Below are 144,179 nucleotides of genomic sequence, written 5' to 3' on the forward strand. Positions count from 1 at the left end.
TTCCCAGTTTCAGAGCCAATTTCAACTTCACGGTAGAGGATATTGGATTCGAAACAATACAACTTACTTGGATTTCAACTTCACGATGAAGGATATTCAAGTCAAGGATCAACTTCACGACGAAGGGGCCATCCACTATTTCAACTCCACGACGGAGGATATCGTACCCACATATCCACGATTTCAACTCCACGACGGAGGATATCGTGCCATTTGAGGCTCAACTTCACGACGAAGGGGCTTCCTAGTTTCAAAGCCAATTTTAACTTCGCGGCGGAAGATATTGGACTCGAAAAAAATAAAACTTACTTGGATTTCAACTTCATGATGAAGGATATCCAATTCAAGGCTCAACTTCACGACGGAGGGGCCATCCACGGTTTCAACTTCACGACGAAGGGAATCGTGCACACAAGCAGCATCCATCTCCAGATTTGGATTTCAACTTCACGACGAATGATATCCAACTCAAAGAATGAGTGTCTGTCAATAAACTTTCCAGTTTCAGAGTCAATTTCAACTTCACGATGAATAATATTGGCCTCGGAACAACAACATTCATCTTGAAGATTGGATTTCAACTTCACGACGAATGATATCCAATTCAAGGCTCAACTTCACAACGAATGAGTTACCCATGATTTCAACTTCACGAAGAAGGATATCGTGCCCAATGGATCGACTTAGTGTCACAACAAACACTATCAAGTCTGAACTCAAAGAGAACCGGACAAAAACTGGTTGTCTTTTTATCTTTGCCCTATTCTTGTTAACACAAAAATGTGCAAAGAGGGATAGCTGTAGACACCTGTTTTTATCCGGGTCTACAAAAACATTTTATTATATTATATTTATTTATTATTGTTATTATTTTATTTTTGTAAATAACCTTGATTTAATAAGATTCAGAAAATAAATCAACGTATTTGAGTCATATTGAAACACTAAAACCAACGTATTTGAGTTATATTGAAACACTAAAACTGAAGCATTTGAGTCCAAGTAGGACTCTAAATCTGAGCTAAAAATAGGTTTCTTTAGACTATAAATAGACTCAAGCATCAAGAGGAAAGAACACAGAGAAAAACGTGTGTGATCAGAGGAAATAGCGTGGTTACTGTTGAAGCCTTTGAAGCATAATGCAGTGAGTGATGCCGATTTTTCTATCATTGTTGTTTGGGATTGGGAGACGTTATGTAATTAAAAATTATTAGCAAGTTTGATGGATCTCCATGGGTTCTGTTTTCATTCCAAAACTTTGTCTGATGGATTGCTTTTTTTACATTTTATTTATTTGGGTAAATTTGCTATTATCGAAGGGAATGCTTTATTTATTAGTATTTTTTTGCATTCTTATTATCTTTCTTTTTTACACGATTTATTTATTTTTATTTTCTTTATTTATTTTGTTATTATTATTATATTAATACTTATTTTCATATTTGTTTTTATTTTTATAATCTAACATTTTTTACTTTCTAGGGGTGCTTTCAATGATCAAAGGTAAACAATTCGTATCAAATACTTTTAAATTTTAATTTTAATTTTTAATTTTTGTAATTAAAGACAACCGATAAATTAATTGGTACCGAAAGAGCGGTTCAAGGGTGCTAATCATTCATTGATCGTAACTGACTCCCAAACCTAACACATTTTGGGTACAACGCAGATCAGGTAAGATGGTGTCCGACCCATCTAATTTTTTTTTTAAAATGGTCGATGACGACTCCAATTCGTTTAATACAAGTTGAAGTTCAAATTCAGGGCCCAACTGAAAGACAGTTTCGACAATAATGTAAACGGATAATCAATCTATAAAATCCAATTCAAATAGTTCTCTAATTAAATTTTATTATATCTAGTCAACAATTTAGTGTTCAGTTCATACGACCACTAATTTTGTTTAGTAGAAAAGGACTACTTTGAAACATATGAATAGTCTAGTGATCATTTCATAATTTTCAATAGTTAAAGGACTCAATAAAATAATATCATATAATTAGAAATTATTTTATAATTTTTAATAATTGAAGACTAAATAAAATAATCGAAGATCATTTGTATAAGTTACCATTCTTTTTATTACTATCATAAACGGCTTTCATTAAAAAATAAAAGAAAAACGAGAACAAGAACAAATATATATAATAGATCAACATCTGGTCAAGAACTTATTTGATACACATTATATTTATTTTATTTTTAAATCTTAAAAATTCGAATCATAACTTTTAAGTAATGAAGTCATAAATTGTTAAATCAAAAGTGTAAATTTTTAATATAAAAAATATAAAATTTAATTTACACAGTTTATATATTAGATAATCTATTTGATCCTCTATTTTCTAATCATTCAACCGTATTTCTTTTTGAAAAATGAAAACTAAATTTCATTAATAAAAATAAAGAAATCCGAATTACAACATACCGTAACATAAAGGAAAAAAAATGAGAAATATAGTTACCAAAATCTTATACAAAAATTAAAATTTTAAATTCAAATATACGAAGAAAAAAGAAACACCCATTTGAGAATAACGGCCAACATAAAGAGAACTCATTAATCTTCATAAAAACTTATTGTCTCTATTTAAAATTAAAAAAAAAAGGAAACCTTAAGGATAAACTAAAACAAAGGATTTAGTATAAAAAAATAAGATAACTAATAATCATCGACAATTAACAACAAATATTAAATCAATGCCACCATTAACTAAATAAAAAGAAAAAATGTGACAAAAAAATATTAAAAGAAAAACTAGGTTTAAAAAATCATTCAACAATACTATAAACATATAAAATTAATGATCATATATATATATATATATATATATAGAATATGGATTTCCCAAATTGGGAAGACTAAGAAGGCTGAAAGTTGGATTCTAGGCCCAACCTTGATTAAATAGGCCGGTACTACTCCTGAGGAGCCCCTAACCTACACTCTATTTTAACACCCAAAACCAAAACAGCAATTCAAAAGCATTTACAAAGTCCATTTTACTACTTTAATTTTAGATATTGAATTTTAATTTATATATCAATTTAATATTTTTTCGATTAATCTTAGCTTATCATCAATCGTCATCTTTAATTAAATTAATATCAAAACACTTGCATTCACTCTCATCTCTTCTCCTCAGATTAAATTAAATTCTCCATAATAATGATGATGTTTAAGGATTAAATGGATAGAATTTGTAAATATAAAAAGTTATTTTAAATTAAAATCAAATTAATAAATTCTGAGTATTAAATGTTTTATTATTTAAATTCATAGAATGTTACCATAAGAAATGATAGTAATCATTGATTTCAAGATTAAAGTCTCTAAGAGCTCCTTGGGTATCGATTCACATATAGATGTAAGATATTAAGGGTGAACTTCTAAAATTTTAAAAAATGATAAATTTATAAAATTTAAGGAGGCGAAAATAAATTTTTAAAATTTAGAATATATGACACCTTCCTCGATCCATCCACGTGGTATCATATTTATGGTCACCCATATGTGGAACCAACATTATTTGTCAATCACTCATCAATTACTCCCACATTGAATCGAACATGCAATGACCAACGAAATATGTCGTTGATGCGTGAACCACTTCTCTAACCCTCCACCAGAAACCTCTCCTCTTCTTCTAACCCTCTCTCCGTACCCTTTCAGCAACGCTTCTTTGATCGTTACAATTCTTACCGGTGGCTTTACTGTCACGAAAAATGGCAACTTGTTAGCTCAAACCCTAATATGAGTTCACTTAACTCAATATGAATTACATCAATCAGGACAAATTTACTTCTAAGTTATTGATTCATCACGACACAATTGGTACATTTTTTTACTCTAATTTTTTCTATTTTAATTGTTCTCTGTCAATGTTAACATTTTGTTTTGCTGTATTATCTTCAACAATATTGACAGTGACAGACACAAATTTTTATATTATGTGGTGAACTTTTAAAATTTGAAGAGGCGGACTTAAAAAAATTATAGGAGACAAAAATAAATTATCAATAGAAAATATAAAGAACTTTTTCTAAATTATGCGATAATTTGAAATTTTCAAATGGGTAATTATCCGCCGCAATCCCCTTATCCATCCCTAACCATAATGGCTCCCAATGTAATCACATAAGTTTCCTTCAACTTCATGACATGTCCTTATGACTAAAACATCAGAGTTATTCATGGACATGGTGATTCTCTCGTGAAACGTTAGCCCTTCACCGAAAGGGTGCGGCACAAACAACAAATTTTACAGCTCCTTGACACACAACACGAAGGATGATGAAGCATAACCGGGTGGTGGTGAAGCCAGCTCTACCATCGTTATAGGCCTATCGGTCCGTTCATTCCATGCTAGAACGAGAACGATAGCGATCGACGACACCGCTGAAACCACTTTGAAACACATTGTTTTGGTTCTGAATGGCCTAGCCACCTTGGGTATCCAATGAGCGTTGTCGAAACAAATCAGCTTGGGGCTAATAGATTTGATGAGGCTCTTGAGTTGGTTAATGGTGAGGTCCATGTCGTAGGCGAAGAAATTGGGATGGCTAGGAAGGCTGAAAGTTGGTTTTTAGGCCCAACCTCGATCAAATAGGCCGGTGTTTGCTACTTATCATAATCATACTGATGATAATTTATTGGAACTTAATCTATGATATCTATATATTTATAAGGGTAAAACGATACCAAATACCATTAATCTTCAGGCCTGATATCTTTTTTGTAACTCAATTTTAAATTGTTTCAATTTTAGCATTAAATTTTAGTTCTTGGTTCAATATAAGTATAGGTCGTTAAACCGTTAATAGACATATGACGTGGTAGTTTGGTGCAAACGTGGAACTTTAGCCTGTGTATTGATTTTGTTATCGAACTTTAAAACACTTCAATTTTAAGAATTGGATTTTAGTTTATGTATCAATTTGGTTCCTTTCGATCAGTTATCGCATGTCACTGGTCGTCATTCGCGACCAGATCAATATCAAAATGTTTGTATTTCACTCTTCTTTCTTGTCCTTGGTTTAAATTGAATTCTCCTTAATGATTATGATGTTTGAGGATTACATTGATAGATTTTGTAAATACATAGAGTTAAACTCGTTAAATTATTTTATATTAGGACCAAATTGATAGAATATATACATTTAAAAAACTAAATATGTTATTATACTATACCATATCATCATTTCTATTATCTTTTTAACAGCTAATTACCAAAGAATAAAAATAAAAACATTACAAAAATTAAAATTTTAATAGTTAGATGATCAAAACAAAAAATCAATAATAATTAGATGACTGAATGGATAATTTATTCTTAATATAATATACATAGTATATTTCATATATAGAATATTCAAACATTTCATATTTTAAACTATGGAGACGACATTATTAAAAGAGAGTCTTATATTGTAGCCATAAATTGTAAAATGTTAATAAAAATATCAAAAATAAAAATAATATGAGCCTAGTGACCTACAACTTTGATCCAAAATGTCAAATTAATGAACATCCCCCTACAGGTCTTCAATTAAACTCATGACTGATCTCTGTGGTTAATAGGAGTGTTGCTTTTTTAGATCCTAGATTCGAACAATTGTATTTATAGGGTGTGTAATACCAATTATTAAAAAAACTTTAAGCAGATACTACCTAGTAATCAATACAGAATATTAAAAAAACTACAAATGTTAATGGCATTCAATAAATAAATAGTAGCATTAGACCCACATACTTGTATAGGAGGAGAAGCACCCTCAACCATTGCTTTATGTCTTCTTTGAACCTAAACTTTAGGTGATCTAAAAGAAGAGAATAAAAAGACCCAAACTTTCCTCCAAAAGCCATTGATGTGCAATCACAATTCCTTAATTTCAACTAAAATGAGAATTCCAAGGATTCTTCACCACAGAATACCCCTTCAATGAAAGCATAGTTTTATTCATTTAAATAATTGAACCTACAATCATACCTCAAAAGGAATCTCTTCTTCTTCTCTGGAAAATTCCCAATCAATCATAGAGTATGAGAAGTCATGTGATCTAAAATGATTGAAAACTAGACAATCAATTCCCAATAATTATTTTATTGATTAAGAATAGTATTCCCTTATTTCAAATATAAGCTAGTGAGATCACAGAGGATCATTTGATTTGAACATGACGGATTTTGATTTGATTCATTCTTATAAGATTATGATTTATATCGTTTTTTAAATTTTCGAGTTTGAGTCGGATTATATTTTATGAAGGATCATATTTGGATTTAGTATTAGTCTCGACTCGGGTCTGATCAAGTTTTTACACCAGTATTTAGGTCTGGTGAAACCTTTCTAAATCCAAGTTGAATTAAATTTCAAATTGATGGGATATACTTCTTGGGTCGGGTCGGATAAGATTAATAAAAAATCCAATACATGACCATCCCTAAATGGGATCAACTATCATTTAATCTAACAAGATGCTATATTATATCACATAAGTAAGATCGGAGTTTGACTTCTGATAATATGAATAGAGAAAAATAGGTTGGGAGAATCTCACATATCTTTACATTACTTGATCTAGATTAATTGATTAATAAATCAAATACCGATTATTACATTTTAAAAAACTATTGGAACAAAATGGGGGGACATTATTAATTTATATAATTGGACATACATATTACCACCAAAAAGATCCTCGAGGAATATCTACTTTCCCCACATTCTTAACTAGTTGTTAATTCCACTTGTCCGAATAGATCCAATGCTAAACCTACCTTCCCTACCCCTCATTATCATAATAAATAAACGAAGGGAGTTATGTATCAAGTAATTGAAGAGCCAAACCTACCTTCCCTACCCATTATTATCATCCTCGTAGACATTTTATGACAAGATGAGTTTGCACCAATTATGTAGCAAATTGAAAGTTGTATCGATGGCATACCTTTTGTAACATCAATGTGGTCCATGTTTTCTTTTTCCATCTATTTTCCTATTTCCCTTTCTTTTCCTTTTGGATTCATGTAAAACTAATACTTACCCTTTTTCGTAAAGGAACAAATTAGATTACATTATCAACATTGTTGGAAAGATCAACTTTAAAATTGAAGACGACATTGTTGGACAGAATGACTCGAAATCTCAGAAAAATGAATATGCATAAATCGTAAAATAAACATGAAAAATAATCTAATTACATCAAAATTGAATTATTAGACTAACGTTTCGTTTTAATTTTAGTTTGATACTCCATCGTTAAAAATTTACATAGATAATATTAAATTGTTTTTTCCTTTTTCGATATTTCACGTATCTTATAATATAAATTTTACATCTTCTATATTAATATCCTCGTTTCCCTTCAATATAATAATCATTCACGTCCATAGTGGAATACAACATGTAAATAACAACAAAGATTAAATAGAAAAACGGGGGACCACAATTAAAGTAGGATAGGCTGGCTAAGTAGACAAGACAATTAAATGGTACCACGTGATGACCACAACACAACTCTTTCACTGTCCTCTCAAACAACACTGATTCGGTTCAGTACAAAGCACCAAACATTCAAAAACAAACATTTAAAGACATCCGTTCACTTCACTGCACGTAAATAACTCATACTACTTTTATAAATTTGGGTAATTTTAAAATATAAATTTAACTATTAACTTTTAGGAGGACCAGAAATATAGATTTTCCATTTAATTAAAAGCTAATAGGAATCAATGGAGACATTAAAGCACAATGGGGCCATTAAGCTAGGGGATAAAGGTGCTCCCATCAGCCTCGCTTTTGTAAAAGCACGTTTTTAAAATTACGAGATAATTATACATTAATATTTTTAAAATTTTCTTAATTTATTAATAGTGTATACATATCTGTAGATATAGTTATTAAACCTAAAATCTTTAGAGAAAATAATTTTCCCTCTAACTAATAAAACCAAAGTTCTATAAAAATAATTTTAACATAACATACTTTTAATAAACCAAATATTAAATATGTTCTAGTAATAATGCATGTGTAATTCTAAAATTTAGGCACGAGTTCAATTCTCATGTTTTTCTTTTATTTCTTTTCAAATGCACTTTTAGATAAAAGGTTCATCAAATATATCAAAAGTCTACATTATTATAAAATTTATATTTTAGTTCATATGTTTTAATTTTGTGACATTGTATCTCTTTAATGTTTTTTATTTAAAATATTGGTCCATCCACTTAATTTCTGTTCAGTTTTGACGTGGCATTTGTTTCTAGATTATCATATTCTTCATCAATAATTAGGGTTTTATTTCCTATTTCCATGAACCATCATTTTTCATTGTCTTTTGTTGTCATCTTAGACATTAACGAACTTGTCTTATCATCCTCTATCACTCTATTAAATTATATTTTCAGAATTCATAAAATTAAACTTATGTAGCATGTTTTGAGAAGATAAATAACATACCTTGAAATCAGACCCATCAAACGATCATCGAAGAAGATTGAACAATCAGAAAGTCACGGTTTTAGATGAATTTTTACTGATTTTAAGTAGGTTTCATGAAAATAATATAAAGTGAAAATAATATGAATGTTTCAATATCAAACTTATCGTAAATGTTGACCAAAGGAAGATAACAGCCTTGTCATCATGTTGTTACTAATTTAATGATACAACAATAAATGAAAACGAATTCGAAATGCCTCCATTGAATTTTTTATAGTGTAATGAACGAAACCCTATTTATCTTCAAATGTAATAATGATACGATACAATGTCGCAAAAGCAATATAATGCAAACTATAACACAATAATGATACTATATAACATGTAGACACTAATTTTCGTCCATATTTTTTATTATTATTTTATACATATATACCTATACATATTATATGGTTTGCAAACGGTTTTTGAAAATATATATATAATATATAGTTTTTAAAAAGAAAACATTTTGAAAATATGGGTAATATATAGTTTTTTAAAATATTTTTGAAAACTATATAACATATAGTTTTTAAAACATTTTAGAAAATAAATATAACATATAGTTTTAAAATCATTTTAAAAACTTATATAATATATAGTTTTAAAAACATTTTTGAATAAATTATATAATATATAGTTTTAAAAACATTTTTGAATAAATTATATAATATAGTTTTAAAAACGTTTTTTAAAACTTATATATTTTTAAAACATTTTGAAAACTATATAATATAGTTTTGAAAACTTTTTTAAATATAATATAGTTTAAAAAATATTTTGAAATATATGTATTATATAATTTATATTATATCAGTATTATTATTTATTTTCTTTTTATTATTTTCTTTTTATGTTTTTTTTTCAGGGTCCAAACAGTCCAATAAGTCTCGAGGGCCTGATCCAACCTAAAGTTCAAAGTTAGGGTTTCAGCATATGTTAAGGCACCGCACGAATCAACGGCAAAAAAGGGAAAGGGCACAGGTCAATCTGGACCGTTGGATCTGACCCAATCCAACGGCCAGAAAGCAAGTCAACATCCAGAAGCAATTTCAACGGCCAGAAGCATCAGTCGTCACCGGAAATGAAACCGGTCAAACATGCAACAAACACGTTCCATAACAGAACGCAAATCTCGCAAGAATCGAGTCACAACAGCTCAGTCTCCCACAGGCCGAAAATCGCGCCACCACACGGGACTGACCCATCCCGTGAAGTTCGGTAACGCTCACCGGCCGAGAGAGTATAATACCCCAGACAGAACGGGACAGGGGGATCCACGCAAATCTCAGAAGCATAAACATAGTAAACCAAATAACCAAAACAAGATCAACGAGAAACCCAAACGAAACACAAAGCCATACATAATCGCAACCATCAACCAAGAGCAAAAGCATAACAATAAACACAAAAAACCCATCGAAAACAAGTGAAGCCGAAGTCAACAGTATCCAAAGGCGAAGGCTCGGAGTGCATCTCGCCGAAGAAACCACCGGGAAAGTGAAAGGCCATCAAAGGTAACATTTTCTGGGTAAGAGGTTGTAAGGTTTTTGTGTGTGGTTGGTGTTTGTATCCGAAAAGAGAGAAAGGAGGAGGAGAGAACGGCCAGATTAGGGAAATGAGGGAGAGTGATAGCCAAAATCGCATATAAGGGGTATATAAACCCCCCAAAACGACGCCGTTTAGGTGAGTCTAGGGCATCTCTCGGGTCAACGCATGGGTAAACCGTGTAGAGGGGGCCTTACTTTGTATACGTTTCATTTTGGCCACTTAAAGGAAATCATATTTTACGTTTCAGTCCTATTTCACTTAAGGAGATCTTTTGTGTTCCAATTCGACCTTCTATTGCCATTTTATTCCTATTTAGTCACTTCTACATATTTTATAACTATTATTATTATTATTATTTCTATTTCATTATTATTTTCTGTTTTTATCATTTTTTTTCGGGATTTATATACATACTTATATATATATACATGTATAGTCGTTTTTTTCTTTTTGATTTATTGTTTAATTGATTTTGTATATAGTTTCTATTTATTTATTACAACTATCTTATTTTTTTTATGTTTTTCTATATATATATATATATATATATATATGTATATATTATTATTTTCGCCTTATTATAAATTTTTTTTTCCTTTTCTTTCGACTTTTTTTTTGATTCATTTAATATTTATTTATTGTTATTTTCCCCCCTAACGTTTTTGATTTTTTAGAAGAATTTTAACAAATCAGAGGTAAACAATTCGAATTGAATATTTTAAATTTTAATTTAATTTTTTATTTTCGCGATTAAGACAACCGACGAATTAATTGGTACCGAAAGGGCGGTTCAAGGGTGCTAATCCTTCCTTGACCGTAACTGACTCCCGAGCCCGACACATTTCTGGTACAACGCAGATCAGGTAAGATGGTGTCCGACCCACCTAAATTCGTTTTAAAGTGGTCGGTGGCGACTCCAATCCCTATTTTTCAAGTCGAAGCCCAATTCCGGGGCCCAACCGAAAGACGGTTGCGACAGCTTGGCGACTCCGCTGGGGACAGGTAAGTGAGTCAGGCCGAAATTAATTTCCGGTTGTCTTTTTAGCGAAAATTACAAGTCTAAATTTTAATTTGTTTATTTGATTCTAATTATTTACCTTTGGTTATTTTTTAAATAAATAGTTGTACTAACGTTTTTTTAATGATTTCAGATTTTTTCAAAATTGTCATCTCTAAGCTCTAAACCCGAGCTCCAAACCCGTTTTAAGTGGGGGTGAAAGCGACGCATTGGTGTGAATTTGTTCACCGCATATGCCTAGCAAGTAGCCTTCGGGATTCATATACCTTATGCCTTCGTGTGAATTTATTCTCCGTATGGGCATAAGGGAATGTGTCCTCTCGAGTTTAACTTAGTCCACACAAGCTTGTAATGAGCTTAGGACTAAGGGTCTGGCAAGCCCAAGGGGGCACCGGCAAGGAGAACTCGAGTACCTTTTTAGAACCTAAACCGGGAGAGTACAGGGAATTAGAGCCCACCCCGAAACCTCATTCCAAACCCTAGGATGTTTTATTTCCTACTTTATTTTCGGCTCAAAAGCATGCGAACTAGACAAATATGCGGTTAGGATTTGTTTGAAATTAGCATGCGGGATAGAGATCATGTCCGGGTAGGAATTAAAGCATGTGGGGTAGATATCATGTGGGGTAGGATTTTTTCATTTTTGTTTTGATTTACCTCACTAACTCTTTTTATTTTTGTTTTCTTTTATTTTATTTTCATCATTCGCATCATTTAAAATGAGGTGTTGATCCACAAAAAATGTGTTTGTTAAACATGAATAATTTGTATTAATGGATAAAGGGGTTATAATACAAAGAGATAAAAAGCTCAGAAGTCCAGCCGTGGTCAAAGAATACTCAGAGGCAAAGGTTGCAGGGGCAAGACGAGGAAAATGTTGCTGGCCCAGAAACTCCTTTTGAAAACTACGATGACAAGTGGCGGAACCCCAGCTAAGCTGCAGACCATTAATTGATGAATTCCAAAAACAAGTCGACAAACTTCGGATGGAAGGCTCCAAAGACACTTTTGTTTGGAACAAGCTCGGTAGAAAGTGAAATTCGGAGATGCAGTCCTTCGAGATCTTTTTTTTTTTGGGGCAAGCATCTCATTATTTGCACATTTTAGCCAAAGGAGCCGGAATGGTTCGACAGGATATTCAACTAGTGAAAAAGACGAATCAATTTGTCAGAAGCTGTACAGGATTTGTACCATCAAAAAAGGTTTTTTGTCTCTTCAGATGTAACACTTTTGTCACCAATAAGGGTTATTCAGAATAACAGGCACATTTTTTGGATCAATGCCTCAGACATTTCATGCATCATGCATTTAGACATTTTGCATTTCGTTATTTTCTTTGCATTTTGTTATTTTCTTTACATTCACATTAACTAACATATACATATCTCATCAAAAGGAGTAAATACTGGATACACCGTCTCAAGCATTGGACACACCCCATCCACATAACACTCGTTTGAAGAAGAAGAGGATGGAAGCCAGAATTACACAAATCGAGGAGAATATGTTAAAACTACAAAAAGAACTAGAAGACAAAATAAACCAGAACAGTCGAAATACTCTGGAAACAATATCAAAGAACCAAGAGTCCTTGGTTGATCAGATCGTTGCCAAGTTAGTTGGCCTACAACAGACCAGTGCGCCCGGGGCAGGTTCACCGGAAGGGGTAACTATACAACCTACCCCGCAAGTGGTTATCTCACCTGAAATCCTACCAGAACTTCGAGGGGACTCATCTGCTGCAAAAACAAAGCCCTCGTCCTCTGTATTTAACCCTATGAACAATCCGGGGTATTACCATATACCGGGTTTGGACGAGGATGGCAAAGCGAAGAAGATGGAGGAAAAAATCAAACAATTGGAGAACCAAATGAAGGTAGTCAAAGGAGACCATGACTACCATGAAATTGATGCAGCAGAACTTAGTCTAGTCCCGGACTTAGTTCTTCCTCCGAAGTTTAAGTCCCCGGAGTTCGAGAAGTTTGACGGAAACAGTTGTCCATCCGCTCACATCACCATGTTCTGCCGAAAGATGACAGGATATGGAGGAAACGACCAATTCCTGATCCACTGCTTCCAGGATAGTCTGTCGGGCTCAGCCATTCGGTGGTACAACCAGCTAAGCCGATCAAATATCAAGACCTGGAAGGACCTGGCCAAATCATTTCTGGAACAATACAAGCATAACAATGACATAAGGCCAGATCGAGTTATGCTACAAAACATGGAAAAGAAGCATAACGAGAGTTTCAGGCAGTACGCACAAAAATGGAGGGATTTGGCTGTGCAAGTTCATCCACCGTTAGATGAAAAGGAAACCCGGAAACTTTTCGTGCAGACTCTGAAGGCTCCATACTTCGGGCATCTGGTGGCGATCACATCAGGAAGCTTTTCAGACTTGATTATGGCCGGAGAAATGATTGAGTCGGCCATAAAGCAAGGCAAGATTAAGGATGGGGAAGCCAGTAAGAAGCCTCCTATGAGGGAGAGGGATGGAGAGGTTAACAACATCAAACACTACAGCAAAGGTGTTACAATCTCCAGCCCAAAATCAACTGCAGCTGTACCGTTAGGTACTTCTAAACAAGATTCCAAGAGGGAAAGGGAACATTTCGACCCAATTCCCATGACCTACAAAGAGCTTTACCAGCAACTTCTTGACACCCATGTGGTGTCACCATATCCAGTAGAACCCATGAAGCCCCCATACCCCAAGTGGTATGATGAGAATGCGTATTGTGAATATCACGGCGGAGTCCCAGGGCACACAATTGAGAACTGTTACGCATTCAAGAGGGTTGTACAAAAGATGCGTAACCAGAACTGGATCGACTTCAACAACTTGGGGGCATCCAAGTGAGGAATATCATTTCATCATTTGAGGCATTCTGTTTGACTTTGTTTTTCTTCCATTTTTTCTCAAGTTTTTGTAAGAACATTTTAATCAAATTTATGTTACTTTAAAAGATGTTAAGCAATGGATCATATTTGCAAATTTGCAATTCTTTGCATATCATTTGAATTAAGAAACTCTGTAAGCGGTTCAAAGTTACGAATCTTTGACGAAGTAACATGATTTAAAACAAGGACTTTGACCTTATCCAGAATATACCCTCAAACACCGTACCCCGCTCTTGCAATTAACCAATATACCCTTTTCCTTTCATAAGGTGCGGACAACATGGGGCATCATTAGCATATGACAATTACTATGTTTTTTTATTTAAGATGTTCAATGACGATGATGATCTTTACAAATGAAAGAGTCGAGTAGGTGAATCCAGTTTAGGTCAGTTGCTTGAAAATTGAGCTCTAAAAATGAATTTTTTTTTTTTAACAACACCTAGACTATAACAGGTTCTTCTTGACAATCTTAAGAAATTAAATCCGTAAAAACTGAGCTATTCCACTAAGGCAATTGGTTATAGAGGAAACTTGAAAGCCCTGACCTTATGAGTAGATTACGTTCAAACCATGACATTGCTCGGACACTTGGCAATTCGGTGTTTGCTCCACTGCTCTTGTCAGGCTGAAGACTCTGTGATGAGATGAACCCTTCAGTTAACTTGATAAGAGTGATTATAATATTAAGTTGTCCCTCTAAAGCAATTGGTTAAATGCCCCGGCTTTATGGATTCAGCTAGCCAGATAATGACAAGTTAAATCAAATTTATCTAAGCAAGAAATTTTCGGTAAAATGGACTAAGGGAGTTAAGGAACACCTGTTATAGTCAACTACACACGAGCACTCAAGAATCTCATTTTTAAGACCGATATTTTTTGCACTGCCTTTGTTGGAAGAACCTGCAAATCTTGAACAAATGAAAGATTCCAGAGGATTGAGATAAAAGATCTAGTAATTGATCATGCTAGTTGCGTCATTTTGTCCGCACCCAATTAAAGTACCAAAGCATGCTCTGATATTTAAAAAATGACATTTTTTACCAAAAAACCTTAGAAAGGAGGCCAACCTAAAGCCGACTCGTCCCTTTGAACATTTGTCAAAGATTTGTAACTCTGAATGCGTTAAAAGAGCTCTTGATTCCTTTGATATTTTTTGAACTCACATTTACAATTTGATTCAATTGCGAACAATACTTTACAACATTTTTATCATTTCTCTCTCTCGAAACAAGAAAAAGGAGAAAAACGTTTTCAAACAGAACAATCTCAAATATGAAATGTCTGTAAAGCCCAAGCTCGAGAAGCAAATGGGGCACGATCGATTCCATGGACCAGATTGGCAGGCAAAGCACGAGACTCCATCCAAGAAATAACACATAATTTATTCATGTTGCATGCATCTTAGACATACTTAGGTGCATCACATCCATCATTTTAGCATGTATAATTTTGCAGCTTTCAGAGTCAAGCTTCGACTTCAGGATGAAGGCTACTCGACTTGCAAGCACCTTTAAAGAACGATGGTGTAACTCAGCAGCAAGAAGCTACACCTCAACCGACTCTACATATCTACAGATCTTAGAACCAATTTCATATGGGTTCGAGAACCAATTCAGATCAAATTCAGTTCAGCTCAACTCAACAATGAGCAACATGTTTCCAGTTTATGTCTTCAAGCCAGATTTCAATTCCACGATGGAAAATATCCGGCTGTCAGAATTTATCCGTAGGTTTTCCCAGACTAGCTTAGGGGGACCACCGGAAGGATCATGACCGTTTTCGACCCGTAAAGGGAAGTTTTTTTTAACAAACTATTTGCAGCTTAGCTCAAGGCCAGAAGGGCTACCTGCCACCAAGACCTTCGAGTTCGACTACGCTCAGCTCCAAGGCACATCATTTGCAGAATAGCTTAAGTCGAGAAGGGCTATCTGCCAAAGACCCTTAAGTTCGATTACACTCAGCTTCGAGGGCACATCATTTGCAGCATAGCTTAAGTCGAGAAGGGCTATCTGCCAAAGACCCCCGAGTTCGATTACACTCAGCTTCGAGGGCACATCATTTACAGCATAACTCAAGGCTAGAAGGGTTATCTGTGACCAAAAGACCTTCGAGTTCGACTACGTTCAGCTCCAAGGCACATCATTTGCAGCATAGCTTAAGTCGAGAAGGGCTATCTGCCAAAGACCCCCGAGTTCGATTACACTCAGCTTCGAGGGCACATCATTTGCAGCATAACTTAAAGTCGAGAAGGGTTATCTGCCAACCAAAGACCTTTGAGTTCGACTACGCTCAGCTCCAAGGCACATCATTTGCAGAATAGCTTAAGTCAAGAAGAGCTATCTGCCAAAGACCCGAGTTCGATTACACTCAGCTTCAAGGGCATAACATTTACAGCATAACTCAAGGCTAGAAGGGTTATCTGTTAGCAAAAGACCTTTGAGTTCGACTACGCTCAGCTCAACAGCACATCATTTGCAGTATAGCTTAAGTCGAGAAGGGCTATCTGCCAAAGACCCCCGAGTTCGATTACACTCAGCTTTGAGGGCACATCATTTACAGCATAACTCAAGGCTAGAAGGGTTATCTGTGACCAAAAGACCTTCGAGTTCGACTACGCTCAGCTCTAAGACACATCATTCACAATATAACTCAAGGCTAGAAGGGTTATCTGTCAACCGAAGACCTCCGAGTTCGATTATATTCAACTTAGAGGCAAATCAAGTTTACAGAATAGCTCAAGGCAAGAAGGGTTATCTGTCAATAAAATTGTCGAGTTCGATTCCAATAAACTCGATGACACCTCAATCACACTATTGTCCGGCTGCAATCAAGGTTTTCAAGTCGAGAATAACACCTGGGTTAACCGTGCCTTAGTGACAATAAACCGTTTTTCCGGCAGTATAGCTTAAGAAGAGAAAAACTATTTGTCAACGAAGACCTTCGGAGTTCGATTTTATTCAGCTCGAGGGCCTATCAACCACAGGGTGGAGTCAAGAGACTACATTCAAGTCGAATTTTCCAACCCAGATCTTTAAACCGAGAAGAAGACCGAAGTTGACTACAATTTGGAAACGAGAAGCCACATCCAGATTCAAATTCCGAATTGCAGCTTCAATTCCATATCATTTCAATGTAGACTCGACTTCACGACGGAGGAACCATCTACAACTCAATTCGACAGGGAGTTATTCTTCAACTCCACCGAACGAAAATTTGTGTCTTTTTGTCTTTGTCCTATTTTTCGTTTCACGAAAAAGGATAAAGAGGGGCAGCTGTAGACACTAATTTTCGTCCATATTTTTTTATTATTATTTTATACATATATACCTATACATATTATATGGTTTGCAAACGGTTTTTGAAAATATATATATAATATATAGTTTTTAAAAAGAAAACATTTTGAAAATATGGGTAATATATAGTTTTTTTAAATATTTTTGAAAACTATATAACATATAGTTTTTAAAACATTTTAGAAAATATATATAACATATAGTTTTAAAATCATTTTAAAAACTTATATAATATATAGTTTTAAAAACATTTTTGAATAAATTATATAATATATAGTTTTAAAAACATTTTTGAATAAATTATATAATATATAGTTTTAAAAACGTTTTTTAAAACTTATATAATATTTTTAAAACATTTTGAAAACTATATAATATAGTTTTGAAAACTTTTTTAAATATAATATATAGTTTAAAAAATATTTTTGAAATATATGTATTATATAATTTATATTATATCAGTATTATTATTATTTATTTTCTTTTTATTATTTTCTTTTTATGTTTTTTTTCAGGGTCCAAACAGTCCAATAAGTCTCGAGGGCCTGATCCAACCTAAAGTTCAAAGTTAGGGTTTCAGCATATGTTAAGGCACCGCACGAATCAACGGCAAAAAAGGGAAAGGGCACAGGTCAATCTGGACCGTTGGATCTGACCCAATCCAACGGCCAGAAAGCAAGTCAACATCCAGAAGCAATTTCAACGGCCAGAAGCATCAGTCGTCACCGGAAATGAAACCGGTCAAACATGCAACAAACACGTTCCATAACAGAACGCAAATCTCGCAAGAATCGAGTCACAACAGCTCAGTCTCCCACAGGCCGAAAATCGCGCCACCACACGGGACTGACCCATCCCGTGAAGTTCGGTAACGCTCACCGGCCGAGAGAGTATAAATACCCCCAGACAGAACGGGACAGGGGGATCCACGCAAATCTCAGAAGCATAAACATAGTAAACCAAATAACCAAAACAAGATCAACGAGAAACCCAAACGAAACACAAAGCCATACATAATCGCAACCATCAACCAAGAGCAAAAGCATAACAATAAACACAAAAAACCCATCGAAAACAAGTGAAGCCGAAGTCAACAGTATCCAAAGGCGAAGGCTCGGAGTGCATCTCGCCGAAGAAACCACCGGGAAAGTGAAAGGCCATCAAAGGTAACATTTTCTGGGTAAGAGGTTGTAAGGTTTTTGTGTGTGGTTGGTGTTTGTATCCGAAAAGAGAGAAAAGGAGGAGGAGAGAACGGCCAGATTAGGGAAATGAGGGAGAGTGATAGCCAAAATCGCATATAAGGGGTATATAAACCCCCCAAAACGACGCCGTTTAGGTGAGTCTAGGGCATCTCTCGGGTCAACGCATGGGTAAACCGTGTAGAGGGGGCCTTACTTTGTATACGTTTCATTTTGGCCACTTAAAGGAAATCATATTTTACGTTTCAGTCCTATTTCACTTAAGGGAGATCTTTTTGTGTTCCAATTCGACCTTCTATTGCCATTTTATTCCTATTTAGTCACTTCTACATATTTTATAACTATTATTATTATTATTATTTCTATTTCATTATTATTTTCTGTTTTTATCATTTTTTTCGGGATTTATATACATATATATATACATGTATAGTCGTTTTTTTCTTTTTGATTTATTGTTTAATTGATTTTGTATATAGTTTCTATTTATTTATTACAACTATCTTATTTTTTTTTATGTTTTTCTATATATATATATATGTATATATTATTATTTTCGCCTTATTATAAATTATTTTTCCTTTTCTTTCGACTTTTTTTTTTGATTCATTTAATATTTATTTATTGTTATTTTTCCCCCTAACGTTTTTGATTTTTTAGAAGAATTCAACAAATCAGAGGTAAACAATTCGAATTGAATATTTTAAATTTTAATATAATTTTTTATTTTCGCGATTAAGACAACCGACGAATTAATTGGTACCGAAAGGGCGGTTCAAGGGTGCTAATCCTTCCTTGACCGTAACCGACTCCCGAGCCCGACACATTTCTGGTACAACGCAGATCAGGTAAGATGGTGTCCGACCCACCTAAATTCGTTTTAAAGTGGTCGGTGGCGACTCCAATCCCTATTTTTCAAGTCGAAGCCCAATTCCGTGGCCCAACCGAAAGACGGTTGCGACATAACATAATAATAAATTTTTTAAGTAGCCTCGTTAGTAAAAAAATATTATTCTTTCTTAAGTTCAATCATTTATGTTTGTAAAGTATGTATACGTTATTAATTAATTAAAAAATTCTAAATAGATATTACCTTGTAATCATCCCATAATATTAAAAAAATAATTTAATAATAACGCAGAATAATTATATTTATATTATTTTAATATTTTTTTTATGTTTTTTATTAATCTATGATAAGTACTAGGTAGTATATATTTAAAGATAATTCTCAACCATTTGATATTTAACGCTTATACCCTAACATTCATAGTACTCTAACTTAGGATCTCAATGAATTACAAAATTTTTTTTACCATCGTGATCGCTTGAGTCACGATATTTTAATATATTTTAAAACATTATGATATTTATATTAATTAATATTGTCCTAATGGTTAGAGACAACGGACAAGGAGGAGGGCTGAAACGTTAAAGTGGGGAGGAATATGGTCACCTGGACTCAACCCGGACCCATCACGTGGGACCCATCCACCAAGCAAACATTTCGATATTCAATAATAGCAATAGTAAAAATAGGATAGATGCTACGCGATTGGGTGGAGCGTGGAGTTAACTCATGCATGAGATTGCGTTTTGCATATGAAAAAAAAATAGATTTGAAGGTAAAGTTTACGGATAGTACCACAACTATTAAAATTTATAAAATAGTCTATCAATTATAAGATTTTATTTTGTTTAATCTCTCGACTATTAAAAGTTACAAAATGATCGCATAACTACCCATATATTCAAAACTCGTCATTTTCCGTTAAAAGAAGTGGTGACCATTTTAGCTGGGCTTTAACTTATGGATTGAGATATGAAAAAATATGATCCTAAAATCGTTTGAGTTAAATTTTGCGAAACGACTCTTCGTTTACATTATATCATTAAGTAGTGTTTGAAAGCAACAACAATGCCAATAAATATCATTAAAATATGATTTTATTATTTCTCAGTCATAAGATTAACATCCAACATAGACAACCGCTAAACTTTTAATAGAAAAAGATGAATTTAGAACATATAAATAATCAATGATTATTTTAAGTGAAAAGTTATCTTAAATTCATTTTAAATTAAGTTATCAAACCGTGTAACTAAACTTCTTTTGTGCATGGAAATGTTGCACGTTCAAATTATCGAGAAAACTGAAAACAATGCATGTGGGTGTAATATGGTGAGGCAGCCAACCTGGTGGTGTGGTATAGAATCGTGTTGCAGATACGTAGGGTATATGATTGAATTCAACGAGCCCACAGATACCTTAAATGAAAATCACTTTAAACCATGCATCAATTTCTTTTTTAGCATTTTAATATGATTTTATGATAGTATATATATTATATCTTAATACGGTTTTATTACACTATCATTATCATTCTCTTAAAAGATATGTATGATAAGATGTATAATATCACAATTTTTAAATTTTAATATTTCAATATCTTTAAAGTGTGATATTTTTCCTATCTAATCTTGTGATGTCCTTATCACAAGTCATTAACTACAACAAATTTATCAATTTGTGACGAAATTTATGTATGACATTGTGAATAATGTCACAAAATATAAGTTTAATATGATTAATGCAAATTTTTATTCATTGTTATATGTCTTGTTTTTATATGACGATTTGAAAAGACATAATATGATTGTCAATTAATTTTTAGTGTCAATTATTAACATAAAAAATTTGTTAAATTTTTTAGTGACATGTTATTTGTCACTAATTCAAAATTTTATTAGTGACAAAATTTAAAATATTTTTAGATTTTAAACTCGTAATTTCAATCGCTCCTATTAATTTTTTAAAAATTGTGTGCTCCATAAATATTTTATATATGTATATAGATTTAAGTATTTTATTTATATATAACTTAAGAATTCAAAATCTCAAACCATATGAAATAAAATTAATCCAATATTTAAATTTTCTAGCACCCAAGTACGTTTTACACTAAGAAATTAAATTAAATAAGCCATTAAACTGTAAATGTATATTAAATAAAGCTTTTTGATCAATTTTGACCTTTAAATCTTTATATTTTAAAGTTATTTTTCCATGTGACAACATCAAAGTGAATCATATGCCACTCTTTGGTGATGCCATGTGGTGTTTCTAGGTTTTTTAAAATTTAATTTTAAAAATATTTAAAATAAAAATTATGAAAAGATTTTAAATAATATTTTAAAAATATAAAAAAAATAAATTATTATTTTTTTTAATAAAAAATTCAATATTTATTTAAAAAATAAAACATTAAATGTTATTAAAATTATAATAAATATTAAAAATTTAAGAAATATGAAAAACGTTTGAAAAATATTTTATAGCTATCTAAAATATGGAATTTTTTTTAAAATTTTGAAATTTATTAAAAAATAAAAAAATATTATGAAAATAGTAAAAAAAGATTTATTTTTTAAATATAAAATATCACATAATTATTTTAAAAATTATAAAAAATTGAAAAGTTATTATAAAATGTTAAATAACTATTTAATTTTATAAGATATATATATAAGGACTGTTATGAATGTGAGCTAAAATTTAGGTATATGTTATATTGAAAAATTAAATGATTCTGCAACTTATATTTAGGTTCCATTTCATAAACCCTAGATGATTATAGGGTCACGCTTTGCAATATACCCATTACATTAGGTATATGTTATATTTTTGAGCCCTTATTTCATTTAGATTTTCTTCGGCCGTTTCCTCTCCCACATTTCCTGATAAAGCTCCATTTGCCTTGCTCACGCTACTATCGATGAAATATTATCTTCACGAGTTTTACATCATCCTAGTTAGACTACGCAACCAGAACGAAGAACAAAAATGTGGCACCAGTGTCTACTAACAATAAGCCGAGCATGGAATGGTGAGCCTGATGCCCCAAGATTCTCTCTTTCCCCTCTTGTCTGTCACCTTCTCCTGGACGTGCATTTGTGTTAGCGCTGGACAGTTTCCTATTTTTATTTCTCACGTTCTTTAGGGTTTCAACTAAATAATGAATACAAGATTGGCAAGCTGTGAAGCCATAGACAATTTTAGATACTTTTTATTTTAATCTGTAAAAAATATGGGTTATTATTGTAATTTGCAATATGTAGCTTTTTTCATGTAATTTATAAAAAATTACAGGCCATTATTGTATTTTATGGCAAGTTTTTCTTTGATTGTAATTTATAAATAGTTTTGGTATTTATTATAATTTATAAAAAGTTATGGTATTTATTGTAGTTTATAAAAAGTTATGGTATTTATTGTAATTTATAAAAAAAGCTGGCATTTATTATAATTATTTAAAAAAAATTAGGCTTTTATAATAATTTATATAAATATTTAGACTTTTATTGTAATTTAATAATTTTTTATTTTTTATATATTTTTTATAATTTTAAATAAAAATTGTGACAATATTTTTCTGTCATTTATACAGTAAATTTTAATATTATTAGCGACGATATAAATAATTAATGAAAAAATTTTATTTTATTTAGTGACACAAATAAATGTCATTGAACATAAATGATAAGGTGAAGTTATACATAAATGTTACTATGTGTCTAACAATACATGACGATAAAAAGATACAACGTCACACAAGATATTTAGTGACACACCTAGGGTGACAATTGTCGTGACGTTGAATTTTATGTCATAAAATACAAATAGTGACATAAATGTAAGTTTCGATGACGATATTTCCAACGTCAAAAAATAAACAAATTTGTTGTAGACGGTTGTCTGTCATGCCTACCCCATCTATTGAGGTGCTCGTCATGAAATAAGACAATCAAATAGTCACTTTAATATTGCTTGTCACGAGGTTATTATTCTATTCCCGAAGGACATGTTCTATATGTTGTGAATGGAGAAAACTAGCTTGGGAGGATAACCTTCGTAATCAACTTCTACAAAATCTTATCTTTATTAGTCGATCAATGAATTAAATATTGATAACACTACCAAAAAACTCAAAGAACAAATATACATACATATATATAATTCAAAGGTTATCATGATTAATATAAACATTATTATTATTATAACGTGATGATGACTACTATGTAATATTTTGATAAATTTAATGATTATTTTATAATTTTTAAAAGTTTAGTGACTAAAATGATACAAAAATCTTAGTTTAGAGACTATTGGTGTGTTTTACCCACCATTTCTTTCAATGGCGCTTAGAATCCGCCATACTTTTTACATTACAGAACAAGCATTGGGGTTTTCATCACTGAACATCTGCGGAGGATAAGCGTAAAACTCGGTGGCATACCTCGGAGCGTAATAATATAATTCATTCTTCTTCAGCTCCACCGCCACTTTGAACTCTTCTCCTCCTCCTGCGGTGGCTGCATTGGCTTCTCCACCGTCACCACCACCACCTTTCTTGTCCTTGTCATTGCCGCCTTCTGAGTCTTTCTTGTCCTTTTCTCCATTTTTCTTGTCGTCTTCGTTGCCATCTTGGGGTTTCTTCTTCTTTCTTGGTACCAGGCTCTTGTTTCAGTATCAGCGCGTGCTTCCCTGTTCTTTTGTAAACGTGGTCTATCAGTTCGGGTGGACTGAACACTCCCTTTACTGTCACCTCTGAGCTCTTTAGATCTGGCTCCGCTGATTCCACTCCTGAAAAACAAAATATATATCAATAAACAAATAAAATGGGATCAATTCAAAGGGCATGATTGGATCACAAGTCGGACGGACGGAAGATTTTATTTTATATAATAAATTTATAAAATTTAAAAGTAATAAATTTATAAAATTATTGTTACTTAAGAGAAAAGATCATGGATTCTTATTAAAATTTTAAATTCTCATATATTTTAAGTATTTTATATTAATAATCCATTTTCGTTTTTTAAATTTTATAAATTCATCCTTAATATGAAAGATATAAAAATGTCTCTATTTTTAGACTAAATAGTCAAATTGACACTTATTATTTTTATATTATTTTGGTCTTCAAAGTTCTATTTTGGAAGATCAAGACGTCCTGGAATGGAAAATGTTAATCAACAAACAAAATGCTTTAAAATAAAATATAATTTTTCTCTAAAATAAAATATTGGGAATAAATATGTTTTAAAAAATAAAGAATGAACATTAAAAATGATTATTTAGTCCAACACCATAAACTTTTATAATTTAAAATAAAATATTAAAAACTAAAAATACTAAAAAAAAGTCAAAATAACTATTTAACTTAAACGTTTAATTTTTTTAATACTAAATGTAAATTCATGCATTCATCGTAAAATACCGATAATACGGTTTAGTGAAATCAAACCTTTCATTCTTTGGATACGTTTCTTGATCTCTTGAGCACAAGCTTCACAGTGCATGTGAACCTTCAATACCACCACCACCACCTGAGGCTGAAACCCCCCACCCCCCACCCCCCCACCCCAAAAAAAAAGAAAAGAAAGAAAAGAAAAAGAAACCAAACTTTATCAGTCTGCTGAAGAAACTGAAACTATGGGTTTTAGGGGAGCAAAGCAAGGGAAAGAATCAAAGTACCTCTTCTTTCATTTCTTCAGGCTTAGGCTTTTCTTTTTCCTCTGGTTTCTTATCCCCCGCCTCCGCCGCAGACGGTGGTTTTGGGATGGGTGAGAGAAGCTCAACTTGCCTATGACTTTTCCTTTGAACTCTCTCGAGAACTTTTAAAGGGTCGGCTTTCTCACCTTTCACCACCACCTTATTACTCTTGCAATCCGTCATTACATCTTCGACACCTACAAGAAAACAAAAACTATAATCAGATCGAATAAAAACCAGAATCAAAACATGTTTTTGGGAGGGGATTTTGTTGTCTTGTTGGAACCTTGAAATCCCTTGAGACAACAACGGACTTTACGAGCACAGCCTTCACAATGCATGTAAACTTTCAAGATAATCTCTTGAGGTTGTTGAGCAGATTCTTCTTTCTTTTCATCTCCTTCCTTTGCATCTTCTTCAACCTTTTTCTCCTCAGCTGGTTTCTTCTCTTCCTGTGAAACGAAATATGTTATTATAAGATGAAAAGGGGAATGCAAAAGGAGTGAAGAATCGGTATTTAAGATGAACACCTCCCCCATTAGTTTACAGAATCTGGGTTTCGATTCAAAGTTCAAAGCACAGAGGCTTTGATGTTGATTATGATGATGCAAAGGGAACTCTGTTTTATTCTTCCTCTTTTCTCTCTGTAAAGTGTAAACCAAGAAATCTTAAACTACATGACTTCCCCCTACACCATCCGATCTAGAGAACCTGAGGCCATTTTATACTTCCTCTCTTGGTTGTAACTGAACCAAAGTTATTATAATTATGATTAATGTTTGATGTATTAATAGTATAAACTTATATGTAAAGTATACAAATGTCCCGTTTATTGTATATTGTTTTATTGAGTTTTTATATCATTAAAAGTTATAAAATGATCTATGGTTATAGGTTGTTATTTTATTGAGTCTATTGACTATTAAAAGTTACAAAATAACCATTCAACTATTTATATGTTTCGACCTCATCCTTTTATGTTAAAAATTAACAGTCGTCTGGGCTGGACGTTAACCTACTGATTGAGATATGATAAAATCATATTCTAATTATGTCTACTGGCACCGTCGTTGCTTTTAAGCACTGGCTCGACCATATGGTGTAAACAAAGAGTTCATCCATGAAATACAACTCAAACGGTTCTGGGATCAAATTTTATCATATCTTAATCAACAAGTTAACGTACAACTCAAACGATCGTTTTTTTTAACAGAAAAGAACGAGTTTGGAACATATGAATAATCGGGTGAGCATTTTGTAACATTTAATAGTCGATGACTCAATAAAGCAACATCATATAGTTTGAGGGACTATTTTATAACATTTAATAACCGGGGACTCAACAAAACAACGCATTATAGTTAGGAGACCATTTATGTACTTTATCGATAATTATATTTATTTTATTTAAGAAAAAAACAAAATAACTTTTTGAATGAATCAAATTATTTACCCAACATTTTTGCTGAATCTTGTGGATAGCACGGACGAGGGAGAAAGAACTGAAGATAGCTTCAACATCTGTAACAAGATTGACATCAGTGCAAGAATCAGACTGGACCTGTAGGAACTAAAGTAGTATTGAATAAATTGATTTACAATTTTTATAAATATATTTGTATCTATGATAGTATTTATGTAATTTTAATTTTTTTCTAGAAATCAATATAATTATTTAAAAATATTTAAAAATACAAAAATAAAAAATTCGTTCCAAAACGGTAATTTTGAGGCTTTAAACAAGCAAATTATTAAAAATTAAATTAAACTAAAGTAATAGTAACTAGTTTAATCAAGGTAAAATATCAAAATTAGCATTCTTTTATTAAAATGATCATTTAATTCTTATTAATTTTTTGGGGAGTATTTTAGCCTTTAATATTTTAATGTTTGGTCAAAATAGTCTATGTTAGATGAAAAATGTTACTTAACAAACTGTCTATGCATATTGTTGATATGACATTTTCACATGTACTAAATTATTAACGTGATATATGTCACATTACTAAAAATAATGATGTGATATATGTCACATCATCTAAAGTAATAACGCAAGAATTTAATATTGACATTATATCTTTTATTAAATAGGAGAAAATACCTTAAATACATTTTTTTTATTTTTTAGGTAAATTATACTATTCATCACTCATATATTCTTATTCTTATTTCAGTCACTAAAGTTTATTTTTTAAAATTTAATTATTAAACTATAGAATTCTCTTATTTTAATAACTCAAATTTATTTTATTAATTTTTTATGACATGACATCTATTAATAACTCAAATTTATTTTATTAATAATTTATTAATAACTAAAATTTACTTTATTAATATTTTAATAATTTAAATTTTAAATTACTTTTTATTTTAATGTATTTGTATGAATGGGGTAATTAACCCTATTTTTAATTTAATTATTAAACTATAGAATTACTCATATTTTAATAATTCAAATTTATTTTATCAATAATATTATGACATGTCATCCATTAATAACTCAAATTTATTTTATTAATATTTTATTAATAACTCAAATTTATAAAATTCAATACTCTAATTACAAATGTCATTTCTACAATTACAAAATCAACCCAAAAAACATTTCCAATTCCCTCCACGATTTCTAATAAATCACAAATATCTAGAAATAAAACAACATTAAACACAAAAAATAACCATTATTGCATTAGCCCAGAAAATTTACAGGAAAACAAGAATCTATTAACAAAATAATATTGTATACACAAACCAATATATGATTTAAAAACAAATATATACATATATATATAATACCTTGGAATTGGGGTGATAGATAAGCTTCGTAAGATTAAGAGTGGATGGGAAACTGGAGCTTGAAAACTCAGTTCTGTTATCAAATTTGGCATGGAAACTTGCAGTGATTCCAGATGGGCACTGACCTGGAGCAGTACCCATGAGGAAAAACACTGACACAACTCAGTGTAATTCGGTAAAATCCACAACGAAAGATTTTTTTTTTTGAAAACTCACAATTGATAGAACCTCTTAGTTGCAGGAAACAAAGATGAAAGAATCAATCACAAAGTATCTATGAAAAAAATGAACCAATTAAAGACCAACTGCAAGTTTTAATGTATTTGCTTTAATACGTAACTAGAGTTTGAAAATTTTCCCCAAATGGATTGCAGTCTCTTCTTCTTTGCAAAACCCTCTTAAACCCTAACCCTAAATTCTAAAATCCTTATTCCTTCTCCACCTCTTTCCTCATAACCAAAGCCCCAAAGAAACATAAACCCAAACACCCCAAACATGATGAAACGTGGTTCCGAAAAAGACTGAGATCGTAGAGCGATGACCGAATGTTGGGTTCTTTTGAGAGTAAGATTGGGGTTTTGAATTGAATGGGGGTTAGGTGTTAGTAGACAGTTGAGATTATTGGAATTTGAGATGGTTGCCGCAACGATTGTGAAGGGAAAACATATGGATTTCGTAGTTTGGCCAAGTATTTCTATGTGTCTGGTCAATGATTGTGCGTTGAGGGTTTTTCCTTGTTTCAGAAAAAGAGCAAACTTGTTTGATAGTGGTAAAGACGTGGCTAAAATAATTAAATTAAAAAATTTTAAACTTTAGCGAATAAAATAAGAGTGAGAAGGTAGTTGAATGATGAATGGTGTAATTTACCTAATAAAAATAAAAAAACATGTTTTTTTTAAGTGCCACGTGTCAATTTGTTATAGGAGGGTTCCACGTCATCTTCCGTGACGAAAATTGGTATACCCATTAACGACAGAAAATATTATGTAGTTAATCGAGAATTTTTAAACTTTATGTATAAAATTGAGAATCGGGTATAGTTCATGTATGAATGTGGTAATTAACCTATATTTATAAAACATTAGTTAATATTTTTTTAATTATAATTAGATCAAATATTAATTTGAGAAATATATAAACCCTAATTTATTTTCATAGCTTTAAAGTTTTCGTGGTGGTCGTCGCTGTCGTCATTGTTGCCCCCGCTGTCGCCATTACCGCCGCCACCACCGTCCCTGCCATCGCAACCCCCGCCACCGGTATCATCTTTCGCATGTGATTTAGTCTTTGTCGTTCACCGGTGGTGAAAGCTGATACAGTGATGGTGGTGACCACGATAGCAATGACAAGAGCTTCAAAACTATAAAAATAAATTAGAATTTATTAATTTCTCAAATTAATATTTGATCTAATTATAATTAAAATAAAATTATAGAAGCTAATATTTTATAAATATTGTATTTTAATTAAATTACATTTAAAATTTTAACTAATTTATAATTATATGTTTAGTACCTTAAAATTTAACGTTTTATAAATTAATTTAATAATACTCACCATTAACGGTACTCATTCATGCTTGTCGAACAGGGCAACATCATCCTAAATTAAAATAAAGTTTAGTATCTATATTTTAGATTAAAACGAACTAAACTTAAATAGATGAACCCAACCCACCTATATCTCTTCTAATAAATCAACAAAGGTTTTAACTTTAATATATACGACCTGTTAAATCATCTAAGCCATTTTCATTTGTTTTACAATGAAATTGGAATCATCTAAGCCACAAGAAGAAAACCATTAACCTAAAAAATCATGTATAGGTAACTTTAATCTTTGCTTTAAGGTCAAAAAGAAGATTTAGATAGGGCAAGTGGGCAAATTAAGAAGTTGATTTAATGCCATTAAAATAGATGGTCATAAGCCATTTGAGCATCCGAAAGGAAGGTGGGGTAGGGACCTTAGGGGCAAACATCGATGATCAAAATCAAACAATCCCTTTAGTCTAAGAAAATTGGTAATTCATAAGTCATCTTGGACTAGATAACTTTGAACACACATAAAATCATAGTTTAAGAACCTTTTGTAAAAATTCTCTTAAAAAATATGATTTTGGAGATACACATTTAAAGCTAGAATAAAATAAGATTCAAGAATTGGTTATACGCAAAAAAAATTAAAGCACCATACCATACCCAAAATGATACCTTTTAAAAATTATGTGTTGTTTCATTTTTAAAAAATTCTGCATATGGACTAGAACTTAATCTATAATCCCTTGAATTCAAAATATGAACGTGGATTTAAATAAATGATGTGTACTTGTTTGGAAGTAAAATGTTTGAAGCGGAAAATTAGTTCACTAGACTTTGGAAAATAATGTCATTTTGTTAGTAAGTAATATGATTGTGGTCCATTAACTTTCAATATTATCTTGTTGATGAACTTATCAAGTTCTCTGAGTGATGAAAGAAGAAGAAAATTGTTGTTCTCTCCAAAGATTCTGAGTTTAAAGCAGTTATGTCTGTAACAGGGTATATGTGTGTAGTCAATTAGTTAAGAAAATTCTGATCAAATACTATCTTGTAAATCACTCTAGTATAGAATAAATCTCATAATAATAGTTCCTACATTTGTAAATAGTATGAATATCTTCAACAATTCCAATATTATACTTCCAATTTGAAGTATAATATGTGAGCTTCGATTGGGCATAAAACACACCTCTATACCTTTTGTATATTGTGAGTTATAAGTGCTTAAAGTAGATTAGTTGAAATTGTTATATTTAGATCATTGGATTTCTAGTTTCAAGTAGTACATTTTGAGATATATATATATATATATATATATATATTAAGTTGATGTAAGTATAAGGTAGTATTTGTTTAAAAATAACTTTCAATTATTTAACATTAAACACTCACACTCCTAATATTTATAGTGCTTGAATCTGAGACTTCAAGAATAACAATAATTCCTAAACAACTTTAAGATTTTAATTCTCTTATTACATAAAGAATTTTGTTCGAACTATTAGTGTCAAATTGAGATTTATACATCATATTAAGAAGTTGACCTATGGTCTAACTTATCCTAACATTGTATGATATAGAGTTTCTACATACGAAAAATTAATTTTTCATAATAGAAAAACTCATAATAAAAAAGCAGGGAGTGATGTAGATAAAGAAATGGTTATATTTTATCATAATTGATAATTAAATTAGATTATCGGTATAATTCTAATTAGTAAAAATTACTTAAGTTTATTTTAATAAGTAAATACTTATTTTTAAGCCATAAATCTTATAGAATTATATTTCTTGATTGGATGTAAAAATAGAGAGTAAGTCTTATGAATTTGGGTAAAGTACACAAATGGTCACGAATTATAGGAGTCCTGACTACTAAAAGTTACAAAATGGTTACCCAACTATTTATATGTTCCAAAAGCATTCTTTTTTTAAAAGATTGATGCTTGTCTGAGTTAGACATTAACCTACTGAATGAGATATGATAAAATTATATTTTAATGATGTCTACTTGCATCACCATTGCTTTCGAGCACTGACTCACCAATATAATGTTTCAAACACTAGCTTGACGTCATAAAGTAAATATAGACTTGATCCATAAAATACAACTAAAACAATTCTAGGATCATGTTTTATCATATCCAATTCAACAAGTTAACGTCAATCTCAGGCGGTCGTCAAATTTTTAAAGGAAAAGTACGAGTTTGGAACATGTGATTAATCGAGTGACTATTTTGTAACTTTTAATAGTCAGATGAATGAACAAAGCAACACCCTATAGTTAGGAGATTATTTTGTAACTTCTAATAATTAAGAGACTCAAAAAATTAACGTCCATAATCGGAGGACCATTTATGTACTTTACCCTATGAATTTTTTTGATTCATGATTATGTTGTTGCGTTTACTTTCCTTTAATTAAAATTTGATTGAGCGAAAAAATATTAGAAACTATATAATTCTATTGTATATTTAAATTTGCTACTTTTACCTAAGAATATAACATCAACAATAATAACTTGTAAAGGAAATGAAAGGAAGGAAACAATATATTGTAAAAGATGATGATGATAATGATAGCGACGACGACGTTTTTATTAATTATCGGCGTAAATATGAACTCCGATGGCGATGACGAAGATGGTAACGAGACCGAGGTAGATGATCGAGTGGACGAAGATGGAAGCTCCACTGTTTTGCATGTTCCCGAACTCAACAACCTTGCCTTTACCTGGTATCTGAAACAACAATCCGGGGCTCAGCAAGACGAACAGCACCGTCGCTACTATCACCGGACCCAAATCCGCCATCGATTCGATTATCCCCCCGCCTCGTGTTTTGTTTTTCTGGTTCTTGATAGAATGAATGATCAGAAACTGAAGGATAGTAATAAGGGATTTCCTGGAGGAAAAATAAATGAAAAGAACGTGTGGTGGTGGGTGAGAGATTAAAGGAGATTTGGAGTGAAGAAAACGACGATATTATAAAGTTTTGGGTGAACTATGTATTTTATCAATTTTGTTCTGTTTTGGTTATTTGACTATTATTGTTTTTCAAAATCATCATTAATATTAGGCTTTTGTTTCATTTTAGACACCCCGTTAAGAAATTAACATAATTGTTGATATAATTTTTTTTTATTTTTCTCAATGATGACATCATATTATTTTATAGTGACACACTAATATCATCATTAATCTTTCAACAACGGATAATCAAAATGAAATACTAGTGATGATTTTAAAAAATAGTTAAGTAATTAAAACGAAACCAAAATAATAATTAAATAACTAAATATGTGGTTTATCCTAAACTTTTTGTAGGTCAGTTGTTGGGTCCTTGTGGTCTTGTTCGGAAGCTTCATCTTGGTCCTACCTTAAGTAATTACATAATCTAAAATCTAATTAACAAACGCACCCCTAGCATTTTATTTGTGTTGGAAAGTATACTATTGAGAAAAATGGTTTAATGTCGAAATAAGTGTCAAAACTATATCTAAAGATAATTTTAGATGCTTAAAGAATTTTTCATTTAAAATAAGTGTCTAACGTTTCTAATATTACAATTTAGGTATCTACACCATAATAGCTGTTAAAAATAAGTTAACCAATCAGTGTTTGACATGTGACCTAATTTTTTTATTACATTTAATTTAAAAAAATAAAATTAAAACTCTTATATTTTTCCTCATAAAACCTCCAAAAACTATCCAATTCCCTAACTCAAAATCTTAAAATCCTTAATTTCAAATCTCCAATCACTGATCCGTCATCAAACGGTCACCACCACCCATCACACTTATCATCATCCCAAAACAATAAATATTTAAACCTCTAAATCTCTAACCTTAAAATTAGTCCCAACACCGCATGAATGGTGAGACGATTCAGCCCGATTAAAACAACCCCAACGCCGGATATTTTGGGATTGATTCTAGCCAATGGTGGGGTGGCTGCATGGGTAGAGTTCATTTTGGTTGTGGGAGGGGGTTAGCACAATAGTAATAATTATAATAACTAAATAATTATATTTAAATTTATTGTATCGTAATAAAATTATTAATTTAAAAGTGATTTCATTTTAATTAATATAATCAATCAATAGACGTCGTTTCTAAAGAAGATAAAAGTCAATTGACATCGCTAATGGTGTGTTGAGAAATGAAATGATGCTTGCTTTTTATGGGATATATACTAGGGAAGGACGTAGATTTTATGTTAAGGATGAATTAGAATTTTAGGAGGGGATAGATTTGTAAAATTCTAGGGTTGAAAATAAATTATTAACATAAAATATAAAAAAAACATATCTAAAATTTATAATTGTACGAATCAAGCAACTTCAATAGTTAAGGGATTTATTGTTATCTCTTAATATATCGGGTTCAAGTATCGCGTATGCTAAGGGTATGAGCTTTTATTGTTAAAGAGTTGAAAGTCATTGAATAAATATTACATTGTATTCACCCTAGATTTATAATATACATATGATAATTTTATAATTTTAGAGACGACTATTCCCGACTCCCTCGATCCATTCTTAAATTTAAAAACCGTAACAACTTGATTTGAAATTTAAAAAATTATAACAAAATAATTTATTAAAATAATCTAATAGAATATAATTTTGATAATATCCATGTTACGTATCGAAGGCATTTATTGACACATACACGAACATAAATTGGGTGTTGACAATGATATCCCTAATCACTCAACAAAAATGAGTATATAAGATTATATATAAATACTATGAGAAATAAATTGTACGGAAATTACATTTACAATGTTAAATATAAATTAGTTAAATATTTTTTTAAAAATTAGATTACCGCCTTTGTGATAATTGGAGAAGTTCATGAAATCCCGTCAAATTGGAGAAATTTCAGTTAAAAAGATTCCCACGTGGAACAATCTCGTTGCTTTCCATTCCCTCCCTTTCTCATTTCTTAACGAGTTTTTGATCCATTTCTGCCTTTCTTTTTTCGATCGGTGCATTTTCCGGGAAAACCCGAAAACCGTCCCCGCGCTTTTTTTGATTCCGTGGCTCCTCAGTTTCTCCATTTTCTATTTGTTTCATGAATCGCTTGATTGTGGCGCCTCACCTCTTCTCATTTCGTTTAATCTATGAATCTGACCTGAAATTATTAGCGGTTTGATTGGAATTGAAATCAAATAAGTCTATAATTCTGGTTGGTTGTTGATTTATTTATTAGCATCTTTTCTTTATTTGTTTTTCCAATTCGTATGAGACAATTGGAAACTTCAATGCGTGTACCAACGATTGCAGATGGCAAGTTACAGCGGTTCGCCGAGGCGGAATTTTCCAAAGTCAAGCGCGTCATCAGCTAGGAGAAAATCATTGGAGAATGGAGGTTCCAACTCTATTCGGAAACTCTTACCATCTTCTCGTCCTGCTCCCATGTAAGTTTTCTCATTTCAAATCTTACCTTTCGTTTATATCATTATATAAAAAAGTTTTTTTTAAAATTTCGAAGATTTTGGATGAAGAATCTTGTAAGCTATAATGTGTAAAAGGCGCAATTTAGTTTGGTGAAGTTTCGTTCAGCAAATGAATAATTGGATTGGGTTTGAATGGGTTGATCAAGGCAGTCGGTAATAATTTGTGAACATTCATGTTCTACATGTGTACATTATGTGGAATTAATGATGAAAAATGGTTAAAGATTGTAATCAATGTTAAATTTCATCTTTAAAAAAAATAGTAATGGTTCTTTTCCTTTTTATTCTGTTCCAACTTGCTTGTGGAAAGGGGACTAGCTGGCGAGCGTACGGTGAAAAAATTACGGCTGTCAAAGGCCCTGACAGTACCAGAAAATACCACAATTTATGAGGCCTGCCGGAGGATGGCTGCTCGTAAGGTTGATGCTTTATTACTTACAAACTCTAATGCATTGCTTTGTGGGATTCTGACAGATAAGGTATGACTAAAATCCTTGAAGCGTATAATAAATTCCCTTTACTAGAATCTCAAAACAAGTTGAGGCAACAAATTCCCTTTATTTGGATTTCACATTTGCATGAAGAATGTTCTTTATATATATTCAATCTAAAGTGAAGTACGATAACTATGCTGTCTCTTGTTTGTTGATTATTTTTTGCCTGTAGGACATAGCAACAAGAGTGATTGCTCAGGAGCTTAATATGGGGGAGACACCAGTTTCCAAAGTAATGACTAAGAACCCAGTATTTGTTCTTTCTGACACTCTTGCTGTGGAGGCACTCCAGAAGATGGTGCAAGGTTGGATTTTTTGGTTGATACCCGCCCTTTTACGTCATGTATTTTCTTGTATCTTACCCTCTGATATTGTTCTGATATCATTCTAAGCAGGAAAATTTAGGCACTTGCCTGTTGTACAGAATGGGGAGGTCATTGCTTTGCTTGATATAGCTAAGTGTTTGTATGACGCTATTGCTCGAATGGAAAGATCAGCTGAAAAGGGAAAAGCTATTGCTGCAGCTGTTGAAGGTGTAGAAAAGAATTGGGGAACATCTTTCTCTGGTTTGTGGATAATGTTATCTTTTGTCTTCAATGGGGGTTTTTTTTTTTGTCCTTGTTTTGTTCATTTTATTTTTATAGTTTTGCTATCAACAGACCAGTTTTAACTTCAAGTCTAGCCGCCTTTTGGGGTGACATGCAGGTCAGAATACAATCATTGAGACACTTAAAGAGCATATGTTCAGTCCCTCACTGTCTACATTAATTGCAGACAATCCAAAGTAGGTAATAATTTTTTCCTTTTTAATGTATATTTATTTGGTCACTAGTGATATTTTCAGTAGCTATGCTTAATATGATGCCTTTCTGTCAGGATTGTAACAGTTTCACCAGCCGACACGGTTTTAACGACTGCAAGGAAGATGCTCGAATCTCAGATAAACGCTGTGGCCGTGACTGTTGAAAACAAACCACAGGGGATTCTAACGTGAGTCTCTTTTGAATCAAATCAGAATTCAATATTTTTCCATATGTTGTTGAGGGAGTGAAGGCAGGAGCATTACAATTCTGGTTTTATTATTTTAACCGTTACAGTTGTCATTGATATATATTCTTAAGCTTTTACATTGAATTTCTGATAGTTCAAAGGATATATTGATGCGGGTGATAGCACAAAATCTGCCTCCAGAGACTACTTCAGTTGAGCAGGTTGTTTGCCTCTTTTTGGAATTTTCTTTTTTCTTTTTGTCTCAACAGAGTTTGTTCTTATGGATTGACCTTATATACCAGTAGAAGCTCTTCATTTTTGACCTCTATGATAAGCACATTCTTGACTTCTAGTTATTTTGCTTTTGATTTGATGTATAGGTTATGACCCCTAACCCAGAATGTGCAACACTCGACACACCAGTTGTTTCTGCTTTGCATACCATGCATGATGGCAACTTTTTACACCTTCCTGTGGTAGATAGAGGTGATATGAGCTGTTACCCCGCAAGGAATATAGTTTTTCTACATACATCGAATCAGTTCCCAATTAGATTCTTTGGTTGGTTGCAGATGAAGAAATAGTTGCTGTTGTGGATGTGCTCCACGTTACTCATGCTGCTGTTGCCACGGTAAGTCAAGTATCTTTCTAAAGTTATGGTGTGCTTAAAGCAGATAAATGTTGCAGTGTACAAATAATCTCTATGTATACTATATAAAGTATAAATTCCGAAAGTGTAAATAGTAATTAACGAATTATTAATGAGAAAGAATAAGATCATAATTATCTTCCTATTTCCTTTGAAATTCATGATGTTTCTGTTATGATCTCATAATTTTCTTCAATAACTAGGTCGGGAAAAATTTTGCAATCAATAATGAGGCTGCCACAACAATGGTGCAGAAGGTTTGGGATTCCGCAATGGCCTTACCTCCCATTGAAGATGATGAGACAAAAAGGTTTTTTATGCTGTTGTGTTTATGTAGTGTTTTGTGCCATTACTGTTTTACTAACTTATTGATAGTGATGTTTCAGCTATGGTTCATTGAAGTTGGCTTCTGTAGCAGAGACAGAGAGATCTCTTCCCTATCCTTCATCCAATATGCCATATACATTTGGCTTCAAAATACAAGATAAAAAAGGCCGGATGCATAGATTTACTTGTGGTATGCTATTGTTTCTACTCGTAAACTAAGTGTCATGGTTTCAGAGAGTAGCGAATCTCATATCAATTGTCTATTAGAGTTGATCTTGAAATATAAGTGTTCACATTAACTTCAACATGTGAGGTGCCTTTTTGTTAGTAAAACTTTAAGGTTAAATGATTTGAAGCAGACAATAACTTGTACCAGAGCCAGTCTAGAGTATTAGTGATGCACCACTTAGGACAATGGACCCTTGCTGGCAGGGATGAACCGAAGGGGCGGGTGGGGACAGCCGACTCTTAAAAATTTTAAGTTCTTATATTTTTTAAAAAATTTCTTTGTATTTTTTTATTGATAATCTGTTTTTATCCCCTAACAAAAAATCATGCATTCGTCTCGTTGGAGTTCAGAAGAATCTAATTCTTTATATATACACCCTACATTTGATCTACTATTGTTTCCAGAAAATTGTATTTAATACATTTTTTTGCTTTTTTCTACTGAATACAGATACACGTAATTTAACGAATCTAATAAGAGCAGTCCTTCATAGGCTAGGGGATGACAGAGACAGAAACAATGTGCCTCAAATCCTGGTATATTTTTAGAAATATTATTAGTTTTGATGATTACTTAGGTATCTAATAGTATATTTTTCTCTGAAAATTATGATAATTGATGGAGGCTTATTATGTAGTATGAAGACGAAGACCATGATAAAGTTATATTGGCATCAAACTATGATCTTCAAGTGGCCATGGAACATGCAAAGTTAGTTGGTTTGAAGGTATGATTGAACTTTGTTGCTATCTGGATCTATACTTAATAGAACATTTTACTGTGAGATTTGCTTTAGACATGATTAAGGGATTTTGATTTTATTCTGATTTAATTTCCTATTTGGAGCTCAACATATCTAGAAGTAGGACCGTAAACGAGATGTGTTGAACTTGAGTATAGTTGAGTTTGAATCAACTTGAAAAGTTTAAAGCTGAGTTTAATTTGACTCGAAAGTTCACGAGTTTAAAATTATCACGTTCGACTCGAACTCGAAATAAAAAGATTGAAACTCGACTCGAGCTCGAAACATTCTCAAACTTAGTTCGATTGAAGTTTGGTTCAAGCTCGAACTTGAACTCAAATATGAACCTTAATTACATGAAAATCTTATACTGCATTAAAAAATAACTTATAAATGTTAATATTATTAATAATTTAATTTTAAAAATTACAAATTTAATATATTATTTTTCAAGTTGTTTGTGAGTTTTTCGAGTCAAGTATCAAGTAGTTCGCTTCAGCTCATTAAAAACTTGAGTCTAATCGTGCTCATTTGAATCAAGTGTAGATCGAACTTTAACCAAATCGAACTTGAATAGCTTGAGATTGTTTCGTCACATTTACAATATATCCAGAAGCATGGAACATTCTTTTGCTGATGTTATTACCGATATTCAAATGTAAAACTAAGACGTGATATAATAGTAGTGAAAACTTGATTGGTTTTCTGAGTTGAATCAAGTTAAAGACATGTGATTGATGGTTTATGCAGGGTTTGAGATTACATTTAGATTACTCAGGAATGAAAGATCGTCGACGGTCCTCCAATTCGAGAAGGTTGAATTATGAAAACTCATACGGGTGGACTACTGCATACAACACCGTCGCAGCCGGGGCTGCCGTCGTTGCTGGGCTCGGCTTATTAGCATACTTGAGGAAAGCCGGTAATTAGCATTCTTAATACCCTTCCAATCTCTATATATATAGGCATAATGATAAAATTACTCCCCAACTTTTGCACAAATAGTTATTTTAACTCGTATTTTTTTTTGGAGTATTTTAATATCAACATTTAAGTTTTTGGTTAAAATATTATGTATTGGAAGGAAATTGTAAATCGATTTTGCTAACGTAATATTTTTATGTATGTTTAATTGTTGACGTGACAAATGTTTTTATTGTTAGTCAACTAATGGTTTCTTTCCAACATAGGGTATTTTAATAAAAAAAAATGGAATGTTAAAGTTAGAATGCTTTTAAAAAAATAGGGATCAAAGTGATCAATTGTATAAATGTTAGGAGTAATATTATCATTATGCCATATATATATGAACTTTTCTTAGGATTGATTGTCCAAACTCTGGTTTGGTTCATGAGCACTCCATGTGTTTAATTCCCCCCCTCCCTCCAACTCCTAGTTTTTTTTTAACTCTATACAACTTATTTAAACTACAAAATATAAAAGAAATGTTTCATTTTGATAGTTATTATTTTGATTCGCGTATAATATCATAATCTAAATTACAATTTTGGAGGAGCAATGCTTAGTAATTTCTATGAATTTAAAGCCTACATTTATATTGTTTTTATGTAATTCAGAAGTCTTTTTGTGTAGAATTTACATAATCTCCATTACTTATCTTTTATGTATTTTGGTAATGAAATCACATTGACATTCTTTGATTCTTTGTCTTCATTTTAGACAAAAGTTAAATAAAACAATTCTTTATATTTTTTCCCTTTAATAATTTATTCTTTATGGACTTTACTTGAAGCATAATGTTTATTTCTTTGTTGAAATTACAAGTAATTATAATATCATATTATATATTTTTATTTAAATATATTTAGGCACTCCCGTATATAATTTATAATTATATGAAGACGTAATTATTATCTTTGTTTAATTATAAATAGTTTTAATTTTTTAATCAGGTTTGACTAACAAATTATAATCACTTCTTAATTTTATATGATTTTTATTTTATAATAAATAAATTATGATATCTTTTTAACACATTACAATTATAGAATTAAATTAATTATATATAAATCTAATTATATAGTAATTCTCACTCCCTTTCTAATAAAAAAATATATTAATATGACGAGTCAAAAGGGATGTTTTAAGGAAAAATCAATATAATTATTTTAACCTAAATAATTAAGGGTATTAACTATTTAGATTGTTCAATATAAAAGTTAATGATCAAATCAAGTTAAGTTAAAAATATAAAGACTAAATTATTAAATTGAGCATAGTAGAAGGATCAAAATAATAATTTAAAACTAGTTATAAAGAAGTCATTAAATTTAATCCTGGCTGGATAAATGATAAGTTCAAAAATAACAGATTCCTATCCCACGTGTTGTTTTATGATTTTATCTGTCACTTTATTATTATTTTTTTCATTTTTGTTGCTTTTAAGTTATATTTCTCCCTTAAAACCAGAACCTTCTTATCCGATTGTATTTAATAAATCAGACGTGATATTTTATAAGATCAATCGATAGTTAGTACATGCTTTTTTTTATGTATTATGTTTTACATTTTGAGAATTTTCAAGCAAAGATATTTTATCTGTCTATAATAATAATGCACTGAATTTCTCAATTAAGTTTCTATTTTTTTAATTAATCTTCAATTAAGTTTTTATTTTTCTATTAATTTAAATAATTATAAAATAATATTTATTTAAAATATTTTCAATCATTTGACAATAAACACTCAAATATATTTATAAGAGTAATGGTCAACCTCGAAATTTCTAAATACAACAATTTTTTTTTATTTCTTGGTATAAATCATTGATATCTAATTTATTAATTGACTAATCTAAATTATGTATTGCAAAAAGAGAGCGACATTTATAACTCAATTTACTCCATTTACTAAAGTCAAAATTCAACCCCTAATTTTATTAAAAAAATCTAATATTTAATTCTACTAAACTAATAGGTTTTCGAGGTGTTTGGATTCCTACAAACCCACTATAAAACCCTAAAAGAAAAATCTTTAGTTGACGTTTGGTTCGCTGGAATGTTTATGAGGGAATTAGAATCTTTGAAGGAATTAGAATCTGTAGGAATTGGAATCCAATTCCATATTCTGTTTGGTTCGCAGACATGTCAGATGAATTTGATTTCAGTAATGTAAAATGATAGAATTGCCCTTCTTATTTTTTTTGCTTTATTTTATTTTATTTTACAACTTACATGTAGTAATATATTATAAAAAATTAAAAAATATTAAATTTTCATTTTATTGATTGATTATTCATTTCAATAAATTATAAAAATCATGCTAATAAACATTATAAATTAAAATCATCGCAATCAAAATATGTTAATAAGTTACCAAAAGATAGAGCAATATTTCGATACATTCCAATCGGAGTATGTTAATTAGTTACAAAAAAATATACCAAAAACTATTTTTATTCAATATATGAATTAGAAACTCGACCCGACACGACTCAAAATAATAAAAAAATCATTTTTATTCAATAAAAACATTGACTTAATTGAAAAAATATTATATATAGATGGGTATTATTGTAATTATTCCTAAATATATATAAGGTAAAATTATATATTTTTTTCGGGTCGCTTTTGTTTTTTTCACCCTAAACTGAACCCGACCCGACCCGAATATCACACTTAAAAAAAAATCGACCCGACTCGACCCGAATATCACACTTAAAAAAACCGACCCGACCCGAAAAAAATAAAGTTTCATCTGACCCGAATATATGAATTAGAAATCCAACCCGACCCGACCCGAAATAATAAAAAATTATTTTTATTTAATAAAAACAGTGACTTAATCCGACCCGAGCTGAATTATATATATTTTCGGGTCGGTCCGGTTTTTTTCACTCTAAACCCAAACCCGACCCGACCCAAATATCACACTCAAAAAAACTCGATCCGACCCGACCAAAATAAAGTTTCACCCGACCTAACCCGACCCAAATATATGAATTAGAAACCGACTTGACCCGAAATAATAAAAAATATTTTTATTCAATATATGAATAAGTTACCAAATGATTGATGAGGGTAATATGATTAAATTTTAATTCCCTCCAACAAGAGAATTGAATTCTATCCATTTTTTGATGGAATTCACTTTCCCTCATTTGATGGAATTGAATTCCGTCAAAGATTCTAATTCTCTTGAAAATCTTAAACCAAATATGAGAAAGTGATATAATTAAATTCCAATTCCCACCTGTTCTAAATGATTCCATCCGACCAAACGTGAACTTGGAGTTATCCAGAGAATCAAAAGGCCAACTTTATTTCTTCACTGCCTTCAAATGGAGATCAAGTCGTCGATCACACTCCCCTTCATTTTCTTGCTTTTTCTCACTGTCTGTCACCATTGTTAGCCCAGCAACAATCACCCATCAAGACCATAGTGGTGCTGGTGATGGAGAACAGATCTTTTGATCACATAATTGGATGGATGAAGAAATCTGTGAACCCAGCCATCAATGGAGTAACCGGGGATGAATGCAATCCCATTTCGACGAAAAATCCCATTTCGTTGATCCGGATCCGGGACACTCGTTCGAAGCTGTGGAGAAACAAGTATTTAGCTGAACCTCATTCCCCTCCATGTCTGGCTTTGTGGAACAAGCACTCTCGATATCACCAAACCTCTCCGAGACTGTTATGAAACCGAGCGGAGGCGGTGCCGGTTTACGCTTCACTCATGAAGGAATTCGTGGTGTTTGATCGTTGGTTCTCGTCGATTCCCGGTCCGACTCAACCCAATAGGCTGTTTGTGTATTCTGCCACTTCCCATGGCTCTCAAGTCTCAACCAGTCACCTTAAGAAACAATTGGCTCAAGGCTACCCTCAAAAAACCATTTTCGAGTCACTCTACGAGAATGGTAAGGACTTTGGGATTTACTTCCAAAATTTACCCACTACTTTGTTCTATAGGAACCTAAGGAAATTGAAGTATGTCTCCAAGTTCCATCAGTTCGATTTGAAGTTCAAGAAGGATGCTAGATACGGTAAACTTCCGAGCTTGACTGTTATCGAGCCGAGGTATTTCGATCTCAAAGGCTTGCCTGCGAACGACGACCATCCGTCCCATGATGTTGCTAATGGTCAGAAGCTGGTGAAAGAGGTGTACGAGACACTGAGAGCAAGCCCTCAATGGAATGAAAAGCTCTTGGTGATTACTTACGATGAAAATGGTGGTTTCTATGATCATGTTGAGACACCATTTGTGAATGTCCCGAATCCGGATGGGAACACTGGTCCTGCTCCTTCTCTCTTCAAGTTCGATAGGCTTGGTGTTTCGTGTGCCCACTATTATGGTCTCTCCTTGGATCAAGAAAGGCACTGGTAAGTTACACAGACTCGGTCTGGTGTTCGTGTGCTTGTTTAACGCTTGAAATCTGTGTTGCAGTGATAAGTTGACCAAAGGGACAGACTCCAAACTCGGAATTCGAGCACTCATCAATCCCAGCAACAGTGAAGAAAATTTTCAACCTCTCCTCCAATTTCTTAACTCATAGAGATGCTTGGGCTGGCACTTTCGAGGGAGTTGCTGGGGAGTTAACCTCTCCCAGAACCGATTGCCCTGGTATTTTCTTTCGATCAACCGATCGGTGACCTGCAAAACATGTAATAATAACACAATGGATGAGGTTGTCTCATTTGAATTTGTATTGCAGAGACATTGCCAGATATAGTACCTTTGTGGACAGCCGAAGCCAAAGAAGATGCCGCTCTCTCCGAATTTCAGAGTCAGGTAGTTCAACTGGCAGCTGTTCTTAATGGCGACCATATCTTGGGCAGTTTTCCCAATCAGATGAGCAAGAAAATGACGGTGAAGGAAGCTCACGAGTACGCAAGACGAGCCATTTCCCGGTTTTTAAGAGCTAGCAAAGAGGCCATCAAGTTGGGAGCGGATGAATCCGCCATAGTAGATATGCGATCATCGCTTACAACGAGATCTTCAAATTCGTAACCAGATGAACTCGAAGCATCATTCCCCTTCATATTTTTATGTATCAACCCTTTTATTTTTCTTACAGGGTTTAGAAATGTATGATCTCCAATTAAAATTTCTCAACATGCAATAAAACTAGAGCATCTTGAATCCAGCATTAAGAAGCTCGAAATCGGCGAATTCGTTAGTGAGCTCAAGTTTTTTTTTGAGTGAACTTGTGGAGATGTTTAAACTTGTAAGCACGATCACCAAATAATACAAACAGCACCTATCACAGGTAATTAGGCTGTAATCGAGCCAAGCTTGAATAGTGAGAAACTCGAGCTCGACTCAAAACCGGTGGCTCAGTACTCAGTTCATGCTCCATTGAGTATCAATCAAAGAGATCTAGATAAACCTAAGACTGACATCAAATAGAATGACTGATGTAAAGACAACGAGATCATCCCTCAATGCAGATATCTGGATTCATATTTACCTCGCAGGGCATTGGCAGCAAAACCTTAATTTCGAATAAACAAGCTCAATCCAGTTGAGCTGAGCTCAAACTAAAAAAAAATGATACTCGATCAAGCTTGCTGTTGAGCTTAAAGAAAATTATGAACATTTCACTGTGAATACCTTCCTGAGATTCAAGGCTTGCTCTGTCAACTTCTCAATATCTGCTTCATATGCAGGATTACTTGCAGTTGAACCAGTTTCAAATGCTTTTGCCTATTTAAAGATCAAAATGAAATTGCAGAATTAAATCCAAACTTTCCCTTTCCCCTTTGGGCAGGGGGAAAATATAAAACGGAGGAATTTATATTCATTCCCCCATGAGCATCAACGAAAACATATCTGGGTGAGTCCATATGCATAAAAAGTAACGTCGACAGCAGGGTTCGAACCTGCGCGGGCAGTGCCCAACAGATTTCAAGTCTGTCTCCTTAACCACTCGGACATATCGACGTACTTGGCCTGCTGATTAGTGCTTAAATAAATTAACGTTTCTTTTTGCATTCCTCATGCCATCATGATCGTGAAAAAAAGGGATCTTGAGTTCTTAACCGTCAGATTGTTGTATTCTTTTTGTTTCTCCGATGAAACAACAAGACGCAGTTTCAAAATATGAAGAAAAAAGGGTTTGGTTTGATTCTTTAGAGAAACAAATTGTTAAGCAGAATGCATAGGTATGTTTTGAAACAATAATCAATACCCAAATTTAAACTATGGGTTTTGGAGTAAATAGCTGCAGATTAGTTTCAGTCGAAGGACAATTTTTTTGACTTAAATGTAATTGCAGGAATTGAGATGCCCTCCGGTGTTTTGTACAAGTAATTATGGGACACCATGGAAGAAGAGCCTGAGACATTTCAGAGGAAACCGTTCTTGACCACCAAGTGTTTGATGAAAAGGATGCAGTTATGGGTTGAAGACGACGTAGTTTCCTCTTTGAAAATGTCTGAGTAAGATTTCGATGAAGATTGGTTAGCTGTTAGAAGCAAAGGCAGTGACAACGTGGATGAAGCTACAAGTAGCTGTGGAGGCATGGATCAAATACCTGGTTATATTAATTAAATTATTTTAAGATATAAATACCGAAAGGATGTAAAATAATTATTAAAATTTATCAAATTACTATAAAATGAATATTCTAATATTTTTGCGGGGGTCGTGATCTAACTTAAAATTTTTAAGAATAATTATTCCTTTAACTATTGAAATGATTTAATTCGTACATTTATAATATTACTAAACTTTGCTAATGTGTCTATTAATCAAAGTTAAAAATTAACCATACTTAGGATTTTATCGTATATAAAATGGTTAAGTTTATGACTAAATAAATAAATAGAAAACGTAATTGTTTTTTTTTCATATTCCATAAAATAATTAATATTATTACGAAAATTCTCAAAATTTAGGTTCTGGGGGTATTTTTTATTATTTATATTTAATCTTTCAGGTAAAAAAGTAATTGAAACTGGGAATTCTTCAATGCCTCCTCTCATGCTGAATTATCTGTTAAATGGGTAATTTCCCCTCCTTTTTGCATGTTTTAGAATACTCTTTTTGCCTTGCTTTGCATGCAACTCTTTAGGGATTCTCTTTAAAGCCATTGATTACGTACTTCTGTAGAGAATTTTTAGGGTTTTTATCAGATTAGTAATTACTGAATTATGGCAAATTTGAACGTGAAATGTGTAACTGTTGGTTGTAGTTTTCTGGCAATCTCAAAGACTGCTGAATTGTTCTAATCGATGAACTTGAATTTTTTTTGTTGGTTTGGTATTTAAATTGTATTCATTCTTTTAATGTGGATTGGGTTTAACTTCAATGATGTTTGGTTTTATTGTTTGAAGTGAAATCTTGACAAGTTCATTGAGAATTCGGGTTTTTTCAAGGGGCAAAACTGAATTACAATATGATTAGTTTCTTGAAAGAAAAAAAATTGAAGGGATAAAGATGAATAGCCATTAGAATCTGTAACTTGATGGATTCCAAGTTTTTCTTTCATTTTGTGATATTTCGTTAAGTAACCTTATGCGTTATGATGCCGTCCTCTGGAATGTGTTTTTTGAAATCCATTATGATTGCTTTGAGAATTCGGTATTGGAGAATGCCATGATGTTAAATGAATGACCTCCCGGTCACTTTTTCTCTGCAACATATTTTGATTGTTTCGAAAGTTCAGTACTCGAGTTTGTTTGGATCTAAAACAAATGACCTTGAATGCATTTTGTTTTCTTTCAACTAATAAATTCTCAGTTGATTACATTTTTTATTTCCAAATATACTTTGCTAATGTAAAAATTTTGGTACTCTAGTTCCTTTAGTTTTTAGTGAACGACCATCCCGTTCATTATTCTTCGGTTATGCCGTGTGTTGCTTCTGAATCTGTTTTAGTTATTTCAAAAGTTTGGTATTCGAGCTCATTAACCGGTCTTCTCGCTCTCTTTTCCTTGGATAAAAGGCATTTTGCGCAATGTGTTTGATTCCAACTCTGGTGTATGCTTCTTTTGGAAGTTCGAGTTACCTTCCTATGTGTTTCTACCATTTTTAGCGAATAGATTCCTTGACTAAGAGTTATTAGAATATGGACAATATCATTAGCGCTTTCTGTTTGTATTTGTTACTTTCAATGACACCACTTTTTTATCACTTTTTATATGCAGTATTGTTTTCAAATCTGTAAAGTTTAAGTTTGAGTTCGAAGCAAATGACCTTCCTGCACATTTTTGCCAATTACGGGTCTTTGGAACGTATGGAGTTTGATTAATCTCAAGTTGGTGCTTTTGGTTTTTGTACTATCAGTCAAGTTGCAATTCGAAAAAATTCCATTTTTATTATTTTCCTTTTCTGCCGAAGGAGTTTCTTATATTGGGTTAAACAACACTTGGTGTCTTTCGCAATTAATTGCTGCCTTCTGATGCATGTAAAACCTTAGATTTAGTTTTTTTAATGTTAGAATCTGTTCTGATGTTGTATTCGATGGCAAATCAGATATTGAAGAAAGAAACAGCAAGCAGTCAGTGGCAGGCAGAGAGGCACGGGCATGACTAAAATGGATTGTAACAAAGACGAGGCCATCAGAGCTAAAGAGCTTGCTGAGAAAAAACTTGCGGAGATGGATGCTGTTGGTGCCAAAAGATTTGCTTTGAAGGCTCAAAACTTGTATCCCGGGCTTGATGGTCTTCCCCAATTGCTTGCAACTCTTGATGTGTACATATCTGCAGATAAAAAGATCAATGGAGAAGTTGACTGGTATAGGGTGCTTGCTGTTCAACCATTTGCTGATGGGGATACAATTCGAAAACATTACAGGAAGCTGGCTCTTGTTCTTCATCCCGACAAAAATAAATCTGTAGGTGCGGATGGGGCTTTCAAAATTTTATCGCAAGCTTGGAATTTGTTGTCTGATAAAGCGAAGAGAATCGCTTATGACCAGAAACGGAACTTGAGGGGCAGTTATACTAATGTTCCGCATGGGAAATCATCGTCATCAGCAATGACCAGTCCTAATGGTTTCCATAAGTTCTCCGATGAGAACATTTCAAACATCAGTGGTTGGAACGGTGCTACTTATTCCAAGCCTGCTCCTCGCACAGTGAGAAATGACACCTTTTGGACAACTTGCAATTCCTGTAAGATGCATTTCGAGTACTCTAGGGTTTACATCAACGTAAATCTTCCTTGTATCAACTGCCGCACACACTTTTTTGCTGTTGAGACACCAGCCCCTGCTATAAATGCTAGTAATAAGTATACTCCATTTTCCGACTTCATACAGCAACAAAAGTTCCGCCAGGCTCATAATGCTGGATACTCGAGATTTTCTGGTATATCTACAAAAATTTCTCAAAAAGGCGGATTCCCTAGATCGGGAAGTAACATAAATGTGTCTTCACCAGCTTCTTTCACCAATGAAGCTACTGGTGTTACTCATTCTGCCGGTGAAACATTAAAGAGTGCACACAACAAATCACAGACTGATATTACGATTACGAGAGGCAAAAACTTGCAGATGAAATGTCATCCTTCTCAGAAAACCGATGCAGGTTTAGGTACCGGGTCCTCGGCTTCTGTTTCTAGTTTTGCGGCAAAGAAACATAGACCTAAGAAGAGGCGCATAGATGAAACCGAGATGGTAAATCACTCGGCCATGGGAAATGAAAGGGTTAGCTTTTCTAGTTTTCAAAAGAGTGGTTTCGATAGTACTGCCGGAATGTATAGAACTAATAGCATAAAGCAGCCTTCACAGCTGGGAATTCGGAACATTCTGATGGAATTGGCTAAGAAAGAAATCAACAAGAAACTAAATTCATGGAAACCGGCTTCTCTATCAGCTGCTTCAAATAAACCAAAGGCTTTTGATGAGGGGATAAATGATAAGGATGAAGGAAACGGAAAAGATGCCCTAAGTATGAACTCTGGTGCACACGAATCCATGAAGTTTGTTGGTATCAAGTCTAGCATTGAGCCTAAAAGGTCTTATACTGATGATTCTCATGTCAATCCTGCTACAAAGGAACTTGATCCATTGTCCATGAATGTTCCCGCTCCTGATTTTCACGACTTTGACCTGGATCGTACTGAAAAATCATTTGGTGATAACCAGGTTTGGGCTGCCTATGATGATGACGACGGGATGCCTCGTTCTCACACAGGGTGAAGTGGTCAAAAGGCCGGAAAGGAGCAATTCGAATATATCCAAGGAAGCGAGATGTTTGGGCTCTCTATAGCAACTGGTCCACTGATTGGATTGAGCTTACACCTGATGAAGTGATACACAGCTATGACATGGTTCAAGTGCTCGAAGATTACAATGAGCAAAACGGTGTTGCTGTTGCTCCGCTTGTTAAATTCCCTGGGTTCAAGACAGTGTTTCGACAGCATTACGAACAGAGTAAAACGTGGATGATTCCAAGAGAAGAGTTGTTTCGCTTTTCTCACCAGGTCCCTTCTTGTTTGCTCACAGGTCAAGAAGGTCTAAATGCTCCTAAGGATTGCTTGGAACTTGATCCCGCAGCTATACCATTGGATCTTCTACAGGTATTAACTGAAGCTCAGGTGAAAGAGATGGAGGTGATCACCGAAACAGTTCAGGAAACGAAACCAAATATTCAGGTAGAATATGCCGGACAACCTGTTATCAAAGAAGAGGTTAAGAAAGAAAATGAAAAAAAGAAACCCCGAATGCTTGTTTACGGTAGACGACAACAAAGAAAACGAGAAGCCTAGAAAAGAATTTTGATGAATAGAAGGATCTACAAATTTTGTTCTCCGATAGGAAAGAATCCTTACAGTTAGATAGATGACAACGAAGAACAAACCGTCTAATTCGGATTGGTGTTGCGGTTTCCTAGAGTGAAAGATCAAGAATTCACAATGTTCATAGTTGTTTCTATGGAAATTCAGGAATCTGCAGATGGGTGGACAAGGGAGAGCTCACCTCAAAAACTGAGTTCAAATCAGGAATATCTGTGAACCTGAAGAATTTCTAAAGATCAGAACAACTGTTCTTTCCTCATATTCTTTTATTTATAATTTTAATAACTTTTTGGGGTAAAATATACCCTTTGAAAGGGCTTATTGACTTACTGTTTGCAGCACCTCAGGAGCTCTCTCATTGTTAAAACCACAGTTTTACTCTATAAAGAGTACAGGGACTTTGAGCATATTTTAACCATTTCTAAATAATATATGTTGTATTTCAAAATTCATGTTTGACCAACTTTTTTAAAATTTTAATTTGAAAAATCATTTTCCAAATTTCTTGTTTGGATCAATCAGTTCGAACAATAAAAAGAATATACAAATTTCTTTCTATTAAATTTCAATTTATATATTAGTCAATTTATTATGCAAAAGTTGTGAATTTAATTAGGTTAAAGTACACAAATGGTGCATCGACTATAGAACGTTGCTTTATTGAATCCTTTGACTATTAAAGTTACAAAGTGGTCTCTTAACTATAAGGTGTTGTTTTGTTGAGTCTACCGATTATTAAAAGTTACAAAATGGTTATCTGATTATTCACAAGTTTCAAACTTATCTTTTTTTTGTTAAAAAATTAACGACAACCTGAGTTGTACGTTAACCTGCTGATTGAGATATGATAAAGTTTGATCCCAGAATCTCAAACGACTATCATATCACAGTTAACATGTTAATGTCCAGTTCATATGACCATCAATTTTTTAATAAAAAAGGATGAGTTTGGAACATATAGATAGTCGAGTAATCATTTTGTAACTTTTAATAGTTAAGGGACTCAACAAAACAATGACCATTTTGTAACTTTTAATATTCATGGGACTCAACAAAGTAACACCCTATAATCGGAGGACCATTTGTGTACTTTACCCATCTAATTATTGGGCACTCTAACTTGATCGTTTAATTTTTGTAATTTTAAAATCTTAGTATGAGCCAAATAATATAAGAACAATACAACGAAACTTCAACGATTGATATGATTATATCAAAGGATAAAATTTTAAATTTGCAATTTAGATATAAGGATTATTAGTGAAGTTTGTTAACATATTTCCATAGATCGAAATTTTAAAATTAAAAAAAATAAATTATATTTACTTGGAGAATAACAACAATATCGTTAGGGTTCCCATCAGCTTATGGAATATTGTTTGCTTTCACCTATTGGATCTTACAATTTTATTCATAAATGGCATCTTACATATTGATGATGTAAAAACTTATTACCTTAAGAGTCTCAAAGTACAGTCGATGTCGGATTTACGATCCCACTTGAGAACGTTACAAAAAACATGTTTTCTCCGGCTAACCAAGGCCGGCCAAGTCTTCGGGGGGGGGGGGGGCAATACGATCCCCAATCATGACCGGACCTTCCTTAACAAGGCTCGCGATAAACCCAAAACCTATTAATTTTGCATACAATATGCAAGTGTACCTAATAAGTAAATTAACAAGGATTGAAAGGGATTAAGTAACAAACAAGAGGGACCTCCACCAAACAAGCTGAAAACAATTAAAATACAGAGATGAACAACCAACTAAACAAAACCCTAAATGGGCCTGTTCTGGAATCAATTTGTACAAATTGATATATATGCCACATCTTAATTGTTCTTGTTATATACTACATTGGGATGGTAGCCTTAAATGTTGGGGTAAAGTACACCAGAGGCCACCAACCTATGCTCACATGATCATTTTGGTCATTGAACTTTCAATGGTTATAAAATTATCATTAATTTTTTGAACAATTACAAAATAATCGTTAAATTTCTCAAACTGTTACAAAACAATCATTATATTTTATCAAAATGTTACAAATTATTATAGCATCATAGTGACCATTTGTAACCGTTTCCTAAATTTAATGACTTTTATAATAATTAGATCAATTTAATGACCAATACGATCATTTGAACATGATATAGGAACAAGACAACTGATAATAAAGGAAAAGTTAACCCTTGAAACAAAAGCAAAAACCATTTCTTCTTCTTAACTCAAGATTATGTGAATGTTGACAACATAATAACAACCCGATGCGATCAAAGACTTATAATTACCTTGGGAGGAGGAGGATATGATAGTAGTGGATGTTAGGTGCTCGAAAAGGAAGAAAAATGCCTTCCGAAGTACCACAGTTTTCTTGTACTGAAGCCTCGGGCACCAGCCCAAAATTGGACGGAGCTGCTAGAAAGATGAAATTTCCGGAAAAGAAACTACTCCCGATGCTTGTTTTCATCTTGTCAGGCCTTTCTATTCTCAGACTTCTTAAATTCGCAATTACCACTACCTCACATTCTTCATCCCAAGCTGCTACTTTGTCATCGTCTATTCAACAGGAGTGTTCATTGCCTTCTGAATGCAGCAAGGCACAATCGAATGCACCAGGGTTAGAGTCTGGTCCACGTGGAACCACCACCAATGCGCCCCCTTCTCACCCCGAAGGAATTCACGTTTCTTTCAAATCTCATTACCAGCAAAGCACCTTGTAACCTCCTCGTCTTTGGTCTTCAATTGCAGTACCTCAACCTATCATCTATAAATGCAGGAGGCATCACTCTTTTTCTCGAGGAAGACCCTTACAAGATAAGACAGTACAAAGCGGATTCTTTTTTTTTGATAAGAATGACAGGCCTCCTTAAAAACCTCCTTCTTGATCAAAGAAGGAGGAAAAGAGTGCCTTAGAAACTTTATTACTCCTCCGAAATTACATAAGATTTAACATAAACACCATATTGAAAAAACACAACAGACTAAGCTACTCAACAGAACCAAAAACCTAAACTCAAACGATAAAACGCACTGGAAACGACTAAACATCAACCAATTCCCATCTTTGCTAAACTATCAGCCTCCCCATTACACACCCTTGGAATCAGTCTAATTGAGTGCACCCTGTCCGAGATAAAAGATGAAATCTCTTTAACTAATGGGAGGATAAAAACAGGGGCCAAAGCTGGGGTATGGACCCATTCCACAGCCGACTTACAGTCACTTTCCACAATCAACCTTCCAACCTTAACCCAACAAGAAGACATATAGATTTCAATGCCTCTCTTAATAGCCTTTAACTCAGCAACCGGCGGGGGGACCCTGACCTACATTTTCTGAAAAAGTCAAAAGGGAATTGCTATTCCAATCTCTCAAAATACCTCCTATACCTCCATTTGAGCCATCAAGTCTAACAGCTCCATCGACATTCATCTTCAAAAAATCCATAGGGGGTGGAATCCAGCGAGAAACCTGAAAATTGTAAATGTTGAGAGCTTTAATACCATCTGCAAGAGATGGATCACCAATCAGCACATCCTCCTGAATAGGACACTTAGGATACTTGGCTAGAAACCATTTAGATAACATGAATCTAGCAATAAAAAACAGAGACATCCTATCCAAGGGGGAACCTTCAAACACCATTGCATTCCTAGCTTTCCATATCGACCAAAATACTACTCCCGGGATAAATTTCCAATCAACGATTTCCCCCTCAGCTCACCCCAAGAACATAGCAAAGAAGGTGGATCCTTTGGAAGGACTAAGGCTATATCCCAATAGCTTGCTATCTTGTTCCAAAGTTCCCAAACAACATCACACGAAATAAATAAATGATGAACTGATTCCACCTGTATTTTACAAAACGGACATAGAATTTCATCCCCTAGCTGCAAACCTCTTTTCACCAACTCCTCTCTCACTGCCACTTTTTGATGAGCTAGCTGCCACAGGAAGACTTCAACACGAGGAGGAGATAAACCCTGCCACACCCCTTTTACCCATAAATCGGACTCCCCAGACACCTTGCCGAGTTCCTTTCTACAAGATTTCACTGAAAACAGTCCATCCCCGCTTGCAGACCAAGAAAGAAAGTCTTCAACTGAATCAGTCAGTTTAAAGTCCTTCAGTTTTGTCATTAAATCCAGCCACTGATCCAACTCCCAGTCACACAAATTCCTTCTGGTATCGATGTTCCACACCCAACCGGGTACCAGCTACCAGCTAAGAATGCATACAAGATGCTTAAGCATGCCAAGGAAAATCCTATTTGTGCACCTCGTACAAGTCTGCTCCAGCAATCAACCTGCAAATTGGCATTGAGAAATTTACCACAAGAAGTGTATCAGCTTAAATGGGATGTAGTGGTGGTGGACGGACCAAGTGGGGAAGCACCAGGAAGGATGACAACCATCTACACTGCTAGCATGTTAGCAAGAGCCGGTAAGACGACTGATGTTGTAGTGCATGTTCATAGCACGATTGAAAAATGGTTCTCTTGGGAGTTCCTCTGTGAAGAAAACTTGATTTCTGCTAAAGGAAAATTCTGGAACTTTAGGATCTCTGATCAATCAAATTCTACTAGGTTTTGCTCTTCTGAGAAGGTTCAGATAGAGTAATAGCCTTCTTTTTCTGCAGCAACAGAACAATCAGCGGCGGGATTGCCCGTTAGTCATAAAATTTGCAAATAAAGATATCATTACATTTGGCATTATAAAAGACCAAAATCAGGGTGTCACATCCAGGATATATTAGGTGGAGAGTCATATATATAAAACAAAATTACCACACACGCAGTTAAACAGTAGAATTCAGGCTCAAACAGGAATGATTTATGTAAGTTCCAGCATTGGAGAGTGTGAGTACCTGGAACTGAAGTGTGCGTCTGCCTTGCTGCATATTTTCTTCATGTGTAAATTTAGAGAACATATACACATAGATATATAAATATTATATATGGCACTTGGTAAGTACTAACAGTTTTCATTATAATCTTGCATGAGTTGAATCTCATGATATACCAACGGAAATAAGCCCTTGGTAAGGTTTGCCGATTATATTAATCTGGGCACCAAAGCTAGGAAATCCATTGTCCCAATCCAGAATAGCAAATCTGATTGCTTCAGAAACAACAGAGACATACATATACATTTGTGAGACAAGTAAATGAGTGCACGAAATGGAAAATTATTTATTCTGCTGCACACTGTACACAACTTTCAGAGATGGAAAAATAATACATTTAGGGAATCGGCTAAATATCACAGGGAGAAATCACCAGGAGTCCATGACCTACTCCTTTCTTCCCTCAAAGTTTCTCATAGTGAAAATTCAAATTCACCGTAGAGGGGAAAAACAAAAGAACACTACTTGATTATTTGATTGTCAGCATTGTGAGTCGTCTTCCTTGCAAAATCACTGGTCATAGTTCACCAGAATGTTTTCGCTGCCAAGAGGGGGGGGGGTGAAGGTAAATTGGGTAAATATAGAACCAACATAAAGCAGAATGAAGTTATAATAAGTTAAAGCCATTACACCAGAGCTGGTTAGTTACATCCATTATCCTTTCAAGAAGATATCTCCTTGCTAGCAAATACTCCAAACTAAAGTCAATGCTCAAGATGCAGTTGAATGGTTGCACTTCTAAGCAAACTAAAGACATTATACAAATAGACCCTTTTATTACTAACAAGGTAACTCAAAGACCAGTTTGGCTGACTTCAGTACTGCCAGTATAAGTTCTGCACTACTGTATATAGTTAGGCCTGTAAACGAATCGAACAAACACGAAAGGTATATTCATGTTCGTTTGTTTAACTTTAGCCGAACAAACGAACGAACACGAACAAAAACGAACAAAAAAATTCTTGTTCTTGTTCGTTCATTTAAATGATAAACGAACGGATGTAAACGAACACAATAAACGAACACAAAAGAACGGATGTAAACGAACATAAACGAACACAATAAACGAACGTAAATGAACACAAACCAACAAACATAAACGAACACAATAAATGAACATAAACGAACGTAAACTAACATAAATGAAAATATATTTTTTCTTTCCTAACAATTTTAGGATTATATTTTATTTAATTGTTTTGAGCTTTTTTTTATTTGTATTTAAAATTAATTGAACTTTAAAATATTTATGGGTATCAGATTAAAACTTATTGGGCTTTAATATTTTAAATGGATCTAGAGAGATTGGGCTAAACATAAATAAACACACATAAAAGAACATAAACGAATGAACATAAACGAACGAATATAAATGAACGAACATATTACCAAACGTTCACGAATATAAATGAACGAACGAGCCCTCTGTTCATGTTTGTTCATTTAATTAAATGAATACAAAATCTTATTCATGTTCGTTCATTTAATAAATAAAACGAACATAAACGAACTTCCCGCCGAATGGTTCACGAAAGGTTCGTTGAACGTTCGGTTCGTTTACAGACCTATACATAGTGACGCGTTATTTTGCACAGATGAAAATCATTTTAGCTGATCGCTTAAGTAAGCACGGAATATAGCATGTCTACATAATCCAAATGAAAATCATACAAGTTGTTTTCTTAAGTGGGTACAGAAAAGCACATGTTCATACTTGCACTTCTATCTATGGGACTTTTAGAATGATAGCATATAAGGATGTGTCCTTACCATTCGTTTACTGATGTAAGACTGTATCTTAACTGGCATCTCAAAGTGACTTTCAACCTTGAGGAACTTCTGTTTTTCACTCTCAAATTCTTTTCTAGATTCCTTCCGGCTACCTGACTCCCAAACTCTACCGACATTAGGAAGCCAGTTAGCATCACAATCACTCTCAACAATCTCCCCTCTCTTCTCTTTCTCCAGCTCCATCTTTCGCTTTTCAGCCCAAGCAACCCCAACCCTTTTTGGATTCAACTTACGGGAATTCAATGACTTGTTTGACAACATAAAGGTATTTAAAGCTGGTTTTACTTGATTATTTAGAGAGGTTTGATCAGATGCTTCAAACCAGGGAGGGGGTGCTCCAGAATGCACATTTCCTCCAGCATCTATTGTTGAAATGGAAGAGACTTGCATTAAACTCCGCAAACCTGAAGAAACAAAGATCATAAGATGATAAATAAAAACTATTGCTCCTTTGAGCATCTCTCCACTTAGCAACCAGAAAAGCATAATATAATTTTTTAGCATACTAATTATGTATATTTAGTTTCAAAGTGACTTGGAATGGAAACAGAATTATATGAAAGCACAATACAACTAAAACATTACCTTGGGAACTGTTTTCTCCATTACCCATACTTGCACTCTGATACGTTTGGCAGACCTGTGTGAGAATACATATTTCTAAAGAACATTACTATATCATGTATGAAGAAACTACTTTGTGAAATCCCACAAAACAGTCGACTTCATACAAAACAAACTATAAGAAGGATAGATGGCCATGTTGTACAACAGGAATGCAGTACCATATTCAAACTTCAAAAACATAAGATAGTTAACCCGAAGAAAAATTTTAAATAGTAAAGACCTGGCTCGGAGAAGTATGCATTCAAAGAAAATAAAGATCAGGTCGCAAAATACTTGAATACACATGTTTTTACAAATTGAGGCAAGTGATTCTCTTGTAAATAAATATGGAGAAGACATGAAAGGGCATACTTGTGAATAATGAAATAAAATAAAACTTTAATGGATTGGGTAAATATTTTTCTTAAAAAGGACAAAGCAGTTAAGAAAACCATTTGATTTCTTCTTTCCTATAAAACCACCATCAAACAACAAAAGAAAAAAATATTTCAAATAAGCATAAATATTGTTATGCGATGGTTTCAAATTTGAGCATAGAACAGTCAGAACAATTTCTAGGAAACAAAATAAGATTAGTTACATAGGGAAAAGCATGGGATAATAAACTTACCCCAACATTGCCGAGGCAAACATTCCCAGAGTATATTCCACTGTTGTAAAGAAGATTTTGTTGACTACTGCTAATAGCTGGAAAATCAGCACAAAGCACATAGGAACAAAACTAATAAGTCAGTTTATTCTCAGCTTCATACAAGAAACTTTCACAGAAATATCAGAGAAATAACAAGAAATATATTAAATAAGGAAAATACCAAATAACCAAATATTTGTACCTGTCAAATCATTCGAGTTCAACAAACTCATATTGGAATGCATACCCACGTGCAAAGAAAAGTTAGCCTCATGAAAACTTGACCCAATGTTTGCAACTTCAGGGAATCTTGAATTAGATATCTGATACTCATTTGTATTGTATTGTAAAGGCAAAACAACATTTGAATAACTTGGTTTGAGACTCTTAAGAGTATTTTGTCCAAGATTATTAATTTTTTTAAGTTGACATAATTGTGGATATCATTTGAAGCTCCATATACAACTCCACAAGATTCTTCAATACAAGCAGCCATTGCTTCATCCTTCAAAGACTCACACTTCTTCTCCCACTACAATAACCAAAAATGAAATCCCATCACATAATTAACCTTCCAAGCTTTCTTTAGAACAATCTAATGGATATACCTTAGTTAGATCAGTTTCTGATATCCTATATTTGTCCAATTGTTCCATCTTACCACCGTATTGCCAGAGAAAATGCTTCAAATTCTTCAAGTGATGTGCGCCCGCCATGTGATTAATAGCATTTTCACTTTTCAAGAACCAAAAACACTTAAGATGTGCTTTCATACAATGCCATTACATTTAAATCACCAAAATACCAAAACACTTAATATGTTGCCAGTCCCCGAGCTTAAACAAAGTTCGAGATTTAGCCTATACTTAAAAATTATATCCCCAAACGTTTAAGATTTCAAAATCCTAATCTAATTATTTATATTGTTAGTATTTTCACAAAAATCATTATGAATTACGATTGGACTAAAAAATTTGAATAAAAGTTGTGGAAATTAATTTTTAAACTTTTTTATGTAGAGTACTAAATCTTAAATTTAAACAAAGTACAGGACCTAGCATCGTTTTTTGAACTAAACTTTCATTCATCAAATCCAAACTTTTAACTACAATTTCCTTTATTTTCTCGAAGTAACTTGATCATAAACGGTTTTAAATTCCAAATTATTTCTCAACTAAGGTGAGCCGAACTTCAAAAATACCTTTATCTAAAGACTTCAAGAATGTAAAAGTTTAAACTCCTCAAATTAAAAGCCTTACCAACCAAAAGAGCTATCGCGTTCGTCAACATCCGTATCGCAAAAGACGCACCAAAATCGATTGCGATCTGTGTGTTCGGGTCGAAGAATGGTAGGGTTTTTCAAGAAAAAACGAACGTCATTGATCTTATTTTCGAATCGAGAGAGGAATGAGGAGTGAGCGGCTTTGTGGTTAGGGAAATACTTATGACGTGGCCCTTGGTTGTGGTTCAGCTTACAGACCTTGCAGAACTCAAACTCACTCTTCTTTTTCAGCTTCTTCTTCCCCTCCTCTTTCTTTGTTTCAAAGTGATTTTGGTTGGTTAATGTCAATTTAGGGTTAGGGTTCTCTGAACGATCCGCCATTGTTGAACGGAAACAACAATTGGTCCTAAATCCCTAATTCTAAAGCGTTCCCGCGGATTTGGGTAGGAAACCGCATTTTTAACCAAGTTAAAACGCACCGTTTAACCTTTTGTAAACGAATTCCCGCCAACCAGTGAACTATATGTCCATGAGCCGGTTCAAGGCATTCAGAGATAAATTTGGGCAACCGAATTTGAAAAAAAAAACTAATAAAAAATAGGATAAAGTTGTTTTATTGAATCTTTTGATTATTAAAAAATAAAAAATGGTCCTCCAATTATATAATACTGTTTTGATGAGTCTCGATTATTAAAAGTTATAAAATGATCTCTTCACTAAGACATTGCTTTGTTATGTCTATTGATTATTAAAAGTTACAAATAGTCACATATTTATTCATTATGTTCCAAACTCGTCATTTTTGTTAAAAATTTGACGGCAACCTAAGCTAGACGTTAACCTGCTGACTGAGATATGATAAAACATGATCTCATAATCTCAAACGACAATCATATCCCAGTTAATATGCTAACGCCAAACTTAGACGACTGTTAATTTTTTAACAGAAAATGACGAGTTTGTAACCTAATTAATAGTTAGGTGATTATTTTATAACTTTTAATAATCAATGGACTCAACTAAGCAACACCTTATAGTTATGAGACCATTTTGTAACTAGTATAGTAGGGAAACTCAACAAAACAATATCTATAGTCGGGTATCATTTATGTACTTACCATTAAAAATATGGTTAATCGAATTGGAAAATTCAGTTTTGATTATTTAAAAAAAATTAATATTTCAAATTGATTATGGTTCACAGTACTAAATAAAATCAGGTAATTGTCTTAAGATTATATACAATATCAATAAATTCAGAGTTAATTTTATTATATGTCTTCAAATTATAATCTTCATTTTAGATTGATCCCTAAACTTTTGAATATTTCAATTCGATCTCCAAACTATGACTCATTCTAAATTAGTTCTTAAACTTTTTGAATAGTCTAATTTCATCTTTAAACTATGACCCTCTTTCTAAATTAGTTCCCAAACTTTTGGATATTTCTATTTCATCTCAAAGTTCATTCAAATATGTAATTAACTTCAACCATAATTTAACCTATATTTTGTTTTTTTTTTCATATACAATAATATAACTTGGCTAACGATTTTATTAACAAGGGATGTGATTAGTATATACATATATTTTGGGATGAAATATGTATGTTCAAAAGGTTGGGGATCAATTTAGAATGAAAGTAATAGTTTGGACCTGAAATTGAAAGGTTCAAAAGTTTGAGGACTAATTTAAAATGATAATCATAGTTTAGGGATAAAATAAAAACAATTAAAAGTTGAAGTACCAGTTTAAGATGAGACCATACTTTAAGGATATATGATACAACTAACTCATAAATTTAATTAATTCAGTGATTTTAATGTTTTTTTTTTAAAGATTATTGGATTTCGAGTTTAATTATCAAAGAGTGAAACTCTGAATTCTTTATTTTTGAGGGCATCATTCTAACTTTTCAAATACAATCATAAAAGTCTCAAACTATCATAACGTGTTATTCTCAATTCACATCAGAAAGAATAAATAATCAAATTCTTTGTTCGTTTAACTATATATATATATATAACTAGAATTCTGGGATTTGATGTACTTTTATAATTTCTTTTTATATTTCTCGTTAATAATAATTATTTGTTCTCTATTTTTCTGTTTAAGGGTTTTTTTTCCCATTGTAAATATGTGTTATTATTATATTTGCCATATCTCTTGATAGGAAGGTAACAAAATCGGATTTATATAACTGTAAACAACAATGTGATTATATATTGTTTTTGAAATCATTCGTCTCTTAAATTTATATTACTTAAAGAACTCGTTTAACGACTGGGAAAAGAGATTCTTACTCTCCCTATAGGTATTGAATTCGAATAACTACGTCTGTAAGATATGTATTATTAATAGTTAAAAAATATTATAAACATATACTACCTTATAATCGCACAACATTTTATCTGAGTATTCTACCCCCTCCACCCAACATTTGATTCAGTCCAAATTTAAGGAGATTCAATCCGAGCCTAAATCTAAACCATTAGGTTACGTTTGGTTCGCTGGAATGTTTCTGAGGGAATTGGAATCTGTCAGGAATTGGAATCCAATTTCACATTCTGTTTGGTTGGTAGGAAATTGAATTGGAATCCAATTTCATATTATGTTTAGTTCGCAGACATGTCAGATGAATTTGATTTCAGTAATGTAAAATGACATGATTGCCATTCTTTTTTTTTTTGCTTAATTTTAGTTTGTTTTATAAATTACATATAACAATATATTATAAAAATATTAAATTTTAATTTTATTGATTGATTATTCATTTCAATAAATTATAAAAATCATGCTAACATCATAAGTTAAAATCATCCCAATTAGGGATGGCCATGGGTCGAGTTGGGTCGGGTTTTTGGTCTACCCAACCCGACCTGAGAACAAGAGAACTTCCATCCGAGACCCGACCCGACCAAAATAAAGTTTCACTTGACCCAACCCGAATATATGAATTAGAAACCGACCCGAAATAATAAAAAAATTATTTTTATTCAATAAAAATAGTGACTTAATTCAAAAATATTATATATAGAGGGGTATTATTGTAATTATTCTTAAATATATAAGGTAAAATTATATATTTTTTGGGTGGGGTTGGATATTTTTCACCCTAAACCCGAATATCACACTTAAAAAAACCGACCAGACCCGACCAAAATAAAGTTTCACCCGACCCGAATATATGAATTAGAAACCCGACCCGAAATAAAAAAAATTATTCAATAAAAACAGTGACTTAATTGAAAAAAATATATATAGAGGGGTATTATTTTAATTATTCTTAAATATATAAAGTAAAATTATATAAATTTTCGGGTCGGATAGGGTATTTTTCACCCTAAACCTGAACTCGACCCGACCGACCCGAATATATGAATTAGAAACTCGACTCGACCCGACCCGAAATAATAAAATAATATTTTTATTCAATATATGAATAAGTTACCAAAAGATTAATGAGGGTAGTATGGTCATATTTCAATTCCCTCTAACAAGGGAATTGAATTCCAACATAGAATGGATAGAATTCACTTTCTCTCATTTGATGAAAAATTGAAGTCAGGAGGAATTCCAATTCTCTTTGAAAACTTAAACCAAACATGAGAAAGTGGTGGAATTGGATTCCAATTCCCCCTAATTCCAAGGGATTCCTGCGAACCAAACGTCACCTTAGTATTTTTCAAACCTAGAATTAAAGGAAATTGTGTTTAAACATGATTGAATGCACAAACTTCATATTGTTAGTATTAGTAACGATACCAGCTGAGCGATAGATTAAATATACGACTCCAGTAGAGCCCATGAGCAGAATCAAACAAAAATCTCAATTTGATTTTGAGCATAAATAATAGTTTGAAATCAAACACGAAAATCGAACGAAGTTGAACACTTCAACTTCTGTATGAAATTGAGTTAAACTTTAAAAATAAAATTCAATCAAGCTCGAATCAATTTGAGTCTAACTCAAACCTCTTACAGCTTGAACTCGGTTCAACTCAACTCGAATAATATATTTCAGGGCACAAAAGTTTCAAGGGTAAGACTCGCATATTAATTTGAATGTTTTAACAAGCAATGGAATCCAAAATTGTTCCTAATTTGCCAGAGAAAATTGTCTACCTTTCGACCAAAAGATGTGTTGGGAAGTTAATTAGCATTCAGAGCATCGAGTTGCCTTCGGAGATCTTCAAGGTCGTCGATAGCCATATCTGGGGCTCCAGATGCAGGTGACTTTAGAACTTCATCGGCAATCGGGAGCTCATGGGTGAGACCCTCGGGAAGAGCATCTGAATGAATAATAGTAGATTAGGAAATGAAATATTGGAGTATTAAGGGCATTGAAATGATGCAGTTGTAATTCTGCAGTAATAGTGTCAGAAATGTAGATGAAAACCAGTCCCCGACGAGGCTTTGGTAGAGATTTAATCATTATAAATAGGGTTAAGGGATCAACGGATTAAAGGAGAAGTAACAGGAATAACCGGTAATTCTTTTCATTTTTGTACTTGGGAACTCTGTTCATATATTAACCGGAAGTCTAGGAAAAGAGAACACCTATATTGCTCGAATTCTTTATTTTTCTTTAAGTACACTGCGTTCGACCAAAACTGGAATATGATATGGGGTTATGACCCTCCAAGCTCATTCCGAATACATGAAAAAAAAACTCCAAAAATATTGAATATAAATGCGGCAGATACATACCCGTATCTGACACATTCAAGTTCAAGTAACATAGGATAATGCAATCATGTAAGAAGACTAGAAGAGTGTTTGAAAGTAAGGGCAGAAAAGACAAAAAGTAACCTGAACTTGTGCCAGGAGTACTCTCCGGCTCATTATCATCAACGACACTGTAAAAATGAAAGAAAAGAAAACCAAAAAAATGCATAAGCTTGCTAAATTTCTCGAAGTAAAATCATATAATGATATGTTCCAGGAATGAAACATACGCAAAACAATATAGAACATCTTTTAAACTTAACTGCAAGTATATAAGTCAACCGATATATAATTTGCAAATCAGATCATATGTCAAAATGATATAACTAGGACCATCAAATCAGAAAAGAAAGCGTATTTCTCAGGATTCGAGTACAGAATTTTGGAACATGCACCAGTCACTCCTCTTCCAGGGTTGTGTATTGTACCCAGTGTCATAAACCGGACCAGTTGGTTGAACCAGGAGTAGGTGGTTCATCAGGTCCGGAATACACCATCCAGCAGGGAATCCTTCAAACCAGCTAAGAACTGGTTGAACCGATTAGAAAATGTTATAATATTAAAGAAACAAGTTAAACCCCCTGGATACATACTTTAATTAAATCATTGTTATCTGCAATACTTGTTTAGTATTAAAATTACTTATTTAATATTTAATTTATTTTTTAAAAGTTAAACTGGTCTAGCCGAACTGTAACCAAAGGCCTTCCCAGTTTGACCTCTGATCCTATTCTAAAAACATTGTTTGTACCTTATGTTCCATTCATTATCAGTGTGAAGTGGTACATCTGCTACTGTAACCTTTGCCTCGGCCTCCATCTTGGCTTTTGCCGCAGCATCCCTGGCTGGCTTTGCAAGAAGGTATTCTTTCTGCAAAGCAATAATTAAATCCAGCATGAGAAGAAAACTGAAACAACCTGCAACACGGAGAGAGCTCTTTTTCTTACCTGACGCTCCAGACAAGCAACATTTGAACATTGGGGATTCGGCTTCATTGCCATAGTTGGGAAGAAATCTTTAAGAGAACTGTATCCCTACAATTAAGAAAAAAAAACCAAAATCTATAAGAAACCAACGGTAAGTACATGAAGCCATTAATTTTCACAATAAGTCTGTGCATGAACACATCGCAGATCATTACATCAATCTTCCAATAAAATGATCTAACCTTGGATTATTAGAGGAAAATAAAGCAAGTAGTCAACTTAGGAAAGGCAAAAGAACACCAAAACCATCAGGTTTTGTCCCACCATGACCTATAGGAACTTTTTCTCTCTTTCTTACGAAAACCGAGGGGTGTCTACTTCTTTAAGAATTTATAACATATATATTTATAAATAATTTTAATATTTTTATTATAATTTCTTAGTTTAATAAGATTTTATAACATATTTAATTTAGTTTCATCATTGGGGTCAAGTCAGGTGCTAAAGAATTAAAAGAAGTTTGGGCTAGGGTGGGGTGAGTTCGGATATACATAAGTAAAAAACAGATCAGGTAATGCCTCGCCTCATTGTTATCCTTAATTAAGCTACAGACACACATGCAGAGATGGGAGCAGGGAGGGAGAGTTGATGAGTGATTTACCAAGTAGGGAGAAACGTGTCCGAATTTCAACAAGAACTTAAGTGTGTTTTGGACTAGAAGCCCAGCAACAACTCCCTGAAAAGTTAGTTCATACACGAAAAGGTTAGTCCATCCATGCGAGTATCGATAGAATCATTCATGTAGTAAACTCATGGGTACATATATGTAGATAGCTGCATTTATTTCTGTATGTTCGTATATAGATGCAGGCACCCTTCCTAGAGACGAGAAAAAGACAAAGGAAACCAGAAAAAAGAAATGCTAACCATGGTAGTTGGCAAAGATGCGGCACAAACCCCTTCACGCTTGAGTGTTCTTTCATCCACTCCAGATGCTACAACCTACAAATGAATAGGATGTTGCATTATCATATTCATATTTCACATTCATGATTATATAACTTTATTGCAAACAAACTCGAGGTTTCACATATATATTTAGCTAATAGCACATATTAATGGATGAATGTACCAAAGGAGGTGCACATGCGAAACAGGCAGTTTCTCCTGGAATCAGCAACTGTATATGGCCAGAAACTGCATCCTCAGATACACCTGTCCAAAATTTTCCTCATTTTAGTAAAAAGCAGCAGCAGAGCATCAACTGAAAGCTGAAGCACATTTTTGTATTTTTACTAGGAAACTCCATGCATATTCTCGGTTAAATGAACCATGGCTACACATATACAATAAGCAACCACTCAAAGGTCAAGGCCTAGTGAAAAGGTTTTACACTGTATTCCATGGTTGTAAAAGCCGGACTGGACTAACCGGTTCATCCGAGAACCAATTGGTCTGGTGGTTCAACCATATAAGTTAAATAGAAAAATATTTTCCTAATTTAATGCTTTTTTATGATTTTTCTTAATAGGTATTAATTTATATAAAAAAAATAAAAATAAAAATATGCAGATGGTTGAAGAACTCAATTTAACTTTTTTTTTGAATCACCAATTTAACCAGTTGAACCAAGAATTAGAGGTAAGTCCAAGTCTACTCATAATTTTTGGTGCCATTATAAGAATACTTAATCAATCTAGTACTCGATACTCCATATGCCTTCTTAAACATCTTGTAAATATAACCAATTTACTGTGGAAATGCATGAGGTCAGAATCGTTGAGGTTTTATAACTAAAACAAGTCTATTGATTTCATGGGATTTCATGCATCTTTAAAAGGAAAATAATATATTGGGAAAATTAATAGAAAACACTACTTCGGTATCATACTTCCACCAATCGGTTCAGTTAACATGGTTAGATTTTTCCAATTTTTCCATGTATTTAGAGGACCCTTGCAGATCATATCTCCATATCTATGTGTTGTACATGACAGTCAGAGAAGTTCTCACCAGACTCCATCCATGTTTGATTCAACTCATTGCAGGCCTGTATATACACAATAAGATAAGATATTATTGAAAAAACTTAACTGTGTGAAGGTGTTATTAGATGGGTTAATAGGGCAGCTAATCTAGAGGCAGACGCTCTAGCTAAGGCTGGAATTGGTTAATATTTATGTTGTTTTTAAGGTTGTAACTATTTAGGTTGTCGATTTCCTTCAAGGAGTTTTAGGTTTTTGTAATATATTGTATTAAGTTTATTATTAATAAAATCCAAGGCACTCTTTTCCTCCTTCCGCTGATTAAGGAACTTTTTCAGAGTTCCATTAATCATGAAGGGGTTTTTTAATGAGGCCTAATATTCCTATCAAAAAAAAGATAAGATATAGAATCAAATATATTAGAATAGTAAACAATTCATATGCAAGAAGGTCATCAACCTCAGCATCAATTAAATTAGGCATAAAAGAAAAATAAGCATGTATGATGCAAAGTCAATAATACCTGGTTGACCACCATCCTCGCTTCATAATTGTCTACACAGCTTAAAACAAGATCAACTCCGCTACCTTCCTTGGTAGGACGAAATGTTTTATTCTTTAAGCTTGACATAAAGGTTTCAAAGCCTTGTACAGTTGTGATGTTCAGTGTATAGCTCTAAAGAAGATGAATCAATCAATGTGGTAAGATCTAAAATTGCTCAGTGATGCACCAAATTAATTGTCTATTATAATAAGTATATGCATAATGCTTTTGCCATTACTGATTTGATTAAATTACATATCATACAGTACTATACAGAGAAGACAAATCTTGTACGATGACAAAAATTATCAAATTTTCTTTTGTTTCACAAGAAATAGAAAGCCTAAAGCTTGGCATCACTTCCTTGTAAACCAATGTAGCATGCATGTTAAAATCAAGAACGCAAAACAGCAGGTAAATGTCGACAAACTCTAAATGACGACCAACTTCAAATATGTACTGAAGAAAGAAAACAAAACGTATGTAAAACACTCCAACTCCACACCTCATAAACTTATTTTTCCAAAGTAGGCCTTGAATTGAAACATCATCTAATAAATTCACTCACCCCACCTTTCGCATAAGAAAACGTAAAGGTGACATTCATGAAAAAACATTTACCTCCAGCACAACATCGGGATTTATGTCTGAAAGGGTCTGAACAGCAGCATCAGTCTTTGTCATACCAACCTTTAAAAGATATTTGAAAGTCAGATTATTCAAATTAAGGTACAACGCCAAGCTTCTGGCTTTACAACCATGCAAAACATGTAGTTGCATCAAAAAGGTTAGTGGGAATTCGATCATGTTATATTACTTTCAAGAAATATGGACTCACTATTTCATGAAGAGTGGCATTTTCCAACTAGAAGTCACAATGAAATAGTATGGAAAAGGAAACACATGCTCACCTGCTCAGGGCGAAAGAATAGCCTATTCATGTTAGCTAACTCCACTTTGTCATAATCGTACAACAAAAGGCGGCCTATACCGCACCTTGTTAGCATCTCAGCTGCAACACTGCCAACACCACCAATACCCTGCAAGTTCAAGACGATTATCAATGAGAGCTAAATCGGGGAAAAAGAATTTTCAATCTACAACAAGATGGTGGGACTAAAAGTATGTGTTAGGCAAAACATTGTTGAAACAACATCTAGAAAGCAGAAAAGAAAGGCATACAACTATGGCAACTGAGAATTCCCGAATCCTTTCATAGTTCTCCACAATACCCATTCTTTGAAGTGCCATGAGCCTACTATAGGGATTGCTATCAACCACCTCGGAACTCATATCCTGCCACCAGATTATTAGACATGCAATAGTAGTAAAATCAAAAAATCATAATCAGAAAAAGACAGAAAGAAAAAACCTTGACTTTTGATCTTCGAACAGGTACAGACTTAGCAAGATGAGTAAGATGGTCAACACGTGATTGCAGCTGAAAAACATATATAACAGGTTATAACCAAACTTCAAACATGTTAAATACAAACTTCTTAATTATAATAACTAAAACACATGATATTGTTATCCATCTCGAAATTCTTTTCCTATATGTTGTAAATAAAGAAAAAATTTGAACTTCACCTAACAGAACCAATTCATCAGCTAAACGAACACAATACTACACTACCAATCTTCACTGGTAGATCTCACAAAATGCATTAAATTCGCATGCAAAAAATTATCAAATTAAGTCAGAACTTTCTCCTCCAAAACCCAATTAATACATAAAAGTAGTACATAGGTCATCAAAGATCAAACCCATAATCCAAATGAATCTCATTCTTCGTAATTAAACAAGTACGAAACACAATAAATCTACGAACTCTATAGATCCTCTAATTTTCCAAAGAAACATCTTATCTAAGCATATACAATTATGCATGCATGTAAATATTTCTAGATTGATGAAAAATGTACCTTGTCAATTGAAGCATGAAGAGAAGGATCAGACAGTGATTGTCTTAGAGACAGTAGATCATCAAGCATCTCCTTCAATTCCACCTCCATTGTTGCTCTCTGTGTCCCTCTCTAAAGACCCAAAAATTGTTTTAGTGACCGAATCTAAGAAAACCTGCAAAACCGCTGCGAGAATCTTTATTGTATATTCAATTTGGGTTTTAAGTGTAACAGAGTCCAAATTATAAATTTAAATTTGGGCTAAAATGGGAGACAAAATTGGAAATTTGAGCTTGGACAATCTAGGATTAGGGTTAGTATATTTAGCCCAATAGTTAAGAATTTATAGTACTATGTTCGAATATTAAATAATATTTTTTAGTTATTTTTAAATTATATAGAGTAAATTATTTAAATGATTATTCGATTCTTAGGACGTTAATTTTTGTTACTCAGACGTCAAACTCGTAATGATGGCATGCATATAATTAAACCGTGACAATCATATCATTCTTTTTTTTAAAAAAGTCCAAAATTAAAGTATCAATATATTAATTATCCAAAAAAAAAAAAAAAATATCGATATATTTTATTCGTTTTAATATATTTCAATCCATTTTAATTAATATTAATATGTATCGTTACATATCAGCTTGTATAGATTAGTAAAAGATTTTAATATTTTAACTCGACTCTAAAATTTTATGTTTCTAATTTTAAAATTAGAAATAAAATATAATAATAAAAAAGATAAACTATAAGTTTAGTATTTAAATTATTATTTTTATTTCGTCTTGATATTTAAATTTTATTTTTATTAAATCATACCTAATATTTAATTTAAATTTCATTTTGATAACATTTGTTAAACAATTAACATAATTGTTGAGTGATATTTTTTATATTTTTTCAATTATGAGATTATCTTATGGTGAATGTCAATATCACTATTAAATTTTTAACGATGAGATAATAAAAATAAAACTTAAATTAAACGTTAGATATAATTATGAGAAAACTAAAGTTTGTGTGCAAAAATGGAACATAAATAATAATTTAGGTAGTAAATACGTAGTTTACCCTGAGAATAAATTAAATAATTTAAATAATATTTTAGAAATGATGTATTTATAATAGTATTTTTCAAACAATATTAATTAAATAATTGGATAAGACAAGAAATAGGCGCCAAGTGGCCTAAAACGCAGAGGTTGAAAACCTAAAACTAGAGAGAAATTTACTGTACACAACCTCGACTTTCCTTTGAAATTTGCTTACTCCGCCATCACTTCATCTTTCCTCCCCTTTATCCAACCACCGTGAGCGGCGGTTTCGATTTACCACAATACTGAAGAGCAAATCATTACCTACTCTTTGAAACAACCGGAGAAATGGAGCCGACGACTACTACCACGAGCCTTGGACCTGGTGGTGAGGACAGGGTCATGGCAACGGCTCAGCATATCGTTAACAGTCTCAACACTCCTAAAGAGGTCCGTGAAGGCATGCTCTCAATTTTCTCGAGCTTCGATAACCGCTTGTCGAACATCTCCGGCTTGATTAGCGACTCCGACAGTACCGGCGTTCGTTTTGACGCTGCCGAGAAAGTGATCCTCGGGTGGAACCCCGACGCTTCCTGCTACTCTCTTCGTTGGGAGGACTCACCTGACGAAACCGCGGAGTTCCTCTCTGCGATTGACGAGATCCTTAAATCTGTTGTCAACATGTCGGTTCGGTCCAATAACGAAATAATGGACCGCGCGGAGACATCCCTTCAGATGGCCATGTCGAGGCTAGAAGATGAGTTTCGGCTTATTCTGATCAGGAACTCAGTGCCGCTTGACGCGAAAAGGCTTTACGGTTCAATCCGAAAGGTTTCCCTTTCTTTTGCAGTGAATGAAGTGGAAATTGATGAAGATTTCGAGAGCTTCGCACAGGTCGGTAGTGAGATAGAGTGCTTTCACGAGCGAGGAGCAAGCTTCGGAGATGATTTATGTGTGGATTTGATAAACTCTGATTCTGTCACTGAGTTGAAAGAGATTGCGGACCGGATGATCCGGTCTGGGTATGAGAAAGAGTGTGTTCAAGCATATTGTAATGTTAGGCGTGATGCTTTGAATGAGTGTTTGCTAGTTCTTGGAGTTGAGAAATTGAGTATTGAGGAAGTTCAAAAGATTGAGTGGAAATCATTGGATGAAAAGATGAAGAAATGGATTCAAGCTGTTAAGCTTACTGTCAGGGTTCTTGTGTATGGGGAAAAGAGGCTCTGTGATCAGATATTCGATGGCTCCGATTCAATCAAAGAGACATGTTACAATGAAACAGCAAAAGGGTGTATAATGCAGTTGTTGAATTTCGGAGAAGCTGTTTCTATTGGAAAAAGATCATCTGAGAAGCTGTTTAGGATTCTGGATATGTACGATGTGTTGGCCGATGCATTGCTGGATTTCAAGATGATGGTTATGGACGAATTTGTGTGTAGCGAGGTGAAAGGAGTGTTGGCAGAATTAGGGGAGGCGGCGAAAGGGACTTTCATGGAGTTCGAGAATGCCCTGAAGAATGAGGCTTCAAAGATACCTATGCACAATGGAGAGATTCATCCTCTTACACGTTATGTGATGAATTATGTGACATTGCTTGTGGATTATAATGAAATGCTGAATTCATTATTGGAGAATAATGAGGATGTAGCTAGTGGATTGGAGGGTGAAGATATTGAGTTGGAGACCAAGACTCCGTTTGCGAAACGGTTGTTGTCGTTGACATCGTCTTTGGAAACCAACCTCGAGGAGAAATCAAAGCTGTACGAAGACGGTGCTTTACATTTTATATTTTTGATGAACAATATTCTGTATATAGTACAAAAGGTGAAGGATTCAGAGCTAAGAAAGCTTTTGGGAGACAATTGGGTTCGTACACGAAGTGGCCAGATACGTCAGTATGCCACGAGTTATCTAAGGGCTTGTTGGATCAATGCTCTACATTGTCTTAAAGATGAAGGAATTGGTAGCAGCTCTAATAATGCCTTCAAGGTGACCTTGAAGGAAAGATTTAAGAGCTTCAATGCATGCTTCGAAGAAACATATAGGACTCAAACTGGTTGGAAAAGTCCCAGATCCTCAGCTTCGTGAAGAGCTTCGACTATCTATATCTGAGAAAGTAATTCCAGCTTACAGATCCTTCTTCGGGAGGTTCGGGAGTCGGCTAGAGAGTGGAAGACATGCTGGAAAATACATTAAGTATACACCAGACGATTTAGAAAACTATCTATTGGATTTGTTTGAAGGCTCACCACTTGTTCTTCACCATGTGAGAAGAAAGGGTTCGTAGTATCAGAATATTGTTACAGGTATGACCCTTGTGCTCAACAACGACTGGCTGAAGCAAGAATTTTCACATGTATGAATCTGGTTACATGTTTATTATTTCATCTGTTTGATGTTATAGATTCAGGTTTTGTGAAAGAAGTGATTACCCTTCACATATTGTATAAATGCATATTTATGGTCTATAGTTGCTCTGTGTGGGGATTTCTCTTGGTTCAAGTATTTGTTTTCGGAAATTACCATTAACCTACTTGGCAGTATATATATCTATTATTTGTTATGGTTTAAGTCGATTAGAAGAGAAATCGAGGAATAGATAAGAGAAATAGAGAGAAATTTAGAAAGAATTCAGAGAGGAATAGCTAGTTCATTCATAACATCCCCATTCAGATTGATTCGACAACATTTTATTTAGTTACAGGGCTCCAATTGTCATTTAATAATGAGCCAGCTGTCTGTACAATTAACAACCTATAACAGACTAATATTCTTCTCTCCTTGCAGGTTGTTGGGCCACCAAGCTGGGCTGCTTCACTATTCCCGTATGAAGACTTGGGCCTATCCACTTAAGCCAGCACCCTTATCAGGTAACTTCTCTTCATCAGGTAAACGCTTCAATTCCTTTTTGTCCTCTTCCAATCCCTAAATTCCCTTTTTCAATTCCCTCTCGAGCCTCAATCCCTAACCCTAGATCGCTGTTTCCCCCAATTGTTTCCCCAATTTCTTCCTCTCTTCCCCGTTCATCTCCTCGTTCCTCTCCTCCGACTGTAACAATACCCGCTGCTGGAAAGGATCCTTGTCCCCAAGGATCAAATTCAGGGAATTGGCCTCGAAGAACCGTATAATCTTCCCACGTATCACTGGTTTCATCAAGGTTCTTCCAGCGCACTAGCCACTGCGTTACAGGTTTGTTTTGTCTATTTATGATTCTTCTTCCCATAATCTTATATGGCTCGATTTTAATCTGTCCGTCATCGTCCATGGCAGGGGGGTTCCTTGAAGAGACAATTGAATCCCCGACGTGCTTCTTCAGGAGGCTCACGTGAAAGACAGGATGTAATCTAGAAGAATCTGGTAAGTCTAACTTATACGCAACTTCACCAATCTTCTCAATAACTTTATAAGGGCCGTAGAACTTAGCTGCTAACTTTAAATTCTTGCGCAGGGCCAACGAAGTCTGACGGTAGGGTTGCAATTTCAGGTAAACCGAATCTCCAACTGCAAACACTCTTTCTGTTCTTTTCTTGTCTGTTTGTTGTTTCATTCTGTTACTTGCATGCTCAAGTTGTAGCTTCACTAACTGTCTGATATCTTCTCTACTTCTCATTAAGTCACTAACAGACTGCACATTAGTTTCTGCTTGCCAAACCATAGTAGGAGGCTTGTAGCCATACAATGCCTCAAATGGTGTAAGCTTAAGGGCAGTGTGGTAGGTAGTATTATACCACCACTCTGCATGTGGCAGCCATTTAGCCCACTGCTTCGGCTGAAAAAAACATAAACCCCTCAAATACTGTTCCACACACTGATTCACCCTTTCTGTCTAACCATCAGTCTCCGGATGGTATGCAGTACTAAATAGGGTTTTAGTGCCCAGTTGCCTCATCAGTTCTCTCCAAAAGAGACTGGTAAATGTCTTGTCTCTGTCAGAAATGGCCATTTTAGGCTGGCCATGAAGTTTTTAAACAGTATCCAAATACAATCTGGCTATATCAGTAGCTGTATAAGGATGTGATAAGGCTAGGAAGTGGCTGTACTTAGTAAATTTATCAACTATCACCAATATGCAATTTTTCTTCTGAGATGTAGGCAAACCTTCTATGAAGTCCATAGTAATAATCTCCCAAGCCTGTTGAGGAATAGGCAATGGTTGTAGGAGCCCTGGTTTAGGAATATGTTATACTTTAGTCTGTTGACGTACATCCTCTAATATAATTTGCCACCATAGCCTTTAACTTAGGCCAATAAAAATTAGCCTTAATCCTTTGATAAGTAGCCTGTGTTCCAGAATGTCCCCCATGAGGTGAATCATGTAAGAGTTGAAGAATTTGTAATCTTAATGTTCCAGTACCTCCAATATATACTTTGCCCTTGAATCTAAGAATACCCTTAGAGTATGTCCACCAAGGGTCAGCAGTAGGATTTACTGGTAATATAGATAACCAGTTAGTTGCCATTTTGTCCCCTTTATAGCTGTCTTCCACTTCTTGCACCCAACTAGGAATGATTAGGGTAGTACCCATAGCCATATATTGACCTTGATCTTCCCACTGTCTAGAAAGGGCATCAGCAACCACATTTGACTTACCCTTCCTATATTGAATAGAATAGTCCAGCCCCAATAATTTAGTCATCTCTTTCTTCTGGATGGCAGTAGTTAATTTCTGCTCTAGCAAATATTTTAAAGGTTCATGGTCAGTTTTGATGATAAAAGGATTGCTTTCTAAATAATGCCTCCATTTAGATACTGCCATTAGAATAGCAAGATATTCTCTATCATACATAGATTTGCGAAAATCACTGCCATTTGACGCAAATCTTCACAGCTTCCTCTGTTATCTACCGTCGCATCCCGCCGTCAGCGTTCGACACTGTCTCACCTTCGAACTCGTCTTCTCTCCGTGACCAGAACCCGCGTTTCCTTGCGTAAAGAATCGTTGCTTTTTGCTCTGTAAGTTTCGATCTATCCATGGCACCTCAACCACCGTCCCAACCCAGGCGACATCGAAGGTCTGCTGCAACAGACGTGGTGGATGCTCCAAGGTCTGCTGCATCAGATGCGGTGGATGCATCCTTTGCAGGTCATTGTTCTGCTCCTCCTTCAACGACTAGGATTTCATCTCTCCCTCTTGAAGCCAAGGATTTAGAAGCGAGAGTGAAGGAACTCAAATCTCTTGTGGCTGATTTGAAGAAGCGAGAACAGGAACTTAAAATGCTGGAGGATACAATATCACGAGGTAGGCAGTTCAAAACCGCTGGACTCGTCGCTGCAAACACTTCATCTTTTTCTGGTAAGGAAAAACGTTCAAAGGAGAATGAAAAGGAGAACGCAAAGATTCGGAAACGATACAGACGAGTTTTCACCAGACGTTTGCTGGCTGGTTTGAGGCAGTTCGGTAATTTCCCTATTCCCCAGAATGCTGCTATGAATGATGTTTTAGCTGCCTTGGCTCGTGAAGCTGGTTGGACAGTTGAGCCCGACGGTACTACTTTCAGAAAAGATTCTACGTCCCAAAATCAGCAAAGTTTGGGAACGTATTTAGAGAGGTCAGGTGACAGTCCACATTCACCCTATCCTCTGAAGCAGTGCTCTGATAAAGCAACATTGGATTGTCAGCCACCTGTTAAAAAAGATGACATTGGTCGGTCTTCTTCTCAAGGAGGAAATCATAGGGTCGGGAAGTTTTCAATAGTTCAGGCAGTACCAACTCTTCCTAACACCGATATGATCAAGATGGAACCAAGGAGAGCACTATGAAAGGTTTCTCTAATGAAGATTTTCTCGAAGTAGCGAGAAGGAGTAGAAGTGGTTTTCATAATTGGTCGAAAGAAGGTCAACCAAGTTTCGGGAATGGGTTCAAAAATGGTTGTTACACGATTTTTATTGAAAATCTTCCAGAGACGATACATTGGAAGAGACTTCGGTCTATTTTTTGCACTTACGGGAAAGTTATTGATGCCTTCATTCCCAAAAAAAGAAACTCGTAAGGGGTTCGTTTTGGGTTTATTCGCTTTGCAACAATTAAAGAAGCCAAGATAGCGATTTCAAAGATGAATGGTAATCATATTTATGGAAGCAAAGTTAGAGTCTCTTTGGCTAAGTACAGACCCCGACAATCTTACTGGAGAAAGTCATCGACTGTTGTTTGCCGTAAGTCTGGGCTGGAAGATATTTCGGGGATTAAATTCTCTGAAGTTGAGGGCGTTGTGGACGAGGATAAGCTACACGTGCTGAGTAACTGTCTTGTGGGGTGGTGCAAGAACTTCATTAAAATTGGTAATCTTGCTAACCAAATTCAAGCCAAAGGACTTGCTGGCTTCACGCTTATGAGGGCTGCTGCAAATGTAGTTCTAATGGTTTTTGAAGACTCTGATTCGTTGAGAATCGTGAAGGATGACTATCTAGAGACTCTTACAGAATGGTTTTCCAGAGTGGAAACTTGGTCCGAGAGCCTAGTGGTGAATTGTCGTCGCGTGTGGTTAGTTTGCGAAGGTATTCCTTTTCACGCTTGGAATTGGGATACTTTCAAAAGCATTGCAACAAAGTGGGGCAAATTATTATCAATCGACAAAAGTTGCGAGTTTGCATCATCTTTTGATCGGGCTAAAATCCAAATACTCACAAAAGATCAAGTGAGAATTGATGAGTTGTTGGAATTGAAGGTCGGTGATAATTTATTCAAGATTATGGTGCATGAAGTTGATCCATCCTTCAAACCTAACTCTTGGGTCCCCGAAGATTGCGATATCTCATTAGAACTTGATCCTCCAATTGATACTTAATTGTTTGGCATATGTTTTCAGAGGCGTTTTTTTTTTCAAGTTTTTGGTTGTAATGTTGGTTTGTTTTGCATTAGGTGTTGTTAGATTTGGTTAATAGGACAGCCAATTTAGAGGTTGATGTCTTACCTAATGAAGGATTTGGCTGGTCTAGTGGTGCTATTTATTGGTGGTTTTAGGTTGTTTTTGTTCATCGGTTTTGTTATAGGTGTTTGTAAAGTTGTATCTTTTGTAATCTCTTGTGTGCAATAAAATCCTTAGGCACTCTTTTCCTCTTTCCGCTGATTAAGGAGCTACACTACTAGCTCCAACAATCAAGAAGGGGGTTTTTAACAAGGCCTGAAATTCTTATCAAAAAAAAATCCTGAGATAAGACAGCCCCAATTCCTCCTGAACTGGCATTTGTTTCTAAATAAAAACTCTTCCCAAAATCTGGTAATGCTAGCACAGGGGCAACACACATAGCATACTTCAGATTTTCAAAAGCAGTTAGAGCCTCAGTACTCCAGTGAAAATTGTCTTTCTTAAGCATTTGAGTCAAAGGTTTACTGATGGTACCATAATTCTTAATAAACCTTCTGTAATAACCAGTTAATCCCAAAAAATCTCTCAAAGATTTTGGCACAGCCCAATTCTTCATAGCTGCTACTTTAGTAGGATCAGTAGAAACCCCAGAAGCTGAAATAATATGTCCCAAGTACTCAACTTGAGTCTGTCCAAAGAAACATTTAGACATCTTGGTTAGTTTTCAAAACTTCCAGAACCAATTGTAAATGAATGATATGATCAGCCATAGAAGTACTATAGACTAGAATATCATCAAAAAATACCAAGACAAATTTTCTTAAGAATGAACTAAATAATTCATTCATTAATGCTTGAAATGTAGCAGGGGCATTAGTAAGCCCAAAGGGCATTACCTTGAACTCATAATGGCCTTGATGAGTTCTGAAAGCTGTCTTATAGATATCCTCAGGCTTAATTCTGATCTGCCAATAACCAGACCTTAAGTCAATTTTAGAAAAATAGACTGCTCCACATAATTCATCCAGTAGATCTTCCACAACAGGAATAAGAAATTTGTCCTTCACTGTCATACTGTTTAGTTTCCTGTAATCAACACAAAACCTCCAGGTACCATCCTTTTTCTTAATTAAAAGACATGGAGAAGCAAAAGGACTTTTGCTTGGTTGAATCACAGAGGAGGAAAGCATATTAGCAATCTGCTTCTCTATCTCAGCTTTCTGAATATAGGGAAATCTGTAGGGTCTTAAATTGATTGGGGTAGCTTCAGGTTTAAGAGGAATTGCATGGTCATGGTTTCTTGTAGGAGGCAGTCCTGTAGGTTCAGCAAAAATAGATTGATATTGGTCCAGAAGAGGCTGGATAGCTGTAGGAGTAGTCTTGGAATCTTCACACATATTGAATAACACTACATGTCCCAAAAGAGGAGAATCAGAAACTGTCATCTTCAATAGGGTAGCTCCTGAAATCTGCTGTAAGAAATTTGACTGTTGTTGACCTTGTATAGTGATTTGCTTCCCCTTATGCACAAAGCTCATTGTCATTTTATTAAAGTCCATCAAGATTGGACTAAACAATCTCATCCAATCCACCCCTAACACCATATCACTGCCCCCCAATTGAAGTAGTCTGAAATCATGTATAAAAGAGTGCCCTTGCATCCTCCATTCCACTTCATTACACCTTGCTGAACTATAGAGTTGCTGCCCATTAGCTACTGTAATAACTAGAGGATGAAGAGTATTTATCTGTATGCCAGCCTCAGCCCATTGAGGTGCTAAAAAACTGTGGGTACTCCCACTGTCAATTAGTATATTCAATGGTCTTCCCTGAATTGTTCCCTGAATCCTCAATGTATTATGACCAATACATCCAGTAATGGCATTCATAGATATTTCTAGATTCTCTTCCTCCTGTAAATTCTGCTGTTCTGGATCATTAGATAAAATTTCTGAAGGTAAGACACTTTCATCTTCAATCATCATATTCAACTGTTTTGCTTTACACTGATGGCCTGGAACAAACTTTTCACCACACTTAAAGCATAAATTGTTCTGTCTCCTGTAGTCTATCAGGTTCTGTTTTTGTGTTGTAGTGGATGTATTCTTCAGTGGTAGTGTTAGCTGGTTAGGCTTTAGAACCAGGTAGAGGAATTGAATGAGCTGGATTTTTTACAAAAGGTCTGAACCTCTTACTCTCAAATTCCACAGAGAGCTCATATAATTTAGCTTGCCTGCTTGCCTCAAATAATGTTTTAGGGTGTAGAGCTTTAACTCTGTGTTTAATGTCATCCCTTAGTCCACTAATAAACAAAGAGACAAAAAATTCTTCACCTAAAGTAGGATTCTGCAGAAGCATGTGAGGTTGTAGTTCTTCAAATCTATCCTGATATTCTTCTACAGACCCTTTCTGGACCAGTTTTGTAAATTCCTCCACTATATCAACAAAGGCTTTATCACAAAACCTATGACATAAATCAGCCTCAAACTCATGCCAAGTCACATGATGTTTTTGCATAATATACCCATCAAACCAAATCTCTGCTTTACCTGTCAGGTACATTGTAGCTACTTCCACCTTCTGTTCATCAGCAATACTACGTAATGAAAAATATTTTTGACATTTCTGTAACCAACCTCTGGGATTACTTCCATCAAAAAATGGTAGCTCAATTTTTGGTCTATGCAACATAATCTCTGACATACTAGAAGACCCTCCTGTACCTCTTTTATCCACTTCTAAAGCCACTAACTGAGTTCTAGCAGCACTGTTCTCCCCCGTTTGGTTATCATTTTTGCAGCTAGCTATATGAGCAGACAAGACATTTGGTTTAGACTTAAGAATACCAGGCTCATCCGGTTTATAAGTAAACCGAGTCTTATCATTGATTACTGTCACCTTAACAGGTTGTTTGTTACTCATATTAGATGAATCAAGGGTATGTACCTGATCCTCAAACTGATTTTGGTCCTCTTTTCTGCCAGTCAAAATCTTCAAGATTTCCTCCACATATCCATGATTCGTAGCCAATCTAGACTCCAGTGTAGAAATCCTCTCTTCCTGAGTCTCCCACCATTTAGGTGGATTAGACTCATCTCGTCCTTGTTTCACCAGTGCTGTCAGTTCTTCCATCTGCTTCTGCAACCCAGCTAAGTCTTCTGCCATATTCTGATTTTTCTTGGGCATACCACCAACTTGCCAAAAACCAAGGCTCTCGATACCAATTTGTTATGGTTTAAGTCGATTAGAAGAGAAATCGAGGAATAGATAAGAGAAATAGAGAGAAATTTAGAAAGAATTCAGAGATGAATAGCTAGTTCATTCATAACATCCCCATTCAGATTGATTCTACATCATTTTATTTAGTTACAGGGCTCCAATTGTCATTTAATAATGAGCCAGCTGTCTGTACAATTAACAACCTATAACAGACTAATATTCTTCTCTCCTTGCAGATTGTTGGGCCACCAAGCTGGGCTGCTTCACTACTCCTGTATGAAGACTTGGGCCTATCCACTTCTGCCAGCACCCTTATCAGGTAACTTCTCTTCATCAGGTAAATGCTTCAATTCCTTTTCTCCTCTTCCAATCCCTAAATTCCCTTTTTCAATTCCCTCTCGAGCCTCAATCCCTAACCCTAGATCGCTGTTTCCCCCAATTGTTTCCCCAATTTCTTCCTCTCTTCCCCGTTCATCTCCTCGTTCCTCTCCTCCGACTGTAACATTATTCTCTTGCACATAAAATTCCTAAGTGCCCGAATGTTTGAGAACAAAATGAAAGCTTCTCACTTTATAATATCTAACTAATACTGATGCCTATTTATTGTAGGCTTGAAACCAACAGCTATGTTTTGGTTTTGAGCAGACCTGTGAGTGTTGAACTAATATATAGTTTCATGCCAGCAAGAGCAATCTACGAAGCGCCAGCAACAAGAGGGACATGAAAGTTGAAACTGGACCACCCTGCTTCCCAGCAACATGAAATCGTAAGTACAACCCACATGGTTTCATACATTATGATGCAAATAAACATGCATTGTCTTTGCTTTTACAGCAGGAACCTGCTGGATCTTGTTTGGCCGCAAGATTGCATTAATTGCACTTCCTTTAGGCCAATTCTTTTTTCATTTTTCCTATTCACGAATAAACTGCATGGTCCATTTGATCCCTGATTGATTAGTCATTCAATCAGCACATCCTCTTGTGGTCCATTTGGTAGTTAATGTAGCATTTTTAGCAGGCCAGAGATAAAATTAGGTTCATGGTTTGTTGGCCAGCTAGGAGCATGCTCTTGATGTCTAACCAAATGAGAAAATGAATGGCATAGATCGATTGAGATCTGGGATTTAAAACCAGATCTGACCAGGAAGTTCGACCGATTGGTCTAGTTGATTCAGAAAACTGTACAAGTCGAACCAGAAAGTAGAATCGACTGGAATTGGTTGAATGATTGAATGAAATAATTTAAATTATTTAACTTGAATTATATAGTCAAGTTCTTAGAGAACTCAAATTATTCAATTTGAAAATTAAAAATTTAGTCTGCTTTTTTTTTTCAAGTTGATTTGAGGGCTTCTTAGAGGCAACACACCATCAAAGGAATCACCAAAGTATTCGGGTGATTATACTAATCTCAAAATGATGTCTCGAAACAAGATCACTCCTTCCAAATTCCCATTGTCATCGACGATGTACAGTCGTTGGATCTTCCTCGGATCGAGTGCCTGAATCAGTTCTTTGACCGTTTGGTCTCTTTTGCAGGTGATCATGCCTCTCAACATTGGTGATCTCGTGTCGTGTTCCTACAAGTGCTTTTTAACTGCTATTAGTGAATTATTGCAGCGTAAGTTCATCACCGGTCTGTAATCAAGGTAGATCTTCGGTGCAGTCAAAAGGAACTGTATATCTCTAAGGCTTATGTTACCGATAACTTTTTCCCTTCACCATCAACAACGGGTAAGGCTTCAATTCTCTTTTTACTCGTTAACTTAAATGCTTGAAGCACTGGTTCATCTTCTTGTACCTGAAATATATATATAACAAACATCTCAAGCCTAAAGCACACAACATTTTGCAGTGCACAAGTTGGATTGATTGGAGCAACTCACCTTGACAAGTCGCTCAGTTGTGATCACGAGAAGACCAATCTCGGAAAGTTTCTTAGCTCCGCGCCTTTCGAACCAGTGAAACCCAGTGCATTATGCTAACATGTGAATCACAACCGACCGTGTGAGGATGTACTTGATCTTTCCATCACCAAAATCAACTATGGGAACACTCTTCATTCTGTACTTTTATAGTAGTAACGCCCCGGCCACAAACGAGTTTGATCGCTCCGAAACAAGAAATTTGGCCAAGTGGAACGACCCTGAGGTACCCCGAACCTGTATGGTATCATGAGTTAACGAAGATTTGTCAAATTCAATGCACCAAGTTTTAGATACGTACATAGTAGATCGTATCTTCGTACTCGTGTTAGAACATGTGTTAACAGCAGCACTTTAAAAAGAATGAATGAAAAGTACAGGCAACAAAGCCACCATGTCTTAATATGGCACATGGCAACACATTTTTCAACCTAAACATCCTATTTATGGGTGCATCATCATAACAATTACGGAAAACTACTCTAAATGTGATTTATTATTGAATTTTAAATTATTTAATTTTAGCATTGCATTTTAATTTTGAGTTCAATTAAAACATTAGATTGTTAGACTAATAATATTTGGACAACATGGTAGTTTACTTTTGACATAAGCTAATATTGAAGTTACAAAAATAATTTTTTTATTCCATATCATATTCTATCAAAATGAAGGGTCTTTCAATTACTTTTGCTCGTTGTCGGAAATTGTTACTCCATTTTTAATATATTTTACGGTTACTTCAGAGATATCTTTTATTACTTTATCGAATTAAACTTTTTAAAAAATATTTTTATAACTCACGAGAATAAACATATAAAAAATAGTATTTTGGGATTCTGAAGACTTTTTTTTTTTTTTTTTGTTTTGGATATGATGGATTTGAAGTATTTGTTTGAAAATTCGAATTATAAGAAGCATTCTTTCGAGAAGGCGAAAAACATATATTGAAAATAGAAACACCAATAAACCATCAGAGGAGGTTAGAGCATTAGAACGTCAAATTTTTAGATAGATATTCATTAATTTTAAGTGAATTTCATGAAAAAAATAATTTGAAGTGAAGAAAGATGAATGAAATGCAAACATTTTTATACTAATTTTACTGTGAATAACAATAAACTATTAATAGTGATTGACCGACAACGTAATTTTGTTGTGAATAACGATAGAAGATGAATAGTGATTCACCAACAACGAAAAATAATTTTATGTAGAGGTTAAATTGATAAAAAACTAAAATTTAATATTATTTATGATAATTTATCTAACAACTAAAAGTAGTAGTTCTTTTTCATGCTATCTACCAAATCCACGGTGGATGCATGAGATGTAACGAAACATACTATTAGATGTTCTATTAGACCAAGAAAGGCTGACATATTATTAAGTTGCGGCAGTAAAGTTCCATGCACTTGTAATTAGGGGTGTGTAAATTCAGATATTATATTTGATTTGATTCAAAAATTTTGATTATCTAAAATATGATCCATATTAGATCCGAGAAAATAAATATATGAATTTTTAGATCAAATATCTAAATAATTATATTCGAATATAAAATATAATTTGACAAAAATTAATTTTAAATTTTGCGATTTAATGTAATTTATTCAATATCTCTTCTATATATATAATTACTCTCACACAATAAATAATTGAATATGCTACTTTTTATTGGGATAGAGTTTTAATGAGTCAGTGGGTTACTCATTTATTGGGCCAGGATCATCCAATTTTTATGAATATTCGATCCAAATTATCTAAAAATAAAAAAAAAACGAATCAAATATTTAAATTTTCAGATCAGATAAACAGATCAAATTTTGCACACCTTGCTTGCAACCCTCAACCTTGAAGGGAATGAATTCAACTGAGATGGTCATGGGCAATAATTCGGTTAAGTATAAGTTTCAGATATGAATATGTTTTTATTTTTTAAAAGATATATATATTTCCGAACTCGTTCAACTATTTTAATAATAAAAAAAGAATTTTATTCTTTTTAGAGATTTTAAATTTAAACAATTGTGTTCGTACGAATAAAATTTTAAATAATCACTCTTAAACTAATAAAAAAAGATGAATGTTTAAATAATAGTTGTTTTTGCATAAAATATGTAGGGATGGACATGAGATTTGAATCTGATGGGTTTTCGATTAGACCATGTTGGATTAGATTTTTTATTTATTTCGGGTTCGGGTTAGGTTTAGATTTATGGTAAAAAATATTTAATCCGATTCAACCCAAAAAATAATGAAATTATACTTTATATATTTAAGGATAATTACAATAATATAATTATTTATATTATTTTTTCAATTATATCTCTATTTTATTGAATAAAAGTAAGAAAAATTTTATAAATATATTTATGTCGAGCCTAGTCGGGTCAGGTTGGATTTGAGTTTAGCTCCAAAGACAAAACGAGTTTTGAGTTTGGTTAAATTACCTTAAATCCGGATCGAATCGTATTTCAGGTGGAGAATATATTTTTCGGGTCGGATCAGGTTGATATAAAATATGACACGACCTAAACCATGCTTATATTTAAATATGTGTACTGTTAATAATTAAAAAAATGATAAACAAATAGTAATTTATAATATCTCATAAATGTCTAGATTAATTTCGATTTAGTTTTCCATCCCTAGGTGACATCTTAATTAATCCACCAATAAATTTGTCATTTAAAATCCATATATGCTATTGCTATGTCTAAAAGGTCAAAACGATGGCGGATATATAGCAGGAAAAGATTCACGCTGCCCCTCTTCTTCTTTCGCCATTTTTGCTTTGGAGCGAGTATTTTTGTTTTTCAAAGTCCAATGGAGGCTCTTCTTCCCAGCCCTTCGATCATCATCAAACAGCGTCCAGCGCCTCAAAGTTCCTCTCCAACCTTCCCTCCCGCGGCCACATCTCCTCCGCCTTCATCTCCTCCAATCTGGTTTTTACCCATTTCTTCTCACTCGCTTATTTAATGAATTTCATTTCTTAATACTTTGATCGGCCGTGAAAATGCGACCAGAAAAAGAAGTGTGACATTCTTTTGTTAAGTAAAGTATTTCTACTGAAAAAAGAAGGATCGTGGTTAGCTTAGGAGAATAATCATTAAACAGGGCCGAATTATTTTAGGGTTTTAAACCGAGCGTTTAGGCTATCTGGATTAATGGGTTTTATTGATGAATACTTCCTCTTCCGAATGCGATTAAGTTTTTGTTTGAATGATGGGTTGCTAGGGTTTTAGCAGATTATTACTAGTTAATGAGGATTCTATATTAATAAAATAAAAATGATTTGTCAAGGGATGCGTTTTAGAATACGACCTCTTTGGGTATTTGGAATTACCATTATTTGGTTTTCCTTGGTAAAGTTATTTTAGGGTTCTTAATTTCGCCTTTGGATAATTTATTGTAATTTGAGTATCAAATACTCAAATCTACCAATCAAATGCAATGTCATCTCTACCTATTTAGCATTCTCTTTTAAGCATGAATTCATTTCCATGGATTCATTTGATACCATACTAACCTATTATTTCTTCATTATATGTTGTTCATTTCTTATGTTAAGTAATGAGACTTTTGGAGATAGCCTGTTTATGGATATCTTGTGCTCTACTCTTCAAGGTGGAACAATTTCCTCATGTTTTGTATTTCAATGGGATCAAGATTCAATATACTTCTTCGATAGCAGCTTTTTGATTATCTCACTGTGTCATTATAGCATTTTCTGATTCAATTACAAGAATGTTACCATATTAGGATCCTAGAAGATTTTGTAAGGCTGTGGAGCTCCCTTCCCATTTGGTTTCTCTAGTCTCCCTTGCTTTTGGTTCCCTGCTACCATGAGCTTCTAGCTTTTGTGTCCAGCCCCTTTAGCAGCTCAACTTATGGAAACACTTGCTATTTTTTCCATGGTTTCCCTTCAACATATAAAAATAAAACCTGTTTTCCAATCCCATTTGTATAGTATGTCTTTCTGAATTTAAAACTCATTAAAGAATGAATCATTGTAATCACCTATATTGCTGCTAACAAGTTTTGTGTATAATTCTTGAGCTGAAAAATCTTTTCTATATGTTCTTATGAATAATTTGTATCATAAGTTATTTTTATATGTTTTATATTTCTTGGTATATCATTTTGTACAACATTGTTGCTTATATTGCAAAATTATGCAGGGAGGAATGAGACTTTATATTTGTGAGCACAACACGTCTCCTCCAGGTGCCTGTAAATTTCAACTTATTAAGTGCATTCAATACATTCTGAATCTTGCAATTTTTTTAGTTTAGTGCAATATATGAAGGGCCATCACAACCAATACATCTCTGCTTTCGCAACATGAGAATCATTAATTTCTGTTGTCATTACTTCTATATTTAGTTTAGTATAATTTCTGTTATCATTATGAAGGGCCCTCTTTGGATTCTTATATCTACTCCATGTTTCTTTATTTAAGAATGGCCTGAGACTCCGACTTTTGCATTCGGTAAAGGTCTTAAAAATAAGCCGTAGGGAACCATTTGATGACTACTGTATGAATGCAATCTAATTTTTGTAAAAGGGGATTTAATTGGAATCTCATCTAAGAAACAATTTTAAGGCTAGCTACTCTTAATTGCATTTGGGACCCTTCATATTTTTATTTTTGACATATTAAACATGTAATAGATATGTAATGTTGAAACTCATATGTTTTATAAAAATAAGTAACAAAGAAAGCGATTTAGAAGTTTGTCGTAAATTTAATATTTTGGAATTCGTAGGAACAGTTTATTTAAAAACAATTTTAAGGCTTGCTACTCTTAATTGCATTTGGGACCCTTCATAGTTTTATTTTGGACGTATTAGACATGTAATAGATATGTATTGTTGAAACTCATCTGTTTTATAAAATTAAGTTATAAAGAAATTGATTTAGAAGTTTGTTGTAAATTTAATATTTTGGAATTCAAAATCATATCTCATCTATTTAGTGAGTGAAACTTGTCTCTCTTTTTTGGCACCATCCAGAAAACAAATCCTCTAGAATTTTCATAAACTTCTCCACCCTTTGCAAGAACGTTCCCTATTCATGAGAAGCAAAAATCAAAACAAGGAAAAAATTGAGAACGAGTGCGATAGGTAGAGAGGATCAGAGAAATTGTAACTCCCCAGACCGATGCGGGTAGCCCGATCCAATCCGGGAAGTCACATTAGGGCCACCGGAGCGACCCACTGTAAAAATAGCGGAAAATTTAAAACTTTTATTGAAACGTGTAACTTATAAAATCAGTTGTCACTATTTAAAAATAAAACAGATTTCCAGACTCGTATATAAATCAAAATACAATTACATGCCCCCTAATCACATGTATCGTACTCTGCAAACAACGCCGGAGGAATTCCTTTACTGAAGTCGATAACCGCACTGATACGATTATTTTAACCTGAAAAGGTGAGTAACAGAGTGAGTTTCTAAAAGCTCAGTAATACAAAACTACCAGATGATGCTGATGAATGTGCAGATACAGATAAATATATATTTCCTTATTGTTTCCGAACATCTACAGATTTTTATGCTGAGCAGAGATCCTACTAATATTTCAGGTGGTAACGGACAATGAGCTTTCAGTTCAGAGAAATATTTCGGATGACTAAGTTCATGAGATCATAATAGGTTATCTAGTGTATTCCCAAAACCATATAACTTTTCAGATCTTTTTAAAACATATATATATATATATACCCCTATCCCAACACATCATAATGTGTAGGTTCCCCAGAACCATACACCCAACCCAATACATCATATAAGGCCCTGAGCACAAAGCCGAGGAACTTGCGAAAATTCTTCCTTCAACAATACCCCTATTTAAAACATTTTTCCTTCATTAAGCGGAGATATCAGAAATCAAAACAGAATTCAAAACATATATCAGAACAAAATCCAGATCAGAAATCAGAACAGAATTCAGGTCATGTGTCAGAATAGAATTCAAGTCGGAAGTCAGATAAAATAATTATATAATTAGGGAACACACCAGAGCTTACAAATATTATTCAAAGGTACTGGATAATCTTAGCAAGTAGAGAAAGACGGATCTTCAGTATACTGATAAAATGTCGGAATTTAGAATCACTATTGTAAAAAGTTCAATAACTGACGGAATCATCAGTTATTCAGAATGTGAATTATCAGGATCATATCTTATTCGGACAATTTTCAGAAGTTGTACGTAATCAGAAGGGTATTCAAAATCCTTTACATCCATGTCAATTGATCGGATAATCGAACAACTTGAGAACGAAGATTTAGAACCTTAACAATTTATGTCCACTGGTCAATTCATTTTCCTTCCAGGACATTTACTTTTTAATACCACAAATTCTTGTTCATATATTATCTTCAGAATCATTGCTGAATAGATCTTCCAATGATCTTTATTTCATTCCCAAACTTCCACGATATCATGAAATACTGACGTGCTTGATTTTCAGTTTATGTTCCATAAGGACAGTACATCTTATAAACTCATCAGAATTTCCAGACTTATCCAATTCACTTACTTAATCCTCAATCATTGAGGTTACTTAGCTTATTTAGCAGTCAAGTCCATTCCAGTTACTTCGGGGTTTGTCAGAGTAATACAAACGTTCCTATATTTCAGATATATATTGTACTTCAGATCCATTCAATTTGGTCTTCTTGGTTGATTTCTCTAACGAATATTTATTTCTTAGTACCGGATGTGATCCAGAGTTGAGCTGAGTACTTTCAAAATTATCATCGAACCACACTTGAGAAGACGAACACACATTCAAGAAACATCTATACCGCTCAGGTACTGACATATCTTTAAGATTGATCAACTCAAGTTGTGATCCATAACTTCTAAAGGTAGTCCAACAACTATGCTTATTTGGATTCCTTAATTAATCCAAGGCATTTACTTAAAATAGGACACAAGGGTATTTTGGTAATTTTGGTGTTCATTTTTATTCCATTTATTTCAGAGCTCAAAGATATCCAATCATTCTTGAGCTTAGTGAACTAAGTCAAGATCTTAACAATCAAATCCGTACTTAATCGAGTTAAGTACGAATCCTCAAAGTATTTTCTCATTCAGGGCCAACTCGGACTATTTTACCTCTCAAGGGCATTTCCTTAATTTTTTAACCAGATAATTTCGATATTAGCTCTTAACGAAAATAATTATAATTTAGAGATCTTATGATTAATTGATTTCTTGAAAACTCTCTCATCTTGAAATGATTCCCTTAACAGACTTCTAGTATCCTTTACAAACCCTCATAAGACTAAAAACCGGTTATCCGCATTTCCTAATCAAAACTAGCATTTCTTATGCGCATCAATAATTTTTACCTGATCAATATGTCTTTTCAGAGATTACTAACCAACTTCCAGGGATAATTCTTGTCATCTTACAACATAAGGGTATTTTCGTAATTTTATCCTACTAGATTATTCTCACAATTTCTCATCCAAATACCTTAACATTTAACCTTTGATGAAATAAATTATAAGTTGCATATACAGGGTTGATTTCTTTATCACTAATCACAAACATGTAATTTAATCTAACAATTCCTCAATCTCTTATATTAATCATTCGATCCGTAATCAGTTACAGAATTTCTACCACATCATATCGAGTATATAAATTATTCAACTCCACCAAAGTGACCAACATTATCTTGTTCATGCATTTATCAATATAAACATGTTCCATAAAGCATAAAGAGGTAGTAAAGTATTACCTCGATTTCCGTACAATATTGATCGACCATAAAAATTTCATTCGAACGCCTTTTATCTTCAATTCAACTTCCAATAATTTCTCATATACATATCAACATAAATTATATAAAAAACGGAGCTTAATTACGATAAACGGATCGAATCGGGTAATAAATCAGTGAAACAACTTACCGGGTTCGAATTTGGCGAAACGGACTTCGGACTTCGGATTCGGATTCAGGACGTCGAAAGCATAAAATATGAATTTTCGGAAATTCGAAATTTTCGGTCAAAATCAAAGTCAACGGGTTTGACCGGCAATTTCGAGGCCTTCGAGTTCGAATTTCGAAAAACAGACTGCGGAATCGGATTTGGAACGTCGAAAAATGTCAGGATAGGTATACTCGGTCAAAGTCAAAGGTCGTTTAATACCCGGTCAAAGCCAATCAAAGTTTTGGTCAACAATGGTCAACGCCAGTCAACGGGTCGGGTCGGGTTATGACCGGTCAAATGGGTTACAAAACCGGTCAAACCGGTCATTTTTCCTTCCCCACGCGCAGTGGCGGCGCGTGAACAGTGCTAAATTCCCGGAAAAATTCTTAAAAATTATTTTGAGCGATTTCGAGATACTTACAAAGCTCGGTTCACAATTTTGAACGGCGGAGAGCTCGATTTTAACGAATCAGAAACTTTGACCGCTTCACCTTCTCACGCGCCGCCGTCGACGGAGACCAAGGATGACACCGGCGGATTCGGAACGATGCAAGGAACACGATGGTGCGGGAGGTGTCGTAAACGGATGACCCGATTGTCGTGAATCGATGAAAAACCAATTGAAATCGAGTTATTACCGACGGTACTTCCGACTGAAATTAACGACGAACGACGACGATTCACGATGAAAGGTTTGAGGGGTTTTGTTCCTCGGTTGACAACGAACACGATGGTGGTTTCGGCTCGTCGATCGGAGGTCGGACGGCGAGTAGATCGGAGTTGAAAGAGGGGTTGTTGGAGAAGAAAATCTGGGAAATATGCACAGAAAACATACGAGAATGAGTTTATAATTCATTCCAAAAGAAAAATGGGTAAACTATGAGTTTAGCCACTGAACTTCCTGCACTTCATAAAACGGTCTGTCAACTTTAAAATTTTACAATTTAACCCACTGTTTCTTTCAAAATACCAATTAAATCCAATATTTTATAATTTCTTAAATTTTAACCCCTAAATTGGAGTGTTACAGAAATTTCAAAGAAGTCCATTGCTTCTGTTGAGGAATGGACTGTGTTTATTGATAATCTTAGTAAAAGGGTTTCAAGACGTGTGTTAAGGGATTATTTTAGTCCTTTTGGTCAAATTAGGAGAATTTTCATTCCACGGTCTCTAGAGAAATCAAAGTATAAGGCCTTGACGTTTGCTTTTGTTCAATTTGCCGATGAGGAAAGTAGGATGAAAGCTATCCAGTCTGTGGATGGGAAGTGGTTTGATGGGAGGAAAATGTATGTAGGGGTTGCTAAGTATCAGAAAAATAAGAGAAGGGTAGAGGATGTGGGAAAGAGGGTGGTGGAGAGCTTTTCAGGGGGAAGGGATATTTCAATAATTGGGAGGAAGGCTGAGTCGTTGAGAAGCATGAGAGATGGCAGATCTTATAAGGAAGTTGTAAATTCTGAATTCAATATGAGAAGAGATCCAAAGTCAGGGGTTAACTTGGAGGGTCTTAATCAGAATGCTTCTGGTGTGAGGAACATCTGGGATATTCATATTCCATCAGGCAATTGGGATTGGGTAAAACGATCGCTAACAAGGATAATGAAAACCTCTTTTGACCTCGTTTCATTAAAGGAAACCTTGGAGATGGAGGGGGTGGAGGTTCAGGTTGCAAGATGGGGTTACGTATGGAATGCGTGTATCATTACTTTCAAGTCGGTTGAGGAGTTCTCTCTTGTGTGGATGAATAAAAGAAAGAGTTGTTCCTTTGCTTAGACTGGTTGACCCCAGTATTGAACAAAGATGGAGTTCCAGCGGCCCTTTGTCAGATAGAGTTGAATGGATTGCCTCTTTTATGCTGGAATGAGCAATTCATGAAAAAACTTTCTGAGAAGTGGGGTGAGCTTTTATGTTTTAATGAAGAATCAATGACCAGATCGGATTTGTCGTCGGCGAAAGTTCTGCTCAGGGTGGAAAGTCCTTATGATGTCCTGGATAAGGTTAGATTGATTCTTATGGCAGATCATTCAAAGTTAAGATTTCTCTGAGTTCTGTTCTGAATAAACCAGAAGAAGAGGGGAGGAAGACGGGGGGAAATTTTCAAAAAAATGAAACAGTGGTTATGTCTTGTCTAAGGAGGGGGTTGGTAGATGTCATACTATGGCAGCAGATGGGGAAGAGTTCTCAGATGAAGGTAGGCTTAAAGTATTATCTTGGTTAAATAATTGGCATAACAGTGGAGTGAATGGAGTCTGTGGGGGACAAGTCCAATCGAGTAAGTCAAAAACAGGTAACTCTTATTGTGAGCTGTCAGGTTTCTTGGAAAACAGGACTAACCAGATGGGATGTCATGTGGGACTGGGACTGAGGGATACAAGTGACCAGGTTGACTTTGTTTACTCAGAGGATAACGAGGTAGCTGATTTACCAATTAGGATATTGATTCCTAGTGGGCCTGCATATAACATAAATTGGGTTGGAGGAAAGTTTATTTTACAACCCAATCTCTTCTCTGAAAATTCTTTACATGTTGCTGTTGAGGGGGAGTCTGGGGTGGCCAAGGACAATTTTCAGGGGAAGATGGTACCGTTATTTTGTGAACAAGGAGATGAATTGGAGAAAGTTCAGTCTGTTGGTTCGAGAAGTTTGGTTGGGGATCATGTATGCAATACTCAAAATCATAATTCTGCAGAGAGGGGCAATTTGTCAGATGATCAATCGGATGGATCAAAGAAGATGAAGAAGATTATGGAGGATAATCAGTGTTGTCGTAATGAGGGAAGCCTCTCAAGTTCAAGTGTAAGAATCAGGAACAATGTGAATAAGGAGAGAACTACTTCAGATCTTATTAGGGAAGGACAACATCTATTAGAAGAGGAGATATTTAAGATGGAGATGAAGGGGTCTTCAAGGGGATCATGATAGATGTTTGTTTGTTTTGGTGTTCATGATATTTAGTTATAATGTCAAAGTTAAAAATAATTACATGGAATGTCAGGGGTCTTGGAAGAAGAGAAAAAATCAAAGCAGTGGCCAGACTTGTTAATAGAGAGAAGCCGGTTATTCTATTACTACAGGAGACAAAGCTGAGTGTTTGTCATTCTGGTTTATGGAGGAAGTTAGGGGGAAATTTTTTGAAAGGTGGTAGCTTCAATCCTGCAGGTGGACAGATTTTTTTGAGGTCACAGCAGAACATAACCAGAACAGATTCATGGCATTATCAGGGAAGTTCAAGTTGCTAAATTTTGATTGTGTTATAATAAATGTCTATGGTCCATCAGTAGAGGCGGATAAAGAGGAATTCTTCAGGGAATTGTTGTGCTTTGTTCAAGGTCTAAATCTGCCAGTTTGCATAGGGGGGATTTTAATGCATATTTAGATCCTGAGGAGAAATGTGGAGTATCACAAAATTGGCATTCCTTGGATTTGTTTAGATCCTTTGTCCAACACTTCAATCTTATGGATTTTCCGTTAGTCGGAGGAAGATTTACATGGTGCAACAACATGGACTCTCCCACTTGGGTAAGTATAGATCGGTTTTTATTTAGCAGTTCTTTCCTAGACAAATTTCCCAATGTGATTCAGAAAATGCTTCCCAAATCTCTTTCGGACCATAATCCGGTAATGTTAGTAGAAGAATGCAACAATTGGGGACCTAAGCCATTTAGATTTTTCAACTACTTGTTAGAGGAAGATGAGTTTGTTGGGTTGGTTGAAAATTCTTTATCTAAGCTTAGGAAGGGTGTTGGTCGAAGGGGACTGTTTTCTTTACTTCGAAGAACAAAACAGCAGGTAAGGAAGTGGCCCAACAGGAATATAAGAGGGATCTCTGAAGAGATTTCAAAATTAGAAGGTAAAATAAATGGTCTGGAACTGAAGTTACAAAATGGTGGACTTACAAGTCAAGAATGGGATACGCTGATATTGTCCAGGAGTGATTTGTGGAAACTGCACAGCAGAGAAGAGAGCATTTGGTTACAGAGATCAAGATTGAAATGGATCAAAGACGGGGATAGGAACACGAAATTTTTTCACATAACTGCTATTAATAGGAACAGATTGAACTCTATTTCGGCATTGAAGATCGATGATGAAGAAGTTTCAGACCCGAACCAGTTAAAAGCCTTTGTCTTTGACTACTTTAAGGAGAACTACAATTCTAAAGCTACATTAGAGGTGGAAGAATTAAATTTTAACTTCATGAAATTAACAGACGAACAGAAGAATGGTTTGGAGGCTGAATTTTCATAACAAGAAGTGTGGGAAGCAGTTTTTCATTCGGATAGTGCCAAAGCCCCGGGTCCAGACGATTTCACGATGGGTTTTTTAAAAAATTCTGGCATATTCTGAAGGATCATCTCATGAAGTTTGTTAATGATTTTCATAGAGGTAGGAGTTGGGAGCAAGGGGTTAATCATGCGTTTATTACTTTGATTCCCAAGAAGCTTAATCCAGAAGCTATTGAAGACTATAGACCAATCAGCCTAGTTGGTAGCTTATTCAAAATTATCTCAAGGATCTTATCGAGAAGGCTGGTTTTAGTTATTAAAGGTTTAATCAGCCCCTCGCAGGCAGCTGCTTGATTGTGCGTTTATGGCTAATGAATCCATTGATTTTTGGAGGAAAAAAGGAAAGAAAGGAGTAGTCTTCAAGATTGATTTTTGTAGAGCATATGACTTAGTCGAATGGCCAATTATACTGAGATTATTAAAGGTGATGGGTTTTGGGGAGAAATGAATTTCTTGGATCCATTACTGCATTTCTACTGCTTGAATTTCAGTTCTGGTTAATGGCTCTCCTATAGAATAATTTCAGATGGGTAAAGGGTTAAGGCAAGGATGCAGCTTATCTCCTTTATTGTTTAATATTGTTGGGGAACTCTTGAATTTAATATTGTGTAAGGTTGTTAATATGGGTCTTTTTGAAGGCTTCAGTATTCGAAAGGATGACAATCCTTTTATTTTGACTCATTTACAGTTTGCAGATGATCTCATTCTATTCTGCAGAGACTCTTCAACTCAAATTCTCAATATCAGAAGAATATTGAGGGTGTTTAGCTTAATTTCATGGCTTCACCTTAATCTGTCTAAGAGTAAGCTACTTGGAGTCAATTTGGAAGAGGATATAGTAAAAGAATGGGCATCCGAAGCAGGTTGTGGGGTGGGTTCTTTGCCTATGATTTATCTTGGATTACCGATAGGTGCTAGCAAAAATTCATATTTGTTGTGGGAGCCAGTTATGCAAAAGGTTTACAACAGATTAGCGGGTTGGAAAGCTTCCTCTTTATCATTGGCTGGAAGAATGGTGTTGGTGAAATCGGTGCTGTCCTCATTACCTACTTTCTACCTTTCTATCTTCAAATTACCTTTTAAAGTGAACCAGAAACTCAATTCTTTAATGGCTAAATTCCTTTGGGGTGAAGGTCAGGCCAGGAAACGGATTCATTGGGTAAATTGGAGTAAGGTGTGCCAACCTTATGAAGAGGGCGGACTGGGAATCTTAGACTTGAATTTAGTTAACAAAGTTTTGCTGGGGAAATATGTTTGGAAGTATTTAAATGAAAAAGAAATTCAGTGCAAAAAATTTGTTTCTCACAAGCACATTGTCAACAACCTATCTTTATCAATAAGCAAAGCAGTTTCTCCTCTAGATTCATGGATATGGAGAGGTATTGTGAACAATTATGAGAAGAAGGACCAGGTAGGTGAGTGCTTGAGGTCAAACTCGAAGATAATAATATGGAATGGTAGATCTATAGAATTTTGGAATGATGTTTGGGTCCTTGGTTCTCCCCTAAAGAATCAGTTTCCTAGGATATTTGCTCTATCGACCACTAAAGATGGAAAAGTGGCAGATTTCGGTTCCTTTGAAATTAATGGTTGGGTTTGGAATATTCAACTAAGAAGGAATTTATGTGACTGGGAATTGGATCGGTGGACTTCATTAATGCTTTTGATTGATAATATTAGCCTGTCCGAATCAGTGGATGATTTCCTTGGGTGGTCGGGGAAAGGTGACGGTATGTTCTCGGTTAAGGCATGCAGAATGACTCTCTCATGTAGGCAAGACGATACATTTCAGTGGAGGAAGTATGTGTGGTCTGGATTGGCACCTCCTAGAGTGGCAACATTCCTATGGCAAATTACTCATCAGAAATTGGCTGTTAGAGTGGAACTAAAGAAAAGAGGGGTTAATTTGGATGATGTTCGGTGTCCTTTATGCCACAACCATGACGAAACAATTCATCATCTTTTTATTTCTTGCTCGGTTGCAGTGGAGTTGTGGAATAGATTTTTAAGGTTTTGGGATATTTCTTCAGTGATGCCCCATGACCCTTCTTCCCTACTATGCTCTTGGTCTTACCTAAGGGAGTACTCCACCATCTGGAATTTTATCCCTGGTGTGGTTTTCTGGTCTTTATGGAAAGCTAGGAATTCAGTGGTGTTTGAAAATTGGAAATTTGACAGTTCATCTCTATTCTTCATTTCCAGATTTAGGCTTGCTAAATGGTTTTTAGCTAAATTCCCTCATGCTAATATTCAGGCTGATTTATTAATAGGGGATCCATCGCTTGCAGACATAATCATTTCAAATTTGTCTAAGAAGAAGGTTAACTGCTGGTCTCTACCCCTCATGATTTTTTCAAATTCAATGTTGATGGAGCGGTGACAGGTGATGGGATGCAAGGAGAGATTGGAGGAGTTTTGAAAGACTCAAATTGCTCAACTTTAACCTATTTCTCTACTGCTGTGGGTCCTGGTCCCCCTACGTTTGCTGAGTTAAAAGCCATTAAACAAGGAATTGATATATTCCTTTCATCGGATTGGGCTATGAAGGGAAGACTAATCATGGAGAGTGATTGTAAAAATGCTGTGGCCATTTTCTGCCCCAACGTTTTTTAGTTCACTGGTTGAGGAAATTGGGGCCGTTGTATATGCTAGAGGTATTATTATTAATTGGATTCCTAGGAGTTGTAATTGGGAAGCAGACAAGCTAGCTAAGGAAGGGATTGGTTGATGTATAGAGTTTATTGTAGTATTGTTCTGTATTTTATTTTGGGAGGTTTATTATGTAAGTTGTATCTTATGTAACTTTGGCTTATTAATAAAATGAGGCACTCTTTTCCTCCTTCCGTTAGTTGCCTCTTTCACAAGAGCCAACTAAGAGGGAGGTTTTTAACGAGGCCTCCTATTCCTATCAAAAAAAATATATATATTTTGGAATTCATAGTAACAGTTTATTTATGTGAGTCCTCAATCCTCGTGTTGGAGCTTAATGTATTCCCGATGAGAGTATATTTAGGATATCTCTATCTATCTTAAGGAGATACAGATACCTATACCCATATTTCATCCTAGCTGTAACTGATTCACATATCTTTAGATGATATAAAATTAATTGGTGCCAGATGGTTATTAGATCGCTACTATGATTTTATATGTTACTGATTCAGCTTTTATGCAGAAATGTAATAAAGTAGACGAAACATCAAATGTCTATGTTATAGTCTCCTGTTTATAATATCAAGTTTTATATATGCATGCATTTTTTTTGCTTGTTATCTTGTGGATTCCCAAGAAGAATATGACTAGTACAAGAACATAGTTTTAAGATTCGTTCTTATTCATGAGATCGATAATCTTACTCGTACATCCAGAGAGCCAGCATATAAAGAAAAACCAACAAAACATACTTATTAGATCACTCATGCTTAACGACAAGAAGGGAGATTCCAGTTCAAAGGATGTGAAAGTTGCAGCTGAGGGTTCTAGAAAAAGGTATTAATTTTATCTTTCTTCGGTGTGACTATATTTAACTTGTTTCAATTTATCTTATATATGTATTATTTTAACCTTCATTTGAGGATCAGGATTCAAACATCCTTTCAAAGCTTCACTCAGCCTGCTGTTTGAAGCAAGTTGGATGGATGCTTCACGTGCTTATCCATTCTTATAGATATCTTGAGAGAAAGGCATTGTATTGCCTTTGATTGTGCTTGATGTCTGCCATTTTTTCCTTCTCAGGGCCGCTGAAAAAATTACAGATAGCAAGGCTTCTACAAAGAAAGTCAATACACAAAGTAGTTCTCGATCGGGTTAGTCAATAGATGTATCCACTAGTTCATATCTTTGTATTCAAACGCATAGTTCCATGTATGGAATTGCCATTGTCAATAAACTAGAATGTCAGAACTATGGTCTATATCTGATATTTCATTTTACATATTAAAAATAAAAGTTTAGGGTACAATCCCATCCTTGTATCCTTTTTAAGAGTTTATGGTGGGAATAATGGTTTCATTCTTCTAAGAGTTATTATCAAGTTCCCCTAACGACTTGAAAATTCGCAGAGGGATCAAGCAGCCGTGCAGCTGAGAGGGACTATCATAGTTTGACTGTGGAGAGACTTCGTGCCCTTCTTAAGGAAAGAAGACTCTCACCCAAAGGAAAAAAGGCATGTTCCTGAGATAACTTTCTTGGAAACCGTCCTCCAATATTGTTTTAATTTTAATCCTATCGGTTAATTATGCAGTGATTCTTCTTTTTCTGAATATATACATACCAATTTGCATACTTTTGGTTAAGTTTATGTTACTCGGACTCGAATACGGAGTTTGATACGGATATGCTTTTGACACGTTCTCAAAAGAGTTAATTTTCATTTGGAGGGTCAAACAAACAACAATCTAATTACTATTAAATTCTTGACCCGTCTAAAGATGCATTGATTGTGCAGGATGAACTGATAGCACGATTGAAATGTGGCAATGATTTGGCTCATAAGTTGGATTGATCCTTCAACTCTCTCAAATGTATAAAGAGCAGGCAGAGCAGAAGCAGGCCATTATGTTATGTTGTTTTTTGTGCAACTTAGTGAAGCGTCTGATATAGAGAATAGTACCCATTTCTTTCTTTTTTAAGACAATTAGAATATGATTAGAGAAGAGGATTAAATCAGAACCATTATTTTTTGGTTGTAATATTTGTGTAATTACTATAAGTTTACAAAAATGGATTTAATTTTGCTTGCAATCCATTGATTTGTGTAGTTAGAATATGATTAGAGAAGGGGATTAATCATTTTTTGTTTGGTCATCGATTTTAATTTAGATCAATTTTAAAATTCAAATATGTCGATTCGTATTGATTTTAAAATTCAAAGGGTAAAGTATCCCGACTATTAAAAGATACAAAATAATCACTTGATTATTCTTATGTTTTTTCGTTAAAAAATTATCGACGGTTTGAGTTAAATGTTAACTTGCAAATTGAGATATGATAAAATCTGATATTAGAATCTTAAATGCCTATTATATCTCAGTTTGTATGTTAAAGTTCATATACGACAATCGTTAATTTTTTAACGAATGACGATTTTGAAATATATAAATAATTAGATGATCATTTTGTAACTTTTAATAATCGAAGAACTCAGTAAAACATCTCATTGTTAAAGAATTATTTTGTAATTTTTAATAATTGGGGAACTTAACAAAATAGTTGCCTATAGTCAGGGACTATTTGTGTACTTTACTCGTATTCAAAATTCTTTTAGCCAACACAATTGACTTTAATTTATTATTAAATGTATTTTTAAACCGAAACTCTATACTAATAATATAAATATTATTTAATTAAAAAATAAATATAAAATGTATACACTCAAATGTACCTATATTATTTAATCAATAATTTATTATTCGTACAAAACAAGAAATTTTATTCTTACCTGAAAAACCATTTAAATCGAATTAAAAGGCATTAAAACACTAAGTCATTTGAGTCAAACAAGTTTGCTTTACTTCCATTACAATGAACCAACATTGTTCTCAGACAACTAAAAGGAGCTTTCTTGATACACCAACATAAATAAAGCACACAATCGCTTCATTGACTAGCTAATCTCACACCGAGCAACGATCATACATGCCTCAACCAGACTTCGGACAATTTTTGCTGAACACCAGGGAGAACCATGATGAGGAGTCGAACCCGGATCTCTTATTTCGCACATTGGTTTTGTGAAGCTACATTTGCACTACCTCCAAACCATGGTAGACCAGGATGAATGCACTGTTTTGTATCTGCCAGTGGAACAATAGGTCCAAGGAAGATGCGCCATAAATCGAGTATTATCGTGACCAACATTGCAGCACCCAGAGAATCAACGGCAACCCGAGGTAGGTCCCATAGATCACCAGGTTTCTCATCAATCCTGCAAAATGGATAATCACCAAACTACAACAATTACTACACTATCTGTTTATAAAAGAAAACCGGCATGCTTTTCCTTTCATGCTTTAAAGACACCTCAATCTGTTCAAACAAAAAATATCTGCAGCAAAAGAGCCTTTACTGCAATGTGGAGTTACGTTATTCTGATCGAGATATCTAAAAGGAACGGCTGAAACAAAAGCATTTTAATTACTACGAATACGGTTCCACACTATCGGATAGACAAACAAACATAAAGTTGGATTAATTTCTTACCTCAGAAACATAGGGAAGCTCACGATGAAGTATATGGCATAAAACAAAGATCCCACTTTATACATGGATGCACGATCCATGAAATCATAATACGGGAACTGCACATATTCAACATAAAGTATATCACTAGGCTAACTTCGAGATTCACCACTGTTCAGACCTGAGACAAAGTATAACATTCTGAATTAAAAGAAAACAAAGGCTCAAGGTGTGTTATCAAAAGCATGAAACCACGTTACCACATACGTTAGAAATAGCTAAAGTCTCGAGATATGCTATGAAATAAGAAAGGGCCAAAATCCATGCCACCTCAGTGGCTAACTGAATGTTCTCCGACAAGCCAGCAATAGAATGTCTTAATCTGCGAAGTGTCATGTTTGATGTAACATGGTAAAACAGGAAGACAACATGTGTGAGAAGGAACGTCGTGTGTGGCACCTGCAAAGAGAAATGGATAAACGGAAACGTATAAATGAAGTAGACTTGCACAGCCGAAATAGCATTTAGCTGGGAAGCTGGAATAAATCGTTATTATCTGTAGCTTACATTGTTCATTTTCCAGGATGGGAAAGTATAAGAAGCTCCTAAAACCGTGAAGAAATAATGGGTCCAAAAATAGTTCCCCACATAACTAAAAATTACAATCCAGACACTGGCCTGCAACAATGTAAAATAATTGAAGTTAAGACCAAGAATAACAAGTTGGAGATATAAATCATGTTCAGATCACTACAGGAGATTCTGCTGATATTGTCATGCTTGAGATCATTCAAAGTTGAAAGAAACCAAGAACAGGCATAGAAAATTTACGAGCATGAGGAAAGCATTCTACATCTAATCGTGTAACTATCAATTCAGTCTAAACTATGATGCAAACTGTCCTATTGATAATTCAAAGAAGGAAATCAAGTAAATACAACGTAGCATCGAATAAATGTAAGAGGTAAAGGAAATTGTACAACATCTTGGTAGTCCATGGAAATCACAATACATCGACAACTAATGAGAACACAATAACACTCATTCCAAGGCAAGCATCAACAATCCGTTTAACAAACATATATTATGTAAAATGATATCTAGTAAAACACTTGCCTTAACCCAATAACGGTCCTTCCAATGCAAGCTGCAGTCAGCCTGAGAAAGGAAGCAAAAGTGATAAATCCTCACAGAAAATGAGAAAACAATCGTATATGCTGCAAGAAATGGAGCCATAAGACCCTAAAAATGTCTGGCCCGGCTTTAACTAGCTAGTGTGGATTTTGAAATCTGGTTCAAGCAATTCGTGTTTAAAAGAATCCAGTTATCAAAGTAATCAACCTCATCATGACATGGACTACTTTACAACTCTTTGGCGTACTCTAAATCATTCTAATACATCAGGCATAAACTTATTTTCTTAATTATTTTCAGTTTGAATAATAAAGAATTATACAGATATGAATGACGACTGCTTTAAAAGGTCTGAAATGAGACAAATATAATATATATGAAAGGTCACATGAGTCGAGAGCTTACCTTTCCAACAACTAGCATTGGTATCAAGAATGAAGGAACTGCTGAAACCAAGCCCAGAAGCAAATATTCCAATTCCGTAAAGTTCTGTCGAGGACCATGATTATATTTTAATCCTAAATTCAATTCTCAAGCCCGAAGTTGATCATTAAACAAGTTAAAAGATGGAGAAAAGAATATCCATGAATGCCACAGTCAGTCAACAGTGAATCATCCTCATCCACTTTAGCAATTACACTAAGCCAACTAGCATTTCTCCACTTACCCATACTCTCATTTCGATCAAATTGTTCAACAATTTAAAAACAAACGTAATCAATCACGTCATTTGATTGTAACATGAAGCCAAAAACTTAAAGAACGGAATCTCATTAAACCATTTGGCATGTGAAAAAAAAGACCTTCAAATTCATTATTAAGAAAAGATCGACTTACTACAAATTGGGAGCAGAGGAAACAAAATGTAATAATCAATGGAAACAAACCTCGTAAAGTTTGAAAGGAACGACGATGCCCAAACAAAGAGTGAGCCAAAACGGAGTGTAACAGAGAAAGAAAAGCTCGCCCCATCTCTTGCTCGGATTGGATGCCAACCATAAACTTGAAGAAGAAGAAGGATGACCTGATTTCGAAAATTTCAAAACAATGGGGGTTTAGTTACTGAACCTCTATGATCAATGCCCAAAAATAAACAAGAAAATGGGTAAAAGACGATGGGTTTGAGAGAAGAAAAAGAAGTGACCTTTACCGCCCATTAATAATTTCTTGGTTTAAGCTGAACCTGAGCTGAAACTGGAATTGGATTTGGTAAAAAGAGTGTGATGTGATGGAAGTAAAACCCTAAAAGGCTTCTATCAGATTAGATTTGAAGAGGGGTCAGATTCCCACCTCTTCGATATTATTGATTTTGAGTAAATTATATAAATAGTCATCAAACTTTAGAAGTTACCTTTTGGATTTCTAAAACTTTAAAAACTTATAATACAATCACTAAATTTTTATGTAGCTTTTATTACGAACATTGTCAACTGTCATTAAAAAAAATGATGATGTGACAATTAAAGTCATATTCTTCTTAAAAAAATCTTAAATTTCTCAAGCAATTAATAATTATCGATCTCTTTTCTCCTACATCATAAGAAAAGCAAATTAAAAGTCTAATTATTGTATTATTTATGTTTTAAAAGATTGGTTCCCAAAATACAAACACTCTAGAAGTTTACTTACCCTTCGACATTTAATTGAGTGAATAGTGATTCATTTGTATTTTTTTTATTTCAATGGTTTATTTTTAATCTTACTAATAATTGAGAGACCTATATTGTATTTTACCCTATAATAAAACCCTAAACCCTAGTATCTCCTTTCGTTGTTTGCCTGCCTACGTTTTCGCTCTCGAAATCCAGGCAAAGAGGGAAAAGAATGGCTCAACTTAAGGCCATTTCACCAACTTCGTCAATCAATATCGCTTCTGACGGCCCCAAAAGAATTATTTTTTCTTTGAATTTCATACTGTATGATTGTCCCTTCATTTTCGTTGAATGTTTAGTATTTTTTTAATGAATTTATTAGCTGATGCGACGTTTTGATTCTTGCATTTTGCAGGCACATTGTTCAACCCTGATAACTTGATCTGCTCGAGGAAGTTGTCATCTTTGCAAGAGGTAATTTTGTTCTAATTTCACATTATCAAAGTCCCCACCCTTTTTTGTTCAATTTGTTTGTGTTTTGCTCTTTCAATTTGCAGTTCAATATGTGTTTGTGAAATTTCATTGACGGTTAAGTGGAAAAGCTAGTTCATTTCATGGTCATGCTATTGTCAGCAACAATGAGTCAATCAGTGTAACACCTAAGAGTCAAGGTGAGGGCTAACGTTGCTCGATAATTCGACATTTTCAGTACACCATAGAGATTACCCCTTTCCTTCTTTTAGGTTTTATACGGTGTTTCTGCTTGTTCTATCTGTGAGAAGCTTTAGAAGAATTCCTTACATTTTGCTTTCTGTATTTGGCCTAGTTGTTGGATATTTCATCTCGAAAATATGCTTCAACTCGGTTTCGTTAGCGTCTTCAGAGATGCTTTTGCACAATTGCATTTTAGTTTTGAGCCGTTTCAATTATACATGCGTTTTCATTGCGGACTTGCAGGGATTCAAGCTGTTTTGTCGAGCAACACAGTGACAGATGTTTCGGACCCTACAAAGGGTGTAGGGCTGCGAGGCAAATTAAACAAAGTTGTTTTAGCCTACGGTGGTGGCTTAGACACTTCTGTTATTGTTCCATGGCTAAGGTAGTTCGACTGTTTATGTTATATGTATGTTACTACTCTCCATTTTCTTGATCAAAAGAGTTATCATTGTTCTGTCATTATTCCCGAAGCACGAGTTTTACTATTAATTTTTTTGATCTTTTAGACATGGTTATTGGACCTCTGATGAAAGCATTTTGCTTTTGCAGGGAGAATTATGGTTGCGAGGTTGTTTGCTTCACAGCCGACGTTAGCCAAGTATGTAGGAGTAACAAGTTTGCTAAACAGTTTAATTTACTCTAAGTTCTTTTATTATGTGGTTTATGCGTGTAATGCCTTCTTTATTATGTGTGCAATTTGTGTGAATTTCAAACTTTTTCAGGGCATAAAGGAGTTGGATGGTTTGGAAGAAAAGGCCAAGGCAAGCGGTGCTTGCCAGTTGGTAGTTAAGGACTTGAAGGAGGAATTTGTGAGAGACTATATATTTCCATGCTTGCGAGCTGATGCTGTTTATGAAAGGAAATACTTGTTGGGGACCTCAATGGCCCGGCCTGTTATTGCAAAGGTTACTACCGTTTTTGGTACATTTTATGTTCTGGTAGTTATACATTCTGTCAAGCTGACACGAATACAGCTCTTATTAAAGTCTTCATAAAATGCTACCTAAGAACTGCTATTGTACTTTATCTGCTTTCTTCAGAATCCTATTTACTTTCTTCGTATGTGATTAAGGTTCTCTATTTTAGGGAATCAAATTGGTGTTAGCAAATTCAACCTCTTCCGTGGCAAGATTATTATGGCATGATGATAGATAATTCATGACCCCCAGTTAATAAAAGAGTCTTTTGTTCTTCTGTGATATCTTTATTTTTAACTGCATTTTCCATTTCCGTATTGTTTGACTTTTTTCCCGTACCATTTGCACTAACCTGCTTATTATGACAGGCCATGGTGGACGTAGCAAGAGAGGTTGGCGCTGATGCTGTTTCCCATGGATGCACAGGGAAAGGAAATGATCAGGCATGCCTCTCAACCAAGCTTTAGTTGTGAATCAAAAACGACTTCACTTCTATAATTTATCATTTATACGTGTTTCTTCAAAAAAAAAAAAACTGATTAGTATATTATTCCTCCGGGTTCGGTTTGAGCTCACATTCTTTGCTCTAAATCCCGAATTAAATGTCGTGGCTCCTCGGAGAGATTGGGATATTACAGGGAGAGAAGATGCTATTGAATATGCTAAGAAGCATAATGTGCCTGTTCCGGTGACAAAAAAATCGATATACAGCAGAGACAGGAACTTATGACACTTAAGCCATGAGGTTCGGTAAATAAGCCTTATTAGGCTGTTTTCTTGTTGGCGCCTCAATCTTTCTATAAGCTCTTTTGCTTTACTTAACGTTATTCTGTTTGTTTTGCTCCGATATTAATCTATCTTGGCATTGAAGGGAGATATCTTGGAGGATCCAGCAAATGAACCAAAGAAAGATATGTACATGATGAGTGTTGACCCAGAAGATGCACCTGATGAACCACAGTAAGTTTATCTTCCCTTTAAATGTTTTTCCTCGGGTTTCATATGTCAATTTAACAGCTTACGCGCACAATGTCTACAGATACGTGAGAATCGGAATTGATTTAGGTATCCTTGTTTCACTTAATGGAAAGACTCTTTCACCTGCTTCTCTTCTTTCTGAACTCAATGAAATTGGTGGGAGACATGGGATTGGCCGTATTGATAGTTGAAAACCGACTTGTCGGTATGAAGAGTCGTGGAGTTTATGAAACTCCTGGTGGTACCATCCTATTCAACGCTGTGCGTGAACTGGAGTCTTTAACCCTTGACCGGGAAACCATCCAAGTTAAAGATTCACTTGCCCTCAAGTACGCTGAGCTAGTTTATGCAGGAATGTGGTTCTACCCTCTTCGTGAGTCCATGATGGAGAAGATTGCCAAAACCACCACCGGTTCCGTTACTTTGAAGCTATACAAAGGATCGTTTTCTGTAACTAGTCGGACCAGTCCCTATAGCTTGTACATAGAGGATATCTCCTCCTTTGAGAGTGGGGACGTATATAATCAAGCTGACGCAGCCGGGTTTATCCGGCTCTATGGTCTTCCAATGAGGTTTAGGGCGATGCTTAAGAAGGGTATCTAAGTGCTTTCTTTTTTATGTCAATGTCTAGAATTTCAAGGCTTAATAACGGAGTATTGTCAACGGATCAAGTTTCACACATCATTTGAATATTAGTTCAAGGTTTGGTTTTTCTAGATTCGAGTTGGATTCGGATTGTGCTAGTGATTCCATGTATTATCTTTAGATAAGATTTGTCACCATCTTTGATTTTCATCATCCCCTTGCCCCCTACTCTTAATATCTTTTTGGAAAGTTCTGCATAATTGAAGTCCAACTATTAAGCCCCAATTATTGAGAATTTGTATGATGTGAGCAAGAAGATAGGAGGTTTTGATAAGCATGTTTGTGGCATCAAATTCAAGACGGTATAAATAAAATCATATCATACCATCGAGAGAGTCTACTGACCAGAAAGCCTCTGCATCTACCACAAATCTCTTTTTTTACGAACTAGGTCGTACTGCCAGTTTTTTAGGTCGAATCTAAAAAGATTCGAGTCATACAATATAAAAGTAAAACAAGAATAACATGTTATAAAATTGAAACTATCATATGGAGAATCGGACTTGAATAGGTAACTTGACTTTAAAAGGTTCTTTCAAATCGTGATGAATTTATAATTTTTTCCTTTATTCATATGTTTCAACCCCCTAAATAAAAGAATTAGAACAAACTTCTTGTTGTTTCTCAAGATGTAATTAACTATACAGAGCCGAATCTTGGTTCAGAGTCTGCATTTGCTTGTATCTGTGCTGCATACTGCAAATTTCAAAGAATGTCCTCAAAAGATGGGCGGCTCCATAATTCTGGACAAATGCACTTATTTGCTATGGAAACCGCAGTTGATAACGATTCTTGTGATCCTGTAGCTGAAACAACTGGGTTCATCAACCTTGTTCGCCCATCTTGATTGCTTAAAGATGCCTGGCAAACCAAGATCATTGTAATAAGTTTCCATGCAGGAACTTGTCGATTCCGATCTGAATTTGAAAGTTTCAATTTTGAATCCGACCAAAGACGATTTGACTGTAAAAGTCGATGATCCGAACTTACATGATTCAAACTTGAAAATGATCTGAACCCAGAATCATACAAACTTAGAATGACCCAAAACCTAAAATGGCTTGAATTCAAATGCCAGACAAAAAAATGACCTGGATTCGAGTGTCAAAGTCAAATGAGAAAATTCCAAAATGATTTGAACTTGAATTGACATGAACCTGAATGACAAAAAACAATTTAAAACTCAATTTACCCAACTGAAAGGTTTAATTAAATATATAGCCTTTTCATGAGGGATGTGAAGCATTTCCGAGCGCACAAAGATTGGAATCACATACCAATTCATTTCGTAGAGTCGCCTCCATTTTAGCAGCAATGGAGGAACCTAGCATTGCCTCTAATAAGATGATCCCAAAGCTATAAACATCATCCTCTAATCTTGTCATTTGCCTGTAAAGATGGTTCGAATAGTAAGAATCTCTGCTTAAAACTGATAATATGCTGAAGTGACATTGAATGCAAAATTCCGCATGAAGGTAAAGAAGCAAATGAACATATCAATATCAGTCCTTACCATGATTTATGAGGATCCTCTCGTTTTGCCTGCACGTAAGAATAAGGTCGTAAGTTCGTAATCATAAAAGGATTATTGTGAAGATAATAAAGGATGAAGTCATTATTTTCGGTCTGGAGAAAAAGAAAAAGATTACAGACATTGAGATTCGTTAAGTTTTGCGAAATTAACCATTTTGGTTAGCATGATAAGGAGTATTACCGTAAAATCATTGGTTTCCTCGGAGATAATGGAGAGCCCTTAGTCACCCAATTTGGCCATCCGATGCTGGTTGAGCAATATGTTGTTATTCAATCTGATGTGAAAGAAACCAGGGATAACTCAGGTATGCAAGAACTGCACTGCCTTGCAAACACCAATTAAAACTGCTAATCTTTCCGACCAATTCAGAACCCCTCCAACACAATTTTCTACAGTAACATCAAGTCAAATGTGCTAGCAAGGTTACTGATTTGCAGTAAAGGATCAAATTATGCCAAATTAATGTACGGGGACTAGATTTGTAAGTTGAGTTTAATACAGGGATGAAAACCACAACTTGATCCCATAAATAAAACAATCTAAAGTTACAAATTAAGGGAGTCCAAGGATATTTACCAGAGAGATGAGAACGAAAATTCCCATTAGGAATGTATTCAAAAACGAGAAAGACTCTGTTGACACTGCAGTCATCTTGTTCAACTTCAATGCAATGTCCCAAAATGCTAACCAAATGTGGGTGGCGAATCTTTGCAAGCATATCCAGCCTGAGTTTGAGATTTTTAATCCAATATTTCTTTGTTGTAGGCAGGCATCTTATAGCAACTTGGATTCCACTCTCCAAACTTCCTTTGAAAAGCTGGGAAATAAATTTTAGTGAGATTCAGTGACGAACAATCCGTGTTTAATCCATTCTTGGACACAATATATGTTACTGTGGTCGATTATGGTAAAGAATAATGGTCAAAGGAGACAGAATCACAAAATAATGATCATAATTTCATATTGTAACTGATGCTTTAACTCGGAAAGAAGGTCATTATAAAGATAAAGTCTTGTTCATTAACAAAATGATGACAAATGATATTACCTCTCCATACGAACCTTCACCCAGAAAAGCAGAGTTATCAAAGTTGTTTGCAGCTTCCTTTAACTCTTCCAAAGTGAATGACCGACAAGGTGGGAGACCTTGTGCCCCTAACTTTGCATTGTCAGAAATGTAACCTGAAATCAAAATAGTACTATGCCTTATTCCAAATCACTGATGTCGTTAACATTAGTACAAGGACTAAAATCATAATTTGACCTTTTTTAACTTACTTGCATTGGTTAGGATCTCAGAAGAGAACCCTGTCGTGGACTTTTCTTGAACTGATTTGTGCAGCAAATGTTGCTCCGATATCCCACGGTGGCAGTAATGTCTGCAAATGATTATGATGGCAATAGCCAAAAGCACAGTGATAACAGCTATGCCTACTATGAGACCAACTGAAACTCCTATGCCTCTGGCATTCGGATTGCTTCGGTTCTTAAGAACTTCATTTCTGCAATACGATTCCGGATGCTGATAATGATGATGATGTTCATCGATGGATAAACAGTTGCCATCGAAGTTGACAACTTTATTGCCTGATTCAATATTTAATTATAATACTAAATTTATATTTAATATTTGATTAAACAATTATTTTGATCTTTAAATATTTTACGAAGTATTTTAGTTTCTTGACGCTTTATTATTACATCTAAACGATCATGATTGGATGAAACTTCTTAATTTATTATGGTCAACGTTGATATAATAAGTCTTACGTGTTAAAAGTACTGACGTGATATTATCATATGTCTAAACAACTGACGTGATATTATCATGTGTCTAAAATATTGATGTGATAGTAACATATCATCACTTTGGATACATAAAACATGCCACATTAGCGCCAAGTGTTGATAGTTGGTGAACTAAAGGTTTCTGACCAACCATGAGTCATTTTGAAAAAAATAATAATGAAAATTGAAGGTTAAAATGTTTAAAAAATAATATGGACCAAAGTGATTATGTAATGAAACAATATGAGTGATTTTTGACATTATATCTTATATTTATTATAAATGAATATTAATCAATTTAATATATCTATCGTATTGATATAGAATAACATACTAATTAATATATTTAATTATTATTTTTTATATACAAATCAAATAATTAAATACTATGAACTTACTCAAATTTTGACATGAAAATAATACATGACAATCCGAACATTAAAATATTAATGCATAATCTTATTATATAATTGATTTTTCAGAGATGATTATTGTGATTGGATTTTGAAGTCATCAGAACTTGACCCAAATGTTATACCTATCTATTTGTATCTGATCTGATTCGGAATTTGATTCAATTTTTTTAGTATAAAGACTTACATTCAATCCGACTTGAACCATAATCTAGATTTTTATAAAAGAAAAACTCGATCATATTAAAATTTATTAAATTTCATGTCAAATGTCTATTTATAAGTACGAGATCGAGATAAGTTGGATGTTCAAAGTGAAGCCCAAATTAAAACCCACATAGCACATCTCCATAGCCCAAAAACAAACCCAAAACAAAATAAACCCTAGGTTCGGAGGAACTCACTAATAAGGACTCGATCGAACAAATAAAAACAAATGAAGCAAATTCCATACTTCTACCAATAAATGCAGGCAACAATATAAAAGGCCTTAAACCCTAATCACTTCCACTATCTCATTCACTAAACCCACAGAAACCACCGAGCAACACAAACCCAATCCAAAGACACCGCCATTTGTCAGTTAATTTGATTGTTTTGAAGCAACGAAAAAGGTGGGGTTTTGGAGCCTTTGATTCAATGGCTCTTTACTTATTGTACGAGTCATCTTCTGGGTACGCGCTATTCCAGGCTCAGGGGCTCGATGAAATCGGTCAAAACACGGAGGCTGTTAGGAACTCGGTTGCCGATCTGAACCGGTTCGGTAAGGTGGTTCAACTCACTGCTTTTCAGCCTTTTGAATCCGCCATTGATGGTCTCAACCAATGCAACTCCGTTTCTGAAGGTATTAATAAGGATGTCGCCTTTATTGTGTTTTTCAAGCTTATGGGTTTAGTTTTGCGTTGTCTTCAAGTAATTTTCTTCAATATATGTTTTGCGGGATGGGTTTTTGCTAGCAATACAGTTGAAGTATTTTTTTTGGTAAATTATTATGTTTATCTGTTGCTTCGATTTGGGATTTGCTTGAAATAAAATATTCCGCCATTTTTGTATGCTTGTTTAGGTGATTTACCCTTTTAAAATACTAGAGAGAAAAAAACACACACACATCGATAATGATTTCCATTTCATATGAGGTTGCTTATTGTTTAAGTTAGGTTAACAATTGGATTATGTCTGGTATCATTGGTGGTTTCTGCTAATAACTTTTTGTATGTAAGTTTAATTACTTGGTGGTTTGATTTGGGATTGCTCGAAATAAAGGATTCTGCCATTTTATGTGGTTGGTCAGGTGAATTAGCCTTTAAGAATACTAGCTAAAGGAAGACACACACAATGGCATACTTTGCCATTTTGTACGAGGTTGCTTGCTGTGTAAGTTGGGTTAACCATTGGTTTATATCTGGTTTCATTGATAGGGCTTATGACTGATGAATTAAGGAGCTTTTTGGAGCTTAATCTCCCTAAAGTCAAGGAAGGCAAGAAATTGAAGTTCAGTATTGGAGTTGCAGAGCCTAAGCTGGGTTCCCACATCTCCGAAACTACTAAAATTACATGCCAGAGTGGAGAGTTCATTCTCGAGCTACTTCGTGGTGTGCGGTTGCATTTTGATAAGTTCATCAAGGACTTAAAGGTTTGCATATAATCATATTTCACCATTATTTCTTTCAAGAAAACGACTACAAGTGTGTGCTTTTTCTTGAAACTTTGTAGCCTGGGGACTTGGAAAAAGCACAGCTTGGTCTGGCACACAGTTACAGTCGAGCAAAGGTTAAGTTCAATGTCAATCGAGTAGACAATATGGTTATTCAAGCAATTTTCCTTCTTGATACTCTTGATAAGGATATCAATTCATTTTCCATGAGAGTGAGGTTTGTTATTATTTTAACCTTGAAACTAGCATTTTTTTAGTTTAACGTGTAACCATAACTAGTATGTGTATGGATTTTATGTAATGGATATTCTCTGGTTGATGACATCCTGCAGGGAATGGTACTCATGGCATTTTCCGGAGTTGGTAAAGATTGTCAATGACAATTATCTGTATGCAAGAGTTGCGAAGCTTATAGAGGATAAGTCAAAGTTGTATGAAGAACACATTCCTGCCTTAACTGAAATACTCGGGGATGAGGATAAAGCAAAAGAAATTGTTGAAGCTGGAAAAGCATCAATGGGTAGATCTCTTGGATTTATACCACACTTCAAACTTATTTTCTCATGCCCCCATTTATTAACTTTTTTCTCCTTTGCAGGACAGGATTTGACTCCAGTTGATTTGATTAATGTTCAGCTATTTGCTCAGAGGGTAATGGATCTTGCCCAGTACAGAAAGAATCTTTATGATTATTTAGTGACAAAGATGAATGACATTGCACCAAATTTGGCATCATTGATCGGGGAAGTTGTTGGGGCACGATTGATCTCTCATGCTGGTAGTCTCACAAATTTGGCGAAGTGCCCCTCTTCCACTCTTCAGATTCTTGGTGCCGAGAAAGCCCTTTTCAGGTATTTTACTTCTCACCTTGTCTTCTTATCACTTTGTGGAGTCGTAAAATGTGTGAAGAACCAGAGTTCTTGATAAAATTATCTCCCTCGTTGAGCTGTGTCTTGAATCAGGTCTTGCTTTCAAGATCTTGAGTAATCATCCTAGTGCACTATTTAATTTCTTTTCCGATATTTTTCTGACCTTACTTTTAAGGCATTGGTTTCACTCATTTTCTTGCTGTTGGTGGCTTCAGGGCACTGAAAACTCGAGGAAACACACCCAAGTATGGTCTTATTTTCCATTCATCTTTCATCGGTCGAGCATCTGCTAAAACAAGGGCCGAATGGCACGCTATCTTGCAAACAAATGTTCCATTGCATCTCGAATTGATTGTTTTGCAGGTAACTATCATTTTTGTTAACTCGTATGCTGCAAGGTTTCCCATAAGTTGATAAATTCTCTTCTTATGTGCAGAGAGGGGCTCCACTGTTTTCGGGGAGAAACTACGAGAACAAGTAGAGGAACGACTTGAATTCTATGACAAAGGTGTTGCACCTCGAAAAAACATTGATGTTATGAAGTCTGCAATTGAAAGTACTCAAAACAAAGGTACATGGAGCTGTGAATCCCATTCTTTTTGTACAACTTCGAATGATTTTTTTCCAATTTAAAGATGTTCGGTAGAACTAAGACGGTAACAGAATCTCTTGCACCTGAGCCCTTGGAAAATTTGTTGTCAGTTGATCTCATCTCCTACTGAAAGTGTGGATTATTTCACTGCAGTTAGTCGATCAGCTTTGACAAGTACGATTTCTATTTAAAATTCTTATATAATACCATGTTTTATGCAGATGTAGAAATGGAGGAAGCCCCACCCATTGAAGCTTCTGCAAAGAAAAGCAAGAAAAAGAAGTCAAAACCCGAAGACGCCCCAGTTGAGGCTACAAATGGAGATGTTTCAGAGGATGCTAAATCGGAGAAGAAAAAGAAGAAAGAGAAAAGAAAGATAGAGCAAGAGCAGGATCTTGCAGTGGAGAAGACAAACGCCGAGCAAGATGGAACAGCCAAGAAGAAGAAAAAGAAGAGCAAAGATGGAGCTGCTGCGAGTGAAACTAAAAAGAAAAAGAAGTCCAAGGAGTGAATGCATCACCGTTGTGCTCAATTTTGTGTAATGGCATGCTAATAGTGTTTCTCTAAGTGGTGTTGTAGGAATATGGCTTGTTTGCTTTTCTTCTTTGTCAAACTTTTTTTCTTTTCGCAAAGGAACAAATTTGGGTGCCTTAGAAATATGGCATTTGTCGAACTTCCTTAGTATTGAAAGTGAGATTCTTGTCTTCTTCTCGGATTTCGGACTCGAGGTCTTCGGGTTCATGTGAATGTCCAAATATTTCGACAGGGACGAAGTATTTATTAATCTAATACAAGTATGTTTCATTATTATTTTGAATTTTCTTTTGTGCAAAAAAATGATTAAAACATAAAGACTGATAATTCTAAAGAAATTATTGTATCTGTCTTAAAAGTAAATTATCCAAATTAATAGAATCACATAACCACATATTTTGTAAGACAAAATCCAAATCAAACAAAAAGTGGATGGGACTTTGCGATAAATCCTTCGAAAACTAAAAGAGAAAACTCGGAAATGTTAATGCGAGACACTGCAATCATTAAAATGGCGAAACGGGGGCTGCTAGGGATGTCATTAAAAAATGGGTAAAATATTTTAGAGGTCCTTAAATTATAATCAAATAATTGTTTTAGCTACTAAAATTTTAATAATTATACAAATAATCATTAAATTTATCTAATTATTATAAAATAATTATTGTGACATAATAATAATAAAGTTTGGAACTTTAAATAATAATTTAATAATAGTTCAATAAAATTTAACTAATGGAAAAACAGAATTTGCTGATTACTTTATAACAATTTAATGGTTATTATAATTTCATTAGAATAAATTTATCGACCATCATTTTCTAATAATTTGATGAATTGAATGATTGTTCTATAATAATTTGATAAAATATAGGTTAAAGTACATGTTTAATATCTTAACTATCGTTTTTATTTCATTTTCGTCACCCAATTATTTGTTTTCAAAATCATACCTAGCGTTTAGTTTTTGTTTTATTTTGATCACTCGTCGTTAAAAAATTAACGATGATGCTTACATGTCACTATAAGATAATGTCACGTCATCATTGAAAAAATATAAAAATATCTTGTCAGCAGTTCTGTTAATTTGTTGGGTAAATTATACTTTGAGTACCTCAACTATCAGTTTTTTCTCGTTTTGGTCACCCACTTATTTCTTTTCAAAATCATATCTAACATTTAGTTTTGGTCACCTACCACTAAAAAAATAAAGGTGATGTTGATGTGTCACTATATGGTAATGTCATGTCATCATTGAAAAAAATCATATCAACATTTCTGTTAATTTTTTAAACTATAGGTGACTAAAATGAAACAAAAATATTGTGTTAGGTATGATTTTGAAAAAATAAATAGTTAGGTGACCAAAATGGAACAAAAGTGATGGTTGGAGTACTAAATATGTAACTTATCCTAATTTTTTAACGATGAATGACCAAAATAAAACTAAAATGTAACATTAAGTATGATTTTAAAAAAAATAGTTGGGTGAGTAAAACGAAATAAAATTGATAGTTAGAGGGTACTAAATGTGTAGTTTACCTAAAATGTAATAGCTCATATAGTTTACCTCAAATGTTAGCTCATAAAATTATGTCATATTCAAGTTTTCCCCGGGAAAATTCAACTCTTTCTGCTGAACCACTGGTTCTGTAGATTCTTCACATCGTCGTTCTCATCCCAAATCTTCAATGGCAAGATCATCAGGAAGGATCATCAAGAACCCATTCATGAGCTTAACCCCGAGTCCAAGATCATGGACTCAGCTGTTCTCGTCAGTTTCACCATTACCATCACTCTGCTTCTTCCAAGAAAACAACCCCTTCCCTCTCAATCTTCTTCCTTTCTTTCTTGTTTTCCTTCACTTTCCTGGGAACCTCCATCTTCCTATTCTTGCCAAATTCCCATGATTCAATCACATGTTCCATTGAATCTCCAGCAATCTCCCCAATCTCACCCCACTCTTTACCTTCTTCGTACTCTAAAATCATCTTGGTATCTTTGCTTTCTGGCTTGAACTCCAACAACGAGATTCAACCCAGAATTGGCGGCATATCAATGGTGCCATTACCAGTTCATCTGGTTTCCGGGAATTTATCAGAACAAGAAACCGAGTTCTGGAAACAACCGGATGGAAATGGATACCGTCCTTGCTTGGATTCAACAATCGAGTACCGCAAAAGATCTGCAAAGATTTCGATGGAGAAGAACAGATTCTTGGTCTTCATTGCCGCTGGGGGATTGAATCAACAACGGAATCAAATCATCGATGCCGTTGTCATTGCTCGAATCCTCGAAGCTGCTTTAGTTGTGCCCGTCTTGCAGGTCAACATGATATGGGAAGATGAAAGGTGATGTGATTACACTAACAATCAATATAGGGTTCATTTATCTGATGAAAATGAAATCATTTGTGTGTTTTTCATTGGGAATTTCAGTCAATTTCCAGATATTTTCGATGATGAACACTTCAAGAAGACTTTAAGAGCTGATGTATGGGTTGTATCTTCGTTACCATCGTCTCATTTGGTTGCTAAACGGACAATCATCACACAGATTCCTTACGGTGTTTCTCCGTCTTGGATCCGTGCTAAATTCGTCAACAAGTAAGCGGAATTCGATTCGGTATTGACGCGAACACGAACAAGAAACAAATACACGGACGTCGGAACCTCATTGTAGATTCTTTTTGTTTTCAGCTCAATCAAGAAGGTGTTCTTGTGCTAAAAGGATTATATTCTAAGCTCTCCAAGAATCTTCCATCTGATTTGCAGAAGCTTAGGTGCAAGGTACTTCAAGTTTAATTTACAAACACATTATATTCCGTAATTATCGAACTTTTCATTTTTCTTGAAATATTCGTATCAGACATTCGTATCTAACCCGGATTCTCCAGGTAGCGTTCCATGCTCTGTGATTTTCCAAGCCAATTCTCAAGGTTGGGAACCAGCTAGCGAGAAGAATGTGGATTGAAGGTCCATATGTAGCCCTTCATCTCCGGCTTGAGAAAGATGTGTGGGTCCGGACCGGATGTCCACCGGATTAGGTCCCGAATTCGACAGAACTGTAACCCGGATTGAGAAATCTCAGCCTCAGTACCTCACTGGGAGAGTCGACATGAGTTATAGTCAACGACGCCTCTCGGGACTGTGCCCTCTAAATGCACTGGAGATGGCAAGGTAAGTATTGAAATTTATTCGTTTCGACTCGAATTTCAAAGTTGAAAGGTAAATGACATCAATGGTCATTTTGTTGTAGGCTTTTAAAGGCTTTAGGGGCACCAAAAACTGCTCGGCTTTAGGGGCACCAAAGCTTTGGCACCACTTGCCGCGGAGTTTCCGAATTTGGTTCAGAAGGAAATGTTGGCACATGGCGGCGAACTCTCGCCATTCCGCAAGGGCTCCTCGTCTCTATCGGCGATCGACTATGTCATATCATTTAACGGCGACATCTTTATACTGTCCAATGGGGGAAACATGGAGCGAGCCTTACGGGGACATCACACATTCATGGGACACAGGAAAAGCATATGGCCGAACAAAAGGACGATGCTTCCATTGTTGGAAGATTCATCGATCACGGATGAAGAATTCAGTAGCATCATGAGATCAGTGCATAATAAAACCATGAAGCTAGAGCCCAGGAAGAAGGAGAGAGACAGAGATGTGATTGCTTATCCAGTGCCTGAATGCATGTGTCGACACGGTTCTGGTATTTTCTGATTTGTACATACATTCCTCTATACGTATACTAACCGTATCACACATATATTTTTGTCAAATTGGTACGCTGTCGTTTCTTCCCTCACTAATATCTAGACGTAATGATTAAAAGACTAATCAATTAGCAATCCCAAAATAACGGATTATTAATTGATTTAAGGCTGTGTTTGGTTCACGGAATGTAAGATTATCAGTGAGAATAAAAGATTACCAGGGAATAGAATTAATGGGAATGTTGTATTTTGTGTTTGGTTGATTTAACAGAATGTAAGATTACTGTATTTGATTAAAGGAATAAAATATTATTGAAATATATATTTGATCAAATTGTCCTTATTATATATTTATTTTTTTTAAAAAGTTGAATTCTACTATAATATTACTATAATTAATTTATATATTTTTTAAAAAAAATTAAATTCATAAAATTTATATAATTTTTTTATAAAATTGAAAATATAAATAGGTTTAATGACAGGGTAAAATTTTATTTTAACCCCTGAACTTCATTTAAAATTTTAATTATAGACTTTTTTTTTTGTAAATCTAAAATAGTTTAAGGATAAATTTTTAATTTAACCTTCGTAGAATTTTTATTATTCAACGACAGAAGAAGGATATTTTTGAAGAAAAAAAAATTTAAGGGCATTTTAGTCCAAAACGTCGGTAATCCAACAATACCTAAGGAAAGGGGTAATCACATTCCCGATAATATACACAAAAAAATCCACTATTGGTAATAACAGATTAATAGGAATGAGATTACCGGCCAACCAAACGGGGGAATGAGGATTATATTCCCCCGGTAATACAACATTCCTTGAACCAAACGGGGCCTAAGGGTAAAGTGCACAAATGGTCTTAGGCTATGATATTTTGTTTTGTTGAGTCCCCGCCTCTGATTATAGGGCGTTGTTTTGTTGAGTCCTCCAACTATTAAAAGTTACAAAATTGTCACTCGTCTATTCATATAACAACAATGTAGTATATGGGGCGAATACAAGGGCATTTGCTCAAAGTCTCTCAATCATTTGACAATGAATGCTCATATATTTGCATATGCAGTGCTCGAACTCAATACCTCAAAGGATAACAACAACCCCTTAACCACTGAGGTCGTTTGGATCGTGTATCCCTCAAATATAATTAAGAATTTGAATTTTGATATTGTGAATCAAACAAATTAAATTGAAAATATAACATGATAATGTATTTTTACAGTATTCAATTCAAATTAGTTTGATCACATTGTAAATATATATTAACCTAGCACATGAATAATTCATATCAAACATAATTACAAATTTCATTACTCAACTTTTTTTCACTCCTATTTTAGTTTTTCACTCATATTTTAGTAATTGAAGTTTATTTTTGTAATACCCTTAACCCGTATACGTCTCGATATACGAGTCAAATATGTCACATCAACTGACTAATGATTTCTTGTAACCCCCTAGACCCGGCCTATGCGTTTCGACTAAGTCTAGTGGATCACATTATGATTATTAAAGACATTTTCCGAAATCGTTATTCTATCAATATAAAATCACATTATAAATAACATGAAATTATAAACAAATTATACTATAAAAATCCAACTCGTAAATATAGTACCAATAAATAATTTAATTTAAAACATGTCTTCAAATTCAAAATCACAATAAACCGAGCAGTACTAGCAAAAGAGTCATCATTATAAAATCCGATATTTAAAATAAGGTCCATGTCACCAAAATAAAGTCAACTTGCAAGATAAAAACATTACAATCTGATTTACTTCAAGAGATATGTTGATCTTCCAAGTGCTCGAACCGAGGTATCTAACAATAATATCTGAAAGGGGGAAAACATTTTCAAAAGGTGAGCTAGGCTCAGTGTGTCCCAACATTTCCATAAAATGTCAATAGGTACAAATCATAGTCCAGTAATCTCACAAATTCGTAAAAGAGTTTAACTTTTGAAAATCATAGTTTAAACCCTTTTTCTGGTACACCATCAGTAGTTCTCAAAATTATTTTCCATATAGCTTACTTTATGCACATAGCAAAAAGAAGCCGACTTAAGGATAGGCTCTGAAGCTTGTATCCTTAAGCCCAAGTCAATAAGTCCATATAGCTTACCCTAAGCACACAGCAAAGGAAAGCCGACCTAATGAAACATCTTGGGGCCCTCAAGAGTCACATTAGGCCCAGTTAGCTTGATCAGAGCTATTCCATCGTAATTCAATTCCAAAATTCAATTGCACCGTGACATAAATTCCATAAATCCAAAAACATGGTAATCATATACCATTTCAAAACAAAAATTAGATAGTAGCCATATTCCATAAATTGTCACATTAAATTGGTGCATCCATAAAACAATAACCAATGAATTCGGTGTACCACATATTAAAACCAATAAACAGTTCAATAATAAGTAGGGAACATACCTCGACAATAGGTTCAAATAGCAAATCTACTGATTGCTGGTTTCACCACGCTCTGCTACAATTTTCGAACGCGTGAATAATGGCACACGTGGTTTAACTGATCTAGAAGAGCTGGGTCGAGTTGTCGAACGATCCGGAGAGTCTCTTGTACCTTCAAACAATAATAATCTATCAGTCCCAAATCCTATTTAATTGTTCAAAACTAGACTTCTTAAGTATATAAGCATTTTTCGGGTTTGACAATCAATTTGGGGTATTTCGAGTCTGAATTTGGCCAAACGAATTACGGAATCGGAATCAGGACGTCGAAAAACATAAAGTATGACTTTTCGAAAATTCAGATTCTTGGTCAAAGTCAAAGTCAACTACTTTGACAGTCGATTTGGAGTCCTTCGGGTTCGAATTTGACAAAACGGACAGCGGAAACGGATTTGGCACGTCGAAAACTATCAGGATAGGTATACTCGGAAAAGATTAACGGTCGTTTAATGCTCGGTCAAAGCCATTTTAAGTTTTGGTCAAAGAAAGTCAACAGTCAACGGTCGGGTCGGGTCAACGGTCGGGTCGGGTCGGGTCAACGGTCGGGTCGGGTCAGACCGGTCAAACCGGTTCAGACCGATCAAACCGGTTCGAACCGGTTGAAACCGGTCAAACCGGTTAAACCGGTTTCCAGCAGCCACTCGCCCTGCGGTGGCGCGTGTGGCGCGTGAGGAGTCCTCCGGGGCCCTAAAAATCCCGGAAAAATTTCTAAAAATTATTTTGAGCGATTTCGAGATACTTACAACGATCGGTTCAAATTTTTGAACGGCGGAGAGCTCGATTTCAAATCAGCCGAATCTTTGACTGCACCACCTCCTCACGTGCCGTTGTCTACGACGGACAAGGTTGACATCGGTGAACTCGGAACGGCACAAGGAAGACGATGGTGCGGGAGGTGTCGTAAACGGAGCAACGATCAACGGTGAATTTAAGATTTTCTCGGCGATAGAGCTAACAAAACCGTCGCTACTTTGACTGGAAATTCCCGACGTTTGGCCGCGTTTCGCTTCAATTAATTTGAAGGGTTTGTTCCTCGCTCGATGATGAACACAACGGTGGTTTCAAAACAACAATCGGAATTCGGACGGCGTCGGAATCGAGTTTGGAAGTTGTGTGCGTGAGGAATGATTTGTGAAATTGATTTCTGTTTTTCAAAACAGAAATCACGCATATAACAATTGCCTGCCGACACTCCAAGGTTAAATTCAGGGCTTGGTCCCTGAATTTTCTTTAACTTTAAAACAAGCTCCAAGTTTTAAAATCTTTCAATTCAGTCCCAAATTTTTGCCAAATTTTCACAATTAAACCCTCCAATTTTAATTAAATATTATTTTAAAAATCGGGTTGTTACAATTCTCCCCCTCTACAAGAAATTTCGTCCTCGAAATTTACCTTATGAGAATAGTTGAGGAAACTGAGCCTCCATTGACTCCAATGTCTCCCAAGTAGCTTCTGAGGGGCCTCAATTACTCCACTGAACTTTGACCATTGGAATTCGCCTATTCCGAAGAACTCGTTCATCTCTCTCCAAGATCTGAATGGGCTCCTCTTCATATGACAAATCAGGTCTCAGCTCTACTTCTTCAACCTGAATAATGTGACCTGGATCTGGGCGGTATCTCCTTAACATTGATACATGAAAGACATCATGAATACGACTTAGCTCAGAAGGCAACTCAAGCTGATATGCAACAGGTCCTACCCTCTTCAAGATACGAAATGGTCCAATAAATCTTGGACTCAATTTACCCTTACGCCCGAATCTCAATACTTTCTTCCAGGGTGAAACTTTCAAAAAGACCCGATCTCCCACTTCAAACTGTATATCCTTCATTCTTTGATCTGCATAAGATTTCTGTCTATCAAATGCCTCTTTTAGACGGTCACGGATTAATCTGACTGTGTCCTCAGTCTCTCGCACTAACTCAGGTCCCAACGTTTTCCTATCACGCAACTCAGTCCAACAGATCGGAGTGCGACATTTACGCCCATAGAGCGCTTCATAGGGTGCCATACGAATGCTGGTCTGATAACTGTTATTGTAAGCAAATTCAGCCAACGGCAAAAAGTTCTCCTAACTACCATGAAAATCGATTACGCAACCCCGCAACATATCCTCCAGAATCTGAATTACTCTCTCAGATTGACCATCAGTTTGTGGATGAAAGGATGTACTATAATCCAATCTTGTTCCCAAAGCCGTATGTAACGCCTTCCAAAATCTCGAAGTAAATCTCGGATCTCGATCAGAAATAATAGACAATGGAACACCATGCAGTCTGACAATCTCTGAAATATACAATCTTGCCAGCTTATCCAAAGTATAATTTACTCGCACAGGAATGAAGTGAGCTGACTTTGTAAGTCTGTCAACAATCACCCAAACTGAATCTTTTTTCGAATGAGTCATAGGCAAGCCAGTAACAAAATCCATAGTAATACGCTCCCATTTCCATTCAGGAATCTTGATAGGCTGTAACAAACCTGATGGATGTTGATGTTCTGCCTTAACTTGCTGACAAGTCAAACACCTAGCCACAAAGTCAGATATATCTTTCTTCATACCAATCCAATAATACATCTCTCTCAAATTCCGGTACATCTTATCTTCTCCGGGGTGCATAGCATATGGACTACTATGAGCCTCAGTAAGGATAGTCTGCCTCAACTCAGCATCATCAGGCACACAATATCTACCTTTAAAGCATAAAACTTCATCCTGATCAATTGCGTAATCTGAGTTTGTCCCCTGCTCTACTTGCTCAAAGATGGAAAGCAAGTAGCTATCAAGGAGCTGCTTAGCTTTGATATCATCAACCAAGGTCGGCTTAACTTGCAATTCTGCTAACAAAGTACCATCGTCATATAAATTCATCTTGGCCATTAAAGACCTCAACTCCGATACCGTCTTTCGACTCAAAGCATCTTCTACAATGTTAGCTTTACCAGGGTGGTAATCAATCACGCAATCATAATCCTTTAGAAGCTCTAACACGCGACGCTGTCTCAAATTAAGTTCCTTCTGGGTCAGAAGATACTTTAAGCTCTTATGATCTGTGAAAATGTAACACTTCTCTCCATAAAGATAGTGTCTCCAAATCTTCAAGGCAAAAATTACTGCTGCCAACTCTAAATCGTGAGTAGGATAGTTACTCTCATGCGGCCGCAGCTGACGGGATGCATAAGCCACCACCTTATTTTCCTGCATTAAAACACAACCAAGTCCTGAATGTGAAGCATCACTATACACTGTAAAATCCTTCCCGGACTCTGGTTGAATCAACACCGGTGCTTGAGTCAAAACCGCCTTTAATTTCTCAAAGCTCTCCTGTTGTGCCTCGCCCCAGTCAAACAACACATTCTTCCTTAACAACTTTGTCAAAGGAGAAGCAATGATCGAGAAGCCCTCAACAAAACGTCGATAATAACCAGCCAAGCCCAAGAAACTGCGGATTTCAGATACGTTCTTAGGTCGTTTCCAATTCATAATAGCCTCTATCTTGCTGGGATCAACCTGAACACCTCGCGCAGAAATAATATGCCCCAGAAATGACACTTCTTGAAGCCAAAACTCACACTTGCTCAGTTTGGCATATAGACGATGCTCTCTCAAAGTCCGCAGAACGATCTTCAAATGCTCGTCATGCTCTGCCTCAGTACGAGAATATATCAGAATATCGTCAATGAATACCACCACAAATTGATCCAAATATGGTCGGAACACCCGATTCATCAAATCCATGAAAGCTGCAGGAGCGTTCGTCAAACCAAAAGGCATCACTAAAAATTCATAATGACCATATCTAGTGCGAATGGCCGTTTTTGCAACATCAGATCCTTTAACTTTCAATTGATAATACCCCGAACGAAGATCAATCTTAGAGAATACAATAGCTCATCGCAATTGATCAAATAAGTCATCAATCCTGGGTAATGGGTATTTATTCTTGACCGTCATCTTGTTCAATTTCCGATAGTCAATACATAATCTTAGCGACCCATCCTTCTTTTTCACGAATAGAACTGGAGCTCCCCATGGTGAAGTACTATGTCGGATAAATCCTCGATCGAATAATTCTTGCAATTGGACTTTCAACTCCTTAAGTTCCTTTGGAGCCATACGATAAGGTGCCATAGAAATAGGTGAAGATCCCGGATAAGTCTCAATCTCGAACTCTACCTCTCTATCAGGAGGTAACCCAGGCAACTCCTCCGGAAAAACATCAGGAAACTCGCTAACTGTACGAATCTCCTTGATCATGGACAATGCACCTTTGGTATTCAAATACAAGCAATGAAGGTCTCATATCCCTTCCGGATCATATGATCAATTTCCATCGCTGAAACTATATTGGAGAGATAACCACGCCGTTCACCAATTAACACAACAGTCCGACCATCTGAAGTCTTCAGAGTAGCCCGCTTGTATTCGCAATCCAGCTTTACCTTGTGTTTATTCAACCAATCCATTCCAAGAATTAGATCGAACTCCCCTAAAGGAAGTTCCATAAGATCAGCGAGAAAAATTTCTCCCTGAACCTCGAGAGGACAACGCCGAAATACTTTATTCACTAATACCGCTTGTCCTACTGGACTTGTAACTGTAACAGTATTTCAGTGTTCTCGATCGGAATCTGAAGGTTTCGAGATACTGAGTTCGATACATAGGAGTGAGTGGAGCCATTGTCCAATAATGCAAGTATGGGGTAGAATAATAGTAAATGTACCTGCAATAACCTCAGGCTCATCTCTGTCATCACGACGTCTAGTTGCATAAACTAAAGCTGGCTGTCTAGCCTCAGAAGCCGTTGGCCCTCTATTTTGCTGAGGTCGGGCTCTACTGTCTGTCCTGGACGCTGATCCTCGAGTCTTTCCTTGACTACGATCTCTAATTGGGGTCTGTACTGTAGTCTGCGAACGCACAGGAGTTTGGGTAGTGGTCTGCTCAACGAAACTAACTGAGGACAATCCCTCCGATAATGACCACTAGATCCACACTGATAGCAAAGACCCATCTTCTTACGACACTCTCCTGAGTGCTGTTTACCACAATACTCACAAAGGGGCCCATTATAATACGAGGAACCGCCTCGACTGACAGCTAAAGGTGAGGATGCTGCAGGCCTGAAACGTGTATTGCTTCTCTGAGGGCTGAAGTACAAGTCCTCTTCCCGGACTGTGCTGATGACTCCATCAGGCCTGAAAATTTCTTAGATCGATCTTGATAACACGCTCTCTACCAGAAGCTAAAACCTCCACTTCTTCCGCATCTTTGGCTCTGCCCACCAGCACATCAAATATCTTATCCTGATGGGTTAGAACTTGCCTACGCAGCTCGTATCTGAGTCCAAGGGCAAATTTACGAAATCGATCTCTCTCCGTAGGTACCATACTGAATCCATACTTCAGCAACTTCAGGAACTCGATCTCATATTCAAAACAGTCATGTCTCCCTGAACCAGGTCTTGAAACTGTTGTCGTCTCTGAGCTAAGTAGCGCTCTCCCAGAAACGCTCCGAAAGTGATCCTTAAAGAATTCCAGGTCAAACGATCGGTAGGAACACTACTGGTCACTGACTCCCACCAAGTGTAGGCATTGCCATCTAACATCGCCACAGCACCCTGATATCTCTAGTTGAGTCCAAACCCAACTGATCCATGCGTCTCTCTGTATCCTGGAGCCAATCCTCAGCTTCAGTAGAAGCTCCACCTATCTTCCCCCAAAGTTCTAACTCCATTGGCAATCAAAGTCTGCGAAATAGGAACCTCAGATACAACACCAGTAGCTCTGACTGCTCCCTGTATTAACTGCAGAAATTGTCTACCAAATTCTCATCTAAAGCAACTCCGGTAGACTCTGACTCAATATCGATCGCTCCTATTATCGGTGTAGTCATGCCAATACCAGCGGCAGGAGGCAGATCCGTTGGGGTCGTAGGAGCATGATCACCTATCGGAGGTGGGGGATCTACCCGTATCTCATCGATCGGATCTGCGAATCTAGCCACTCGACCTCGTCCACGGCTAGTTCGACGACCACGTCTAGCACTCATTTTGATGGATCTCAAGTTTACTACAGAAGATAAAACTTAGGGTTAGATAAGCACTTGGAGTCTCAAACATAGTTAAATCTTAATAACTTTGTGACATGGCCTTAGTAACTCGTTTTGTAAAATATTTCAAACCGTATTTTCAATTTGGACTCATACACAGTCCGAGGGTTAAAAACCAAAAGCTCTGATACCAATAAATGTAACCCCCTAGACCCGGCCTATGCGTTTCGACTAAGTCTAGTGGATCACATTATGATTATTAAAGACATTTTTCAAAATCGTTATTCTATCAATATAAAATCACATTATAAATACATGAAATTATACAATTATACTATAAAATCCAACTCGTAAATATAGTACCAATAAATAATTTAATTTAAAACATGTCTTCAAATTCAAATCACAATAAACCGAGCAGTACTATTAAAAGAGTCATCATTATAAAATCCGATATTTAAAATAAGGTCCATGTCACCAAAATAAAGTCAACTTGCAAGATAAAAACATTACAATCTGATTTACTTCAAGAGATATGTTGATCTTCCAAGTGCTCGAACCGAGGTATCTAACAAATAATATCTGAAAGGGGGAAACATTTTCAAAAGGTGAGCTAGGCTCAGTGTGTCCCAACATTTCCATAAAATGTCAATAGGTACAAATCATAGTCCAGTAATCTCACAAATTCGTAAAAGAGTTTAACTTTTGAAAATCATAGTTTAAACCCTTTTTCTGGTACACCATCAGTAGTTCTCAAAATTATTTTCCATATAGCTTACTTTATGCACATAGAAAAAAGAAAGCCGACTTAAGGATAGGCTCTGAAGCTTGTATCCTTAAGCCCAAGTCAATAAGTCCATATAGCTTACCCTAAGCACACAGCAAAGGAAGCCGACCTAATGAAACATCTTGGGGCCCTCAAGAGTCACATTAGGCCCAGTTAGCTTGATCAGAGCTATCCATCGTAATTCAATTCCAAATTCAATTGCACCGTGACATAAATTCCATAAATCCAAAAACATGGTAATCATATACCATTTCAAAACAAAATTAGATAGTAGCCATATTCATAAATTGTCACATTAAATTGGTGCATCCATAAAACAATAACCAATGATTCGGTGTACCACATATTAAAACCAATAAACAGTTCAATAATAAGTAGGGAACACACCTCGACATAGGTTCAAATAGCAAATCTACTGATTGCTGGTTTCACCACGCTCTGCTACAATTTTCGAACGCGTGAATATAGCACACGTGGTTTAACTGATCTAGAAGAGCTGGGTCGAGTTGTCGAACGATCCGGAGAGTCTCTTGTACCTTCAAACAATAACATCTATCAGTCCCAAATCCTATTTAATTGTTCAAAACTAGACTTCTTAAGTATATAAGCATTTTTCGGGTTTGACTATCAATTTGGGGTATTTCGAGTCTGAATTTGGCCCAAACGAATTGCGGAATCGGAATCAGGACTCGAAAACATAAAGTATGACTTTTCAAAAATTTAGATTCTTGGTCAAAGTCAAAGTCAACTACTTTGACCATCTATTTGGAGTCCTTTGGGTTCGAATTTGACAAAACGGATAGCGGAAACGGATTTGGCACGTCGAAAACTATCAGGATAGGTATACTCGGAAAATATTAACGGTCGTTTAATGCTCGGTCAAAGCCATTTTAAGTTTGGTCAAAGAAAGTCAACGGTCAACGGTCAACGTCAACGGTCGGGTCGAGTCGTGTCAACGGTCGGGTCGGGTCGGGTCAACGGTCGGTCGGGTCAGACCGGTCAAACCGGGTTCAGACCGGTCAAACCGGTTCGAACCGGTTGAAACCGGTCAAACCGGTCAGAACGGTTGAAAACCGGTTAAACCGGTTTCCGCAGCCACCGCCCTGCGGCGGCGCGTGTGGCGCGTGAGGAGTCCTCCGGGGCCCTAAAAATCCCGGAAAAATTTCTAAAATTATTTTGAGCGATTTCGAGATACTTACAACGATCGGTTCAAATTTTTGAACGGCGGAGAGCTCGATTTCAAATCAGCCGAATCTTTTACTGCACCACCTCCTCATGCGTCGCCGTCTACGGCGGACAAGGTTGACATCGGTGAACTCGGAACGGCACAAGGAACACGATGGTGCAGGAGGTGTCGTAAACGGAGCAACGATCACGGTGAATTTAAGATTTCTCGGCGATAGAGCTAACAAAACCGTCGCTACTTTGACTGGAAATTCCCGACGTTTGGCCGCGTTTCGCTTCAATTAATTTGAAGGGTTTGTTCCTCGCTCGATGATGAACACAACGGTGGTTTTAAAACAACGATCGGAATTCGGACGGCGTCGGAATCGAGTTTGGAAGTTGTGTGCGTGAGGAATGATTGTGAATTGATTTCTGTTTTTCAAAACAGAAATCACGCATATAACAATTGCCTGCCGACACTCCAATGTTAAATTCAGGGCTTGGTCCCTGAATTTTCTTTAACTTTAAAACAGCTCCAAGTTTTAAAATCTTTCAATTCAGTCCCAAATTTTTGCCAAATTTTCACAATTAACCCTCCAATTTTAATTAAATATTATTTTGAAAATCGAGTTGTTACATTTCTAATCACAGTCACTTAATTTTTTTTAACATTTATAGTTTCAACTTTTTATCAACTATTTTATCTACTTGAATTTTCATACCAATTAAAGCATATTATTTTATTTACTATAGTTAGCATAAGTGCTCATATATTAGTTTAAAAAATTACACGTCTGGACAAATTACTTTTTTTTTTAATCTAATGTCTTTCAATGGTCTCGCTGCAACCTAAGTCCTCCAAGAATTCATGAACTTTTAAAATGTCAGACTTTCACAATAATTAGGTCAATATCAAGCCTAAGGCAAGCCCAACTTATTAGTCCAAGAAGCTTTAACACTCTAACACTTGGATAACTAGATCTTAATTTAACACTCGAGTGACGATTCGTATCTCGGATAGCTACATTCCGTTGTTTTTATTTACACATAAGGAATTAAAAAATAGTTACTTGAGATTAGAGTTTCAAATTGCGGTCGCGGTCACGTTTTCGGTTATTTCGGATTTACCGTGATTGCGGTCGTCGCGGGCGCTGTTGCGGTCGTCGCGGACGCTATTACGGCCGCCGCGAGTAACTCGGACGACGGCAAAACCGCTATATCGCGGACGAAATCGCGGTGGCAGACCGTTTTTTGAAACCTTGCTTGAGATGATTAAAACTCATTTTATGAACACATAATTTATTAAATAACTAAAACCCAACTCATGCAGATTCTACATACGTTTTAATCTGCACGTATATAAAACCACAGTTTATTAGATGACTAAAGTACATTTAATCCTAAATATTATTCGTTTACTTTTAATTTCGACTAATCTTTTATAAAAGCAAATGATAACATAAAATTATTCTTAATATACACATCTATTTTCCATTATTACGTGTCTTGTAAAACAAGTTATAAACTCAATTAATATAGTCAGTGTCGAATCTAGAAAAATATTATTAACTTGCAAATATAGATAAAATAAAATTTTTATCTAACATAATTTATATATATATTGGATTTAAAAATGTAATAACAATTCAAATTAATATAATTTTACGTTCCCAAAAACTTTAAATATATGTAAAAAAACATAATCCAAACATAATATATTCATCAATTAAGATGAACTCTCCTTTTCATAGAACTAAAATCATTTATGATTGAGGCAATAGTAAAATTTTCAGCAATAGTAAAATTTTCAATGTATACAACTAAGTAATCTAAAACAAAATCATATTCCATCTTATTCCGTAGACTAGTCTTAACAATTTTCATTGTTGAAAAGGCTTTTTCAGTAGTTGGTGTAGTAATAGGAAGAGTCAAAATAAGTCGAATCAATCTATCAACAAGGGGATAAGAAAAATATTTCTTGCTTTCTGATAAACTTTGACATAATTGAGTTATGGTGCTCAAATTCTTCATCTCAGAATGAATAGAAACATCATGAAAAAATTGCTCAAGTTCATACTCTAATGATTTTTTTCATGTTCAGAAAAATAGTACTTCTCTGCAAGACTGCAAATATTTTTCAGATTAAAATTCTTATATATATTTGTAGGATTCAAACCGAACTTAAAAATAAGTAACTATGTTCTTTGTCACTAAAATGATTGTTTAGTTCATGCAATTGCTGGTCCATAGTAGTTGTTATCATGATTATTGCAAAATAAGAGTATTTTCTATAAAAGAACTTCCCAACCATTATATCTTGTTATCATGATTATTGCAAAATAAGAGTATTTTCTATAAAAGAACTTCCCAACCATTATATCTTGTTTTAGTGGGAGCACTACGGTGTGTATTCTCAACGTCTAAATTGGGTGTGAGTTTCAATTTTGAAAAGTAAGAATCTATTTTTTTCTTCATACTTCAACCTAAGAAAAATAAATAAGATAATCAATGTTCATCCCTAGCACCTTAAAATCACCAATTATATTAGATAAAACATAAAAAATTAAAACAATAATAATAAAAATAGAAAAAGCCATAACCTCGATTAAAATAATCACCTTTCAAATTTCACCTCCTGGCTCTTGCGAAGTTGCGATAAAAAAATTGTTATAGGAAAGGGTCCAACGGTTGTTAATGCTTAGGCAAGAGAGGGTTCGATAAAAAATTAAAATCCGGGAAATTACTTTAAAAGAATCGTGGGAGATGGTTTTTAAATTACTTGTCCATGCTTTTTAATTGATAAGCTGCTGCCTGCTGCCAATGGAAATAGGATCAAATTCTAACTAGGGCTATAAATAATAAATTATATATTTTTTCATGGGGCCATGGCATAAGTAGGTCTCGGCCTACACCCGCCCCTGACTACAGTGGAAGATGTTACGAGTGTTCCAAGGTATAGCCATTCCACCAAGCAGATATATACAAATAAACCTAAATTTCATACCAACTTGGCATCTAACATAATCAAAGTTTCAATAGTTGATGATCTCTGATTTATTAAAGTTTTTATCTGAACATTTATTGTTTTGCTGTTGTAAATACTACATGAATTGTTTGTTTCTTTCCGATGATCCGAAATCCTAATAAAGTACGTAGTATTAAGGGACATTTGGTTCACGGAAAAGATTATTATCACGAGGGATAATGTTTTTCGAAATCACATACTCACTTTTGCTCTAATTCCTCCCGGGACAATAAAGTATTTCCTACAATAACAATTTTTGGGTCTTTTCCCGAGGATGTCATTCTCTCCATTTTCTTAGATATTAGATAGTTTACTCCATTTAGGATAAAAATACTCCTGAAATAATATAATTATTTCAAAATAATCATTCATTTTGTACATATTACACGAGTATAAATATTTTTTTATTCTTTTTCAAGGGTTCCAATTTTTTTAATTCTTATTATAAAATAATATGATGCATATAAAATAAAAAGTAACAAAATATATCTTAATTTTTATTTTATTTTGATCATTTATTATGCATGTGTTTGATTCAAGTATTATTTTTGATGTGTTTTATTACGTTTATTTTTTTATGATTAGTTTTCATAAAAAATTCTATTTCATATTTTTTTTTCAAATAATTTTAATTGATATTTTTTTTACGTTTATTTTATATTAAATTATTTATAAATTTTATAAAAATATATAAATTAAAAATAATGGATAAAATTATATTTTTAATGAAGTTTCTTGTAAATATTTTCACTTTAATTTTAAGAATTCAAATTGTTAATAAGAAAACATACCTCAAGAATAAGTTGGTAAAATATACATGTTTCATATCGTATATTCTCTCAAAACACTGTATTCTTATATTACTGTCATGCAAACCAAACAAGGTAGTACAACATTCCTAGTAATATGTCAAATAATGTTATTCTAATAATATTATTCCCAAAGGGAATCTTACATTTGTGAACCAATCGACCCCTAAGTGAAAAGTTAATTTACCTTGTCTTTTAATTTTAATTTTATTTATTTTTTAAGTGTTGATTTGAATTTTGTTGAATAATAATTAATTTTCACTATAGACATAATTTTTAGTCGAAATAATATAATTTCATGAAAAGTATAAAAATATTTGTAAAAAATAATTGTTTTATTATGATAATTTGTAATTTCTTTTCTTTTAAAATAAATTTAATGAATGTTAGTAAAATTGTATTGTTCGTTGATTGATACCAAAGTCGACAATTGTTCGTTGATTGATACCCTATAAGGGGTTTCGTGGAAAAAATCGGATAACTTGTTTGTTGAGATGAAGAAGATATTTTTTGTTAAGTTCGAGTGTTTTATTGAATTTGAGATTTTATCTTGAACACCTTGCACTTTCAGAGTTCATGCAAGGTGAAGATTGTTAGAGTTTGATCCAAATTTGATTCAACTCAAACTAATGAAGATATAAAATTAAGTGAAAATTATGGAAAATAGAAAATCTAGTATGATTGAAAATAGTAAGATTAATATATTTTATGTTGATTAAAGTAGGAAACCTTATTTAAGTAAATTTTTACTAAACAACTTTCCTTTGTACTATAAATAGATATTTGAAATTAGGGTTGGAAACGAAGTTGTTTTTGGAATTCCTAATGTATTCTTCTATTTTTGACATTATTAAAATTCTCTTATGCCCATGCTTTTTCTTGAAAGGCTTTCCTACGCAATATTGCTATCTATTTTATCGTGTGATCAATGTGCTTATCATTATCTTTTAACAAATTAGTATAAAAAATCCAAATTAATTTTCTCGATCAAGATAATGATGTCCTTGAAGTATGGAATTTCTTTGTTGGATCGTAACACTATATTCGAGTTAAGGCAAATTTGAGAAATAATATAATTTAGCTAGATACTCTAGATTCAAAAGGGTATAGATCCTCCAATGAAGATGGAGCTATAAAAATTTGCAAGAACTATGTCGTTGTGATGAAAGAGAAAAACTAGATTGCCAAATTTTATATTCTACAAGGTTCAAAACTTTTAGATAATAAATTTTTTTGTTTCCTTCTTCGTGTCAGATAATGACTTTATTAGAGAAAACATCTTGGCTAAATCAAGTAGAAAATGATTTTGTCTTGAATAAGATAGCCGTAGGTATATCAATATTGGAAAGCATAAAAGAATTCAATTTCATAAACATAATGGATTTGAAAAGAATAGAGTTTAATTCTTTACATGGATTTGTAACGAAAAAGATAGAATTGTCAATTATGATTTGGATTTATTGTATATGATATTACTCATGGTTATACAATTGTGAGAAAGGTTACTTATGATAACCTTATTGATGTGGGACTGATTTTCCTATTACATCTAAGTTTGGGCGAGACTTGGATTCGATTGGAAATAATTGTTGATTAATACCATCTAAAGGGTTTCATAGAAGAAGTTCAAAACTTTATTGTTAAGGTGAAGAATATTTTTGTTGAGTTTTGGTGTTTCATCAAATTTGAGATTTTGTCTTGAACATATTGCACTTTCAGAATTTGTGTCAATGTGGAGATTGTTAGAGTTTGCCAAAATTCGATCTGAATCAAATTAATGAAGATATACAATTAAATGGAAACTAAGGAAAATAGAAAACTTAGTTTGATTGAAACGAGTGAGCCTATTCTATTATATGTGGATTAAAAGTAGAAAATATAATTTGAGTATTTTTTTATTAAACAAGTTTCTTTTTAATCAAGTAACTACCCCTATAAATAAATATTATAGATTATGATTAGAAACAAAGTTGTTTTTGTCAGAATGATGATTCTAAAGAATGGGATTGAATCTTGACTGAGTGAAATATTTACTTTTTTGGAGTCGTCATAGACCTTTTGGGTTAGGTATGGCCGAATACATGAAATTACCTTTTTATTTGATATACATCTTATTAGAGATTTACTTTGATGGGTTATGGAGTCAATTTTGTGTGCGGAAGGATGAACATTCCCACAACACCTGAAATCAGTCCCAACACAATTATAAGTTCTCTTAATTGTGAAAATTAAAGTTCGAGCGGAAATTTAAAAAAAATATCCGAACTACTTACCTTTGATGATACAATCATTAATTAATTAGAGCATTAAAAAGATACAATGTTATTTGTAAAATGGGTAAAATACTACCAAAAAAGAGTTAATATGAAATAAATAAATAAATTTAAATAAAATAAATAATATAATATTAAGTCAACCATTAAAATAAAAATTAAAAGGCTAAATTACAGGATTGTTATGCAATTTATAGTAATCATGGACTAAATTCCATTGAAATGAAATTTAGGGGTAAAATCAAAATGAAAAAAACAATTATAGATTAAAAGGACTAAAATGAATTTGCCTAGAAAATAGTGAAGACGACGAAAATAATTTCCCCTAAAATACCTCAAGCACACGGACACTGGACCCAGTTTGAACCTAACCCATTGACTCCCATATTTAAGCTAAAAATCGATTTTATTCATTTTAACATTTCTCTCTAAAATTTCCTACAAGAGAGTCTCTCATCTCTTTACCAATCCCTAGAATCTGACGACCCTTTCGATGACCACCGCACTCACAACCTCTCCGACCACCACCCTCGATGGTCAGAGATACCTAAAAGCTACCTAAACAAGTATCCCATCGGCAAAGACTACAAAAATTGTATGGTTTCACCTCTCCTTAGAGACTGTCTTTTCGGCAACCTTTCATTCTCCAAGCAACCATCTACTCTTTCAGAAACTGAAGATAAGTGCTCTGTTTTCTCCATTTCTCTCATCTTATTGGACTATGATGTGAGAACAACCATGAGCTTGGAAATTTTTTCAGTAACTTTTTACAGCGCCATTTAATCGAGATAAATTATCAATTTATGGGAAGCGTCAAGGAGCTCATACAAGCTTAATTCAAGTTGCTCGAAGCAAGGATGGATTTACTTGGTCCTACTTCAATTCCAAGAATAATCTCCACCAACAAGATGTCAAATAAGCTTGGATGAATTTATTCCATAAATCAAGATTCATGCTCATTCAATCATACATGGATTTATCAAGTGACTATTCATTAGATTCATGCTTGAAAGATCCAAGGAAGGTGCACCAAGAATTAAAGATTCATTCATCCTTCAAGTACATTGTAATCATAAACCAAGCATTGAAAGCCATTCATCCACATTAATTTAATTGCATCGAAGTCTAATTCATGTATTTAATTTATGTTTGCTTTATTTCCATCCTTGCACATGCCTTGTGAAAAGCATATAAATAGGCCACCATATTCCGTTTTGTAAACTCACATGTACCTCTTTCAATTGAGAAATATATTTAAGAGTTAATCTCTTATTTTATCCTTGGACTTGTCAAGTTTTCTTGAGAAATCTTCCTATCAAACTTATTTTCTAAGAATGGCGTTCACCAATTTTGATATTGTTGGTTCCTGTCTCATTTACAGATAGTGGCTCACGGCCCTCTTCATTCCTTTATGTTGTTGGTTTATATCTCCATATAGGTAGTAGGTCACGATCCTGTGTATTCCTTTATGTTGTTGGTTCCTATCTCCATATAGGTAGTAGGTCACGATCCATCCTTAATCATTCATTCTTTTCTCCATCAATTATCCACCATCGAACACTTCATCCTTTAATCCACCATTTCATGTCATTTCAATCAAAATTCCAATTTGAAGTCACTTTTGTTTGGGTCACCTTAATTCAATCAGGAACATAGGCATCTCGACTTCACCTAGAAAGGAGGGATCGCATCATTTGGTATCACAACTAGTTAATTAAGATACAACATGTTCGAGAGTCTGATTTCTCAAACATAGTTTTTCTCTGAGAATTTGAAAAGTTTCGATGGCAAAGACTAAAACCAATATAACTACAGTTAGACCATTTAGAAGAAGGATCACATAAAAAGTGAAAAGGTAATTTTTTTTTTAAATGAAGTTTGATGTTATCGGTGTTTGGGTAAAGGACGCATTCCAAGTCAATGTCCTAATCAGAGCCGTGCGATGTCTAAACACATCATTGAAGTTGTCACAAAAGACAAACCAAAAGAAAAGATCAAAGAAGAGGCACTTGAACAAAATAATCTAAGCAAACACAAAAGCAAATTTCCAAAACCAACCAAAGATGATTCGAATGCTGAAAAGACAAATAAAACCAAGCATTCGATCGAAGAAGAATTGTTCGACACTAATAAATCCTCAAATACTTCCATCACAAATGAAGAGTAAAAATGGATTAATGTCTTTGACACTAGTTGTAACATTAATGATATGTTTATAGTTTGATCAAAGACGAGGTCAATTGCACGATCAAAACGAGTGCAACTTTGGTGGAAAATTGAAGCACCAGCAAGACATTCTCAACCTCTCATGTTGCATTGGTTGATCGACGAAGAGTTTGCCTTAAGGAGGCCATAGAAATACGAGAGGAAGATTATTGTTTGTGATCTTTCTATCAAGTGCCTAGTAAAGTTTGATGGATGGCCAATCACTGTTATAATTCCCAAGACCACGAAGCAATTAATTGTGAATGAAAAATTACCTAACAATGACCCGAAATTTTCCAATGGTGTTGTTTCATCTAAAGGTTTTATAGAGCCATTATGACAGACTCAACTGAGTCACTCCACATATGAAAAAGACTTATTGCTTGAAAAGAATATTCATTCTCTCCTTGATGTTTTCAATTCGAGGATAACTCTTAAAAAAGAGGGAGGGAATGATGCACATGTCACACCCCAAAATTTTGGGTAAAAATATTAAAAATTCATTAGATTAATTAAGCAGGTTATTAGATTTTTAATGTTAATTTTAGGTTAATTTGAAAAATAAGAACAATTCAGGGACTTATCTCGTAATTTCCGTTCCATGCCTTAGCTAAAAATACCAAAGGGAAAATTAAAATAATGTACGGGCAGTGGGTTTTGAACCCACGTACTCCAAAAACTTCAATCTAGGCCTTAGCCATTTAGGTCAAGTTAGTATTGTTGATTTGAAATAATAAATATATTAATAAGCCTTTTTTTATCAGATTTTTATTTCATCTTTTCCCCAAAACCAAATCAGTTTCTTACCCACCCGATGTCAAATCCAATTTCCCTGAAAACAAACCCTCCTAACCATCGCCATCTCCATTCGATCTTGTTCCAGCCATCTGTGGCGTTCACCAACACCACCAGCGAAACCAGAGTTATCAGTGACCCAACCCTGATCGAAGAATCGTACCGATCAACTTTCATTCGACACAAAGAAAAGAAAGACCTTTCAGCTTCTCCCATTGACCACGATCATCAGTCATCATTATACATCACCATCACATCTATCAAAAGCATTTGGTCATCACGGTTGAAGCCCCATTAGCCATTCGTCGAGCCTCCATGCCGTTCATCGTGAAGGAGCGTTTGAAACTTCACCCAAACTCACCCCCTATCGCCTTGTTTTTTCACGATTGTTGGTCTCCATCATCATTGGTTTGCCTCACTGCAACCTTGGTTGAACTTCCCACTCCATGCAATCAAAACCCAACCAGTGGGTCACCTTTTCGTCGTCTTTTTGCCGATCACCGATTTGGGTAAGCACCCGATCCATATTTTCTTTTTCCCCTTGAATTCGTTGGTCGATTGGTTGATCCATATTTTCTTTTTCCCCTTGAATTCGTTGGTCGATTGGTTGATGTTGAGTTGATTTTTAGTAATGAGATTGTATCTAGAGTGATCGGCCAATGCTACCCCGTCGCTGTCGTCACGTACTGACAGCGCGTGTAGGGCTCCTCTTTGGTTAATGGAACCTCATAGCATCGGTCGAGTCAACTCGGACTGAACCAAGTCAACATAAACTGGCCTGAGTAGACCCAAATCGGTCTGACCAGTTGAACTTGACTGAACTGTTGACTGTGAGCTTACCTGTTGATTATAAGTTTGACTTTAACTTTGACCAAGTATGATCGTTTACTTTGACCAAAAAGTCAAAATTTCCAAAAAATCATATTTTATGTTTTTTGATGTCCTGACTATGAATACAAAGTTTGTTTTGCCAATTTTTAACTCGAAAGCCTCCGAAATTACCCTTAAACTAGAATCTGCAAATGTAATTTAAGTAATTTAATTAAGTATATTTAATTTAAGGTCAAATACCAATTCATGTTAACATTTATTTAAGGTACCCGTGATTCTCCCGACGTTTGCTTACTCAACCCGATTCCTCTCGATCTGTTCATCCTCAAGAGCCCGTGATCACTTGTATGGTTCTGTGAACTTGTTTAATGTTCCGTTTTGTATTCTACTCCGATAATAATCTATTCTGATATGACCTAGGTTCACGTATTGCTGAAGAGCGTTGTGAAGCCGTTGCTTATATCTCTCGGACTGATTCTTTTTGTGAGGTGTGTTCATTGTGTGTTATATACTGTTTTAAATATTTGTTTGGAATACCATGTGCACATGATTGTTTTCTCTAAATTACAATGTACTGTTTACTTTGTTTTAAGTACCATATGAGTTATCTAATTTAAAGTATACTCCTAATTACTATATTTTAAATCATGTTTATCTAACACACGTTTTTGGTTACTATTTTTACCGATAAATGAATATATATCTAAACTGTGATTTTTTGCTACTACGATATACTGCCTGAAAATTATTTTATTCAGGGTACTTTGGGATCTGGTATGAAGCCTCTGCAGGTGCAACTCCAATCAAGTTGGTAATTCCTTATGAACCTAAGGTGACCCTTGGGTGACCTCCTAGGATTAATGGCCTAGTGGTAAGACTTATGGACCCTAAGGCACATCCTAAGGGTGCTTATCTACTTTGTACATTGGGTAAGTCCTTATGGGCATGAGGGTACTCCCCTAAGGTGGGCTCTTACGCTTTTGCTAGGGTAAGACCTAATGGACCCAAGGTGATCCCTTAGGTTGGCTTTCTATGCCCGTTGGGCCTATGGTAAGTCCTTATGGATGCAGTTCCCCATATGGTGTACGGTTGGAGGGTAATTTTGTATTTTAAACTAAAAAATTTACTATCATTTTCATATTTACTTAATGATCTGATTTGCAAACTCATTTATATGTTTTATTGCATTGTTGGAACACACTGAGTTCCTTAGCTCACTCCCCGAGACTGTTTTTACTCTTTCAGATACTTTTGGATAGGCACCCCAGACTTGAACTTATAGGATCAACACATTTTTTACATTATATTTTGTTGTAATGTTTTAATCTTTCGAACTTCCTTTATTTACAGTGGCATGTGCTTATATTTTGAAATACTAGTTTTACAACGTATTTTGCTTTTGCCACTAATGGTTTGGTTTAGTCTGATACTAATTATGGGATATTTATTTTACTCAATCTTTTATTGTTTATATTACTCGGTTTGGATTTTATTTTTATCAACTTTATTGTAAAATATGTGGGTTATAATATGTTTTAAAGGGTTAAAAAATGTTTTGGAAATCTTCAATGATATATTTTACTCAATCCGTTAAATCTAGTCGTATAAGATAGAACTGGTCTAGGGGGTTATATTTAGTTGTATTAGAGTTTTTGTTTCTTAAAACTAGGACTGTGCATGAGTCCAAAAATAAAAACACGATTTTGAAATGTTTTACAAAATTAGTCACCAATGCCATGTCACAAAGTTTCTATGAGTCTAACTGCATGAGGGACTCCAAGTTCCAAATCTAAATCTAGGTTTCACCCTTTGGCAGTGAACTCAAGATCCACCCAGATGAGCCCGTGGGTGAGGTCGTGCGACTAGTTTTATTGATATGATAGCTGAGACACGTGTAGATCCTCTGCTTTTGATAGATTCTTTTTCCCTTACAACCACGATAGATCCTTCCTCCACCCCTGGTATAGGTGTGACTACCCCATTTAGAGGAGAGAATATTTTTGATTTTGAGTCTAAGCCTGCGAGGGTTGTGTTAAACAAGAATCTTGGTAAGCAATTTCTTCGGATGATTCAAGGAGTGATCAGAGCTGCAGGTGTTGCACCTGAAGTTCCCATTTCTCAAACCCTTATAGCTAATGGAGTTAGGACATTTGGAGGCCCTACTAGCGGAGCTCCGACTAAGTTTGAGGATTAGCTTAGTGATATCGAGCAACACATGGATTAGTTAGGTTTAGATTCGCAGTGGTGATATTTGGGAGTTATCTCTATGTTGGACGGGAATGCCCACACCTGATAGGAGTTTGTTGTGAGCAATGTACCAGTTGATCGCCTGACATGGGAATCTTTAGGGAGCGTTTTAAGAGCCATTTCCTAAGAAAACGATATGACGCATAGGAGACAACAGTTTCAGGACCTGATTCAGGATGATAAGATTATTTTTGGGTATGAGATATAGTTTCTAAAGCTGTTAAAATATGGTTCTAGTTTAGTACTTACTGAGATATATGTGTTGTAAGTTTTCTCAGGGACTTAGATATGAGTTGCGTCGATAAGTGATTACTCATTAGGATAAGGTGTTCGATGTTACTATAGGGAGAGTGAAAGATTCTGAGGAAGTTAAGGCTTTAAATCTTGATATAGATATAATATATCGATAGTGATATAGGATACCTTATGGTCAGTCTGTGTCTTTTGTATGCCTGATAGAAGGACTCGTACTTCTACCCATCAGAGGAATAATACTGGTTTAAGGTCTGCGTCACCTCTACTTCCAACAGTTAGTCGAGGCAATTCTTTATATTTCTCTCCTATATCGAGTTGTGAGCATTGTGGAAACCAACACAGGGGAGAGTGTCGAAAGAAGATGGGTACCTGGTATCCTTGTGGATCCAATGAGAACTTTTTAAGGAATTATCCTTATCCAGCCTCTGTCGATCGGACACCCACTCAGACTCCTACACGTTCACAAGCTTTTGTTTAGACTCCAGTTAAAAGTCAGTGTTAGGGAAGGAATTTCATATATGTTTCTAGGATTGACAGAAGAGTTCGATCACAACAGAGTAGAGGACTTGTTGTTTCTGAGGCTAGACAACATGCTCATGTTTACGCTACCAGAAGTTTTGATGATTGAGTCGAGCCAAAGACTTATGTATTTATATTTATTTTTATTTCTATTTTTTGCCATGAATTAGTAGATAACTCCATTTCTATATTCGAGTTTCGTATCTCGAGACCCTCAAAATTTTGATTTAGGACACTACGGTCATTATTTTCGTTTTGAGTCTAACAATATATTCTGCTATTATTAATCGAGTACGTAGGCTTTGATCTTTGAAGAAACCATTAGAGATCTTGTTTTTGTTTCCTATACGAATTTCTTTGAAGGGAAAGAGAATATTCACACCGCAAAATTTTGGGTAAAAATATTAAAATTCATTAGATTAATTAAGCGAGTTAAATTAGATTTTTAATAATAATTTTAGGTTAAACTCAAAAATAAGAATAATTTAGGGACTTATCGCGTAATTTATCTTCTATACCTCAGCTAAAATTATCAAAGGAAGAAAAAGTAAAATAATATGTGGGTGGTAGGTTTTGAACCCACGTACTTCAAAAATTTCAGTCTAGGCTTTAGTTGTTTAAGCTAGGCTATTGTTGTTGATTTGAAACAATAAATATATTAGTAAGCCTTTTTTATCAGATTTTTATTTCATCTATTCCTGGAAACCAAATCAATTTCTTACCCCCTACGTGTTAAACCCAATTTTGCTAAAACAAACCTCCTACCTGTCACCATCTCCGTTCGACCTTGCTTCGACAATCTGTGGCATTCACCGACACCACCAGTGAAACCATCATCATCTCTGACCCAACCTTAACCGATGAATCGCACTGATAAGCCACCGTTTGACATAAATAAAGGGAAGTCCTTTCAACTACTCCCATCGATCATGATCGTCGGTTACCGTTAGACATCATCGTTGCATCTATCGGAAACGCATGGTCACCGCGCTTGTAGCCACATCAACCACTCACGAAGCCTTCACGTCATTCGTTATGGATGAGCATTTGAAACTTCCTTGAAACTCAACCCTCATCACCTCGTTTTCAAATTTTTTTGTCGCCATTGTTAAAATTTCACTTCACCACCACCTTGGTTGAACTCCCCATCTCCGTATGATCGAAACCCAATCGGTGGGTCACCTTGTATCGCCATTTTGTCTATCGTCGATTTGGGTAAGCACCTGATTCATTTTTTGGTTTTCCCTTGGATTTACTGATTTATTGGTTGATGTTGAGTTGATTTTTAGCAATGGGATTGCATCTGGAGTGATCGACTGTTGCCCCTGACCCTATCATCGCCACACACCAGTAGCGTACATGGTGCTCCTCCTTGGTTAATGGAGCCTCATAGAACCAATTCGTGTCATTTCAAATCAATCTGAGTCAAATTGGACTGAACCAAGTTAGCTCGACCGATTGACCCATTGAAATTAACTGAACCATGGACTTGACCTGACCGTTTACCAGACCCATTGACTCTTACTTTGACTTTAACTAAGTATGACCGTTGTTCTTGACCAAAAAATCAAAATTTTTGAAAAGTCATTTTTATATTTTTAGACATCCTTAGTGTGAATCCAAAGTCCTTTTTGCCAAATTCTAACCAAAAACACCAAAATAACCCTTAAACCAGAATATGCATATGTAATTTATGTGATTTAATTAAGTACATTTAATTTAAGGTTAAAGACTTATTCATGTTATCATTTATTTAAGGTACCATGATTCTCTCGATCGTTTGTCTACTCAACCCTGTTCCTATCGATCCACTCATTCGCAAGAGCTCTTGTTCACTTGTATGGTTCTGTGAACCTGTTTAATATTTCGTTTAGTATATTACTCTCATAAAAAATTTGTTCTAATATGACCTAGGTTCGTGTACTACTAAAGAGCGTAGTGAAGCCTATAAAACCCATTTCCTGTATACGATTCCGTACACAAGTCACATATGTCACATGACTTTTAAAACATTTTTGGTACTTGAATACCAGTAGATAAAACAAATTTATAATATATTTTATAAAACATTCATCAAATATATATATATATATATATATTAAACACGTCTACTCAAATTAAAATACTAGTTCATATTGCTCATATTTAAATAACATAAAATGATTCAATTGATCCATTACAAACTATTTTCAAAAATAGTTAAACAAAGCTAATAGTTCATTTATAAGTACATGCCAGTAAACTATGTCAAAATTTCATCATAGGATATCTTACTGATATTGTAGATATATTCCTTGATGCTTCGAGTTTCTCTATACTCTTTACTTCTAATCTGGCTTTTACCTACACGTGAAAATCATCACACGCTAAGTATATACTTAGTGATGCATAATAATAAAAATGAGGTGTAACCAAAACAATAGTATAACATAAAAGATCAAATCCGAATTAAATCGTATAAATCATAATAACAAATAAAACTTGATTGGTAAACCAAGTTTCTTTTACATATCATGCGAAACAATATTTAGTATGACCAACATACCTATCAATCAATATTTTTCCAAATTATCATTTCATTTACCCATTGTATGCTGAACGAGAATGCAAGGTACATGAATTGCACATAAGTGCTAAACGAAAGCATAGGTTATGTAATGGAAGCAACATTATACAAAGATAGTAATTCAGAAACTCATTATGAATACCATGGTTGCACATATAATGCCAAAATGGTAATTCACAAAATCATTATGAATATCATGGTTCCACATATAGTGCCCAAAGTACACATAGTACTGTTACGAAAATGCAACATATGCATTAAACAAAATCGATCGGTAACAAATGATCATTATGAGCACCATCAATGCATACATGTGCCAAAATGGTAATTCAAAAACTTATTATGAATTCCATGGATGCACACACAGTGCCAAAATGGTAATTCACAAACTCATTATGAATACCATGGTTGCACATATAGTGCCAAAAGTACACATAGTACTGATACGAAAATGTAA

General features: G+C 34.6%; 8 protein-coding genes, 1 non-coding gene and 8 pseudogenes across 10 annotated transcripts; 9 read left to right on the forward strand and 8 right to left on the reverse strand.

Annotated features, from left to right (window-relative positions):
* Positions 1 to 18,714: 18,714 nt before the first annotated feature.
* Positions 18,715 to 32,164, reverse strand: LOC120140114. The gene is made up of 2 exons (XM_039155149.1): positions 31,931 to 32,164; positions 18,715 to 18,725 (listed from the first exon to the last, which is right to left on the reverse strand). Exon 1 carries the CDS (start codon positions 32,154 to 32,156, stop codon positions 31,944 to 31,946), a length of 213 nt encoding a protein of 70 aa, XP_039011080.1. The 5' UTR covers positions 32,157 to 32,164; the 3' UTR covers positions 18,715 to 18,725; positions 31,931 to 31,943.
* LOC120140113 lies at positions 23,569 to 25,730 on the reverse strand (annotated as a pseudogene).
* A 2,064-nt stretch (positions 32,165 to 34,228) lies between the features above and the next one.
* Positions 34,229 to 39,178, forward strand: LOC120140146 (CBS domain-containing protein CBSCBSPB1-like). The gene is made up of 14 exons (XM_039155169.1): positions 34,229 to 34,769; positions 35,119 to 35,287; positions 35,475 to 35,607; positions 35,698 to 35,868; positions 36,008 to 36,086; positions 36,179 to 36,292; positions 36,447 to 36,513; positions 36,673 to 36,778; positions 36,865 to 36,923; positions 37,145 to 37,251; positions 37,328 to 37,458; positions 37,948 to 38,033; positions 38,135 to 38,224; positions 38,990 to 39,178. Exons 1-14 carry the CDS (start codon positions 34,636 to 34,638, stop codon positions 39,167 to 39,169), a joined length of 1,626 nt encoding a protein of 541 aa, XP_039011100.1. The 5' UTR covers positions 34,229 to 34,635; the 3' UTR covers positions 39,170 to 39,178.
* Positions 39,179 to 42,539: 3,361 nt separating this feature from the next.
* LOC120140132 lies at positions 42,540 to 44,209 on the forward strand (annotated as a pseudogene).
* Positions 44,210 to 45,060: 851 nt separating this feature from the next.
* TRNAS-UGA lies at positions 45,061 to 45,142 on the reverse strand. Its single transcript has one exon. It is a non-coding gene; the product is annotated as a tRNA-Ser (tRNA).
* Positions 45,143 to 46,118: 976 nt separating this feature from the next.
* LOC120140133 lies at positions 46,119 to 50,083 on the forward strand. The gene is made up of 3 exons (XM_039155159.1): positions 46,119 to 46,206; positions 47,678 to 49,292; positions 49,349 to 50,083. The coding sequence occupies exons 2-3, from the start codon at positions 47,730 to 47,732 to the stop codon at positions 49,913 to 49,915; spliced, it is 2,130 nt and encodes a 709-aa protein (XP_039011090.1). The 5' UTR covers positions 46,119 to 46,206; positions 47,678 to 47,729; the 3' UTR covers positions 49,916 to 50,083.
* Positions 50,084 to 52,121: 2,038 nt separating this feature from the next.
* LOC120140174 lies at positions 52,122 to 54,754 on the forward strand (annotated as a pseudogene).
* A 60-nt stretch (positions 54,755 to 54,814) lies between these two features.
* Positions 54,815 to 59,565, reverse strand: LOC120140173 (TITAN-like protein). Its single transcript, XM_039155192.1, is given in 8 exon segments — positions 54,815 to 55,394; positions 56,624 to 57,048; positions 57,230 to 57,284; positions 57,882 to 57,958; positions 58,105 to 58,323; positions 58,326 to 58,434; positions 58,511 to 58,637; positions 59,162 to 59,565. Coding segments are annotated over 8 exon segments (1,380 nt in total). The 5' UTR covers positions 59,506 to 59,565; the 3' UTR covers positions 54,815 to 55,370.
* A 3,594-nt stretch (positions 59,566 to 63,159) lies between these two features.
* LOC120140110 (ubiquitin-like modifier-activating enzyme 5) lies at positions 63,160 to 69,407 on the reverse strand. Its single transcript, XM_039155147.1, has 14 exons — positions 69,235 to 69,407; positions 68,681 to 68,749; positions 68,491 to 68,604; positions 68,220 to 68,348; positions 67,930 to 67,998; positions 67,288 to 67,440; positions 66,793 to 66,829; positions 65,912 to 65,994; positions 65,707 to 65,781; positions 65,441 to 65,515; positions 64,801 to 64,887; positions 64,605 to 64,723; positions 63,938 to 63,984; positions 63,160 to 63,417 (listed from the first exon to the last, which is right to left on the reverse strand). The coding sequence occupies exons 1-14, from the start codon at positions 69,322 to 69,324 to the stop codon at positions 63,278 to 63,280; spliced, it is 1,287 nt and encodes a 428-aa protein (XP_039011078.1). The 5' UTR covers positions 69,325 to 69,407; the 3' UTR covers positions 63,160 to 63,277.
* Positions 69,408 to 70,419: 1,012 nt separating this feature from the next.
* LOC120140167 lies at positions 70,420 to 82,679 on the forward strand (annotated as a pseudogene).
* LOC120140134 lies at positions 73,141 to 75,230 on the reverse strand. The gene is made up of 4 exons (XM_039155160.1): positions 75,140 to 75,230; positions 74,611 to 75,006; positions 74,227 to 74,420; positions 73,141 to 74,025 (listed from the first exon to the last, which is right to left on the reverse strand). Exons 1-4 carry the CDS (start codon positions 75,228 to 75,230, stop codon positions 73,141 to 73,143), a joined length of 1,566 nt encoding a protein of 521 aa, XP_039011091.1.
* Positions 82,680 to 84,072: 1,393 nt separating the features above from the next.
* On the forward strand, positions 84,073 to 99,193 carry LOC120140135. The gene is made up of 7 exons (XM_039155161.1): positions 84,073 to 84,108; positions 84,963 to 85,157; positions 86,394 to 86,439; positions 97,821 to 97,941; positions 98,188 to 98,258; positions 98,514 to 98,617; positions 98,900 to 99,193. Exons 1-7 carry the CDS (start codon positions 84,073 to 84,075, stop codon positions 98,954 to 98,956), a joined length of 630 nt encoding a protein of 209 aa, XP_039011092.1. The 3' UTR covers positions 98,957 to 99,193.
* A 747-nt stretch (positions 99,194 to 99,940) lies between these two features.
* Positions 99,941 to 103,011, reverse strand: LOC120140161 (cycloeucalenol cycloisomerase-like). 2 transcript variants are annotated; one of them, XM_039155182.1, is made up of 8 exons: positions 102,917 to 103,011; positions 102,654 to 102,790; positions 102,172 to 102,255; positions 101,749 to 101,790; positions 101,200 to 101,310; positions 100,900 to 101,091; positions 100,654 to 100,751; positions 99,941 to 100,378 (listed from the first exon to the last, which is right to left on the reverse strand). In XM_039155182.1, exons 1-8 carry the CDS (start codon positions 102,921 to 102,923, stop codon positions 100,165 to 100,167), a joined length of 885 nt encoding a protein of 294 aa, XP_039011113.1. In that variant the 5' UTR covers positions 102,924 to 103,011; the 3' UTR covers positions 99,941 to 100,164. The 2 variants fall into 2 exon arrangements, with proteins under 2 accessions (XP_039011113.1, XP_039011112.1); XM_039155181.1 differs by having other exon boundaries at positions 102,911 to 102,992.
* Positions 103,012 to 103,544: 533 nt separating this feature from the next.
* Positions 103,545 to 106,645, forward strand: LOC120140162 (annotated as a pseudogene).
* Positions 106,646 to 107,254: 609 nt separating this feature from the next.
* Positions 107,255 to 110,098, reverse strand: LOC120140136 (annotated as a pseudogene).
* Positions 110,099 to 110,842: 744 nt separating this feature from the next.
* Positions 110,843 to 114,272, forward strand: LOC120140160 (annotated as a pseudogene).
* Positions 114,273 to 115,690: 1,418 nt separating this feature from the next.
* On the forward strand, positions 115,691 to 117,721 carry LOC120140159 (annotated as a pseudogene).
* Positions 117,722 to 144,179: the final 26,458 nt, after the last annotated feature.

The sequence above is a fragment of the Hibiscus syriacus genome, unplaced genomic scaffold, assembly GCF_006381635.1.
Source record: "Hibiscus syriacus cultivar Baekdansim isolate YM2019G1 unplaced genomic scaffold, ASM638163v2 tig00110782_pilon, whole genome shotgun sequence".
NCBI classification, from domain to species: domain Eukaryota; kingdom Viridiplantae; phylum Streptophyta; class Magnoliopsida; order Malvales; family Malvaceae; genus Hibiscus; species Hibiscus syriacus.

Coding starts and splice junctions, on each gene's coding strand:
- LOC120140114 (XM_039155149.1), bottom strand. CDS start 32,156: ATGGCGGATTTGGGTCCGGTGATAGTAGCGACGGTGCTGTTCGTCTTG.
- LOC120140146 (XM_039155169.1), top strand. CDS start 34,636: ATGGCAAGTTACAGCGGTTCGCCGAGGCGGAATTTTCCAAAGTCAAGC. Junction 36,514..36,672: donor AGACTACTTCAGTTGAGCAG/GTTGTTTGCCTC, acceptor TTTGATGTATAG/GTTATGACCCCTAACCCAGA. Junction 37,459..37,947: donor GATGCATAGATTTACTTGTG/GTATGCTATTGT, acceptor TACTGAATACAG/ATACACGTAATTTAACGAAT.
- LOC120140133 (XM_039155159.1), top strand. CDS start 47,730: ATGACTAAAATGGATTGTAACAAAGACGAGGCCATCAGAGCTAAAGAG. Junction 49,293..49,348: donor AATCATTTGGTGATAACCAG/GTTTGGGCTGCC, acceptor CACAGGGTGAAG/TGGTCAAAAGGCCGGAAAGG.
- LOC120140110 (XM_039155147.1), bottom strand. CDS start 69,324: ATGGAGGTGGAATTGAAGGAGATGCTTGATGATCTACTGTCTCTAAGA. Junction 68,605..68,680: donor TTCGAAGATCAAAAGTCAAG/GTTTTTTCTTTC, acceptor ATCTGGTGGCAG/GATATGAGTTCCGAGGTGGT. Junction 64,888..65,440: donor GACACGTTTCTCCCTACTTG/GTAAATCACTCA, acceptor TCTTAATTGTAG/GGATACAGTTCTCTTAAAGA.
- LOC120140134 (XM_039155160.1), bottom strand. CDS start 75,230: ATGGATAGATCGAAACTTACAGAGCAAAAAGCAACGATTCTTTACGCA. Junction 75,007..75,139: donor GAGAGAAGACGAGTTCGAAG/GTGAGACAGTGT, acceptor TTCTAATGGCAG/TATCTAAATGGAGGCATTAT. Junction 74,026..74,226: donor CCAGATTGTATTTGGATACT/GTTTAAAAACTT, acceptor TGTTTTTTTCAG/CCGAAGCAGTGGGCTAAATG.
- LOC120140135 (XM_039155161.1), top strand. CDS start 84,073: ATGAATTCAACTGAGATGGTCATGGGCAATAATTCG. Junction 84,109..84,962: donor TGGTCATGGGCAATAATTCG/GTTAAGTATAAG, acceptor GATATATAGCAG/GAAAAGATTCACGCTGCCCC. Junction 98,259..98,513: donor ACAAAGTAGTTCTCGATCGG/GTTAGTCAATAG, acceptor GAAAATTCGCAG/AGGGATCAAGCAGCCGTGCA.
- LOC120140161 (XM_039155181.1), bottom strand. Junction 102,256..102,653: donor TTCCTTTCAAACTTTACGAG/GTTTGTTTCCAT, acceptor GGTCCTCGACAG/AACTTTACGGAATTGGAATA. Junction 101,791..102,171: donor CAATGCTAGTTGTTGGAAAG/GTAAGCTCTCGA, acceptor TTCCTTTCTCAG/GCTGACTGCAGCTTGCATTG.